This window comes from Homo sapiens, chromosome 12 (assembly GCF_000001405.40).
Source record: "Homo sapiens chromosome 12, GRCh38.p14 Primary Assembly".
NCBI lineage: Eukaryota > Metazoa > Chordata > Mammalia > Primates > Hominidae > Homo > Homo sapiens.
In genome coordinates, this window is record NC_000012.12 from 55,041,748 (window position 1) to 55,185,926 (window position 144,179).

At 37.3% G+C, this 144,179-nt stretch overlaps 1 protein-coding gene and 3 pseudogenes across 1 annotated transcript, besides 9 other annotated features; 3 read left to right on the top strand and 1 right to left on the bottom strand.

The window, feature by feature from the left end:
* Positions 26,572-27,122: an enhancer, noted in NCBI's record as "OCT4-NANOG hESC enhancer chr12:55462103-55462653 (GRCh37/hg19 assembly coordinates)". NCBI's record gives its function as "activates a minimal SCP1, AML or CMV promoter by ChIP-STARR-seq in naive H9 embryonic stem cells {active_cell/tissue: H9 hESC(naive)}" and the evidence as "EXISTENCE:reporter gene assay evidence [ECO:0000049][PMID:30033119]".
* Positions 26,698-26,992: a silencer, noted in NCBI's record as "tiled region #1601; HepG2 Repressive non-DNase unmatched - State 12:CtcfO". NCBI's record gives its function as "represses a minimal TATA promoter and a strong SV40 promoter by Sharpr-MPRA in HepG2 cells {active_cell/tissue: HepG2}" and the evidence as "EXISTENCE:reporter gene assay evidence [ECO:0000049][PMID:27701403]".
* Positions 44,797-45,356: an enhancer, noted in NCBI's record as "H3K27ac-H3K4me1 hESC enhancer chr12:55480328-55480887 (GRCh37/hg19 assembly coordinates)". NCBI's record gives its function as "activates a minimal SCP1, AML or CMV promoter by ChIP-STARR-seq in naive H9 embryonic stem cells {active_cell/tissue: H9 hESC(naive)}" and the evidence as "EXISTENCE:reporter gene assay evidence [ECO:0000049][PMID:30033119]".
* Positions 45,357-45,915: an enhancer, noted in NCBI's record as "H3K27ac-H3K4me1 hESC enhancer chr12:55480888-55481446 (GRCh37/hg19 assembly coordinates)". NCBI's record gives its function as "activates a minimal SCP1, AML or CMV promoter by ChIP-STARR-seq in naive H9 embryonic stem cells {active_cell/tissue: H9 hESC(naive)}" and the evidence as "EXISTENCE:reporter gene assay evidence [ECO:0000049][PMID:30033119]".
* Positions 59,429-60,165: an enhancer, noted in NCBI's record as "H3K27ac-H3K4me1 hESC enhancer chr12:55494960-55495696 (GRCh37/hg19 assembly coordinates)". NCBI's record gives its function as "activates a minimal SCP1, AML or CMV promoter by ChIP-STARR-seq in naive and primed H9 embryonic stem cells {active_cell/tissue: H9 hESC(naive and primed)}" and the evidence as "EXISTENCE:reporter gene assay evidence [ECO:0000049][PMID:30033119]".
* Positions 60,166-60,902: an enhancer, noted in NCBI's record as "H3K27ac-H3K4me1 hESC enhancer chr12:55495697-55496433 (GRCh37/hg19 assembly coordinates)". NCBI's record gives its function as "activates a minimal SCP1, AML or CMV promoter by ChIP-STARR-seq in primed H9 embryonic stem cells {active_cell/tissue: H9 hESC(primed)}" and the evidence as "EXISTENCE:reporter gene assay evidence [ECO:0000049][PMID:30033119]".
* OR9K1P (olfactory receptor family 9 subfamily K member 1 pseudogene) lies at positions 73,787-74,725 on the top strand (annotated as a pseudogene).
* LOC644383 (heat shock transcription factor 2 pseudogene) lies at positions 81,693-82,438 on the bottom strand (annotated as a pseudogene).
* OR9K2 (olfactory receptor family 9 subfamily K member 2) lies at positions 84,659-91,003 on the top strand. Its single transcript, NM_001005243.2, has 3 exons — positions 84,659-84,769; positions 85,081-85,164; positions 88,079-91,003. Exon 3 carries the CDS (start codon positions 88,088-88,090, stop codon positions 89,027-89,029), a length of 942 nt encoding a protein of 313 aa, NP_001005243.2. The 5' UTR covers positions 84,659-84,769; positions 85,081-85,164; positions 88,079-88,087; the 3' UTR covers positions 89,030-91,003.
* On the top strand, positions 117,101-118,054 carry OR9R1P (olfactory receptor family 9 subfamily R member 1 pseudogene; annotated as a pseudogene).
* Positions 125,035-125,613: an enhancer, noted in NCBI's record as "NANOG-H3K27ac-H3K4me1 hESC enhancer chr12:55560566-55561144 (GRCh37/hg19 assembly coordinates)". NCBI's record gives its function as "activates a minimal SCP1, AML or CMV promoter by ChIP-STARR-seq in primed H9 embryonic stem cells {active_cell/tissue: H9 hESC(primed)}" and the evidence as "EXISTENCE:reporter gene assay evidence [ECO:0000049][PMID:30033119]".
* Positions 130,414-131,613: an enhancer, noted in NCBI's record as "MED14-independent group 3 enhancer chr12:55565945-55567144 (GRCh37/hg19 assembly coordinates)". NCBI's record gives its function as "activates an origin of replication core promoter dependent on BRD2, BRD4, P300/CBP and CDK7 cofactors, and independent of MED14, by STARR-seq in HCT116 cells {active_cell/tissue: HCT116}" and the evidence as "EXISTENCE:reporter gene assay evidence [ECO:0000049][PMID:35650434]".
* Positions 130,732-131,493: an enhancer, noted in NCBI's record as "H3K27ac-H3K4me1 hESC enhancer chr12:55566263-55567024 (GRCh37/hg19 assembly coordinates)". NCBI's record gives its function as "activates a minimal SCP1, AML or CMV promoter by ChIP-STARR-seq in primed H9 embryonic stem cells {active_cell/tissue: H9 hESC(primed)}" and the evidence as "EXISTENCE:reporter gene assay evidence [ECO:0000049][PMID:30033119]".

The window sequence follows — 144,179 nt, forward strand, 5'->3', positions numbered from 1 at the left end:
AATAGCTGGAAACTCAAGGTTCTGGGCAGGAGGAAACATATTTCTATTCCCAGCTAAGGGCTGCTTCTGCTGCCTTTGCCTCATTGCTACCCTCAGACCCTCCTCCCAGATACTTCCCATTTCTACACCAGTGTAGCGCAGATAAATGTGGTTTTGTAAACCAAGTTATATCTTAATGAGTAACATTTGAATGACTTCTGTGTTGGAAAATTTTAACTGCCACCTTTCCAAAGCAAATTCTCCTTATTTTCTCTCTCTGTCTTTTAAAAGAATGATTATAATTTTCTTTTACAAAGAATGATTCTTTACTTTTAAAGAATTATCGAACCTTTCTTAAAATGGGTCAGACCCGTATATCTATGATTTCCCTGATATAGCTTTCCCGTTTTTTGATTCCATTAACAACAATTAATGACATTGGTTGTATACACATCATTTTCCCATGCCTCAATTAGCATATCTGGAAAAGAAGAGGGAAGAAATGAATCTCTGTTTTTCTATCCCTAAGAAAACCAATCCAATAATAATTGTGCATGTTTCTAGAGAAATGCAAGGTGGCATTAAAAGTAATTTGGAGCACAAGTCTGTAAGAGTCCATCAATGTGATATAGATTAAATTTTATCTTTTTAACCTCTTTTCCTGAAGCAAAAATCCCACTGGCATCCTCTTGCCATGAGGATTAGACTGCACACCACCAGGCTCCAGCTCTACTGCTTCAATAGCCTTAAGCAAGTCACCTTCTGCTCAGCTCTCCTCTAGAAAATCACTGCATTGACTTGAATGGCATCCACTGAGATAGAGTCTAATTAGTGATATTTAAACTTGTGCTATACAATTTTTTGTTAAAAGAAAGTTTAGGAGAAAGAAAAATGGATATATTCTTGACGAATAGCATAAACACAAGCAGATTTAGCTAGTTTGTCATCCCTTCCATCAGCCTGTACTTTCTCCCATTCATCTCCCCAACTTTTCCAGAGGCAGACCTGCAGAGCAGTTTGAAAATCACTGTTGTGGACTCTAAAGGACTCAGATCTGTGCTCCTCATCTTAAGAAAGCAGATAAAAATAGGGAATAGTGCATAGTGTAAAATAAAAATCTACAAGTCTGTACCGATGTAAATAAATAAATGAATAAATAAATAGACAGATGGGGGCAAATAGACCAATATATTGTGCAGAATAATTTTAAATAAGTTATGTAGATGCTCTGTCCTCAAGGAGGTAGAGCATAACTTTCTACTCTTCAATGTAAGCTGTGCATAGTGACTTCCTTTGAAAGAGTACATGATGAAAGGGGGTAAAGCATGACTTTACAGTAAGGAAATCTGACAAACACTACCTCAGCCAGGTGATCAAGGTTAATATTTGTAGTGATAGTCATGATAAGTCATCATGTCAACATTTCCTTGATGTAATGAAAATGACACTTTGCCTCTGCAATCTTCCTACAAAAAAATAAAACTCCAATCTAATAATGAGATAACTATCAGACAGATTGCTATTGAGGGATATCCTACAAAATACGTAACCATCACTCTGCAACACTGTCAAGGTCATCAAAAACAAGGAAAGTCTGAGAAGTCATTATAGCCAAGGAGCTTAAGGAGACATGATGACTAAACATAAAGTGGTATCCTTTTTTTATACTTAAAAAAAAGAACTGAAAACAGATATTCAAACAAAAACATATATGTTTATAGCAGCGCTATTCATAATAACAACAAAAAAAGGAAACAACCCAAATGTCCATCAAGAGATGAATCGACAAACAAAATATGGTATATCTATACAATGGAATAATATTCAGTCATAAAAGGGATTGAGGTGCGACACTTGCTACAACCTGGAAGAAGCTGAACACAAAGGGTCACATACTGTATGACTCTGCTCATATGAAATATCCAGAATAGGTAAATCCATAGAGAAAGCAGGTTAGTGGTTACCAGGGGTCAGAGGGAGGGCAGATGAGGTCACAGCTGCTTAATAGCTAGGGTACTTCCTTTTGGGATGATGAAAATGTTTTGAAACTAAGAGCTGATGGTTGCACAATATTGCGCGTGCACTAAATGTCACTGAATTGTACATATGAAAAGTTAATTTTTTTAAAAAAGTGGCTTCCTGGATAGGATCCTGAAATAGAAAAAGGAAAATAGGTTAAAAAGAAGGAAATCAGTGTAGACTTTAGCTAATAATAATGTATTAATATCGGTTCATTATTTATAACAAATAAACCATACTAATGTAAGATGTTAATAAAAGGGGAAACTTAGTGAAGGGGATACAGGAAATATCTATACCATTTTCACATATTTTTCTGCAGATCTAAAGCTGTTGTAAAATTCAAAGCACTTTAAAAAAATTTAAAAGCAGGGTGGGGAATTAAGTTTATACGAATACAGAGAATTGTCTGCTGAGGAGACAACTGGAGTGGGCATCACATTTCCGAGGTTATTGGAGGAGAGTGACCTGCTGTGCTGTATCTCCATGGGGGATGATGCAAGAAAAGATGACCTTCAATTATACGAGAAGGATTGAAGTCAGGGGCGAGAACTCACTTTCCCGCTTCAGATACCTTGACTTTAAGACCTCTCTCCAGGGGAGGGATTGCTATCTACATATGGATGGGATCAAGGGGAAGGATGTGCTCACAGCTGCTCAGGGCAGGCAAGGTTGATCCTTATTTTGGGGATGGACAGCTAGGTAGATCAGGAAAAATGTGTGAGGTTCAAAGAAAAAATTGCGGTACTGTTCCCAGCTGCCCCTCTGCTTCCATACAGCCTAGTGACTTATATCAATCATATTGACCTCTAGCAAGAGACAACATCTAACTATCCATGTTACTTAGTATGTAGTAACTAAAAGCATTCCCAGTCATCTTCATGGTGTCTGGCATCTACTAGGTGTTCAATTAATATCTGTTGAATGACTAAATCTATTATAAGGTTAATTTTTATTTCCACTTACTTAAATAAATTTCCCATTGATGCAATACTTTCTCTCTTTCTACTTATTTTAGCTTCATAACAACTCTGAAAGATAGGCTGTGGGTATAAACAGTGAGACCTCAAACCATCAGCCCTGAGCACTGCCTGGTGCACATCCAGCTCCTTTCTTCCTGAGGTGACAGAGTTTGGTGTGTGAACCGATCAAACCAATATGCATTGCACCACTAAAGTGTCCGCATATTTTTGACCCTTGCAAAGGCTTCCTTTTTCTAGGACATATGGGAAATGAGGGTAGAGGGGATTACCTCATAACCCTCTATAATCATCCTCCTGGCAATTTTTCCTCAGGATTATGTGCTCATCCAAGCTCACCCCAGTTTGCAGTCGAACATTGTCTTTAGTCCATTCAGGCTCCTGTGACAAGATGCCTTAGACTGCATAATTTCTAAAATGCAGAAACTTATTGATCACTGTTCTGGAGTCTGGGAAGTTTAAGATGAAGGTGCCAGTAGATTCAGTGTCTGGTGAGGATTCCCTCTCTGCTTCAAATTTGGGCCTTCTAGCTGTGTCCTCACATGTTGGGAAGAGCAAAAAGGCTTCCTCAAGTCTCTTTTATGAGGGCACTAATCCCATTCATGGGTGCAGAGCCCTCATGACCTAATTACCTCCTACAGGCCCTATGTCTTAATACTATTGCTCTGAGAATTAAGTTACAACATAAGAATTTTGGGGAGACACGAGCATTTAGGCCGTGGCAGGAACATCTCTCATTTCATAGCTCATTGCTTAGGTCTCATGGACACTACTAGATGCTGCTCCTGTGGGTCGACATTGGAGAGGCCACAAAGAGACGCAGAACACACCTTCCTCTACTCTTGCATACCTTCCTCCTAAGTTCTCCTCCTAAAGAATTAAGATACATTAAGATAAATATAACATTAAAGGAAGAAAGATTAAAATTGTCCCCTAAAAATGAGTGCTCTCATAGGCCACATGAAAAGTATTCCAAAGTACTTACTTCACCAAAGGCCCCCTTCTCAGTGTTCCTAGTTTCTAAACTTGTTTCCTGTTCTGCTTGTGTCTATGAGGTGAATTTTCTTTTTTCATAGTTTTAAAAATGTTTTTAAAATTTTTATTTCCATGGGTTTTGGGGAGAACAGGTGGTATTTGGTTACATGAGTAAGTTCTTTAGTGATGATTTGTGAGATTTTGGTGTACCCATCACCTGAGCAGTATACACTGAACCCAATTCATAGCCTTTTATCCCTTGCCCTCTTCGTATCCTTTCCCCTGGAGTCCCCAAAGTCCACTGTGTCATTCTTATTATGAGGTGAATTATTTTCTTACTGCAGCTTTATGCATGTGATCTTCCTACCAATATGGGCTGGTCTCAATCTAGGATCCATCTTCTTCCCTGAGAACGTACCTTTCCAGCTCTTATTTTATCAAATCTAGAATAATACCCTAAGGTCTCCAGTAAGTGAATTCCTGGAGGTTTTTTATAGTATTCAGGGTGGACACAAGCACTCCAAAGCAAGAATCCTTAAAAATCTTTCTAGGAGCCTGTGTTATGATACACATTTTAATTATTCCAATTGTCAGCAATTAACTGTTAGGTAAGTACTATACCAAATAAGTAACATATGTGTACTCACATATCACACTCACACGTAAAATTCATAAGACAAATGAGAATTCTCAAAAAGAATAGAGGCCAATATCATAAGAAGGATGATACATATATTTTCTGTTTCGAACTACACGTTCCTCTCTCTTCACACAGAAACAGGCCCAATTCTGTACCTTTTGCCTACTGATGGTTGCTACTTTAGCATCAGGAAAAATAATACAGCTTGTAATTGTTCCATTAAGTACTTAGACATGAGCCACCCTCCTTCCACTTGGAGAGCTAGGGGTTGGTGGAATGAGGAGTAGGGTCAGTGGTGTCATTCTTCCTCTTAGGCGTGATTGGTGAAAAGAATATTGCTGTGTGCCTTTGGATTTTCCTTCCTTTTGCTCTGTGTGATCTTGGGAAAATTCACTCAATATATCTAGGTTTTAGTTTCTTATTTGTAAAATAATGATAACAATAAACTTTCCTACAGATTACTTAAAAATCAGAATTAAAAGGGGTTACATGTAACAGGTAACATGGACACAGTGAGTGTTCCCCCTTCTCACCCTCTTGCTTCTCCCTCCTTTCTCTTCCACTGGTTAAGATCTTGTGAGAAAGAAGGATGAGTTAGATTAGGTAGAGCATTGTGGACAACTGGGACATGCATATCCTGCTAGAGTTTTTTAAATTCCCTGTTAGTTCTGAAGAATTTCAATAATCTTTCAGAATTAGGATTAGCTCAAGAACTCTCATTTTTTTTTATCCTGGTGTCACTGTATCACCTACTCTCTTCCTGAGCATAATCTTTAATTCAAATAATATTCTCTCTTCTATGCTTGGCCCATATTCCTGAGGCAGAAGAAACACCCAGGCTGGGCGTGGTGGCTCATGCCTGTAATCCCAGCACTTTGGGAGGCCGAGGCAGGTGGATCAAGAGGTCAGGAGACCTAGACCATCCTTGCCAACATGGTGAAACCCCATCTCTATAAAAAAAAAACACACAAAAATTAGCTGGACACGTTGTGCATGCCTGTAGTCCCAACTACTCGGGAGGCTGAGGCAGGAAAATCACTTGAACCTGGGAAGTGGAGGTTGCAGTGAGCTGAGATCGTGCCACTGCACTGCAGCCTGGCGACAGAGCGAGACTCAGTCTCAAAAAGAAAAAAAAGAAACACCTAGAAGCTATTCTGTTACCAGTTAACTGTATCATCTCATGATGGTTTTCAATCTTGATGAGCTACATTAAAAAAAACCCGGCTGGTCCTTTCAAAAAACCAGCTCCTGGATTCATTAATTTTTTGAAGGATTTTTTGTGCCTCTATTTCCTTCAGTTCTGCTCTGATTTTAGTTATTTCTTGCCTTCTGCTAGCTTTTGAATGTGTTTGCTCTTGCTTTTCTAGTTCTTTTAATTGTGATGTTAGGGTGTCAATTTTGGATCTTTCCTGCTTTCTCTTGTGGGCATTTAGTGCTATAAATTTCCCTCTACACACTGCTATAAAAAAAAAAAAAAAAACCCGGCTGGGCATGGTGGCTCACGCCTGTAATCCCAACACTTTGGGAGGCCAAGGAGGGCGGATCACGAGGTCAGGAGATCGAGACCATCCTGGCTAACACGGTGAAACCCCGTATCTACTAAAAATACAAAAAATTAGCTGAGTGTGGTGGCGGGCGCCTGTAGTCCCAGCTACTCTGGAGGCTGAGGCAGGAGAATGGCATGAACCCGGGAGGTGGAGCTTGCAATGAACCGAGATCAGGCCCCTGCACTTCAGCCTGGGCGACAGAGCGAGACTTAGTCTCAAAAAAAAAAAAAAACAAAAAAAAAAAAACCAGTAAATTTCATGAATTATACTCTAATATAAATGACTTCCAGATTTTACACTAATGAGTCTAGTCCTCAAAAGTTTATACATAATAAGTTGTGTTTAAATTCAGCCGATTGGTCTCTGACTCCTAGATCCTGAATTGAATCACTATAGGTGATTCTGGGATGGCACTGGGAGAGGAGAGAGGTGACTGCTTTCCCTGACCTGGGCAAATGGAGAGAGAATGGTAATCCTCACTTAATATCATGCCTTGATGCACTGCTCACTGGAAAATTTGCCACTGAGTCACTTTGAGGAACTTTCATAGAGTTTATTAGACACAACACAAATTACTCCTTATCCACGTTTGCCAGGGGGAAAAATACCCCAGAAACTTATGGGAATGAATTTTGCTAAGAAGGAGAAAAACAAGTTTCTTATGAAAGGCCTGCAGGATCCATTCCCCCCGTCAAAGCTGACATAAATCCTTTTCTCCCCCCTCACTGCTTTAACAAGAATGGACCTCGGCCTTCAGATAGATCCCAAAACTCTTGATTCAATAGGTGTGTGTGCATATGAGAATGGCTTTGTGTCTGCATGTATGTGTGTGTTTATTCTTTCAGCATATGCCAAAGCTTACTCTTTGTTTATATGTTTAGCCATGCCATTGACTGAATCTCATAGATTTTAGACACACAAAAATAATTACCAGTTTCCTGAAGCTAATGAACCATAATCCCCTCCCTGACCTAATTCTTTGTCTCTAATCCCCAATAATCAAAGTGCTTGATACATGCTAAGTCTTCATCAAATCTTTGTTGCTAGGATGATCAAAAAGATAGCTGACCTAGGTCTAAACACCATGTCCTCCACAATTCTACACAATATCAGGAAGGAAAGTGGGTGTAGGTGGTGAACCTGCTTTTCTTGGTGGTGTCATTCTTCCTCTTTATTTCTCTCTTTTAATTAGTTAAAAAAATCAGTGTGGGATTGACTGGAATTTGTGCATCCGCAGATGAAAGCAAGACTAGCAACATGAATACTTTGTATTTTTCACTCCGTATCACCTGAGGCAGCCTCCAGTGATTGAGAATAAGGGAAATGGGAATGACAACCGGGTAGGCAACCAATAATGCCTGCCAGAGTAACGTTTAATCAAAGCTTGCAATGACCTCAAAGTTTACAAGGTATTGTAAATTATTCATTTTTTTCTAGAGAATATTTTTTCTTACTTGGGAGTTGTCCTACACACAAATTTTAATGAACTGTGTTAATCTGATCCATCATTGTTTAAATTATTTAGACCTGTTATGAAAATAAAAAATCCTCAAACTTGTAGCTGTGTTTATTTTCTATGAAGTCTGGGCAAATAAAATAAAAAGTGGCTGTTGTGGACTTAAATCCCAATACATCTGAATTTGCAATAGCTGCACTGAGAAACACACTGAATAAGATAGAAAACAGGAACCGTTAGCTGCGTCATCCATTTTTCAACATTGTTACAGAATAAAGTCAAGCTCATTATGTACAGATTGCAGAATTTTTCTTCTACTGAAAAGCATGGTAACATTTTCTTATCTCAAAAGTTTCCTAAATATTATAAAGCAGCGATTCCCAACCTTTTTGGCACCAGGGACCAGTTTCGTGGAAGGTGAAAGACAATTTTTCCATGCGGGGTGGAGAGTGGGGGGTGAAGGTACTGGGGAAAGGCATTAGCTCCTCGTAGGGAGCGTGCAATCTGGATCCCTCGCATGCGCAGTTCACGATAGGGTTCGTGGTACTATGAGAAGCTAATGCGGCTGCTGATCTGACGGGTGGTGGAGCTGAGGCCATAAAGCTCAAGCGTCCACAGCTCACCTCCTGTTGCGCGGCCCAGTTCCTAACAGGCCAAGGATGGGGACTGGCCCACGGCCCAGGGGTTAGGGACCCATGTTATGAAGAGCAAGCACATCGCCAATCAGATTTTCATCTTTATTTGGCACTACTGTTTCGAGAGGCTTAAGTTTACTTAACCCAACTCAGTGCTCTCTGATAATCTTTTCTCCTTATGAGCTTCGAAGTTCACCTTCAAAATATTTATTTTCCTGTATTTTCCAGACTGCTTTCTGTACTGGGTCAGTCAGAAGTGGAATTCTGCCTTCTCTCTGCTACTTGTTAGAATAACTACATCTTCACCAAACAGCACCTAACTCTTCCTTTTTTATCTTCTTTCATAAACCTTGGCTTATAATCAGCCCCCTTTTTACTGGGCAATATTTATGGCCATAGTATTATTTTGTGTACAAGTTTGAATATAGGATCTTTATTCCGAACATCATATATGTCTTTTTAACTTGAGATTTTTTTAAAGGATCTTTATTGTCATATTGGTTCTTTGTAAACCTGGAGAAGTGGAATTGGATTTGTACCCTTATAGTGAAACCCTGGTTCTGATACACGATAGGTTTATAATCCTTATCGAATCATTAATCTTATTTGACTATCAGTCCAGGTTTATTATTTGCTTTTTCATTGGCACTATAATGATTTCAAGTTTTAAAGTTTTCTGTATAACTGTGTGGCCATCTGAGGACTAGAATATAATGTTATTTTAAATAATTCAAAAGAGAAATGTGTAATATAAAAAAGTTCTTTATAACCCATGCCCACTGCAGATAACTAGTATGTAGGGGTGTGTGTGTGTGTGTGTGTGTGTGTGTGTGCACGCTTAACTGAAAGGGAGGTAGACTATATATGATGGTCTGATATTTAATGGCACTTCGAATTTCTTCTCTGTTTGTAGTGATGGTTTCAATGTTCCTTTTTTTGAGGGAGGATGGATCATTTTGTCCTATGTGTACAAGTAGCCAATTTCTTCTCTTCCTCACTGTCAGAAATTATTTTTCCTTAACGTTTACTAGTTTACCTAGTTTAGGATTGCTGACTCAATCCTGGTTAGAGTATCTGGGCACTCTGACTCCATGGTCAGCTTGACTTGGTCTCTAGCATCCTTGGCCATGCCTACGGTTTCCATTCTGCATTTCTGTCCTTCTGTGGACAAGCCACTGCCTCATAGTTTTGGTATGATGATATCCTTAAAGAAATCATACTCTATTTCCCAACCCTAACTGGAATTTTCCCATGAGGGAACATACGTAATATCTTCTTAAGTTGTTTAGGATCAGGGAACACTTTAGGGGTGAAGAAACAGCAAGTTTAGGTAATCCATTAAAGGTCATAGATCCTGTGAGCAGGAGAGCTGGGTCTACACTGAATGTTCTAGGACTCTTCTGTGGATGGCGCTGCTGAGCTTGCATACTTGTGGGCAGCAGGGTGAAAAGGCAGAGGTAGCAGGGGATGCACCACAGTTACTGATGGGAGCCTATACGCCAGACATCCTCTCCCACATTTGCCTTTGTCTCTTTTGTTCTTATACTTTGACCAGGATATTTAACTCAGTAATCTCAATATGGGCTTGGGTAAAGAAAACAAAAAAAAAAAACAAAAAAACAAAAGTGGGTAAGCTAAGTCCTCTGACAAGTAGCAAGTACTACATAAAATAGAAAAGTGACTGGACATAAGAGGAGGTGTCAGGTGTGACTGCTGTTGTTGTGAAGCCGTGACTCACTCTGTGCTGCATATGTCAAAGTAGGCAGTCCCAGACTCGTTTGTGTGAATGTTTTCTGCTAATTAACTGCATTCAGGCAGACGACCTAGTAACATCAGCAAACTGGGGCGGGGAGGTGGTGCACAGAGGGTGGTCATTTCTATGAGATCAACTTTGGAGCAGTGCCATGGGATCTCAGGCCTGAGAACTCCTGGGTTTGAATCCCAACCCTTTACTGGTTGTATGACCTTCAGCAACATATTTAACATTTCGGGCACTCATTTTCTCATTTATAAAAATGGCATAATAATAGTACCTTCCTCAAAAGCTGCTATGATGATTGAGTAAACTAATGTGTAACAGATAGTTGGCTACATCATTCCTGTGACTTACAGTGATGGTGAGCAAGTTAAAGGAGAACTTCTCCTGATTCTGTGGGAGTGTTAGAAACGAATTATAATCACCTTTATTTTACATGTGGTGGAGCTAAGGCCCAGAAAGAGAATGTAATTATTCCAAGTTTATTCTGATAATTAATAATGACATTAGCTCAAAGCATTTTTGTTTCTTAGCTCCTTCTTTTATGTAAATTACAATCAGTCTACTCTGATTCTCTGGGGAGTATCTTCATTACTTTCCAAAGAAGGCCGGTCAATCCTTTGAAGTGGGACCTATAAAATCGGGGACTTCTGTTCTAGCCACAGCAGCCATCTCTGACTGAGTTCTACTGGCTAGTAAAATTTTCCCACCATGTCCCTGAGTGTCTCATCTTTTTTCTTTTTCTTTCTTTCTTTCTTTCTTTCTTTCTTTCTTTCTTTCTTTCTTTCTTTCTTTCTTTCTTTCTTTCTTTCTTTCTCTTTCTTTCTTTCTTTCTCCTTCCTTCCTTCCTTCCTTCTCTCTCTCTTTTTTTTTTTCTCAGAGTCTCGCTCTGTCTCCCAGGCTGGAGTGCAGTGGCATGATCTCGGTTCACTGCAAGCTCCGCCTCCCAGGTTCACACCATTCTCCTGCCTCAGCCTGCCGAGTAGCTGGGATTACAGGCGCCCGCCACCACGCCCGGCTAATTTTTTGTATTTTTTAGTAGAGACAGGGTTTCACCGTGTTCACCAGGATGGTCTCGATCTCCTGACCTCGTGATCCGCCCGCCTCGGCCTCCCAAAGTGTTGGGATTACAGGCATGAGCCACCGCACCCGGCCTCATCTTTTCTTGAGTTTAGAAAAAATATTACTTATTTTTTCATAAAGCTGTTTGTTCAAGGATAAGAGAGATTTGAACAAGACCAGGAGAATCATCTCAGTCCTAGGCCATTTGTTGATAACAGCCCTACAAACTTTTGATGCAATCCTATATCAGAGCTGGAAGGGGACTTATCCAGCTTAGAGACACAATGAAAGGGGTAACCATCACACAGTCAGAGTCAGGGCTGAGTTTAGAACCAAATTACCTGACTTCTAATTCCTGTGAAGGTCTCTGAGACTCTGTACCTCTCTACCCTGAGCATCTTTGCCTATGTAATGCCCAGGTACAGGCTCACCACTCCTTAGTCTCTGGGATCAGGTTTGGTACATAGACTCCACATGTGTTTTCCATAGAGACCATCTAGTTGCTCAACTTTTTTTTCTTTGTGTAGTCTGATTTAATACTTATAACTGAATTATCTCTTGTCTTCAGTTTTCAAATACCTCTGCTTTTCACCTACTTTCCTGGTAATATAGATTTTCTGCTCTGTTCCTCAATAATTAAGTCCTTATCTGGGACTTCATTTATTGGATATTTTCTGTTATTATTGCCAGATTCTTCCTAGGATGTTCATCAGTACTGTGGAGCCACTTGGATACCAGTTAATTGTGTATCCGTTGATTATCTGCCTACTCCTCCTGTCCCCTGTGCATACTCTGCTTGGACTCAGTTGTGTGTGCATATGTATACATTTTGTTTCTTCCCTCTATTGTAAAATGAATGATCATTTGAAGTGTACCCTATGTTTGTATTCATCTTCCTATTTACATGTCACTAAATTATCAGTCTTATATGCCTTTCATGCTCTCTTTACCCTTCACCTGACCCTACAGTTCCTTCTAGATTCTTAGTCATTTTTCCACTAGTCTGATATTTCTGGGTTTTTGATGTCATGTTCTAAAATCTCATGTTGTTCTATCCCTTAAATGTAGGAGGCAGAAACCGAGGATATCCATGTAAATTTTGGAGATAATTTGGGGGAACTTTGTGGTCTAGATTTTCTTTTTTTCACTGTAGATTATACAGTGGTACTTCTTTCAGACTCTCCTGATCCCAGGTTTATTTCTGTGTTTTATTTCATTTTGTTTTCTTTTTCTATTCTTATAATATTTAGTAATCCAAAACATTTGTATTTATAAATATTTGTTCTCCTTTTCTGTTCACTTGAAGTAAGTTTAATAGATGCACAGAATTTTTGCACACACAGAAATCAAATGAAGCTTTAAAGTACTCCTCCCACAGTCTCCTAAAATTAAATTCCTATTAGTCACCTGGAAACCTAATAGGGGAGGGAAGTTGCATCTTCCAAAGAAACTGGATTAGGGAAATGAGAACAGAAGAATGCAGGCCAGGCGCAGTGGCTCACGCCTGTAATCCCAGCACTTTGGGAGGCTGAGGCAGGCAGATCACGAGGTCAGGAGATCCAGACCATCCTGGCTAACACGGTGAAACCTCGTCTCTACTAAAAAATACAAAAACTTAGCCGGGCGTGGTGGCAGGTGCCTATAGTCCCAGCTACTCAGGAGGCTGAGGCAGGAGAGTGGCGTGAACCTGGGAGGCAGAGCTTGCAGTGAGCCGAGATAGGAGGACTGCACTCCAGCCTGGGCAACAGAGCTAGACTCCGTCTCAAAAAAAAAAAAAAAAAAGGGAGAGAACAGAAGAATTCATCCTTATAATGCTCTCAGGCTCTGCAACTCAAACATCATGACTACAGCCTCAACTAGCAGGTAGCAGAGTAGATGTCAGCATTGTGCTTCCTAGGGACTCCAGCTTCCACAGGTTCTGTAGAAGAGTCATATTTACAAACTCATTCATAAAGGTGGGCAACCTCCCCCTACCCCGCCAAATCCTTGCCTATTTTCTACACAGGACTCTTTCAGCTCATCTTCAGATTTTAGTCTGGTCCCCGAATTCTCTGTGAAGCAAACAACTCGATGTCTCTCTATCCAAGACTGAGTTCAGTGTTTTTATTTTCTTGTGTATACACTCTTTACTCACCTACTCGTTAGTGAGCAGCTCAGAGTTTGGAACAGTTCTTTGTGTACACAGAACCCTCTACACTTTGAGTGACGTTAATTTTGCCAGATATCAATGAAGAGGTTGTCGTAACCCATTTAGCATTTAATGTCCCTCTTTGAGTTAAAGTGATCTGTGCCTATATTTGTTTCCTCTCCTGCATTGTGAGTACTTGGAAGGCAGGGATATGCTTTACTTATCATTATTTTTTCATATCTCTGCATCCCTCTGCATCTAACACAGAGGCTGGTGCAAAGAAGTAATTTATAATTTCTAAATTCAGTAGATGGTTGGTTAGGTGGGCTTTTAGGCATTGCCCATGTAGACTATGGGGAGAAAATTTTGGCTTAACTTTTGAAGAATCTGTCATAAATGATACCCACTATAACTTTAAGCATACTATATTTTAATGAAAAATAACCAAGCCAGGACTTAGCTCAATATCTAATGTATAGTAGTTGCTTAATAAATATTTGTCAAATAAATGAAAAGCTTCTGTCATAAATTGATTTGCATGACAAATTATAAACTCAAAGTAAGAGAAATGAAGTGAGCTGTAGCAAATGTACTGAGGAAGTTGTCAAGCAGTAATTGCACTGGATAAACCTTAAGCAGGCAAGGGAGACATTATTCAAGGCTATTGCAATAGGGTAGAGAGTCCACACTCAGTCTAATCTCGAGTCCTCTGAAAAAAAGAGGGGGAGGGTTTTTAAGCTCTTGGGTGAGCTAGTGGAAAAATACCAAAAGACATTAGGAGGACCATATATCTTCTATGCTTGTTAATTGGCTTCATCCAAAGGAAAATATAAACTTCTCATATCTTTAAGAAAGTAGGCAGTTTTGCAACTTGGAACAAGCAAGGCATCTGCTGAAGTAAGGCTCCTACCTTCCCACAGAGACTAGGAAATAGCAACACTATCCCCCTTGATGGCTACATTTCAAAGGGATGGCTCCCAGGCCCCTGAGCAAGACATTCCTAGGTTGTAGAACTGGCAAGAGGATTTTATTTTATTTTTATTTTTATTTTTTTAACTCTTATTTTAAATTCAGAGGTACAAGTGCAGGCTTGTTACATAGGTAAACTTGTGTCTTGGGGGTTTGTTATACAGATTATTTCCTCACCCAAGTATTAAGCCTACTACCCATTAGTTATTTTTCCTGATCTTCTCCCTCCTCCACCCTCTGATAGGCCCCAGAGTGTGTCATTCCTCTCTACATGTCCATGTGTTCTCATCATTTAGCTCCCACTTATAGGTGGGAATGTGGTATTTGGTATTCTGTTCCTGTGTTACTTTGCTAAATTTAATGGCCTTCAGCTCCATCCATGTCCCTGCAAAGGACATAATCTCATTCTTTTTTATGACTGCATAGTATTCCATGGTGTATATGTATCACATTTTCGTTATCCAGTCTGTCATTGATGGGCATTTAGACTGAATCCATGTCTTTGCTGTTGTGAATGATGGTGCAATGAACATATGTGTGCATGTGTCTTTATAATAGAATGATTTAGAGGATTTTAAAAATATTTATATCTCAAAGGAGCAGAGACAAAATTTGCAGTGATAAGTTTTTTAAAGAAAATAGTCTAAGAGAAAAGGGGCCATGGATGTAGAGCTAAGAAGAAGCCTATTTAAGGCTTAGTCTGGCTGAGGACAACATTAAGGCCTTCTTGGTCAAGGTCTCAGATGATCCATGACTCAGTGGAAGCAGCTCTGTTTTGAATGTTGGGCTTTCTGACTTCTAGACACAGCTCCTTTTTCAGTTACTTTATAGCCTGGCCCTGTTACTTAATCTTTCTTAGCATATTTTAGGACAGATGAGAGTAACAGTAATGGTCTAGCTCCTTCATAGGTCGAATGGATCTAATCTCATCAGATCAGATTGCGTTGTAAATTAAAGGTGTTATGCTGTTGTCCTGCAGGGAGGGGCTGAAATTATTCTATTTTCTTAAGATGTGGGAACTCTTGGGCTCTGTCTCAGACCCTTCAAGTGTATTTTCTTCATTCTGAGAGATTCTACTTGAGCATTTGTCTGCCATTCATGAGTGAGGGAAGACTCCTTCAGATCTTATCCAACCTTGCAATTTCATATAAGGGAAGACTGAGTTCTTGAACAGGGAAGGAACTTGCCTTCGGACATACCTGAGTAATAGCAGCAGAACCTAGGACTCCTGCTTCTTTTCACTACACAATAATGCATAAAACATTCACTGATAAGCCAAGCCTTTTCACTCAGGAGCAGCTCTAAGTGCACTCCCTAGGAAGCCACCTTTACTCTGGGACTACTGTTTCTATTACACTCCACGCACTGGTTGTTGCCTTGACAGCGCTAAATTATTGCTGATGTCAGTTATCCAAGGTTGCCTTTCCCATGTCTCTGTGCTCCTCTGGGGCCTTGGACATCCAGAGACAGGGCAGACTGGCCACCCAGAAACAGGATTGCTTTTCTGAGTTGTTGTATACTGATCTCTGCTTATCTGCTGTGGTTTGTTTCTTCATCTCACAGATGAGAGTGAAGATTTGATAATTCTGGGGCCCTGATAAAAGAACTGCAGCAGTCTGGGCAGGGTGACCCAGAACTTGATCCCAATAGTCCCCATGGGCTAATCCCAACCTCTCTTCCCCCGCCACCATCTCAGGAGGTCAGGCAGTGAGGTTGCTGACGTTGGTGTGGGGGTGGGAGTGGGATTTTGAGCTTCCCTCCCTGTCAGCTGGTGTCTGTTTTCATGGCAGATGGTGGGTGGTGACGTGGCCCTATTGTCCTTCCCTGCCTGCCCTGGAGGGAGATTTCCTTTGCCAACAAATGTGCTATACTTCCAGAGGAAATGGCATCTGCCTCTGAGGGCACGTCCAGAAGGCATCTCTAGCATCTCCATTGCCTCCCTTGGCCTGAAGGCAACTCTAGGCTCCTTTAAGTCACAACGAGTAACCTGTTGTTCTTAGTTGGCTGGAAGTGTTATAGCAAATGAGTGAATTTAACCTTCCTCAGGAGGCACTAAAGTTAGACATCAGCATGGACTTTTTAAATATAAGGATGATTAGATATGACTTAACAAGGTAAAACATTTGAAATAAATTGATAATCATGGCCGCTTTCCCACTCCATGCTCTTCGTCTCGGGTACCTGTCCCTGTCCCAATACTGTGATATTTCCCTCTAAGATTGCACAGTAGCAATCCTACCTTTAGATAGTGGAAAATGGAGAAATAGAAAAATGGATGCCTTTCTGAATCTTCAGTAGTGCTTAAATTTTAACATGCATCAGAATTGCTTATGTGCTTATATTTGTGTGGGAAGGGTATAGGAGAGCTTGCAAAGAAGCATGTTTTGGGCTATGTCAGCAGATTCATAGTAGGCATGGCTACCTTAGGGTATGCATTTTGTGTGTGTGTGTGTGTGTGTGTGTGTGTGTGTTTGTGTGAGAACCTCCATGATAGTAAATTTAAATAATATTTTCTATAGTTTTAGACGGAGGTTTTTCATTTAACAGACAAGAAATGTTTTGGAGGAGGAAGAAATAGAGAAAAGGTAGGAAGACTCATTGCTGTTGGAGGGCAGATGAAGGAGGCAAGAGACATACAGTTAGATAAGAAAAGAAAAGGGTCGGGGGACTCTGGAAATTACAGAGTGCAACTACTTGTGCAGAAGGATGTTCTGGAGACTAAATGATAAAAGGTGAAGTGAAGGGATTTGGCAGTCTCATCTAATGTGGGAAGTAATCGGGATGTCGAGCCCCTTCAAAATAATGCTATGACATTGTTCTTTGGATTAAGCTAAACTAAAATGAAAACAGTGCTCTGCTGAATGGAAGCTGTTTAATGTAGAAGCTAAAACTTGGAGGTTTTCTTCAGGACCACACAGGTTATAGGGCCTTGAGATATCCCTGCTCCTAGGCAGCTACTAGAATAATATTAATAATGACAATAATAATAATTTATATTTATAGAATGGTGGAACGGTTAGGATATTAGGATATCCATTTGGTTACTGAATCAAAGAAATTCAAAATAGTCATTGCGTAACACAGCAGGTTATTTTTCCCTTATACGATGTCTAGAAAGTATGATCAGGAATGATGGGGTAACTACACGGTTATCAGAGACTCAGGATCCTTCTGTCTATTTTTTTGCCATCTTAACATGAGGTTTTTATTTATCTTTCAGATGGCTTTCCTAGATGCTTCTCTCATAGTCACATTCCAGGTGGTATGCAGGATAGAGACTGGGAGTAGGGGTGGAGAGAGGAGAGGCACAAGCTTGCTGTATAAGAGCATAAGCTGTAATTTACTGTATACCAGTGGCCTGAACTTAGGCATACATAGCTGCGAGGGGGCTGAGTGGCCCTACGTCTAGCTTCACCTTATATTCTACATAAGAAACAAAAAAATAGATATTGAAGACTGTCAGTGATCTTTCCCACAAGCAGGTTATAGTTATCTAAGATCTAACACATGAATCATATCTCCTTAGAGTGAGACAAGTAAGATGGTTACTAGTATTTCCATTTTCAGCTGAGAAAACTAGGAATATAAGTGGTAAGTGGCTGAGTTTGGCTTGGAATTCACATCTTTGGATCAGGTATGTCCTGTTCTTTCCACTATGTTGGGATGTTTTCCACTAAAGTAATGTGAAGGTAGAACTCTCCTGACCTTCCTGATTGTTCTCAGTAACCAAGAACAACTCACATTGCTCTGGCACCTTCAAATTTAGTCAACCCCCGCTCTACTCTCCTCCCTACCCTAGTTCATTCTCCCATCCCTCTATGCTTGATTAAAGAGAAGTTTCTAGGTCCCTTGCTTTGAGCTCAACAGCTGCCAGGAATAAGAGGGCTATACTTTGTGGCTATTTTAATACATGTTTTGGGAGCAGTCTCTCAGTTTAATCCTTGACAGATAAACTAACAGTAGAGAGATTGGGAGTTATTTGCGAAGACTTGCTGGCTGTAGGAGATTGGGCCGTTGTTAATCTTTTCAGCTGAGGTTGAGGGAGCCCATTTTAATCAGAATTTGTGCAGGAATAATCCTTTCTTTAAATTCTGACCCAATCCTTCCAATAATTACAATGAGGGCAGTGCTCTTTGGAAGCCAATGTGTTAATATGGCATTTAAAGGGATAAAACAGGCGACTGAAATACTACCATAAGAGTACCTGACAAGGGCAGTACCCTTGATTACTTAAGGTTTCCATGACTGAAGGAGTCTAGAAGTTACCATCCTTCCAGTTGTGTCTGGGGACTTATCTGAAGTTATCTCACATGTGATTTTGGAAAAGGAGAACCAAAATAAAAATAATCATGACTTTCTAGAAAATTTTACTCAAAGAAAACATAAAAAAGAAGCAAAGATAATTTGTATACAGATCTATAGAGAGGACTTCTTATGATAGAACCACTGAGTAAATGCATAATTGTGTTTGGGTGGGGAGAGAAGAGATCCCTCAGATATAAGGGAAGAGACCAAGTAGATTAATTCAAGATGTTTGAGAAACAGATACCAAGATATAAATTAGACAACCAAGAGAAGTTTGTGGGAAGAAATGCCTATGACAGACAAAGGAAAGAGAGTATGAGTAGCCAGGGACAGCCTTCAGATCATCATGCCGGTCTGATACCTATAAAAGCAGAGGAGAAGGAAGAAGTATTGTGCAGAAAAGGACCTGAAACTGCAGCATGGTTCTAAGACAGTTTCAGGCATGCCAGTGGGGAGGCTCTGAGTCAAAATTGTCTGTTGGAGGAGTCCCGCATGCTATAGGACCTGTGCTGTGCTGAGTCATTGGCTGGGAGCAGCACAGGGGTAATGTGGCCTCCCTGCATATACAGTGGCACATCCAAGAGGGGCCAAACTGGACTTGTCAGTCAGTTATGCTCTCTGCAGTAAGTTTTCTTGCAGAAGATCTATGTAGTGTAGTTCCATGGCCATCACACGAGGTTTCTCTGCTGTTTGTCTTTGGGGAATTTCCTTCCTTACCTGGGCTTTAGTTTCCTTATTTATAAATCAAATTGGTTAAGGCTAGATGATCTTTAGGGCTTATGCATCTCTTTCATTTTCTAATTTTGCAAAGAGTCCCAGCCTTTGATCCCCAAACGGTGGATGTGTGTGTGTTGGGCAGGGAATGCAGGCAGTGGGGGAGGTTGTCATGGAGAGAAATGGATTAATGGCTAGGAGGAAAGACAGATCACTGTCAGGTGCCTTCTTTCTGTCTGAGCCTGCCCCCTTTTTCTGTGCTCCAACTTGGGCTGAGGGCTGGGCTGGCCACAGCTTCAGCCTAATCTAATCTAGTCTATCAGAGAGGTAATGAACTATAAAAGTGTGGATTCAATTACAATTAGAGGGGAGTTTTGTGTTGGCTGGAGTCTGGTGCTAGCCAGAGAATAGAAACTCAGGCAGCGCTGAAAGGCCCATCTGTGCTAGCAAGGTCTGCCGTTAGGGGCTGGGCAAAACCTTACCAAACACAATGAGGAAAGAATGGTACCCCTATCAATAATTTTCTTTTAAGGAGAAAAAGTATTCACTCTTTAGATTTTGCCTTTTTTTCATGACAAGGTAAGAGGAAATGATTTCTTTCTTAGGTTGTCTTACCCTCATTCTCTGGGTAGATCCCAAATATACCCAGAGCCTCCATGAATCTGACTTTTCCTTCTCTATCAAAGTCTCCTGGATCCTCCACTTCAGCCCTCCTCCCTTCTCTTCCTAAACGGTAAAGATTGAGGCAATGGGTAGCCTGTCCTTTGGATTTTGAGAAAAGTCTCATTCTGTCGGAACCCCTACAAAGTCTGCCACAGAGCTTCCTGAGCACTCATTTGCCCTTTATATCTGTCAGAGTGTAGTCTACGTTTTTACTAATTTTTCAAGGTTCAGGGAAAGGATATTTGCTCAGAATGCACCCTCAGAAGGCTCTTAAAGAATCGTGATTTTTTTTTTTCCTGAGCATCCATGGCATTTTGTAACTCTCAATGAGATCTATCATATTCTGCCTTCCTTTAGAGATATTTACATACTTATTTTACTCATTTTTAGTCTTTTTTACTCAATTATAAGCTGATTTCAATGATTTTTTTTTTTACTACTCTCTGCATCCTCTGTACTGAGCCCATCTTTGACCTGCATTTAATTGTCATTAAATACAGGTTTACTGAGGACGATAAATACATATTTGAGAGGGGTTGTTTTCTCTGTTCTCTTTTGCTTCATTGTTACCCTTCTTTCTTGTTTCTTTGGCTAATTTTCCTTTCCAAAGAGCACATTGAGCAAGACAATTAAAAACAGTAAATTTTTAAAAATGAAGTTTTTTTCTTCTTCTTTTGCCATGCTATTTGCTCTTCTGCTGTTCCTTGACCCAGCTATAATTGTTCTTACCTGAGCTACTTTAATTTAAAGTATCAGTGTGGGGAGCCCCACAGCAATATGTGGCTTTCCTGAAATTCTGTATAAATTTAGACAAAACTTTCTCAGTATTCATCCACCCATATGCCAATGTGTTAACGTTATTTGTATATACTTTTTTTTAATTTTTAACTTTTGTTAAACGAGTGGTATGAGGTATCCTTCATCCCAGCTGTTCCCCTTACTAACAATATAATCTCGGGCATACAAGAGTTCTCTGTGTCTCAGTTTCCTTATCTGTAAAATGGGTAAAATAATTTTATCTTTGTTATAGATCTGTTGTGAATATATTGTGCATAGCAAACGATATGTATTTGCCTTTTTATTGCTATTATAAAAATTATTAAAAGCAAAATATTTTTTAAAAACTATAATAGTCATTCATAGCCCATTACCATGTGCCCAGGTTTCTTTGGAGAAATTTTTAAAAAATGGCTAAAATCGAGATTGCACCACTGCACTCCAGCCTGGGCAACAGAGTGAGACTCCGTCTCAAAAAAAAAAAAATGGCTAAAAATTTTTTTTCTTCTTTCAAAGGATACATTTATGTCAGGGACTGAACCAATATTTTGAGGATTTATAAAATGTCAAAAAAGAGAGGTTTGTGCCTTCATACAGCCCTGATTTAACTTGAATTGAAGAGCAATTCCAAGATTAGATCCTGGTGACAGCTTAAAAAATGCCTATGGTAAGGAATTTTTTGATTCTGGCAATTTCTTGAGATGATAGATGTCTTTGGACCCATCCAACTGTAACTGAAGAACACCTGGATCACGTAGGGAGTGAGGATTGATGCACTCTGTTATGGAGTGGGAACCAGAGAGGAGGGCTCCTGCTTATTTTAAAATCAAGTAAATAACATGAAAATCAGATGCAAAATAAAACCCAGATTAGCATATAATCACATTAGCAGACTAATTGAGTCAGGAGCTCAACACTTTGTGTAATAAGGTTGCACCCTTCAAAGGGGGAATAAGAGAAAGTCCAAATTGTTTATCCATCCTTCTATTTCAATGCAGAGCAGAGGGTCCTGAGACCAGATGTGGCCAGAGTCCCATCCGGGCAGTTAGCACAGTATCACTTACTCTAGGGGACCTATAAGAGGGGATTAGGGGTCATCGACTGAGTGTGGCAGCCCCCTAAGGCCTGAGGGATTAGCATCTAATGCATCCAGCTTTGCAGAAAATAAGGCTCAGATGAGGATCTAACCTCCTTTATTCTTCTTTGTTTTTCAAAAGCTCTAAGAGTAAGAGGATTTCTTTTTCTTTTCATACAGTGAAGTCCTTCCATCCTGAGAAGCAGGGGTGGGGATGGGGATGCTGGATCTACAGGTGATCCAGCAGCTCTGAAACAGAACTTATTTTCCTTCTATCCATACTTCTCTTCCTTCTGGGCTTTTGTTCTCCCAGCCAAATTTCCCTTTATCCTCCTCTCCTCTTAGATGCCTGATACCAAATATTTATTTTTTAATTGAAACCAGTTTCTTTGCTCTTCCTAAGTTCTCAGAGGAAACATCGAAACATCTCTTACCTTCTAGCACCCTCAACTTACTTGAATCAGTCATTAATGTTGTAACCTTTGCTTTCAGTCCTTCAAAAGATATTTATTTAATGCTTACTCCTAATTTCTGCTACCAAAATCATTAAAATATATTGAAGGTGATGAGAATATAATAGACTAGAATTTAATGCAATGATATATCTAGGCTGACTATAAATTCATCCAGTCCAACGAAAGGAACTGTAAGCAAAATGTGTAAGATGAAGTTATAAGATATTTAACAAGGTGTTTATGAACCTGGATCTAGTATAAGATGAAAAAGCTATAATCCACGGCTATTCACCTTTATAACAGTGTTCTTTTCACTGTACCTCTCTGTGTACAATTGTTTTCTAATTTAATTTCCCTCTGATTATTTTTTAAAATAACTCATAAAGTTGCAATGCTTACAACTTATCTACCTCTTCTGTAGAGAAAGAGTTCAGGATGACAGTGGAACATTTTGTCCTCATTTTTTTTTCTCCCTCAAATTTGCATTACATGTTATTCAAGGGAATCAGAAATTTCTGTGAAAGACTCATATCTCCTGCCCTTTTCTCTGAGACATAGGAAAAGCACAATAGCAGAAACTGAAGAATAGATTTCTTAATAATTCTATGACCTTAATGAGAACACAAGGGACTGTGGAAAAAGCATCAGAGTTGAGCCGGGGTTCCAGTAACACTTCTAATACTCACGACTGTGTGGCAGTTAGCAAGCTCCACAACCGAGCTTCAGATTTCATTATCTGTAACTGTGAGAAGGCTTGACCCTCCCAGGGTGGTTTTGAGAATGAAGGTTTTATACTGTCTATGTCAAATGGCTGGCATGCAGAAGTCACCAACAAAGTGGTAATCTGTAGGCAAATACGTTTATTAACCACCCACTGTATAAGCTGCCTTATACTTTGTGGACCTGGCATGACAGCAGGGGAATTTAAAGGAAGAACACAGCACAGCATAACCTATGCTCCAAAGACATCTATAAGCTTGAGAAATGGCCAGAATAAAACAATTCAATTCCATAGGCATTTTTAAAAACTGTCACCAGGATCTAGTCTTAGAATAAAAACATAAGGCCTTGCTGAATCCTTCAAGGGAGTTTATGTCCCTTACAAAGACAGAGTATTACATAGGTACAGAAAATGTGATATTTGCTAATGTGTAAGTATTGACTCAGTACCACATGACACAGAGAAAGGAGGTTTGTACAGAGAGAAGTCAGAGTTATAAAGACGTTTAAGCTGTACCTAAAATAGTGAAAACAGAGAGAAGTAATCCAAGCAGTGGGAATGGCAGGGAAAACACAAACTTGAAAGTAATTGGGGTATCTTGGGAAGAGGGAATATTCTAAGGGACATAGATTGGTGGTCACTGTGTGTGTGTGTGTGTGTGTGTGTGTGTAGAAGTCTGGTTAAGGATGAGATTGGGTAAACTATGACAGACTAGAATCAACCTCAGGTGTATAGATTTGGCCCTGCTGACCATGGGGAGACATTGTGGCATTTCTACACAGAGAAGTGACAAGATTCAATGTCAGTGGCTGTATACTGGCTCTGGGAATGGTATATTTTGGTGAAGTTGCCCTCAACAAACGATTGTTTCCCGGAGGAAAGTTTGTTGTCTTCTTAGGATGGCATATTTTCACCAAAACTTGTCTAGGGAGCTGTAGATTGCTCATTGCCTCTTTGATAAGTGGAGGGTGGGTCAGAAGCAGGGATGGCCCCAGATCTGGTCTCCGCTCCTATCCCTCTGCAGGCCCATGAGAAACTTTTTCAAGATGCCGGTCTGGTATTCATACCCCATCTGTCATGATCCCAGTCTCAGTCCTGACTCTCATTAGAGCCGTGGGCAGAGCTGCCCTTCTCAGGGCTACCTCCACCTCCCTCTCATCCAGCCTCTACACCCGAACAATCAGACCAGAGTCAAGTTGATTGTTTCCTATGGAAATCAGCCATGTGGAGCCCTGGGGGAATAGCTCTGCTCTCTTGTGTTCATTTTCTTCCAGTGTGGACAGGGATTGGGGAGGGCAGTTTCTAGCCCTTCACATATGCCAGAGAGAGACTGAGACAGAAAAATAGAAGAGAGACCTGGAGGTATAGGCAGGGGTTTAGGGTGGAAAAGGGTAAGAAAGTAACAATAGAATTGCTTGCCTATGCCACAGACCATTTTGTTTGGGAAGAATCTCATATTTCTGGGGCTATGGGAACTGAGAGAGGGCAGCCTCATAGCTAGCTATCCTAAATATTAGCATGTTAGGACATCAGCATAAAGGTGGCATGAGTAGACACCTCATTCGTTTTACTATTACCCCCCAAATGCCAAAAGTGAACAGAGCATCATGCAAATTTGTAGGTCATGTGTTTATCTTTGTTCTGCTGGATGTAACTGAATGGATTTTTGAAAAAACTGATTAGTTACTCAGTGATGTTCAAAGAGGCAGAATATTTGGCATGCAGATAAAATATCTGCAGGTTTGACAATTGGTTTTATACTTCATCTGATTACTTACTTTGAATCTCCCACATTACTTTCAAACTTCACTAGAATTGCTTTGCAATTTGATATATACATAATTTATTTTGTTTTTGTTTTTCACTTTGTTTCCTTGACATCTTGTTGCATTTTTAAAATTTTGCTAGATATACCTTGTCCATAGCCCTTACTACTCACCTCTCTATCCTGTCTTTTGTCAATGAAAGCAAACATGATTTACTGTATAAACGTATTCTTTTAAAAATCCAAAGTTGATGTATTTATGAGGAAAAATTTTTATAATATAAAATTAGGAATATTCCTGCTAATCAGAGACATTGGTGCAAATTCAAGGCTGAGATCAGCTCAGGGACTAGGTGTTCTCCCCAAGGGGCGATATGGGTGGATGGTGGGGTTGGCAGTTGGATCAGAGGATGACCGAATGGACAGATCTAGGCAGCTGAGATTTTGATTCTTTGATTGGAGTTGAGAAACTTAGACACAGAATAACCATGTCCCTTTCTTTGGCTTTCCTGGTGCTTAATCTTTGACGGTATCTTTTGGAACACTTTTTAAAAGAAATTACAAGACCTTCCTAATTTCTTATTGAAGTAAGTAGTAATATTGAGAATAGTCTGGCATTCAAAGCCTCCACACAACAGTCTTAATCTACCACTCTGATCACTTATTCAAATACTTCCTAATAATGTACTTTATACACTTGCCAAACCAGACCATATTTTTTCCCCATTTAATGCAGACTTGGCTTTTGGATTTTCTTAGTTACAGTGCTTTTGCTCTTACGTATCCCTTTGATTGAGATTCTTATTTTTTTCAAGCCCCCTTTTCTCCCCTCCATGAACTATTTCAATCTTGCCTGACTTATTGAAATCAGCTAAATGGGTTCTGGCTCCTTCCTTTAAGTCTTCATGATAGTTTGTTACTTCATCTGTTATTTATCACTTTTTAATCTTAAATTTCTTTTTTTTTTACTGAATTCCCAGCTGCAGTTCAGACCCTCATTTAGAGAAGTGGGTAGCCTCCTTTTATTCCCATCCCCATTCTCATCCCATCAGACCCTCATGCCTGAAAAATATATGATCTCTCATGTATATATATATATATATATGTATATCTATATATATACACACACACACATATGTATATCTATAACTGTATATATAATGAATTTAAGTACCTTTTCATCTTCAAAATTTACAATTTTAACAGGTATTGATTGATTGGCAAAGTGTTACAGATTATACAGTGCTTTCTTGCTCCATCAGTAAGGGCATACTTTATGATTGTTGGGGTCAGGAGCTAGCCTTTAAAAATAACGTCTTACTCATGGAATCTGTCCCACACATATTTATTGGAATTATAAACAAATATCTAGAGTGTTCTTTACTTCTGTAAAGTTTAAAATGAGTCTGTTTTTTCCTCCGTGCCGTCGCCATTTAGCAGTGATCCTCTGTGACTGTGGCATCCGTCCCTGAACCTGGGCCTCAGCTTGCTGGGAGCTGAGCTTTCCAGAGAGGGCTGCAGACGCTGGGAGGGTGACAGATGGCTCCGCAGCAGCAACAGTTTGAGGAAGGAGTCATTGAGGGGCATCCAGGAGGGGCGTGTGTCAGACCTTCCTACTGGGTAGAAGAAAAGACCCAACGGGGGTATACATACCAGGGGTTATTTTATAGACTGGCTTTTGCAATTTGGATTAGGGAAACAAGTGCAAAATAAAAAGCTTCTTCCTTGCCAAAGACTTATTTTTCACTCTCTTCACCATCCTCAGAAGCCTCTGCACAGGTTACTTGTCCCTGCTGTCTCTTCCTGGTCAGCCTCCGTTTGTAACTTCAGACAGAGTTCTTTTCTGATTTAACAGGTTCTGAGAGGGGTCAACACCTCTCACACCCAGGGCTAGGCCCTAACCTGACACTTGAGCTCTGGGTCATGATTTCTAGAATGCTGGTGTTCCAGGGCTGGAAGGATGCTAAGGGGGACTGAGATTTGAACCCTGAAAGTCCAAAGAAGGATCCTGCAGTGGCAGGAATGACCAGGGTGTGGACAGGATTGGGGGACTGCTATGATTTTGTTTTCATGTCTACTTCTGAGCAAATGATTAAATCTCAGGGCTTAATCGTGCTGTTGAGAGTCTGTTCACTCGCCTGCAGCCCTGGCCTAGTCCCTCCCCATGGGGCCATTAACTCTGGAAATCCTAAACCCTCTAAGCCATTTCCATTAGCTCCTCAGGATTACACTGGGTATCCACCTAGTGGCTGACAAGGAAAACTGCAGCTTGGAAAGGCTGTTCCTCAATCACCTTCTGCACAGGCTACTGGGAGAGAGAACAGGGAGGAGCAGCACCAAGGCCCAGCCATCCAGCCCACACTCCCCAGACCTGTCCCCAGTCAGCTGATTCCAGCGTCTTGTAACACTTTTCATTCAAGCAAGTTCTTCTGAAGCGCCAATCATACCGCTTTCACCAGAGGCTAAACCTACCAATTATTTTATTTTATTTTAATTTTTTAGACTGAGTCTCTCTTTGTCGTCCAGGCTGGAGTGCAGTGGTGCGATCTCAGCTCACTGCAACCTCCACCTCCTGGGTTCAAGTGATTCTCTTGCCTCAGCCTCCTGAGTAGCTGAGATTACAGGCGTGTACCACCATGCCTGGCTAAGTTTTGTATTTTTAGTAGAGATGGGATTTCATTATGTTGTCCAGGGTGGTCTTGAACTCCTGACTTCAAGTGATCCTCCTGCCTTGGCCTCCCAAAGTGCTGGGATTACAGGTGTGAGCCACTGGGCCCAGCCTATGAATTTCTTTAAATACACCATGGATCAAGTTTTAGCCTCTTTCTCTGCAAGAGTGTGATCAAGTTAGTGGTTGTGTGGTCTAGGATATTGGACTTGAGTATGGCTTGGACAAATCAATTTGTTGAAAATCCATTTCCAAATTATTAAAATGAGGATGACATTTTTTCTGTTTTACGTAATGATTAATGCTTTACAGTTCATAAAAGTGTTTTTAAAATATTATTTATATAATTCATAGTGGTATGGTAGATGGTCAAGAGATACTGTTAACATGAAAATGTAGTTTATACTACTGAGAAGTTTCATATTATTCAGGATCTTCATCCTAACAGAATTCTGAGGGAGATCTGAGGTGATTCTACCCACTTCCTAGCTGGGAAATCTGAGGTACTGAATGAGAAAGCGACTTGTCACAGAACTGGTCAGCATTGAAATAAAACTAGAGCCTGGCTTCTTCTCATGACCCTCCTGGCACCGTCCATTAGATTACACTGTCTTCAACCATCGTAATATAGACTCACCCATGAAATGATGGTATAGTGCCTGTTTCTTGCACATGCCTGAGCCAAAAGTGAGAATTCAGTTATCCTTTGACGTCGAAGAAGTAGCGGTAAGTTCCCCCTGACCACTGCATCCAGGATGTTTGTGGATTTTTTTTCAAAAACAAATTTTTCTGAGTCCTAGCTGAAGGACTGGAGAGGAAAAATACTTACTGAGCTTAATTACGTGCTGGTGACTGAGATAACTGTGGGCTATTTTACGTTTATCATTCTGACTTTAATCCCAACAACAATTCTAGAGAGAAAATATAATGAAAGAAACCAACTTATATCAAAATGAGAGAGATACAGAAGAATTTTCTGACTTAGATTGTCAAATATTTGAAGAAATATTAGACAAATAAAGCTCATGCAATTTCCTTCTCAACCATTTAAATCTTTAAGGGGCAAATGAAACATGTTTATTGATTATTAGTGCCAAATACTGTATATATCTCTTTAAAACTTACAGCAACTATCTAGTAGTATTATAATTATTCTCATTTTATAGATGAGGCAACTGAGTCTCAGAGAGATTTAAAGAAAAAAATGTTACTCTAATTCACACGGTGGTTGAGTGGTGTGGGCACGAATAGCAGGCTGAACAGTCTGATTCTAATGTCCACTCTTTTTACGTTACACTACATTGATCTACTCTGTTACATTCACATGACATAATACAAACCCAGGCCTGTGCTGTCCAATACAGTAGCCATTAGTCCTATGTGACTATTTAAATTAATTAAAATGAAATAAAGTTAAAAATTCAGTCCCTCAGTCACATAAGTCAATATTTCATATGTTCAATGGTCATGTGTGGCTAGGGGCTACTCTATACTGGAAAGAGCAGATATAAGACATTTTCATTAATGCAGAAAGTTTTTGACAGAACAAGATCCCCTCTAGATGAGAAGTGGTACAGTGGAGTGGGTGAGGGCATAGGCTTTAGAGTCAACAGATTTGGGCTTGAAACCTACTTTTCCCACTGTTATTTGTATGATGTTGTCCTTGATTAATTGTACTTTTCTTATTTAGTCCTCAATTTACTGGTTTGAAGCCTGAGGACAATAACAGATTTTCCCTCAAAGAGTTATTAGAGTCAGACAGAGAGCAGAATTCCAGAAAATTGGTAAGGAGTTGGCAGAAGTTAGCTATTATCACAAGCTATCTACAGTTTTGAAAAAAATGACTATGTTTTGTTAGAAATAGGCACAAAAGGGTATATACATATTTGATTTACTGTATTTGTAAAATAAGCCAGGTTGATATGAGAATTTTCCTAAAGCAGATTTAGTAAAAATTTTGTCCAGGAATCATATTTGTGCAAAAATTTGCTACCCTACTCAGAGTAGGGATACTATATTTCATCCTTGAATTCCTGTGGCCTAGCACAGTGTGTGTCTTGATTAGTTTTTTGTTGCTGTAACAGAATACATTATAGTGTATTCTGGGGAAACTTATTAAGAAGAGAAATTTATTTCTTACAGTTCTGGAGACTGGGATGTCCAAGGTCAAGACACTGGCAGGCTTGGTGTCTGCTTCCAAGATGGTGCCTTGAATGCTGCATCCTCCAGAGGGGAGGAACACTGTTCCTCACATGGCAGAAGAGCAGAAGGGGAACCCACTTCCAAAAGCTCCTTTATTGCAACATTAATTCATTCATTAGGACTGAGCCCTCATGACCTAAACACCTCCCATTTGGTGCCACCTCCCAACACTGTTACATTGATGATTAAGTTTCCAACACATGAGTTTGGAGTAGACAAAAACATTCAAACCATAGCAGAGCCTTACATTTAGTAGTCCTATATATGTTGGCTGAAGTGAAGTGAGAGATGGCAAGAGGTACAAAAAGGGATGGTCAGATGCATTTTGTTTTGTCTGGTCCATCATGTTGTACATCACACCACAAACCCCAGTTTCACATAAATGAGCTAGGGTGACCAACCATCCTGGTTGCCCACCTCAGAACTTTCCCTGTTTTAGAACTGAGAAACCTCTCAGGCCCAGGAAAACCAGAATATTTAGTTACCTGACTGGGTTCAGCTTTAATGAGAATCTGACTTTAAGGTCAAGTAAAAGGTTTATCTACTTCTATAGCCCAATATTACTTAAACGTGAGAGATATCCATTCCTTTTATCATCAAAATAAACAAATGAAGTTCAGCCAAAATACGAATAAGGCTCTTGATATCAGAATATCTCCTATTTTGTTGTGGGAAAGGGGGTAGGAAATGGGAAGATACTGAAAGGAGAGTGTTAGGTCAGGGAGAGCTGGAACTAGAAAAAGGTCTGGAGTGATGCAGGATTTTTCTCAGCCCCTTTGTCAGACTAATGACAGGGGTGCCCTGTTTACTTGGCCCACCACACTCAACCCTTTGTGAGAGAGAGCATGTGAGTAAGTGAGTGGGATCCAGCCAGCTGCTTTGGGCACCAGCAGGAGCAAGCTCAGTGTGGAGCCTGCAGTGGTGCCCAGGTGGGGGTGCCTGCCACCCCAAAACCCCAGAGGGCATGTTTGCAGTGCTCTCATAGCTCTGCCATCTGCAGACAGCAGTGTCTTAGCAGCTCGGTTGGCCCGTTGCCTCATTGTGTGGGGTGGCTGCCCTCTGCTGGCAAGGGCAAAGAGCCAATGTGGCAGCCTTTTTTGGGTACCTGCACTCAGTGGGTTCTGAGCTCTTGGATGCTGGACAAGAAGAATGAGGTTAGCCTTGAAGGATGGTGAAGGCGGAGAATTTTATTAAGTGATGGAAATTGTTCTCAGTGGACAGGGGAGCTGGACAGGGGATGGGACAAGCAGGTAGTCTTTCCCCCAAAGTCCGGCTGGCTCTTTCACGAAGTCCAGCCAGCTATTCCCTGAAGTCAAGCCACCTCAGTGAAGTCAAGCTGCCTCTCTTCTCTACTGACTGAGTCTGGGGTCTTTATAAGCACAGGATGGGAGTGGGGGCAGGCCATAGGTAGTTTTGGAAAAGGCCATGTTTGACTGGTAAAAAGACATTACTCAGAAAGAGCCAATTGGGAGAGAGTGGGCAAAGAGGAATGGAAGTTCTCACTTTGGGCTGCAGGTCTCAGGCCACTTTGGCATGAAGGTGGGTTTTCACCGGGGACCCGCCCCGTCTGCCTAGAATTTCTCTGCCTCCTGCCTCTATCAGGAGGACCTAAGCAAAAATTTTGCTCACTACTTAGTTTACATATTTTGTTATTCCACCGTATCATTTCTCTTAGAAATAACAGTCCCTAGAGGATCTGGGATAGAGAAAGGCCACAGTGAATGTTTATAATACTGTGAAGGAGCTGCCCTGGAAACTAAAAGATCAGGTTCTAATCCTGGTTCTGTCATGAACTATTTTTGACCTTTGATAAGTCGCCTACATTTTCAGAAATTCAGTTTCCTCTTTGGACTCTGAAGGAAAATGTGGGCTCAATTGATCAAAAGATCCTAGTTCTTTGTAGATCGAATACTTAGGATTTAATAGGAACATCCTCTCAGAAGCCCATCATGACTTTTCACCACTGACTAGGCCAAGTATTGATGGTGCTATCATGGGGATGTGCTGCCACCTTGCGGTAGTTTGAGTTGTCCGCATGCACTAGTTTACTAGGAAAATCTCTGATTTATTTTCCTACAATATGTTGTTATTTTCACCCAAAGGAACACATTCTTTTAAAATTTGGAATCCTTAGGATATCTTCATTTACTTAGATTTTTTTGTAGCAATATTTTGTAGTTTTAAATGTAGAAATATTAAACATCCTTGATAAAATTTATACCTTTATTTTGATATTATAAATGGTACTTTTAATATTAAAATAAATTTAATTTTACAATTTCTGTTGTTAGTATATAGTAATAAATTGATTTTTATATATTAATTTTGTATCCCAAGATTTTTTTAGATTTATCTTTCGGTTTTAGCAGTTTTTTGAGGGTGGTAAGGGGGCTAGATCCTTAGGATTTTCTATATGCAAAATTATGTAATTTTGAATAAGGAAATTTAAACTTCTTCTTGACCAATCTGTATGCCTTTATCTTCTTTTCACCATTGAATATGATGTCAAAAGGTTTTAGTAGACAACACTAATAGAATGCTTACTGTTGTTTCTGTAGTCTTATAAAAGTATGAAATACATTAATCTTATTTATTTATTTATTTATTTATTTATTTATTTATTTTTGAGATGGAGTCTTGCTCTGTCGCCCAGACTGGACTGCAGTGGCGTGATCTCAGTTCACTGCAACCTCCACCTCCTGGGTTCAAAAAATTCTCCTGTCTCAGCCTCCCAAGTAGCTGGGACTACAGGAGCATGCCACCACGCCTGGCTAATTTTGGTATTTTTAGTAGAGTCGGGGTTTCGCCGTATTGGGCAGGCTGGTCTCGAACTTCTGACCTCAGGTGATCCACCCACCCTGGCCTCCCAAAGTGCTGGTATTACAGGCATGAGCCACTGCGCCTGGCCACATTAATCTATTTAATCATCATAGTCCTCTGGGATATGTACTATCATTGTTCCTGCTTTAAAGATGACGAAATTAAAGTTTAAGGAGGTTAAATGTCTTACCTGAGGTCATCAATGACAGAGCTATCAAATGGAGGAGCTGGATTTTAAACTTATTCATTATGTTATTCTACTGCTTTATGCTTCTTCCAAGAATTCTTAAAAGTTACATTTATTGTGGTACAGTTTCTTAGGCTTTGTTTATCTGAGAATATTTTTATGATATCCTTACACTTACGTTATAAAATTTTAGATTCTAACTTCTTGACTCAATTCTTTCAGTGCAACCTTTAAGAAATCAAATGGCAACATCATTCTTCTTTTAAGATCATCTGCTGTTTATTTCTGAAGGGTTTTCCAGATCTCTCTGTATTGTAGATATTTCTAATTTTTTCTATAACATGTCACTGTATTTTCTCCTTAAGTGTCATGTTTAGTCTTCTGTGTTCCCTTTTTGTTTGAAATTGTTCACATATGTATGTTTTATGTATAATTCTTACAAATTTTCAATCAGCGTGGCTGTTCTTAAGCATGTTTCCATTCATGTTTGAGCTAGGGATAAAAATAATGAGATGGTGAGGGACTTCCTAAATTTAAAATAAACATCTATTCATCTAAAGATCATGGAATTCTATTTTTTTTCCCAATTGCTTTGATAAAAAGCAAACAACATGAAAAAGTTATTGGCAGGTTGAAAAGTCTAACAGAAAACATTTGCTTAAAGCTGGTCTTCGGCTCTTTGTTTCCACTTTTATGACGATTAGGAAGCACCTGGACTAAGCCGGCAAGGCACCATGCCAAATGGAGCAGAAACAAGTTGCTCAGAAATTCATTAAATTTACATCTTAATGAAAACTATTTTCTGCCTAGAAACAGTATGAATATAATAAATCCCAGTGGGGAGATTCTGGGTTTGTTGGATAGGACTGAAAATGAAGAAAGTTTTTGTGTTGTAGTTGCAATTGTTAAATGATGAAAGAGAAGTTCTAAGAGCACTAGTGATTGGGAGACTAGGAGACATGTTTTTTCTATATGTAGAGTTCCAATTCAAACCCCCTAAATGATTCATAGACTACTTGACATTGTCTATAAATCACTAACCAGTGACTTTTATTGGGTTTAACTCATCTTCTCCAACTTCTAAAACTGAAGAAGCTTCTGGGCAATCTCAATTGACAAAATTATTTAGCCACCTCTTCTAATATTACTTCTAAAGGATATATTTAACATGAATAACAGACCTTGGATTCAATTAATAAAATGATTTATTCTTCATAATTAAAAAAGAATAATCAATTTCTTTTTTTAATTTTAATTTTTATTTTAAGTTTCAGGGTACATGTACAGGCTATGCAGGTTAGTTACATAGGTAAACATGTGCTATGGCGGTTTGCTGCACCTATCAACCCATCACCTAGATATTAAGGCCTGCATGCATTAGCTATTTCTCCTAATGCTCTCCCTCCCCCTACCCCATACCCTGACAGGCCGCAGTATGCATTGTTCCCCTCCCTGTGTCCATATGTTTTCATTGTTCAGCTCCCGCTTATGAGAACCTGCGGTATTTGGTTTTCTGTTCCTGTATTAGTTTGCTAAGGATAAAAGCTTCCAGCTCCATCCATGTCCCTGCAAAGGACATGATCTTGTTTTTTTATGGCTGCATAATATTCCATGGTGAATATGTACCACATTTTCTTTATCCAGTCTATCCATGATGGGCATTTGGGTTGATTCCATGTCTTTGCTATTGTGAGTAGTGCTGCAATGAACATATGCATGCATTTATCTTTGTAGTAGGATGATTTATATTACTTTTGAGTATGTACTCAGTAATGGGATTGCTAGTTCAAATGGCATTTCGGGTTCTAGATCTTTGAGGAATCACCACGCCATCTTCTCCAACGGTTGAACTAATTTACATTCCCACCAACAGTGTAAAAGCATTCTATTTCTCTGCATCCTTGCCAGCATCTGTTGTTTCTTGACATTTTATAATTGCCATTCTGACTGGAGTGAGATGGTGGCATCTCATTGTGGTTTTGATTTGCATTTCTCTAATGATCAGTGATGTTGAGTTTTTTTTTTCGTGTTTACTGACCACATGAAAGTCTTCTTTTGAGAAGTGTCTGTTCATGTCATTTGCCCACATTTAATGGTTTTTTTTAATGTAAATTTGTTTAAATTCCTTGTAGATTCTGGATATTGGACTTTTGTCAGATAGATAGATTACAAAAATTTTTTCCCACTCTATGGGTTGCCTCTTTTCTCTGATGATAGTTTCTTTTGCTGTGCAGAAGCTCCTTAGTTTAATTAGATCCCATCTGTCAATTTTTACTTTTGTTGCAATTGCTTTTGGCAATTTTGTCATGAAGTCTTTGCCCATGCCTATGCCCTAAATGGTATTGCTTAGATTTTCTTCTAGGGTTTTTATAGTTTTGGGTTTTACATTTAAGTCTTTAATCCATCTTGAGTTAATTTTTGTATAAGGTGTAAGGAAGGGATCCAGTTTCAATTTTCTGCATATGGTTAGCCAGTTTTCCCAGCACCATTTATTAAATAAGGAATCCTTTCCCCATTGTTTGTTTTTGTCAGGTTTGTTGAAGATCAGATGGTTGTGGATCTGTGTGCTCTTGTTTCTCTAGTTCTTTTAGTTGTGATGTTAGGTGTCAATTTGAGATCTTTCTAGCTTTCTGATGTGGGCATTTACTGCTATAAATTTCTCTCTTAACACTGCTTTAGTTGCATCCCAGAGATTCTGGTACGTTATTTCTTTGTTCTCATTGGTTTCAAAGAACTTCTTAATTTATTCCTCAATTTCATTATTTATGCAAGAATCATCAATTTCTAAGATAGTTTCTGAAATTTGCTATCATTCTTATTTTAAAAATGCAGATTAAATTGAGTTGAGACTCTTGATTTCATGTGTTACACACAGAGCATATAAATATTAGATGAAGCTAGTGTTTCAGGATGTGGAAATGGATTTTTATTGTAATATTCTATTCCAAAGGCAGTCCTAGCACATGCTAGATATCAGTGGAGAGAAATTGGTGATACTGTGGGGTTTCTAAGTGCTGAGGCAAAACTAAATAACGAATAGAAATTCTGAGTAGTTATTCTCACCAAGGGAACCATTGGGGAGAGAGACTCAGGAATTGGGGAGAATTTTTGAAGAACCTGCAAAAACTCATTAGTAAAATAGTCAATTTTCAAGCTTTTCCTAGCAAGAGAGCTATGACGGTATATCATAATAACAGTATCTTCAAATCTGAATTTCCCTATCCTCTTTCTTCATTTCTCCACTTCAATTATGAAAGGTTAGAGAGATGGGAGAGAAGAATTCCTATGCAAAGGAAGACTAAACTAAATCTTGCACCCACTCTTCTATTGCAGAGCTTGCTGCATGTGATGTGTTATAAACTTTAAAATAGGTGTTTACCCATCATCTCTGTGGATTTTACATTATGATATAACATCCACCTTGGTATCTGGTCTGTATTATCTCTATACTTGCAGCTTAAATATTTATTAAACTAGCTACATATACGAGTCCTATCTTTTAATCTACAGATCTATATTTATGTATAGAATATCATGGGTGAATCTGCCTCAGAGGGATCAAGTCTATAACTTTCATCAGCTCTTTAAATAACTCATACTTTTAATTGCTATACTATCAAATAAGTAGTTTCTTGCATAGTAAAAACTGCTTCTATTCAAAATCTAAAATCTGAATTATATGTGTAAGCTTATTTTCCAGAGATATTTGCTGTTAACATTAAATATATCTGCATATATCTTATAGTTATTTTTCTTAAAGCAAATGATACAGCATATTTAGATTTTAAATTTAATAGACACCTATTAATTAGTTGATACATTAGTTACATTATTTTATATTATTACTTTTCTATGTCTTTCAATTGGCTTTTTACTCCAGGCATGGTACAAATTACCTAATTTAAAGATAATTTTTAAAGCGCAATCAGAAACAACAAAGTTGACATTACAACCGATGCCCCAGAAATGCAAAAGATCCTCAAACACTATTAAGAACACCTCTATGCACACAAACTAGAAAATATAGAGGAAATAGATAAATTCCTGAAACACAATCTTTCAAGATTGAATCAGGAAGAAACTGAAACACTGAACACACAAATATTGAGTTCCAAAATCGAATCAGTAATGAAAAACCTAGTAACCAAAAAAAGCCCCAGACCAGATACAGTCATAGTCAAATTCTACCAGATGTACAAAGAAGAGCTGGTACCAATTCTACCAAAACTATTCCAAAAAATCAAGGAGGAGGAACTCCTCTCTGACTCATTCTATGAAGCCAGCATCATCCTGATACCAAAATCTGGCAAAAACACAGTGAAAAACAGAAACTAACAGGCCAATATCACTGATGAATATAGATGCAAAATTCCTCAACAGATTACTGGAAAACTGAATTTAACAGCATGTTAAAAAGCTAATTCACCATGAACGAGTGGGCTTCGTTGTCGGAATGCAAGTTTGGTTCAACATGTGCAAATCAATAAGTGTGATTCACCACATAAACAGAATTAAAACTGAAAACCGTATGATCATCACAGCTTTTGATAAAATCCAACATCCCTTCATGATAAGAACCCTCAAGATAGGAACTCTCAAGAAACTAGTCATTAAAGGAACATACCTCAAAATAATAAGAGTCATCTATGACAAACCCACAGCCATCATCCTACTGAATGGGCAAAAACTGGAAGGATTCTCCTTGAGAACTGGAACAAGACAAGGATGTCCACTCTCATCACTCCTATTCATCATGGTACTGGAAGTGCTACCCAAAGCAGTCAGGTGAAAAAAGAAATGCAAGGCATCCGAAAAGAAATAGAAGTCAAACTATATCTCTTCATAGATGATATGATCCTATATCTAGAAAAGCCCAGAGAATCTGCCAAAAGCCTCCTAGAACTGATAAACAACTTCAGTAAAGTTTCAGAATATAGAATCAGTGTACAAAAATCAGTAGCTTTTCTATACACCAATAATATTCAAGCTGAGAGCCAAATCCAGAATGCAATCTCATTTTTAGTAGCCACACACAAAACTAAAATACCTAGGAATACATCTAACCAAGGAAGTGAAAGATCTCTGCAAAGAGAACTAAAAAATACTGCTTAAAGAAATCATAGATGACACACACAAATAGAAAAATATTTCATGCTTATGAACAGAAAGAATCAATATTGGTAAAATAGCCATACTGCCCAAAGAAATCTACAGATTCAACACTATTCCTATCAGACTACTCATCTCATTTTTCACAGAACTAGAAAAAACCATTCTAAAATTTATATGGAACAAGAAAACAGCCTGGATAGCCAAAGCAATCCTGAATAAAAAGAACAAAGCTGGAGGCATCACATTACCTGACTTCAAACTATACTATAAGGCTACAGTAACCAAAACAGCATGGTATTAGTACAAAAACAGACATGTAAACCAATGGAACAGAATACAGAACACAGAAAAAAAGCTGCACACCTACAGACATCTGATCTTTGACAAAGTCAACAAAAACAAGCAATGGGGAAAAGACTCCTTATTCAATAAATGGTGCTAAGATAGCTGGCTAGCTGTATGTTGAGGAATGAAATTTTGCCCCTACCTTTCACCATATACAAAAATTAACTCAAGATGGATTGAAGTTTTAAATGTAAGATCTCAAACTATAAGAATCCTAGAAGAAAGCCTAGAAAACATCATTCTGGATGTCAGCATTGGGAAAGCATTTATGACTAAGTACTCAAAAGCGATTGCAACAAAATAAAACATGGACATGTGGGATATAATTAAACTAAAGACCTTCTGCACAACAAAAATATCTATCAACGGAGTAAACAGACCACCTACAGAATGGGAGAAAATATTCACTAACTATGCATCAGACCAATATCTAATATCCAGAATCTATAAAGAACTTGAACAAATCAACAAGCAAAAAACAAATAACCCTATTAGAAAATGGGTAAAGGGAATGAACAAACATTTCTCAAAAGAAGAGATACATGAGGTCAACAAACATATGAAAAACTACTCCACATCATCAGAGAAATAGAAATCACAACCACAATGAGATACCATCTCACGCCAGTCAGAATGGCAATTATTAAAAAGTCAGGAAACAATAGATACTGGTGAGGCTGTGGACAAATAGGAACGCTTTTACACTGTTGGTGGGAGTGTAAATTAGTTCAACCATTGTGGAAGTCAGTGTGGCGATTCCTCAGGGATCTGGAACTGGAAATACCATTTGACCCAGCCATCCCATTACTGGGTATATACCCAAAGGATTACAAATCATTCTACTATAAAGACACATGCACGCATATGTTTATTGCAGCACTATTTACAATAGCAAAGACTTGGAACCAACCCAAATGTCCATCAATGATAGACTGGATAAAGAAAATGTGGCACATATACACCATGGAATACTATGCAGCTGTAAAATAGTGTTTTAAAAAGACAAGTCTAGAAACTAAAAATAACAAAGGTTGAGAAGAACAAGAAAATCGGGGTATGATTTAAAAAAAACACACATTAAGTGAAGTCAAGGTGATGCTAAGTCTGGATTATTCCTGTAGCAGTGAAAATAAACAAAAATGGATGAATCTGAGGGTTATTTTGAGGTACTAGTTAGTTATGTTGAGGTACTAGGCTAAAAATATTATCCTAGAAAATAGAAAATATCGTATTATCACTTAAAGAAGTGTGATAACTAGTATAGAAACCTATTAAAAGTCATCACATTAGCTATTGCTGTGTGTGTGTGTGTGTGTGTGTGTGTGTGTGTGTGTGTGTGTTGGATGAGATGGAGAAAACAGAGAGCTACATCATGTGTTTGATGGTTGGAGGAGTAAGCATGTAAGAGTAACACACTTCCACTTTTTGTACTGGTTTATTTGTCTTACTTCTGATATTTCCTGTTTCAAAAAAGTAGTGTTTAATCTGTCTTTTAATATGTATGTTATACAATGTGATATTCTGTTGTATTGAAAACAAAGATACAAAACAAAAGAAACATTAGGATCCTAATTCAATCTGAAGGGATAAAAAAGTCCAGCTGACTTTCTTAATAACATAACACTAAAATGACCATACATTTCCTGGTTGGGAAATCATTTTCTTTTTTTTTTATTATTATACTTTAAGTTTTAGGGTACATGTGCAGATTGTGCAGGTTAGTTACATATGTATACATGTGCCATGCTGGTGCGCTGCACCCACTAACTTGTCATCTAGCATTAGGAATATCTCCCAATGCTATCCCTCCCCCCTCCCCCCACCCCACAACAGTCCCCAGAGCGTGATATTCCCCTTTCTGTGTCCATGTGATCTCATTGTCCAATTCCCACCTATGAGTGAGAATATGCGGCATTTGGTTTTTTGTTCTTGCGATAGTTTACTGAGAATGATGATTTCCAATTTCATCCATGTCCCTACAAAGGACATGAACTCATCATTTTTTATGGCTGCATAGTATTCCATGGTGTATATGTGCCACATTTTCTTAATCCAGTCTATCATTGTTGGACATTTGGGTTGGTTCCAAGTCTTTGCTATTGTGAATAATGCCGCAATAAACATACGTGTGCATGTGTCTTTATAGCAGCATGATTTATAGTCCTTTGGGTATATACCCAGTAATGGGATGGCTGGGTCAAATGGTATTTCCAGTTCTAGATCCCTGAGGAATCGCCACACTGACTTCCACAATGGTTGAACTAGTTTACAGTCCCACCAACAGTGTAAAAGTGTTCCTATTTCCCCACATCCTCTCCAGCATCTGTTGTTTCCTGACTTTTTAATGATTGCCATTCTAACTGGTGTGAGATGGTATCTCATTGTGGTTTTGATTTGCATTTCTCTGATGGCCAGTGATGGTGAGCATTTTTTCATGTGTTTTTTGGCTGCATAAATGTCTTCTTTTGAGAAGTGTCTGTTCATGTCCTTCGCCCACTTTTTGATGGGGTTGTTTTTTTCTTGTAAATTTGTTTGAGTTCATTGTAGATTCTGGATATTAGCCCCTTGTCAGATGAGTAGGTTGTGAAAATTTTCTCCCATTTTGTAGGTTGCCTGTTCACTATGATGATAGTTTCTTTTGCTGTGCAGAAGCTCTTTAGTTTAATTAGATCCCATTTGTCAATTTTGGCTTTTGTTACCATTGCTTTTGGTGTTTTAGACATGAAGTCCTTGCCCATGCCTATGTCCTGAATGGTAATGCCTAGGTTTTCTTCTAGGGTTTTTATGGTTTTAGGTCTAACGTTTAAGTCTATAATCCATCTTGAATTGATTTTTGTATAAGGTGTAAGGAAGGGATCCAGTTTCAGCTTTCTACATATGGCTAGCCAGTTTTCCCAGCACCATTTATTAAATAGGGAATCCTTTCCCCATTGCTTGTTTTTCTCAGGTTTGTCAAAGATCAGATAGTTGTAGATGTGTGGCATTATTTCTGAGGGCTCTGTTCTGTTCCATTGATCTAGATCTCTGTTTTGGTACCAGTACCATGCTGTTTTGGTTACTGTAGCCTTGTAGTATAGTTTGAAGTCAGGTAGTGTGATGCCTCCATCTTTGTTCTTTTGGCTTAGGATTGACTTGGTGATGCGGGCTCTTTTTTGGTTCCATATGAACTTTAAAGCAGTTTTTTCCAATTCTGTGAAGAAAGTCATTGGTAGCTTGATGGGGATGGCATTGAATCTATAAATTACCTTGGGCAGTATGGCCATTTTCACGATATTGATTCTTCCTACCCATGAGCATGGAATGTTCTTCCATTTGTTTGTGTCCTCTTTTATTTCCTTGAGCAGTGGTTTGTAGTTCTCCTTGAAGAGGTCCTTCACATCCCTTGTAAGTTGGATTCCTAGGTATTTTATTCTCTTTGAAGCAATTGTGAATGGGATTTCACTCATGATTTGGCTCTCTGTTTGTCTGTTATTGGTGTATAAGAATGCTTGTGATTTTTGTACATTGATTTTGTATCCTGAGACTTTGCTGAAGTTGCTTATCAGCTTAAGGAGATTTTGGGCTGAGACAGTGGGGTTTTCTAGATATACAATCATGTCATCTGCAAACAGGGACAATTTGACTTCCTCTTTTACTAATTGAATACCCTTTATTTCCTTCTCCTGCCTAATTGCCCTGGCCAGAACTTCCAACACTAAGTTGAATAGGAGTGGTGAGAGAGGGCATCCCTGTCTTGTGCCAGTTTTCAAAGGGAATGCTTCTAGTTTTTGCCCATTCAGTATGATATTGGCTGTGGGTTTGTCATAGATAGCTCTTATTATTTTGAAATACATCCCATCAATACCTAATTTATTGAGAGTTTTTAGCATGAAGGGTTGTTGAATTTTGTCAAAGGCTTTTTCTGCATCTATTGAGATAATCATGTGGTTTTTGTCTTCGGCTCTGTTTATATGCTGGATTACATTTATTGATTTGCATATGTTGAACCAGCCTTGCATCCCAGGGATGAAGCCCACTTGATCATGGTGGATAAGCTTTTTGATGTGCTGCTGGATTCGGTTTGCCAGTATTTTATTGAGGATTTTTTGCATCAATGTTCATCAAGGATATTGGTCTAAAATTCTCTTTTTTGGTTGTCTCTCTGCCCGGCTTTGGTATCAGAATGATGCTGGCCTCATAAAATGAGTTAGGAAGGCTTCACTCTTTTTCTATTGATTGGAATAGTTTCAGAAGGAATGGTACCAGCTCCTCCTTATACCTCTGGTAGAATTCGGCTGTGAATCCATCTGGTCCTGGACTCTTTTTGGTTGGTAAGCTATTGATTATTGCCACAATTTCAGATCCTGTTATTGGTCTATTCAGAGATTCAACTTCTTCCTGGTTTAGTCTTGGGAGAGTGTATGTGTCGAGGAATTTATCCATTTCTTCTAGATTTTCTAGTTTATTTGCGTAGAGGTGTTTGTAGTATTCTCTGATGGTAGTTTGTATTTCTGTGGGATCGGTGGTGATATCCCCTTTATCATTTTTTATTGCGTCTATTTGATTCTTCTCTCTTTTTTTCTTTATTAGTCTTGCTAGCGGTCTATCAATTTTGTTGATCCTTTCAAAAAACCAGCTCCTGGATTCATTAATTTTTTGAAGGGTTTTTTGTGTCTCTATTTCCTTCAGTTCTGCTCTGATTTTAGTTATTTCTTGCCTTCTGCTAGCTTTTGAATGTGTTTGCTCTTGCTTTTCTAGTTCATTTAATTGTGATGTTAGGGTGCCAATTTTGGATCTTTCCTGCTTTCTCTTGTGGGCATTTAGTGCTATAAATTTCCCTCTACACACTGCTTTGAATGCGTCCCAGAGATTCTGGTATGTTGTGTCTTTGTTCTCGTTGGTTTCAAAGAACATCTTTATTTCTGCCTTCATTTCATTATGTACCCAGTAGTCATTCAGGAGCAGGTTGTTCAGTTTCCATGTAGTTGAGCGGTTTTGAGTGAGATTCTTAATCCTGAGTTCTAGTTTGATTGCACTGTGGTCTGAGAGATAGTTTGTTATAATCTCTGTTCTTTTACATTTTCTGAGGAGAGCTTTACTTCCAAGTATGTGGTCAATTTTGGAATAGGTGTGGTGCGGTGCTGAAAAAAATGTATATTCTGTTGATTTGGGGTGGAGAGTTCTGTAGATGTCTATTAGGTCCGCTTGGTGCAAAACTGAGTTCAATTCCTGGGTATCCTTGTTGACTTTCTGTCTCGTTGATCTGTCTAATGTTGACAGTGGGGTGTTAAAGTCTCCCATTATTAATGTGTGGGAGTCTAAGTCTCTTTGTAGGTCACTAAGGACTTGCTTTATGAATCTGGGTGCTCCTGTATTGGGTGCATATATATTTAGGATAGTTAGCTCTTCTTGTTGAATTGATCCCTTTACCATTATGTATGGCCTTCTTTGTGTCTTTTGATCTTTGTTGGTTGAAAGTCTGTTTTATCAGAGACTTGGATTGCAACCCCTGCCTTTTTTTGTTTTCCATTTGCTTGGTAGATCTTCCTCCATCCCTTTATTTTGAGCCTATGTGTGTCTCTGCATGTGAGATGGGTTTCCTGAATACAGCACACTGATGGGTCTTGACTCTTTATCCAATTTGTCAGTCTGTGTCTTTTAATTGGAGCATTTAGTCCATTTACATTTAAAGTTAATATTGTTATGTGTGAATTTGATCCTGTCATTATGATGTTAGCTGGTTCTTTTGCTGATTAGTTGATGCAGTTTCTTCCTAGCCTCAATGGTCTTTACATTTTGGCATGATTTTGCAGCGGCTGGTACCAGTTGTTCCTTTCCATGTTTAGTGCTTCCTTCAGGAGCTCTTTTAGGGCAGGCCTGGTGGTGACAAAATCTCTCAGCATTTGCTTGTCTGTAAAGTATTTTATTTCTCCTTCACTTATGAAGCTTAGTTTGGCTGGATATGAAATTCTGGGTTGAAAATTCTTTTCTTTAAGAATGTTGAATATTGGCCCCCACTCTCTTCTGGCTTGTAGAGTTTCTGCCGAGAGATCCGCTGTTAGTCTGTTGGGCTTCCCTTTGAGGGTAACCCGACCTTTCTCTCTGGCTGCCCTTAACATTTTTTCCTTCATTTCAACTTTGGTGAATCTGACAATTATGTGTCTTGGAGTTGCTCTTCTCGAGGAGTATCTTTGTGGCGTTCTCTGTATTTCCTGAATCTGAACGTTGGCCTGCCTTGCTAGATTGGGGAAGTTCTCCTGGATAATCTCCTGCAGAGTGTTTTCCAACTTGTTTCCATTCTCCCCATCACTTTCAGGTACACCAATCAGACATAGATTTGGTCTTTTCACATAGTCCCATATTTCTTGGAGGCTTTGCTCATTTCTTTTTATTCTTTTTTCTCTAAACTTCCCTTCTCGCTTCATTTCATTCATTTCATCTTCCATTGCTGATACCCTTTCTTCCAGTTGATCGCATCGGCTCCTGAGGCTTCTGCATTCTTCATGTAGTTCTTGAGCCTTGGTTTTCAGCTCCATCAGCTCCTTTAAGAATTTCTCTGTATTGGTTATTCTAGTTATACATTCTTCTAAAGTTTTTTCAAAGTTTTCAACTTCTTTGCCTTTGGTTTGAATGTCCTCCCATAGCTCAGAGTAATTTGATCGTCTGAAGCCTTCTTCTCTCAGCTCGTCAAAGTCATTCTCCATCCAGCTTTGTTCCATTGCTGGTGAGGAACTGTGTTCCTTTGGAGGAGGAGAGGTGCTCTGCTTTTTAGAGTTTCCAGTTTTTCTGTTCTGTTTTTTTCCCCATCTTTGTGGTTTTATCTACTTTTGGTCTTTGATGATGGTGATGTACAGATGGGTTTTTGGTGTGGATGTCCTTTCTGTTTGTTAGTTTTCCTTCTAACAGACAGGACCCTGAGCTGCAGGTCTGTTGGAGTACCCTGCTGTGTGAGGTGTCAGTGTGCCCCTGCTGGGGTGTGCCTCCCAGTTAGGCTGCTCGGGGGTCAGGGACCCACTTGAGGAGGCAGTCTTCCCGTTCTCAGATCTCCGTCTTCCCGTTCTCAGATCTCCAGCTGCGTGCTGGGAGAACCACTACTCTCTTCAAAGCTGTCAGACAGGGACATTTAAGTCTGCAGAGGTTACTGCTGTCTTTGTTTGTCTGTGCCCTGCCCCCAGAGGTGGAGCCTACAGAGGCAGGCAGGCCTCCTTGAGCTGTGGTGGGCTCCACCCAGTTGGAGCTTCAGGGCTGCTTTGTTTACCTAAGCAAGCCTGGGCAATGGCGGGCACCCCTCCCCCAGCCTCACTGCCCTCTTGCAGTTTGATCTCAGACTGCTGTACTAGCAATCAGCGAGACTCCGTGGGCGTAGGACCCTCTGAGCCAGGTGTGGGATATAATCTCGTGGTGCGCCGTTTTTTAAGCCGGTTGGAAAAGCGCAGTATTCGGGTGGGAGTGACCCGATTTTCCAGGTGGGTTCGTCACCCCTTTCTTTGACTCGGAAAGGGAACTTCCTGACCCCTTGCGCTTCCCAAATGAGGCAATGCCTCGCCCTGCTTCGGCTTGCCCACGGTGGGCGCACCCACTGACCTGCGCCCACTGTCTGCCACTCCCAAGTGAGATGAACCCGGTACCTCAGATGGAAATGCAGAAATCACCCGTCTTCTGCGTCACTCACGCTGGGAGCTGTAGACAGGATCTGTTCCTATTCGGCCATCTTGGCTCCTCCCCCCAGGGAAATCATTTTCTTTTTCTTATACTACCTTTTTTTTTCATAGTTGCAGTTTGCTTTCTTTTCTTTTTCTTCTGTTTGTAGTGTGTGTGTGTGTGTGTGTGTGTGTGTGTTAAGAACACTTAATATGAGATGTCATTTCAATCAAGTACTGAACAGATACTTTCTTGGTTTTACACTACACCACCTAAAGTTTTAAAAATGATTTTCTCAACAGCCATCATGTAAATAAGATGTCATAAGCTGATGAAAATCTATTACTTTTGAGGAAGCAATGTTCTTTGTGTTCCCTCCTGTCTTTCCTATTTGTAGCTATGCCACCAAGCCAGGATTGAGAGAAGGGTTGGTTGGCCTAAGTTGTTTGATATGCTGATAGGACTTCCAAATAGGCACCTGGTTTTAAACTATACATGCCAAATTCATATTAAAGGCAATATTTTAAGTTGTGATGGCAAATGAATACACCAAGTGTTTAGAGGTTGTGTTGATGCTATCAATAAGTTATTTTAGTATAGAAGTGAAAATAAAAGGGCGGGAAAGAAATTCAGGTTGATAAGTGAATGAATGAGTAACAACAGGGAGCCAGGAAACCCCCATCTATTCTGGAAATGGGAGTAGTAAACTTAGGGTGATTATAAGCTGGAGAAGAAGGAGGATGGGACTTAAAGCTGGAGATACATGTTGTGAAGTCAGATTGTAAAGAGCTCGCATTGGAAGCGAGTTTCTGGATCCTCAGCTTTGTGAATTAGAAGCATCATAGCTCACACATTTGAACAGTTTCTGAGATGACAATTCAGTATATCCATAGACAAAATGATGAAAGTTTATTTTATGTATTAAATTTGTAGTTATGTATACATATCACAATGCTTGGAATATATCTGATAATTTGATACAATATCTTAGGTTTTACAGAATCATTAGGTTCCTGAAGAATCAGGAAAAGTGAATTGAAACCCTTTTCTGATTAAAGAAATTGTCATTCAGAAGATTATCATATAATGTATCTTTATCTGATAAAATATTTTATAGTCTTTGTAAATAAAAGGCTAGATTTATAGTGGTCGAAAAAGTGTACACTTCTCAAGCTGATTAATTGATCTTCATTAACCTGGAAGCAGGCTTTATCAAACAACCTTGAATTATTTCTGTTTAAAAGTGATATCAAGGCCGGGCGCAGTGGCTCACGCCTGTAATCCCAGCACTTTGGGAGGCCGAGGCGGGTGGATCACGAGGTCAGGAGTTTGAGACCAGCCTGGCCAACATGGTGAAACCCCACCTCTACTAAAAATTACAAAAATTAGCCGGGTGTGGTGGCGCACGCCTGTAATCCCAGCTACTAAGGAAGCTGAGGCAGGAGAATTGCTTGAATCCCAGAGGTGGAGGTTGCAGTGAGCCGAGATTATGCCATGGCACCCCAGCCTGGGCAACAGAGCAAGACAGTCTCAAAAAAAAAAAAAAAGGTTATATCAATAAAAACTTAAAAGCAATAAAATGAAACTTCCTTATGTCCAAAAACATGCAGCACTCACCAATAAGACGTGAAGGACACACAAATATATGACATTGGTTTTTATAACATGGAAATATAGTATGAAAGCAGCAATCTAAAAGGTAAAAAATGGTTAGACATAAAATATTGCAAAAGTGTAGTTAAAGAAAAGACAATATGAGAGAAGTCACAGAACAAGAATATGGAACACCAAACTCAGTAGCAATTTACATAAGACCAAAATAAAACAAAAACAAGAATAAAACTAAAGTTTCTTTTGGCTGAAAGATCAGTATGAAGCAATATTAAAAAAAAATACTTTCTGTCTCATATGCCTTAAAAGAGTATACATTGCAAATAATTAGGCAGTCATATTTCAACTTGATAGACTATATACAGCCTGATGTCAAATTGTGGCAATAGACTTTTTGAAAAGGAAACTTAGAAATTATTCAATCGCTACTAAAAGATCCTAACAAATTAAGGATGCTGAATCCAGAAATGTAGACTATGGGGCATTAATGTATTTGTCTTTTAAAATTTAGAAAGCATGTCAGAAGATAGAAGTATTCAGTGGACCTTCGGAAAGCAGAGTAATGGGTAGAGACTCTGACATTCAGGTGGTTGGAATTTATAGAGAAGCAAACTTTCTCTTAATATAAAGAAAAAACTTTATAATAAGGAGTCTTGTCCAAAATAACTTGGTGATTACCCCAAGAGTATTCAACAAGTAAAGAAATCACACTTAGTGTTTGCTCCTCATATGTCCTCATGGGATGGCTCTAGAGTTTAAGCTTGTTATGAAATTATAATTGACTTATTTTTCAGCCTTCTCTCAGAGGAACTTCTTCCTCCAAAATTCTGAAAAATGTTATGCTGCAATTCTCTGAAATAGTTTCATGAGATTGGAAAAACCTAAGACAACTATGGATGCTAGCTGCTGCTATCTTTGTAGGTCATCAGGGACCAGGGAGTTTTGTTCACCTTAAATTTCCATTTTGCTCCCATGTTCATGCTAAGGCCTGTGAAATGTGACAGCAGGGAGGCAAGAGATTTTCATGTAGTTTGATTTCATAGATTCAATGAGCATTTATTCAATTTTGGTAGGGAAATACCCATTATTCTCTGAGAAAACTACAGAGATTCCTAGTCCATCATCTTCATACTGTGTGCAGAAAGACAACTATAACAGGTTTTCAAACAAAATTAAAACTTTATACAAAAATCCACATCGAAAAAGCTTTTAATATAATGATATGATCTTGAGAGGCTGAAGATTATATTAGGCTTCTTAAATGCTCAACGTACTTGTATTGCATTGTTTTATTTTCCCTCGTTATAACTTTTCATGCATACACATATACTGATTGATCCGTAGCATCATGTACTTCACTTTGTCTTTAAATTTGATGTGATGTTAGTGTTTACCTAACATTTAGTTCTATTAACATTTGGCGTACTGATATGGAATTTCGGTGAGGGTACTTAGAATACTATTTTCTATTACCAGGGTGCTAAGATTCTCTGATTCAAATAGTTGCAAATGATAAGTATTGATTTAAACTTCACAAATTACGTTAAAATCACTAAATTAAACATTGTTTACTAGCACCTGGAGCTTGCTCCATTTGCTTTCAAATAGTTTCAACTCCTTATTATGGGATTTAAATTATGTTGATTGAAGTAGCTGAACTAATAAAGTATTATAAAAGTGTTTCAGTGGTGGATTGATACTGAACTATGTTATTCTTACCCTTGTGAGTTGAGAATGATACCACTTTGCCCAATTTCATGATACCAGAATAGGTGATAAAATCAATAAAAATTCTGAATGTAAACTATTATCCTAGTGATCTCAGTGAGGACAAAACTACTAGTTGAGGTGGGGAGAGGAAGAGGAAGAAAAGGGAAGAGGTGGGTTAAGAAAAAAAGCAGGATATGTCAGAACTGAAAATAACATGAATGACTGAGCAAACTATTGCAAGGACAGAAAACCAGACACCGCATGTTCTCACTCATAGGTCGGAATTGAACAATGAGAACACTTGGACACAGGGTGGGGAACACCATACACCGGGGCCTGTCGTGGGGTGGGAGGGAGGGGGAGGGATAGCATTAGGAGATATACCTAATGTAAATGTAACAAACTTGCACGTTGTGCACATGTACCCTAGAACTTAAGTATAATTAAAAAAAAAAAAGAAAAAAGAAATAAACACCAAAACACCAAGACCAAAAAATAAATAAATAAATAAAAAGAAAATAACATGAATGAAAAAAAGAATTCATTTCAAAGTCGTTTCCTAATTATCCTAATTTTGCATAAAAAGACAAAACAACAAAACCCAAAACCTTTACAAATACTAATTTCCATATTTCTTAGGTTTATAAAATATGGCTTGTAGATTTTTGAAATAGCTCCTTCTTTCTCTTTTTTGTTCTGTTTTGTTTTTTGAGACGGAGTCTCACTCTTGTCGCCCAGGCTGGAGTGCAGTGGCGCGCTCTCGGCTCACTGCAACCTCTGTCTCCCGGGTTCAAGCGATTCTCCTGCCTTAGCCTCCCGAGCAGCTGGGACTACAGGTGTGTGCCACCACGCCTGGCTAATTTTTTTTTGTATTTTTAGTAGAGACGGGGTTTCACCGTGTTAGCCAGGATGGTCTCGATTGCCTGACCTCGTGATCCCCCGACCTCGGCCTCCCAAAGTTCTGGGATTACAGAATGGAGCCACGGCGCCCAGCCCCTTCTTTCTTTATCAACACTTTTAAAGCACCCACTTGTTCAAATTTTTTGACACTCTGATGATTGGCCAGCTTCCTCAGTTGAATGTCTTTTAGTTAGATTTCTGTTGTGACAACCTACACAAACTAGCTTTGGGTTTAAGCAAAAGATAAACATTTAGTCATATAAATTTCATTTCGCTCTGTCTGCACATACACGATGGTAAGGCTGGAGAAGATGAGTTTCTCCTGAACATTCTAGGGAACTAGAAAACAGAAAACAGACAAAACTTCACATGCAAGCCAAACTTGTCAAATGCTACTCTTGGAAATGTTTACTTCAATAAATTTAAGGCTCTTTTTCCTTCTACTGGAAAATTAAATTCCAGTGAATAAGACCCTTATGTTCCAGCTTTGAGTATGTGTCCACTCATTATTCTAACAATCCATCTCATCTATTTCACTGTCCAAATTCTTTTCTTTCAGTTAATACAGTTATGAAACTTCCAACACGTAACATAATGCAAGAAGTTCATGTCTTTATAAAATTATTGTCATTCTATCCCTTAAGAGACATGATTCAAAATATTATGTGTTGCTATATTTAACTCCTAGTCTAACATTCCTGGTCGATTTCCATTCTTATATTAATTAATTGAGTATCCTGTTTTAATAGTTTATAATCTATACACTGATGGTAAGCTATCATCATCTCTACTATAATTAATAATAAATAAAATATGTAAACAAATATACATTTCAATATGAATGAGAAAACATAAACAATTTAATTAAATGTTAAAGTTGTCTTAAAACATTCATCAAGGAAGTAAATTTGAACCAAACTATAGTCCTTATTTTTGAAACAGGTCATGAGGTTATATTTCTTACTATACATTTCTTACTTCTCTTTGTATTTGGTGTTTTCTTGCCTTTGATCTCAGCTTTTCAGAATCTAATGTCTAGTGAGTTTGTTCTAATCTGCATCCTGGATGGTTTTAGTTTTGTGGGGTACACGTACTGTAGTAGATACTCTCAGTTGCCTACATAGGGAGGCACTGTCTTCTTTCTTCTTGACAAACCTCGCGTCAGAAAAGTTTCTATCACCAGTGGTAGATCTCTAGTTTATTCTTATTATAGGGTTTTTATTCCTTTTTAGTGGTAACTAGTTCAGGAATGGAAACATATTCTATTAAAACATACTTAAATAAGTTGAAGTAAATAGTCTGCTGGAGAGTTTGGGAACTACATGCATTTATTTTTCCTTATTTTAAAAAAGAAGCAGAATTAATGAAAGAGTACAGCTCCTCAATTTCTTTTTGGACCATGTGAGAATAGAGAATTTACAGGATGGCAAATATTTATTTTTTTGTTATCAGGTAAAAACAAAGTGATTTTGTTCCATCTTCAGCAGAAAGGAGAAACATTTTCAAATAAATATATGCATAATATATTCTCATGCGCTGAATGTTTTTGTTCTAGTAAGAATCATATCTGTTTTAATAACTACCACTACACTCATCATTTGATAAAATTATGATAAGCTAAACTGGCTCTCAAGCGCCCTAACCTTTCACTGGCTAAACTATAAGATAAATGCAAAAAAAGCATCACATTTCTTTGTCATCTTTGCTGGTGGCACTAATTCTCTGCTATTCCTCTTGTGATCTGTATACATTTTAATATGATATTTTAGCAAGAAGTGCCATGAAATTCCATTTATCCCTTACTACTTTATTAGTCCTTACTCTATGTCATGGATCAACCGTGCATGTTTACCAACTTCTTCAGCCTTATACCACAATTACATATACACTTAGGAAGTGGGAAATATACTACTGATTTTTAGGTTCCATGGTACCTATTAGGAGATGAAGACAAATCAAAACCCATTCCCTGTCTTACCCTCTAGAGTCCTTCATTCTGATGAGCAGCCTGGGTAACATTCTGGGTTCTTAAGATTTGGTGATAGTTCTAAAACGGGATCCAAATATCTCTAAAGGTCCACAAAATGTTTGGGTGTACACTTTTCTTTAGTGTTTGTTAGCCATAAATCAGCCACCAAAATACTCAGAGAAGGATTGTTGGAAGGATTTCAGTTCATATCTTTGGTATTAGAATGAGAACCTTACTTAGAGCTACCTAGACTTCTTCATGTTGGTGACTCTGTCAGAATTGGAAGTGAACAGGTTGTGAATTATAGTGGCTTAAGTTAGGTCTCTGTTGAGTGGATTGGTTCTCTCTCTCTGTCTGGGTCGCTGGAGTGCCCACTTATTTCATTCCCCATGATTAACTAACTATAGGTGGAGATCACTGTGCCACATCCATCTTTTTGACTAATAAGCCAAAAGCTTCTACTATCGTCTAAATGAAATTTTCCTTGGCTCTCTCAGTCAAATGCCACAATTTGAAGTCTGTAACTACACAATTACTACTAATATCAGGGAGATCGTTTTAACTTTTATCATTGCCCCATGAACATTCTTAGGGAGAAACATCACAGCTGATTTGAAAGTCGCTGGTTGTTTCCTTGGTCACTGGTAAATGAAAAATTTTATAGCACCTCAGGGTGCACCTATCCAGGATATATTAAATAATTATGAAAGTAGGTCTTCTTAATTGATTAAAAGTTTAATAGAAACACCTTTAGGAGTTTATTAATATGATGTTGGAGATAATTTTGGAGATATGTTTAAAAATATTTAAAATAAAATAATTTACTTAATATTTTAAAATATTATAAAAAACGAATTCTGTATTATTGAGTTAACTCTGAGGAGGGTGGGGATATACAGCATTTTCATAATACTTCTCTATTAGGCTGGTCCAGGGCAGAGAGCCATCTGTAGGAATCTGATTTAGACAATGTTAAAAAAATGAGAAGGTTGGATTTATCATGAGATTTGCATGACTGAGGGCAGAAATTCTAAGTCAACAGCACTTATGTTTAACAGAACCTTAATTAAATTTGAGACTTAAAATAGATGGCTCAAAGTCTACTTTAAAATAGACCATTGAAAGAAAAGTAAGTTAGGCATAATTTTAAAGGTGTTTTGGCAATGTGAGCTAGCAATTGCAGAGAGATTATAAGGGGAGATAAAGAGGGCACAAAACCATAGCAGATATGAGAGCCGCTGGCAAAAATATAGCAGTGACAAGCTCCATGGTGAGGTTATTGAGAGACATTTAAAAGTGTGAGGTCTAGCATCCAGTTTAAGTAAATTTCTATACCCCTTTTCTGTTACCCTTAAGCTCTTAAGAGAAGTCTGCTTTGCAAAATAGGTGTGTGCTAGTGTTGCTGTGGGAGGCTAACAGATTGTAAAGGTCATGGAATCTTTAGGAAATCATCTCGACTTTTGAGTTCAGGGTGGTAACTTCACAAACTGGGTGGACAGTATTTTTAGTAGTTTCAGTTGTAGCAGCAAAATGAGCACAGGACCAGAGTCTGCCTGAGAGTCACAGGCAGGAGCCAGCTGACAAATGAGAATAAGCAGCAATGTGGATGGGCTTGAGAATAGCATTAGAGAAGCTTAGGGACATGGATGAAGCTGGAAACCATCATTCTCAGCAAACTATCGCAAGGACAAAAAACCAAACACCGCATGTTCTCACTCAGAGGTGGGAATTCAACAATGGGAACACATGGACACAGGAAGGGGAACATCACACACCAGGGCCTGTTGTGGGGTGGGGGGGTGGGGGAGGGATAGCATTAGGAGATATACCTAATGCTAAGTGACGAGTTAATGGGTGCAGCACACCAGCATGGCACGTGTATACATACGTAACAAACCTGCACATTGTGCACATGTACCCTAAAACTTAAAGTATAAAACAAAACAAACAAAAAAAAATGACTTTAAAGTACAGAGTTTGCCTTATACACTATTAGAAAACTATGTGTCTCTAACAGAGAATGTTATGTATCCCTTGCTGTATATTTTGCTATTATTTAACTTAAAATTTCATCAAATTCATCTATTTGTCTATCAGTAGGAAATATTTTATTTTTCCTGAGCTCCCTTTGCAGCTCTATGTTACCTTGTAATAAATTTGTCCAGGTCGTGAGTGAAGTGTAAGGACAATACACAGCCAGCTTTTTGGAGGGAGACTGGGCATTTTCCTACCAACAAAGACGTTCTCCTGCATGATCATATTTCAGTACTCAGAATCAGGATTGCTTTACCATCGTCTAAACCTCCGAACTGACCAGTTGTTCCAAAGGCGTCATTGATAGTAAAAGGAATGGTAATGTGTAAAGTTTAGAGTCACATTTTGCATCCAGTTGTATATGTAAGTCTCCTTAAATATAGAACAGTTTGAAACTTGATTTTGAAACCTGGGCAAGGAAGGGGCTCTAAAAAATATAGAGTAAACTCAGACAATATTCTCCTTCTCATAGTTGGAGCAGAGTGTCTCTTCCATTCACATGAAAGATATTTTTAACCTATTTCCAAATACACTCGACTGGCCACTAAATATGTACTATAGTGCTATAGGGTAGTGCTATATAAGTGGATCATCAGATAAATATGATGTTTTGAGAGTTAACACACAGAAACATTACATTTAGAAATAATCTCAAACTTATAGAGAATTTCTGGTACAAAAGAAAAAACTTTTTTTTATTTTTTTTTAAATTTTTTTTTTTTATTATACTCTAAGTTTTAGGGTACATGTGCACATTGTGCAGGTTAGTTACATATGTATACATGTGCCATGCTGCTGCGCTGCACCCACTAATGTGTCATCTAGCATTAGGTATATCTCCCAATGCTATCCCTCCCCCCTCCCCCGACCCCACCACTGTCCCCAGAGTGTGATATTCCCCTTCCTGTGTCCATGTGATCTCATTGTTCAATTCCCACCTATGAGTGAGAATATGCGGTGTTTGGTTTTTTGTTCTTGCGATAATTTACTGAGAATGATGGTTTCCAATTTCATCCATGTCCCTACAAAGGACATGAACTCATCATTTTTTATGGCTGCATAGTATTCCATGGTGTATATGTGCCACATTTTCTTAATCCAGTCTATCATTGTTGGACATTTGGGTTGGTTCCAAGTCTTTGCTATTGTGAATAGTGCCGCAATAAACATACGTGTGCATGTGTCTTTATAGCAGCATGATTTATAGTCCTTTGGGTATATACCCAGTAATGGGATGGCTGGGTCAAATGGTATTTCTAGTTCTAGATCCCTGAGGAATCGCCACACTGACTTCCACAATGGTTGAACTAGTTTACAGTCCCACCAACAGTGTAAAAGTGTTCCTATTTCTCCACATCCTCTCCAGCACCTGTTGTTTCCTGACTTTTTAATGATTGCCATTCTAACTGGTGTGAGATGATATCTCATAGTGGTTTTGATTTGCATTTCTCTGATGGCCAGTGATGATGAGCATTTTTTCATGTGTTTTTTGGCTGCATAAATGTCTTCTTTTGAGAAGTGTCTGTTCATGTCCTTTGCCCACTTTTTGATGGGGTTGTTTGTTTTTTTCTTGTAAATTTGTTTGAGTTCATTGTAGATTCTGGATATTAGCCCTTTGTCAGATGAGTAGGTTGCGAAAATTTTCTCCCATGTTGTAGGTTGCCTGTTCACTCTGATGGTAGTTTCTTTTGCTGTGCAGAAGCTCTTTAGTTTAATTAGATCCCATTTGTCAATTTTGGCTTTTGTTGCCATTGCTTTTGGTGTTTTGGACATGAAGTCCTTGCCCACGCCTATGTCCTGAATGGTAATGCCTAGGTTTTCTTCTAGGGTTTTTATGGTTTTAGGTCTAACGTTTAAATCTTTAATCCATCTTGAATTGATTTTTGTATAAGGTGTAAGGAAGGGATCCAGTCTCAGCTTTCTACATATGGCTAGCCAGTTTGCCCAGCACCATTTATTAAATAGGGAGTCCTTTCCCCATTGCTTGTTTTTCTCAGGTTTGTCAAAGATCAGATAGTTGTAGATATGTGGCATTATTTCTGAGGGCTCTGTTCTGTTCCATTGATCTATATCTCTGTTTTGGTACCAGTACCATGCTGTTTTGGTTACTGTAGCCTTGTAGTATAGTTTGAAGTCAGGTAGTGTGATGCCTCCAGCTTTGTTCTTTTGGCTTAGGATTGACTTGGCGATGCGGGCTCTTTTTTGGTTCCATATGAACTTTAAAGTAGTTTTTTCCAATTCTGTGAAGAAAGTCATTGGTAGCTTGATGGGGATGGCATTGAATCTGTAAATTACCTTGGGCAGTATGGCCATTTTCACGATATTGATTCTTCCTACCCATGAGCATGGAATGTTCTTCCATTTGTTTGTGTCCTCTTTTATTTCCTTGAGCAGTGGTTTGTAGTTCTCCTTGAAGAGGTCCTTCACATCCCTTGTAAGTTGGATTCCTAGGTATTTTATTCTCTTTGAAGCAATTGTGAATGGGATTTCACTCATGATTTGGCTCTCTGTTTGTCTGTTGTTGGTGTATAAGAATGCTTGTGATTTTTGTACATTGATTTTGTATCCTGAGACTTTGCTGAAGTTGCTTATCAGCTTAAGGAGATTTTGGGCTGAGACGATGGAGTTTTCTAGATAAACAATCATGTCGTCTGCAAACAGGGACAATTTGACTTCCTCTTTTCCTAATTGAATACCCTTTATTTCCTTCTCCTGCCTGATTGCCCTGGCCAGAACTTCCAACACTATGTTGAATAGGAGCGGTGAGAGAGGGCATCCCTGTCTTGTGCCAGTTTTCAAAGGGAATGCTTCCAGTTTTTGCCCATTCAGTATGATATTGGCTGTGGGTTTGTCATAGATAGCTCTTATGATTTTGAAATACGTCCCATCAATACCTAATTTATTGAGAGTTTTTAGCATGAAGGGTTGTTGAATTTTGTCAAAGGCTTTTTCTGCATCTATTGAGATAATCATGTGGTTTTTGTCTTTGGCTCTGTTTATATGCTGGATTACATTTATTGATTTGCGTATATTGAACCAGCCTTGCATCCCAGGGATGAAGCCCACTTGATCATGGTGGATAAGCTTTTTGATGTTCTGCTGGATTCGGTTTGCCAGTATTTTATTGAGGATTTTTGCATCAATGTTCATCAAGGATATTGGTCTAAAATTCTCTTTTTTGGTTGTGTCTCTGCCCGGCTTTGGTATCAGAATGATGCTGGCCTCATAAAATGAGTTAGGGAGGATTCCCTCTTTTTCTATTGATTGGAATAGTTTCAGAAGGAATGGTACCAGTTCCTCCTTGTACCTCTGGTAGAATTCGGCTGTGAATCCATCTGGTCCTGGACTCTTTTTGGTTGGTAAACTATTGATTATTGCCACAATTTCAGAGCCTGTTATTGGTCTATTCAGAGATTCAACTTCTTTCTGGTTTAGTCTTGGGAGAGTGTATGTGTCGAGGAATGTATCCATTTCTTCTAGATTTTCTAGTTTATTTGCTTAGAGGTGTTTGTAGTATTCTCTGATGGTAGTTTGTATTTCTGTGGGATCGGTGGTGATATCCCCTTTATCATTTTTTATTGTGTCTATTTGATTCTTCTCTCTTTTTTTCTTTATTAGTCTTGCTAGCGGTCTATCAATTTTGTTGATCCTTTCAAAAAACCAGCTCCTGGATTCATTGATTTTTTGAAGGGTTTTTTGTGTCTCTATTTCCTTCAGTTCTGCTCTGATTTTAGTTATTTCTTGCCTTCTGCTAGCTTTTGAATGTGTTTGCTCTGCTTTTGTACTTCTTTTAATTGTGATGTTAGGGTGTCAATTTTGGATCTTTCCTGCTTTCTCTTGTAGGCATTTAGTGCTATAAATTTCCCTCTACACACTGCTTTGAATGCGTCCCAGAGATTCTGGTATGTGGTGTCTTTGTTCTCGTTGGTTTCAAAGAACATCTTTATTTCTGCCTTCATTTCGTTATGTACCCAGTAGTCATTCAGGAGCAGGTTGTTCAGTTTCCATGTAGTTGAGCGGCTTTGAGTGAGATTCTTAATCCTGAGTTCTAGTTTGATTGCACTGTGGTCTGAGAGATAGTTTGTTATAATTTCTATTCTTTTACATTTGCTGAGGAGAGCTTTACTTCCAAGTATGTGGTCAATTTTGGAATAGGTGTGGTGTGGTGCTGAAAAAAATGTATATTCTGTTGATTTGGGGTGGAGAGTTCTGTAGATGTCTATTAGGTCTGCTTGGTGCAGAGCTGAGTTCAATTCCTGGGTATCCTTGTTGACTTTCTGTCTCGTTGATCTGTCTAATGTTGACAGTGGGGTGTTAAAGTCTCCCATTATTATTGTGTGGGAGTCTAAGTCTCTTTGTAGGTCACTCAGGACTTGCTTTATGAATCTGGGTGCTCCTGTATTGGGTGCATATATATTTAGGATAGTTAGCTCCTCTTGTTGAATTGATCCCTTTACCATTATGTAATGGCCTTCTTTGTCTCTTTTGATCTTTGTTGGTTTAAAGTCTGTTTTATCAGAGACTAGGATTGCAAACCCTGCCTTTTTTTGTTTTCCATTGGCTTGGTAGATCTTCCTCCATCCTTTTATTTTGAGCCTATGTGTGTCTCTGCACGTGCGATGGGTTTCCTGAATACAGCACACTGATGGGTCTTGACTCTTTATCCAACTTGCCAGTCTGCGTCTTTTAATTGCAGAATTTAGTCCATTTATATTTAAAGTTAATATTGTTATGTGTGAATTTGATCCTGTCATTATGATGTTAGCTGGTGATTTTGCTCATTAGTTGATGCAGTTTCTTCCTAGTCTCGATGGTCTTTACATTTTGGCATGATTTTGCAGCGGCTGGTACCGGTTGTTCCTTTCCATGTTTAGTGCTTCCTTCAGGAGCTCTTTTAGGGCAGGCCTGGTGGTGACAAAATCTCTCAGTATTTGCTTGTCTATAAAGTATTTTATTTCTCCTTCACTTATGAAGCTTAGTTTGGCTGGATATGAAATTCTGGGTTGAAAATTCTTTTCTTTAAGAATGTTGAATATTGGCCCCCACTCTCTTCTGGCTTGTAGGGTTTCTGCCGAGAGATCCGCTGTTAGTCTGATGGGCTTTCCTTTGAGGGTAACGCAACCTTTCTCTCTGGCTGCCCTTAACATTTTTTCCTTCATTTCAACTTTGGTGAATCTGACGATTATGTGTCTTGGAGTTGCTCTTCTCGAGGAGTATCTTTGTGGCATTCTCTGTATTTCCTGAATCTGAACGTTGGCCTGCCTTGCTAGATTGGGGAAGTTCTGGATAATATCCTGCAGAGTGTTTTCCAACTTGGTTCCATTCTCCACATCACTTTCAGGTACACCAATCAGATGTAGATTTGGTCTTTTCACATAGTCCCATATTTCTTGGAGGCTTTGCTCATTTCTTTTTATTCTTTTTTCTCTAAACTTCCCTTCTCGCTTCATTTCATTCATTTCATCTTCCATTGCTGATACCCTTTCTTCCAGTTGATCGCATCGGCTCCTGAGGCTTCTGCATTCTTCACGTAGTTCTCGAGCCTTGGTTTTCAGCTCCATCAGCTCCTTTAAGCACTTCTCTGTACTGGTTATTCTAGTTATACATTCTTCTAAATTTTTTTCAAAGTTTTCAACTTCTTTGCCTTTGGTTTGAATGTCCTCCCGTAGCTCAGAGTAATTTGATCGTCTGAAGCCTTCTTCTCTCAGCTCGTCAAAATCATTCTCCATCCAGCTTTGTTCTGTTGCTGGTGAGGAACTGCGTTCCTTTGGAGGAGGAGAGGTGCTCTGCGTTTTAGAGTTTCCAGTTTTTCTGTTCTGTTTTTTCCCCATCTTTGTGGTTTTATCTACTTTTGGTCTTTGATGATGGTGATGTACAGATGGGTTTTTGGTGTGGATGTCCTTTCTGTTTGTTAGTTTTCCTTGTAACAGACAGGACCCTCAGCTGCAGGTCTGTTGGATTACCCTGCCGTGTGAGGTGTCAGTGTGCCCCTGCTGGGGGGTGCCTCCCAGTTAGGCTGCTCAGGGGTCAGGGGTCAGGGACCCACTTGAGGAGGCAGTCTGCCCGTTCTCAGATCTCCAGCTGCGTGCTGGGAGAACCACTGCTCTCTTCAAAGCTGTCAGACAGGGACACTTAAGTCTGCAGAGGTTACTGCTGTCTTTTTGTTTGTCTGTGCCCTGCCTCCAGAGGTGGAGCCTACAGAGGCAGGCAGGCCTCCTTGAGCTGTGGTGGGCTCCACCCAGTTCGAGTTTCCTGGCTGCTTTGTTTACCTAAGCAAGCCTGGGCAATGGCGGGCGCCCCTCCCCCAGCCTCGTTGCTGCCTTGCAGTTTGATCTCAGACTGCTGTGCTAGCAATCAGCGAGATTCCGTGGGCGTAGGACCCTCTGAGCCAGGTGTGGGATATAGTCTCGTGGTGCGCCGTTTCTTAAGCCGGTCTGAAAAGCGCAATATTCAGGTGGGAGTGACCCGATTTTCCAGGTGCGTCCGTCACCCCTTTCTTTGACTCGGAAAGGGAACTCCCTGACCTCTTGCGCTTCCCAGGTGAGGCAATGCCTCGCCCTGCTTTGGCTCGCGCACGGTGTGCACACACACTGGCCTGCGCCCACTGTCTGGCACTCCCTAGTGAGATGAACCCGGTACCTCAGATGGAAATGCAGAAATCACCCGTCTTCTGCGTCGCTCACGCTGGGAGCTGTAGACCGGAGCTGTTCCTATTCGGCCATCTTGGCTCCTCCTCCAAGAAAAAACTTTTAAAATAAACCATTTGAGAGTAAGTTGCCAACATAATGATCCATCTTTCCCAGATACTTTGATGTGTAATTCCTACCACCAAAGACATTCTCCTCATAATCATATTTCAATACTCAGAATCAGGATTGCTTTACCATCGTTTAAGCCTCCGAATTGACCAGTTGTTCCAAAGGCCTCATTGATAGTAAAAGGAATGGTAATATGGAAAGTTTAGAGTCACATTTTGCATCCAGTTGTGTATGTAAGTCTCCTTAAATATAGAACAGTTCATCAGTCTTTCTTTGATACTCCTTGATTTTTTTCTCTTTATATTCTTGATGATTTCAGGCCAGTTATTGGGTAGAACGCCCCTCAAATTGTGTTTTTCTGATTTTCTTAATGATTAAATTCAGGTACGTATCCTTGTCAGGATTATCAAACAAGTGTAGTGAACCATGCTTACAATATGTTATCTCAGTGGCACACAATGCCAATCTGTCCCAAACCCATTTGATTAAAATAGTATCTGCTCTCTTTCTCCTCTGTAAATTTACTTTCTCTTTTTGTAATTAGTAAGTATTTTTATTAAACATTGTGAGACCATGTAGGTATTCTAGTTTTCTAAGTTTTGAAAAATTTATTTATTTATATAAGCGTGAACTCATGGTTTTCTACTTTATTTAATGTGTTATAATACATTATTGACATTGTTTATTTTGATGCTCAGATTATCCCCAGTTTAGCCAGTGGGAGTTTCTTTGAGCTAGCTTCTGTGTTTTTTTGACTTATCTCCAACATTCTTTTAACACTTTATACTTTTTGACACAAAACAACAGAACAGATTTTTGTGTTCTTTGCCTATCTGATATGAAATTACGCATTTCTCCAAGGATCCCTGGTTCCTTTTAGTGGAGAAGTGTATTTAGAAATCAAGACATGGGTGATGTGTGTTCAATGTTACTGCTATTTAGGTGCTGGTAGGTCTCTTAGTTGGCAGACATACATATGTATATATGTATATGTACACATCCACATACATTCATATGTGCACTCATTCATGTATGCATACATACCATCATTTGCACCTACATTTCTATATCTATTACATATTGAAAATGATGAGTGATATGGTTTGGATTTCTGTCCCCACCCAAAGCTCATGTTGACTTGTAATCCCCCATGGTGGAGGCGGTACCTGATGGAAGGTGATTGTACCATGGGGGCAAACTTACTCCTTGCTGTTCTAGTGATAGTGAGTGAGTTCTCATAAGATCTGGTTGTTTAAAAATGTGTAGCACCTCCCGCCTTCTCTCTCTCTCTCCTGCTCCACCATGTGAAGATGTGCCTGCTTCCCCTTTACCTTCTGCCATGATTGAAAGTTTCCTGAAGCTTCCCCAGCCATGCTACCAGTACAGCCAGCAGAACCATGAGCCAATTAAACCTCTTTTATAAGTTACCCAGTCTCAGGTAGTTCTTTATAGCAGCATGAGAATGGACTATTACAGTGAATCTATTCTGACACTATAAATTCCAATCCAACAGTACAGAGTTTATTCTGGTTTCTCAATTTGCATATTGCAAACTCCCTCTCCAATACTCATTATGTTTAATATATTTACTTTTTGACTAATTCCGCTTTATATTTTCTCTATACTCTCATTACTGCTGTCTCTCTTTCCCCTACATGATTGTTCTTTTTATCCTAATCTGGCTTCTGCACCTGTTGCTGGGCTGCTGCTAGTATAAACCTGTGTAAATACCCTTTGCATCCTGACCACTATCCAACACTCTGCCTTGGGCCTTTCTGCTATATGGAAACCATCTACAACTCAACCATGCTCTGATATCCTATGCCAGGTCCCACCAATTGACTACTATGAATGCTTTCCTGATCCCACATTTACTCTGATACCATTATAAATATGGAGAATCTCATGGATTTCTTCTGTTATAATGTTACGGCAAAGATCTTTGTAAATGCTCTCTGGGAAAGTTTTTGTGGATGCTGTTTGGGAAAGAGACACCAAAAGAGTTTCATTATTCTGAATTTGTGGCTTGAATTTGGGAAGAGTTGATAGAAGAGACAAGATATGAACACTAACCATTAAAAATGGTTATAGTTTCAGGCTAGAGTGAAAATAAACAGAGAAGCAAAAACTGATAATTAGAAATTCTAGCTTATTCAGAATAGACAAAATTAAAAACTGTTTTCAATACATAGAAAAGTACACAATGTTAATAGTTCTCGAGTGAGATTATTTTGACACTATAAAGAGCGTCTGCACTCTGTGAACCAATTAACTTGTTTTAGGGTAGACTATGTACTCAAAAATCAGTTTGTCATGTTACCATCTGTGTAACATGTTGCATGAGAGGATTCAAAAGATTTTCCCCGGTATATAAATAAAACATGAGGCACCCAACAATGGCCAAAATTGTAAACATTTTATTGTTTTTTCTCATACTCATTTTTTGAAAGTCTACCTCCAAACCTTCTACAACATACTATAACAAAAAAGTTGTCTTTTATATTTTATAATGTGTTGACACAACCAGACAATTTTAAATTGGTGTTATTCCCTTTATTTTCTTCCATACACATGCTCCCATAGTCAGGCATGACTTTTCAGATATGCCGTAAAGTGTTAAATATGAAAATGATACTAATGCATCCCAAATCCTACATATTCTTTTCCACATATTAAATGATGGCCAGTTTATATTCTATGTAATAAAAGAAGTCCATGTATATATTAAACCTATATTTGAAGACTGAGCATTTTGTCATGCATGGATATGGTATTTAAATGTTTTTCCAAGTAGTGTAAGTAGAATTATTAAATTTTCATCATAATCAGCATTATAAGAAGTAAATATGTTTATAAGAGGAAATACTTGTTAAAAGTAACCAGATATTATACTTTGCTTCAGTTGAGCTTTTAATTGATTTAATTATAAATTCCCGCTTATTATATCATTTATGTGAAAGTGAGAACTTACTTATTATAAAATCTAGTAAAGGTAATTAAAGAAATTTAAGTTGATTAGGCTTTGTGTGAGAAAATGAACCTAAATCTTGTATAAATGAAATTATTATTTTCACATTATTTTTAAAACTGATAAGAGCAGGCAGAAGAAATAACATTGTTTCTAAGCCAAAATTGTCAGCTTACACAAGGTTTTTTTTTTACCACATTAATATATCAAATATAAATCCCATTTTTTTGAGAATACTGAAGTTTACTTCGTACTCTTCTCTAACAACTTGCACTACATTGCCACCTGTCGTGAAGCCTAATAACCAAAACCATTACAAATTTAGCTAAATTATTTTTCTCCTTAAGTAAGTTTTATCAAGTGTCGGAAGCTTATTTTAAGCAAGCCAACAAATGTAGAACATTTTGCATGAAGTATTTCTAGAAAATTTTACAGTTCTCTCATATTAAAAATGCTTTTCTAGTCTTTATAAGCTAATGAAGAACAGCTTCATTTGATAAACAGACTACTGTGTAGTTCTATAAGTGAAGATATATCAATATGTTTGCTGAGAAAGTATTTCTGACTCAAAACACACTTTATTCTTATCAAACTCTTAGGTAGATTAGCACATTCAGGAACAGTTTTTAGCTGACTAACTCTCAACATATTGTGTGTTGCTTTTTCTGTAGCACCTGTTGAGTGAGATTGAGGGTTCAGCTAGGGTCATAACTTTAAGCACCATTAAGTTCGTGTTGTCAGTACGTGAAGCACAGTTTTACATCTGAATTTTCCATCATTTGTATATTTCTATGGGCCTTTCTTATAGTATGAAAGAGGAGAAAGAGAAATCATGTACTCAGAAGCATCAGATTTTTCATAGTCATGAAACTCTTCTTCTCAAAAGTAATTTTCCCCATTCTTCATTCCATTCTTTCATTCATTTGTTCTATTTTGTACAGTTTGTTCAAATTATGAACACTTTTCTTAAAAGCCAGAGGCTTTGCCATACAAAACCAGTTTCAGAAGTTTTTGGGAAACATTTACACATTTTCTCCCCATAGATGGGAATGTGCCTGTTTGAAATAGATGTTATTACAGTGTGTGAAAATGGCTTTACAACCAATTAATTTCCAAATATTTCCTGACATAAGAGAGAATTTGCCACAGATACAGAAAAAGTACAAAAGATCTTTGTAAGAAATGAATTACTTCAGGATAGAAAAGGCATTTTTAAAATTTACATGCTCATTATGAGAACTAGAAGTCTCATTTTCCAGTGGCAGCTGTAAGTCAGAGTAAACTTAGCACAAAAGCTCCATAATAGTCACGGTTATTCCAGATCTCTAAGATCTTCCCTTTATTCCAGAGAGAAATGTATTGTTTTCTTTCTGATGATTTAGGCTCACAATGGCATACAAATAAAATGCATAGCTTAAAGGATGTTAAAAGAAAGTGAAGACTCCAGATGAAAAATAAAAAAGGTCAACTCTATAGAACATCTGTCTTGTTGACTGTCATCTAATAGATACTGTCCCACAATATCAGATTTCCATGGGGAAACATGAGGCTGGGGACAAATCAGGATCAGAGTTAGATTTGCTGAAAAACCAGAATTAGGAAAGAAATACAAAATTAGAGCAAGAGTTCTCTAGCTACATGACATTCACCCTGGGAACTGAGAAAAGAGAGATCTTGGTGAAAACACTTCAGAAGGCTCAAATCTCAGTACATGAGGTTGAGTTAGGTTTGGCTCTCAGTTTACCCAGCAAAACCTTCAAAAGAAGTTTCAAAGGAAAAAGGAAAAAAAGGTAGTTTTGTTCCTACCTTGAAAAAAAAAGGTAGTTTACTTGCAATGAAAGTTTGCAATAGAGTCCAGGCTTTAGGACTAGCTCACCAGATTGAAGAAAAAAGAAAAGCAACAGCCATTTAAAGGAAAAACAAAATCCCCCAAACTCTCACGAGATTATCAAGGTTACAGGTATTACAGTTAATTTGATCTTGGTGATAAAAAAGCCAGTTATGTCACACCCATAAAGGCCATAGCATATCTTCAGATATAAGCATTGTGAAATTCAGAAAAGAGTTGTTTTTAATTAGGAAGTCAGCAATTTATGGGGAATATCAAGGTTTATCTTAGGGAGGGGTCAAAATTAGACAGAAAGACTCTGTTTTTATTTTTTTGTTGTTTTATTTGATGTAAAGAAGCAAAACTCATGTGACATGATAATTAGTTACCACAAGGGCAGCCAAGCAAGCTGACATGTTTACATCAGGTAATTAACCACAGTAACATAGTGTGATGGTTAATATTAAGTGTCAACTTGATTGGATTGAAGGATGCAAAGTATTGTTTCTGGGTGTATCTGGGTGTTTCTGGGTGTTGCCAGAAGAGATTAACATTTGAGTCAGTGGACTGGGAGAGGAAGACCCACCCTCAGGAAGACCCACCCACAATGTGAATAGGCACCATCCAATCGGCTGCCAGTGTGGCTAGAGAAAGAAGGCAGAAGAAGGCAGAAGGACTAGACTGGCTGAGTCTTCTGACCTACATCTTTCTCCCATGCTGGATGCTTCCTGCCCTGGAACATCAGACTCCAAGTTCTTAGCTTTTGGACTCTTGGACTTACACCAGTGGTTTGCCAGGGGTTCTTGGGCTTTCAGACACAAACTGAAGGCTGCACTGTTGGCCTCCCTACTATAGAGGTTTTGGGACTTGGACTGGCTTCCTTGCTCCTCAGCTTGCAGATGGCCTATTATGGTATTTCACTTTGTGATCATGTGCGTCAATTCTTGTTAATGAACTCCCCTTCATATACACATTTATCCTATTAGTTCTGTCCCTCTAGAGAACACTGACTATTACACATAGTGAAGTCAGTAAGGATCCTGCAGCATTTTAACTCACATTGTCTGTCTAAACTGTAAAACACGCTAGAAAGAAGTCAGAGACATCTTTAAACAAGAATGAGAGGCAAGAATAATACTGGTAGAATATAAAAGAAAGATTTCTTTTGCACAATGAGTTTAGAACTTGAGTGTTTTTCATAAGATCATGTATCAATTCTACAACAAAACAAAACTACAAGAAATCTCAAGTGAATCAATATATGTAAATAAGAAGTATAAATTAGTTTGACTTTGTAACCTCAAATATATTCTAAGCTGCATAAGTTTTATTACCTATAATTATATTTCCTTGTTAGTGAGTTCAATGGCATGGTTATGCAATGAATAATATTTATATAATATTCTCTTAAATGTTTGTTGAAATGTTTTTGAATAAACTTAGAGCTAAAGCAAGAACACATTATTTTGTCTCAGTTTGACAGTAATTACATTATGTAACTTTCCTTTTGTACTTTTGTTTGTAGGGCATTTTTTAAACTACAAAATGACATTTTGTTACTTTTTGCTTTATCTATGGATTTTATAAACAGCAGATAAAATTATGTTTACCTTTATAGACTACAGATAAGTTATTTTAATTATGTGAGTTTAGCAAGGTATATTTAACCAATTTTCCAACTATTTTTATTTAGCAATGTTATAGAATGTAATATACTAAAACTAACATGCAAAAAAGAGAAAATATTATCCTTAATTTATCACACAGAGAGTTGCTTTTAGTTTGTTATCTATATACATTATAATGTATTTTTGAATTGCATGCTATGATTCTTCAATATTAAGAATATTTGACACTTAATAAACATTCTATTAACAGTTCAAATTACTGTTTTATTATAAAAGAAAATCTTTTATAGAAACTATAGAAAAATGATAAAGAGAAGTAAATACACGTGACTTTATCTTATGTCTTTCAAGTTTATTTGCTAGCAAGAATAAAATATTAATAAGTAGTACCAGAGAGTGCACTAATTTCACCAAACTTTAAAAGGTACTGATATGGTTTGGCTGTGTCCCTACCCAAATCTCATCTTAAATTGTAGCTCCCACAATTCCCACGTGAATCATGGGGTGGGTCTTTCTGGTGCTGTTCTCGTGGTAGTGAATAAGTCTCATGAGATCTCATGGTTTTATACAGGGGAATTTCCCTGCACAAGCTCTCTGTTTGCCTGCTGCCAACCATGTAACATGTAACTTGCTCCTCCTTGCCTTCCTCCGTGATTGTGAGGCCTCCCCAGCCATGTGGACTGTTAGTCCATTAAACCTCTTTTCTGCATAAATTACCGAGTCTTGGGTATGTCTTTGTTAGCAGCATGCAAATGGACTAATACAGGTACTATTCTACCTGAACATTCTAACATAATTAAGCAATTTATGTTTTTTGTTTCTGACTAGAATTATATTTTATGTAACACTTAATTTTTAGCACAATTTTTTAACCTTTCTTTGTCATTCAGGAATATCTTATTATTTTCCTTTATTCCAATGTTACAATCTCCAAAATTATCAGAAGCATGTATTTGAGAGCACCTGTCAAAATTCCACAGCTGACTATAAACCATCTTTTGAAAAGGAGGATTAAAACAAGACAACAATTGTCTGTGAATAGCAAAATGTCCAGGGTAGTTACAGTTATAAATATAATTGACAAAGAAATTTGGTTATCTCCATCCTTTACAATAACTTAACATAACAACCTTAATTATGATTGATAGCATATACTCACACCTTATAATTTTAGAAATCCCATGCAATTTTGGAACATATATTAACATTATTCACAAAAATATAACCTAAAGAAGATTGAACATCATTTTGGCAATCCCATATACCTGAATATGTCAAATAATTCTGTTTACCTCTTTTCTGGATGTTTCAGGGGCCCTCTGATCCATCCAAAAAGCCAGGCATCAGGAAAGACAATTTTGAAATTGAAGTTTGATTTTGGAAAGCCTGTTAAATATGTTCAAAGTTTAAAACACTTGATATTATGAAATAGAATTTCAGATTACTGTAAGTTACTTATTTTGCCAAAATGATAACTCAGAAATTTAAAAATTTTATAACCCCTTACAAATTTTGCTAAAGAGCAGAGTAGTGCCTTAAGAATACCTTGTTGTGCTTTTATTTTAATGCTCAATTTACAGAATAACCATATAATACCCCTTTTGAATGTAGTCAATATGTTCACACAGAGAATTTCTATTTCAAGATTAATTTTTAGAAACCTTCCACCACTTGTTTGAATTTAAACAATTTTTTAACCCTAGGCAAAAAACAACTAGAGAGAGCAAAACCAAATTTCATGGACAGACAAATTTATATAACAAAGTGTGACTATGAATCTCCAAATATTAGCAGGTGGGAACAAAGCATCAACCTCAAAATCTGAGCATTATTGGCGCTGTGTTGGAGAAAGCAAATGGAAGAAATCAGATTTCTTTTTATTTTATTTTATTTTATTATTATTATACTTTAAGTTTTAGGGTACATGTGCACAATGTGCAGGTTAGTTACATATGTATACATGTGCCATGCTGGTGTGCTGCACCCATTAACTCGTCATTTAGCATTAGGTATATCTCCTAATGCTATCCCTCCCCCCTCCCCCCACCCCACAACAGTCCCCAGAGTGTGATGTTCCCCTTCCTGTGTCCATGTGTTCTCATTGTTCAATTCCCACCTATGAGTGAGAACATGTGGTGTTTGGTTTTTTGTCCTTGCGATAGTTTACTGAGAATGATGATTTCCAATTTCATCCATGTCCCTGCAAAGGACATGAACTCATCATTTTTTATGGCTGCATAGTGTTCCATGGTGTATATGTGCCACATTTTCATAATCCAGTCTATCATTGTTGGACATTTGGGTTGGTTCCAAGTCTTTGCTATTGTGAATAGTGCCGCAATAAACATACGTGTGCATGTGTCTTTATAGCAGCATGATTTATAATCCTTTGGGTATATACCCAGTAATGGGATGGCTGGGACAAATGGTATGAGAACAAACAAATTCAAAGTAGCCAACAGGTATTCCCTAGAAAGTGTGGCAGACCAAAATGAGAATAGCAGCTGATATAGGAGAGCTTTTACCCACTCTAACAGTGAGTCTGTGTAAGGAACACATGGTAAGGCCTAAAAAGGTTATGAAAGCCTAACCCATGTAAACTTTCAAAACACACCAGCTTCATATCTGGACATAGCCTCACGTTGAAAAGAAGTGGTCATAATTATTCACCCCCTCCCTTTGACCATCCTTTTTGCTATGTCATTTTTCAGTGCTCTCCAACTCAGGGAAGGGATGTTCTGCCCATTCCTTGATTCATCCACATCACTTGCTTTGGCCAGTGAGATGTTTGCTTGAAAAGTTGCTTGTGGTATATTTCTGCTTTTATTTGTCTTTCTCAACCATAGCTATAAGAAGATGCCCAGGGTTGCCTGATGGAAGACAAGACACATGCAGAGAATATACAAGTTGCTTCAGTCATCCCAGCTAAGGTCATCCTCAACCAGCCAACAATAGAGACTGCATAGCTAATATCATCAGAGATTCCTAGTTGATGACCCCAGTAACATGAGTTTAACGACACTTAGGCTTTGTGGTTGTTCTGTACACGTTATTTTTGTAATAGCTGGTAAGTATGCTAAATAAAATTTAATTTAGATATTTAATCTTGTACATTATATTCTAAGTCTTTGGTAACTGAATTTCAGTATATGGTATACCGAATGGCTACATGTTCATTTCTTTCAAGCTCATTAGTTTTTTTCATTACTTCTTGTATTTCAGTGAGATAGGCACATTCTAATGTTTGGACTCTCAATCTTGTGGTCCAGCTAGAACCACAGTACTTAGTACTTCAGAGGTGACTTAGTACATCAGAGGCGACAAGGCCTTGAGATAATAATTGTCACTTATATTCAAATAGGCTTGCTTGTTAATTGAATCTTGCTCATTAATTTTAATTATAAATACATTGGTAACCTGGTATGTAATATATTGTATGATACAATAGGCAAAATAGAAATCACCTATGATCCCACAAGAAAATGGCAATAAAAAAACCTATAGAACATAAGACTATGAGCTATCATGTAAAAGAAGCAATACAAAAATTAATTGTGAATGTGGAAGGTATAAATTAAACTGAGAAATGGAAATTATGTGAAATACATTACCTCAACCTAAAGCAAGTTTTTCTAACAAGAAATTGTTTCCACAAAGACTCCGAGATGGTTCAAGGTAAGTAATAAGGATAGATAGTATCCTTTTCTTGTTGTCTCTTCCTTCCTATGTGGCCCTGGTGGAATGAACCTGGAACTTTTCATTGTTATCACCCATAATTGACTTATTCTTAGCTTCCCCCAGAGGGATCCCCTTCCACCCAGTCTATACCGTAATTACCTGAAATAGTTGCAATAGTGCTAACTAAGGGCACCACCAGTCCCTCCTGCCATATTCCATAGATCTTCAGGGATTACCACAGTTCACTGGTGATTTAATCTTTGCCTTATTTAAATTTCCCTTTTGCTTTCATTGTTCTCATTCCAATGCCTGTAATATACACTACAACGCAGGGGAGGCGTGTTCATGCAGTGCAATCCTTTAGGTTCAGTTGCATTTCCTTTTCAGTTTCAATAAAGAAATATTCATAGGCCTGGAAGAGGCTTTGATAGATTCTCTTCCATCCTCTTTTCTCATGAGAGGGGTATATAATTACAGGGGATTTTCAGGCAAAAACACTATTAAGGAAATGAAAAAAGACATTCTTAATTCAAGAATGAGCTATTATTAATCTATAAGGGCCTAAAACAGAACAAAATTACATATTTCAAAACAAGATTTTTATATCTTATGCTAAACTTTTATTTTTATCATGCTTAATTTTGACATTGTCTTTAATTTCCATCATATAGTTTTACAACCTTTTTGCCTTTCTAGAATTAAATACAATAACTTTTTTATCCTCACATCTACCAGTAGAAAATTGCTTTAAAAAAGTCAAGAAAGAAGACATATTCAGGTAAGAGATGAGTTTTTTTTTTTTTATTTTAGTCAAATAATTAATCATCCTTAAGTATTTCTGCATGCTTTATCAAATAAAAATTATTTTATGATTGGCAATGTTTGCTTGTTACCAATTATAAAATAAAGCCAGTATGCACCTTAAAAAATCACAATCTTTTTCTTGAAGGGCAGATCACAACATGCTGATTATTTCATAATAAATTGAAGGTGAACAAAGGAGAAAATGCAGGTGCACTTGTAGTTTGAGAAGAAACTAATTTCTAATACTCATGGGTCACCTTATTCTGGCTGGCATACAGTAGATGGCCCACAAGTGTTCAGCGATTGAACGAATGATTGTATGAGTAAATATTATTCTTGAAAAAAATTAATCTCAATAATTACTTCCTGATCATAGTGGATACTGTCAGGTATAGTTTCAGAAAATATTCTGTAATTTAATTAATAAAACTGGGAATTAGAAGAAAGAACATTTGCTGCTAAAATACTGCTGAATATCCAGTTGTGTGGTGTGAATTTGGTGGCTTCAATAAGGCCTTCTTATTTACTCTAAAAATTTCTAATATTTTACTTGTTCTATGAGCCACCTATTATCTGATGATGAGTGGTTGGAATTTCTCTGTTAAATCTTCATTCCCTTAGCCCTAGTTTTACCATGATATTTAAGTGCAATCATTCTTGCAGACATTAACAGGAACACCTAGTGCTTTTCTTAACAACAAATTCAATTAGGATTATTTAAGTGGGTTTCAAGATGGAGCAGTGGGGGAGAGAAGAAATCTAGGAATCATATTGAGTTGTTAACCAGTTATTTTTCTTGTGAACTAAGTTGCTAACTTTTAAAAAATATATAGTATTGGGAGGAGAGGAGAAAGATCGGGTGATGAGAAGATGATAACAACGGGAGCTGAGTGATTTGGGGAGAAGATAAAGCAGACAGAAAGGTCACATGTGTGAGGGAAGATGAGAGCCAAGGCCAAAATATGGTGACTCTGTCATTCATGCCAAACCAAGATAGTACTTTTTAGATTGTTTTCTGCGTTTGAAAACCAGAAAGCCTGCAAATTTATAAGACAGAGAAATCTGACTACTTAAGATTTGTGTGATAGATTCAAAGTAACCATCATGACTATTTTAATACATTCAGAAACGGGCTGGGCACAGTGGCTCACGCCTGTAATCCCAGCATTTTGGGAGGCCGAGGCGGGCAGATTGCCTGAGGTCGGGAGTTTGAGACCAGCCTGGCCAACATGGCAAAACCCTGTCTCTATTAAAAATTACATAAATTAGCTGGGCGTGGTGGCGTGTGCCTATAGTCCCAGTTACTCTGGAGGTTGAGGCAGGAGAATCGCTTAAACCCAGGAGGCAGAGGTTTCAGTGAGCCACAATCGCACCACTGCACTCCAGCCTAGGCAACAGAGTGAGACACCCATCTCAAAAAAAAAAAAAAAAAAAAAGCTCTCAAAATTAATACACTTTTTTCCTAGCCAAAAATTTTATTCAGTTTATTGTGTTGAAGCTTCCTTTTTTTTTTTTTTTTTAATTCCACATGTGTTTAAGATTAACTTGGCTTCTTGATAGACCTGTGCAGGATTTGTAAGGTTCATGGATTTCTTTTCCTGGTAATGTGTCTGCACTTTGTCCACTTCACGAAGGTGATGATGCATTCTATTTTTAAGGGTTTTTTTTTTTTTTTAAGTTTAGGAGACTCAGTTAAATCCCTTGGTAACCTATTTCAAACTATCACAAACAGTTAATACTCTATTAATGTCTAATGTCTATTCATGGAGTCTTAAATCATTTTTAAATTTGATTCTTCTATTGTAAAATAGAAGCATTATTAAGAATAAAATAAATTTGAAATTACTAGCTAAAGATGACAACAAATATTTATACATCTCTCAAAACTTTCAGTTACTGTATATTAAACTTACCATGAATATCAAGTGAGGATCTAAACAGGTATAAAGAAAAGAGTGAAAGGCACATTGTCGTAATGGGAAGAGCACTGGGTTTGGAGAAACACATTAGAAATCAATGAGTTTGGTAACTTATATTTTTGTGAAGATGGGCAATTAAAATATACCTCATGTTGAGTTCCTATAAAAGGGTGCAGCAGTTCATGCCTAACAGAATTGGGTGGCCAAAAGGACATGACAACACAAATTTCAATATCCTCCACAACTAAAAAAACGGATATTTTATCATCCCGAGAAATAGGCAGAAAGTTCAATTTTTAACCTTGTCTTTTACCTTTTAATAGGTTCTTGCCATGGGTGAAAAGGGAACAGGCAGAAAGTTCAATTTTTAACCTTGTCTCATACCTTTTAACAGGTTCTTGCCATGGGTGACAAGGGAACAGGCAACCATTCAGATGTAACTGATTTCATTCTTGAAGGCTTCAGGGTCCGCCCAGAGTTCTACATTCTCCTCTTCTTCCTGTTCCTGCTGATCTATAGCATGGTTCTTTTGGGGAACATTAGTGTGATGACAATCATTGTAACTGATTCCCAGCTGAACACACCAATGTATTTTTTTCTAGGCAACCTCTCCTTCATTGACGTCTCCTACTCCACTGTTATTGCTCCTAAAGCCATGGCCCACTTCCTGTCTGAAAAAAAGACAGTCTCTTTTGCAGGTTGTGTTGCCCAGTTATTCCTTTTTGCCCTGTTCATTGTAACAGAGGGGTTTGTCCTGGCAGCCATGGCCTATGACCGCTTCAGTGCCATCTGCAATCCTCTTCTTCATAGTGTTCACATGTCAAGACGCCTCTGCACTCAGTTGGTTGCTGGTTCTTATTTCTGTGGCTGGGCCAGTTCCATCCTCCAAGTCAGTGTAACATTCTCAGTGTCCTTCTGTGCTTCCAGAGTCATTGCTCACTTCTACTGTGATTCTTATCAAATTGAAAAGATTTCCTGTTCTAATCTCTTTGTCAATAAGATGGTATCTCTGAGTTTGAGTGTCATCATTATTTTGCCTACAATTGTTGTTATTATAGTATCTTACCTGTATATTGTATCCTCAGTCTTGAAGATCCCCTCCAGTGAAGGGAGAAAGAAAGACTTTTCCACTTGCAGCTCCCATCTGGGTGTTGTAAGTTTGCTCTAAGGGACTGTTTCCTTTGTGTACCTCACACCTCCAAGCAATCCTGAACTTCGCAAAGTGGCTTCAGTATTTTACATATTGGTTACACCCATGTTAAACCCTCTGATCTACTCTCTAAGAAACAAAGATGTCAAAGAAGCTTTGAGAAAAATCCTGTGTAACAAAAAAGCTTTATCCTAATTCTACTTCCTTATGATTTCCTCATTAATGGGTCCATTGATTCTTTCATTTTGATTTGCTTTTAATATGGGGTCAAGCTTGAGTCACTTAAGATCCTTTAACATTGAACAAATAAAAGAGATTTAATAGGAGCAAACCTTGATATTTTCTTCGGCAATCCTTTCTATCGATTTTATCATATTTGGAAATCTGAAGTACTTACAATTTACATTTAAAAGCATATGCTTGAATCAGGAAAATCATAGCAATGTGGAAACAAAATACTACTTGAAAAATATAAATATCCTCATTCATTAAAATACAACATCGATACAAGAGTTAATGGATGCTGGGCTTCATACCTTGGTGATGGGATCATCTGAGCAGTAAACCACCATGGCACACATAACAAACCCGTACATCTGGCACATGTACCACTGAACTTAAAATAAAAGTTGAAGAAAAATTAAATGTGATCATTTTGTCTACCAAACATTTGTTGTATTGATGCTGTTTTTTGTTTTTCGTTTTTTGTTTTTTTTTTGAGACGTAGTCTCCCTCTGTCGCCCAGGCTGGAGTGCAGTGGCGCGATCTCGGTTCACTGTAAGCTTCACCTCCCGGGTTCACGCCATTCTCCTGCCTCAGCCTCCTGAGTAGCTGGGACCACAGGCGCCCACCACCATGCCCTGGCTAATTGTTTGTATTTTTAGTAGAAAGGGGGTTTCACCGTGTTAGCCAGGATGGTCTCGATCTCCTGACCTCGTGATCCGCCTGCCTCGGCCTCCCAAAGTGCTGGGATTACAAGCGTGAGCCACCGCGCCCGGCCTCCATATGAATGCTGTATTTTAATGAATGAGGGTATTTATATTATATGTGAAAGTATCAAGGTTTGCTGCTATTATATCTCTTTTATTTGTTCAATGGGATAAAATTGTAATGCTGATGTAAAGATGTAGAAGTAAGGGGATGTTGTAAAATATGTCATACTATTTCATGAATGTTTGCTTACTTCCATAATATCAGAATATATCAATTTAGCGAATCAATTTTTTGAAAGATCCCAGTGATCATAGGGAGTATGATCCAAATTCCTTTCAAAGTTTAAAAAAGGAAAGGTAGAATAGGGAGAGATGGGGAATAGCAGAGCAGAAGTACCCTGGCATGTAACATAATCTTAATAAAAAAAAAAGGCTTCTCAATTTTTATGCATTCCAATTAGAAAGTTAGAAAAATTTCTTAACCAAAGACCACAATATCTTTTATCACAGTAAAGATCATTTTTATACTATTCCAAATGTGGTTCTCTATTTAAAAAATAAATTTTATTCATTTCTTACCATTATTTCCAATAAGTCAATTTATATTATATCATCACCTTCTGTGTTTCAACTACAAACATCTCTTTTTCATTGGCTTTATTGAGTGTATTACAGGTAGGTTTACATGTATGTAAAACATTGAAAATCACTTTGGCTAAAGTAAACAAGAGGGATATATTGGGTATGTATGTGGAGCACACTAAATAAAGAGAAAAATGAGGGAAAAAGTCTTGCAATTTGTTAGGAATTAAGGCACCTCAACGAATCAAGGACAACTGCTAAAGAGTCTGCTAGTAGAATCCAGTCTCACTGAGTGTTACATGTGAACTCCATGCATTTTCAAACTTTTTTTTTCATTTGATGTAAATTTGAGTTCTGATAGAGAGTATCATGTAGACCAAGTTTTGGGTAGTAGCCTGCCCTTATACTAGAGGATGGCTAGACCCTTGATTATGACTTTATCTAATTGGAAGTTATGAAATCCTCAAAGCATAATGGCACACCTAGTAAGTGGCTAAAATTTAAAAAACGGACAATATTAAATACTGGTGAGGATGCAGAGTAATAGGAATGCTCATTCATTGCTGTTGGGGATGGAAAATAGTACAGCAGACAGTGTGGCAGCTATGCAGCCAATTAACTGTACAAGCCAGCATTTGTGCTTCTGTGTATTTATCTCACTGATTTGAAAACTTATGTTCACATAAAAACTGCACATGAAATATCTGTCTTTCTGTGTCCAGCTTGTTTCACTTAAGGTAATAACCTCCAGTTATTAATTGTTGCAAAAGACATGATTTCATCCTTTTATGGCTGCATAGTATTCCATTGTATATGTATACCACATTTTCTTTACCCAGTCATCCATTGATGGACTCTTAGGTTGATTCCAAATCTTTGCTATTGTGAATAGTGCTGCAATAAACATTCAAGTTCAATTATCTTTTTGATGTATTGATTTCTTTTCCTTTGGGTAGATACCCAGTAGTGGTATTCCTGGATCAAACTGTAGTTCTATTTTTAGTTCTTTGAGAAACCTCTATACTGTTTTTCATAGAGGTTGTACTGATTTATACTCTCGCCAACAGCATATAAGTGTATGCTGTATTTTTCAACTCCATCAGCTCATTTATGTTTTTCTCTAACCTGGTTATTCTAGTTAGCAATTCCTCTAACCTTTTTTCAAGGTTCTTAGCTTCCTTGCATTGGGTTAGAACATGCTCCTTTAGCTTGGAGGAGTTTTTTATTACCCAGCTTCTGAAGCCTACTTTTGTCAATTTGTCAAACTCATTCTTCATCCACTTTTTTTCCCTTCATGGTGAGGAGTTGTAATCCTTTGGATAAGAAGAGGCATTCTGGTTTTGGGGATTTTCAGCCTTTGTGCACTTTGGGCACTTTTTTCCAGCTTCATCCATGTCCCTAAGCTTCTCTAATGCTATTCCACATTTGGAATAGTATAAAAATGATCTTTACTGTGATAAAAGATATTGTGGTCTTTGGTTAAGAAACTTTTCTAACTTTCTAATTGGAATGCATAAAAATTGAGAAGGCTTTTTTTTTATTAAGATTATGTTACATGCCAGGGTACTTCTGCTCTGCTATTCCCCATCTCTCCCTATTTTACCTTTCCTTTTTTAAACTTTGAAAGGAATTTGGATCATACTCCCTATGATCACTGGGATCTTTCAAAAAATTGATTCGCTAAATTGATATATTCTGATATTATGGAAGTAAGCAAACATTCATGAAATAGTATGATATATTTGACAACATCCCCTTACTTCTACAGCTTTTTTAAGTTTTAACAAACGGCTAATATCCAGAATCTACACATAACTTAAACAAATGTACAAGAAAAAAACGAACAACACCATTAAAAAGTGGGTGAAGGATATGAACAGACACTTCTCAAAAGAAGACTTTTATGTGGCCAACAAACATACGAAAAAAAGCTCATCGTCGCTGGTCATTGGAGAAATGCAAATCAAAACCACAATGAAATACCATCTCATGCCAGTTAGAATGGCGATCATTAAAAAGTCAGAAAACAACAGATGCTGAAGAGGATGTGGTGAAATAGGAATGCTTTTACACTGTTGGTGGAAGTGTAAATTAATTCAACCATTGTGGAAGACAGTGTGGCGATTCCTCAAGGATCTAGAACCAGAAATACCATTTGACCCAGCAATCCCATTACTGGGTATATACTCAAAAGATTATAAATCATTCGACTATAAGAACTCATGCACTTGTATGTTTATTGCCACACTATTCACAATAGCAAAGACTTGGAACAACCAAAATTCCCATTAATGATAGACTGGATAAAGAAAATACGGCACATATACACCATGGAATACTATGCAGCCATAAAAAAGGATGAGTTCATGTCCTTTGCAGGGACATGGATGAAGCTGGAAACCATCATTGTCAGCAAACACACACAGGAACAGAAAACCAAACACAGCATGTTCTCACTCATAAGTGTGAGTTGAAAAATGAGAACACATGGACACAGGGAGGGGAACATCACACAACAGGGCCTGTTGGGGGGTGAAGGGCTACGGGAGGGATAGCATTAGGAGAAATACCTAATGTAGATGAGGGGTTGATGGTTGCAGCAAACCATCATGGCATGTGTATACCTACGTAACAAACCTGCACGTTCTGACATGTATCCCAAAACTTAAAGAATAATAAAAAAAGGTTATTGGTATTCATATACTTACAAAAGGTTTCATTAGTATATGAATTTGTTTTAATGATTAAATTATGAAATTCCTGTAAAAGTGCTTAAAAAAATGCTTGGCTCAAATTAAATTTTGAATACATTTAATAAATTATTTTGTTACTGCAGTTGTCGCAAGTTACTTCAAAATTTTTTTTTTAAATAAGATGTATTAGTCATGGTTCTCTAGACGGACAGGTCTAATAGGATAGATGCATACATGAAAGGAAGTTTATTAAGAAGTATTTACTCATATGATCACAAGGTGAAGTCCCACAATAGGCTGTTTGTAAACTGAGGAGCAAGGAAACCAGTCCGAGTCCTAAAATCTCAAAAGTAGGGAAGCTGACAGTGCAGCCTTCAGTTCTGTGGCCAAAGGCCTGAGAGCGCTTGGCAAACCACTGGTGTAGGTTCAGGAGTCAAAAAGCTGAAGAACTTGGAATCCAATATTCGAGGGCAGGAAGCATCCAGCACAGGAGAAAGATGGGGGCCAGAAGACTTAGCCGGTCTAGTCCTTCCATGTTCCTCTGCCTGCTTTTATCCTAGCTTCACTTCGCTGGCAGCTGAATAGATGGTGCCCACCAGATTGAGGATGGGTCTGCCTCTCCCAGTCCACTGACTCAACTGTTAATCTCCTTTGGCAACACCCTCACAGACACACCCAGGAACAATACTTTGCATCCTTCAATCCGATCATGTTGACACTCAATATTAACCATCACAAATGAACTATAAATGAATTCAATAAATTAAAAATGAATGAGCACTTATGCTGCACTCGAAATTATGATAAGTGTTACTGAATCTTGCAAGTAATGCATTGCATTGTAAGGAGCTGAAAATTCAATTGTAAATGTAAAATGACATTCATTAAATAATCAAATCATAAATAGATACTATCATATATAGGGATAACTATAATAATATTTAAAAAGAGTATGGAGAAGTGATGCCAAGTTTGGCTACTGTAGCAAGACAGTGGTAATTCTGGGGAGATACGAATGGAATCTTAAATATTGGTAGGATTTAGAACTAGATTCAAAGAGAATGTATCAGGTATAATTAAAATCAACGTGTTAAGCCTATACTGTGCAAGATGAATGGATGCAGTGAGACATCTCATCTGGTTTCACAGAGATTACAATTTGGAGAGTAATAGAAATCCCAATTTGCTAAATAGGAAATTGGGAAGTAACAAAATCTCTTAAGAAAGAAGTGACATGATTAAAATAGTGTTTGAGAAAGATAAATCTGGAAGCTTAAAAAGTAAATGCTGAGGAGAAAAAGTAAATCAGATAGGATTTTTAAAAAATAACGTTCAAGTTGAGTTGAGTAGGTACCGAATCTGGATTATCAGTGTAGTAGTGAAAATATAGAAAAAAGGGGAAACCCGGGGTTAATTATGAAGCACTATATTAAAAATATTATATGAGAAAGTAGAAAACATAGTGTTACCACTTACAGAAGTTTGATAACTAGCCTATTAATAAAAAAGCCTATTAATAAATGTCACCAGTAGGCAATTGTATTAGTCTATCCTCACACTGCTATAAAGATATACCTGAGATTGGGTAATTTATAAAGAAAGAGGTTTAATTTACTCACAGTTCTGTATGGTTGGAGAGGCATAAGGAAACTTACAATCATGGCAGAAGGTGAAGGGGAAGCAAGTACCTTCTTCACACCGCGGCATGAGAGAGAGATAGTGAGGGGGAAACTGCCACAGACTTTTAAACCATCAGATCTTGTGAGAAGTCACTCACTATCACAAGAACAGCATGGGGGAAACCACCCCATGATCCAATCACTCCCACCACTTCCCTCCCTCAACACACAAGGATTACAATTTGAGATGAGATTTGAGTGGGGACACAGAGCCAAACCATATCAGCAATGCAGATGTGTGTGTGTGTGTGTGTGTGTGTGTGTGCATGTAAGCTTATCATGTATGGCCTTTATTGTGTTGAGGTATAGGTATATTTCTTCTCCACATGTTTTTTTGAGAGTTTTTATTATATTATTAAAAGATGTTTGATTTTGTCGAATTTTTTTTTCTGCATCTATTGAGATGATCATATGGTTTATGTTCTTCATTATGTTAATATAGTATACCATATTTATAGATTTGTGTTTGTGTGTTTGCACTCTGGGATAAATTTCACTTGATCAACTTCTATGGATTTATCTACAGAGGACATAACTTCTGATGATGCTGTTGTACTCACCTGTTCAACCGAAGAAACAGGGTTCCCATCGAGGAATGCAAGAAGTGGAAAGGCATGTACTGGATAAGCTGCTAATGTGGCCTGGATTTAGATTTTCTTCCCTCTTCCCAAACTGACTGAACTACATTGTTCTTGGTAGTTTCTAATCCTTTTTTCTCAGAGTCAACCAGGAGACCTGGGTCTATGCTAAATTGTCTTCCTGACAGCATGGCTTGGAAGTCGTCTAAACTGCAATCAGTACTGTCAAGATAATCCAACAACTCAACCTTTCCCAAAAGATTGATGTTATCATTCAAAATGGAATCCATCATGGTCACTGGATCTTCTGAGGTCAGACTGGATGAGCCATTTAGCTGGACAGCACTAGACATGAGAGGGTTGCTGCCATCACTGCCTGAACTTAGGGATTCTCTGGCTGGTTCACTCTGCTCTCCACTCTGAATGGCAGGTGCATACTCATCTTCATTGTCATCTTCAAAGACGACAATATCAGGGTACTGGCTACAATTGGAGGGATCAGACATAACATCCTGGAGAGATATATATACACATATACATATATGATATATGGATATGATATAATATCCCAGTTTCCCAGTTTCTGGAATAACTGGGATATTTTCTTCATTTGCATTATCATCAGTAACATTGTAAATAATGATGTCATCTGAAATCATCTCCCTTGGCTTTAAACCTTCAGTCCTACTGTGTGGAACTTTATGATGGTGATTATCAGTAGGTTCTCTGACTATGTGCTGAAACAGATTCTTTTGGGCTCCATTGGTGTTTAAAGTAGAGGACTTTTACATTTTAAACTCACAAGTTGGTTATTTTGAACCAATGCAACAGTAAACTGGACAATCTTTTGAATAACTTGTTCCTGTTGTGCATGCTTTGCTCATAATTCTGACATCTCCTTCCAAAGGGACTCATTCTCACTTTTTAATTCAGAAATCCTGTACTCAATAGTTTCCTGTTTTATTGAAACCTTCTGAGCACTACTTATAATTTTTTTTAAATTCTTCCTGAAGAATTTTTTTTTATTCTGGTTTTGAAGATGAAACCTTCCTTTTAATGTTCTCCAACAAGTCATCCTGTCCTTGTTTGAAGTAAGGATGCTGAAATTCTACAGGACCATCTCTTTCCTGCTTTACAATTTCAGAGTCGATATGTACTGCTTTACGGAAATCATACATATTCAGTTGCCTCACAAAGCTTGCCATGTTATTGTGCTTGAAATATTTGGGAAGAATTTCTTTTGCAAATCGTTGCTCATCCAAGACCAGAAAACTTTGGCCATTCTGGTTCCAGGTGATGAATTCCTTAGTGTGGGTTTCCTCCACAAGAGTCCACAGCTTGCTGAGGAAAGTTGGCAGTTCAAACTCTGCTTCCTTGTTAACAGGTGCACAGGGATTCCAAATTCTACATCCAAATGCGGTGGTAGCATCGGCGGCAGCGACCGGAATAATTTATTAAAGATTCAGTTGTTGGACCAACTGGATGTCATTACTTTAGAAAGGTGAGTAACTGTCATCCAGGATATAATCTGTGCTCTTCATTAGCGACAAATATATGAAACAATTACAGGTCCAAGTACAAGGAGTCAAAATGGGATTGTCAGCCACCACTGTAAAACCTATCAACTCACTCTCAATTTTTTTTTGCTGGATGCTTGCATGACATTTGTCCCTGCTGAATGAATATTCTTACTGCTTAACGGAGAGATAATTTTACTAGGGGAACACAACAATTGATAAAATGAGCTCTAAATTCAGTCTCCTTACTGAATTTACATTCATTTTGCTGAACCAACTGAGAGGTGAAGCTGGCTGGGCTTCTGGGTGGGGTGGGGACTTGGAGAGCTTTTCTGTTTAGCTAAAGGATTGTAAACACACCAATCAGCACTCTGTGTCTAGGTAAAGGTTTGTAAATGCACCAATCAGCACTCTGTAAAAACGGACCAATCAGCACTCTGAAAAATGGACCAATCGGTGCTCTGTAAAATGGACCAATCAGCAGGACGTGGGTGAGGACAAATAAGGGGATAAAAGCAACCCACTAGATTCCCCTTCCACCCTGTGGAAGCTTTGTTTTTCAGCTTAGCAACAAATCTTGCTGCTGCTCACTCTTTGGGGCCCTGCTGCCCTTATGAGCTGTAAAATTCACCACCAAGGTCTGCAGCTTCACTCCTGAAGCAAGCCAGACTACAAACCCACCCGAAGAAAGAACAGCTCTGGAGGTGCCACCTTTATGAGCTGTAACACTCATTGCAAAGGTCTGAAGCTTCACTCCTTTTTGTTTTTTTTCTTTTCTTTTTTTGTTTTTGTTTTTTAATTATTATTAGACTTTAAGTTCTAGGGTACATGTGCGCAACGTGCAGGTGTGTTACATATGTATACATGTGCCATGTTGGTGTGCTACACCCATTAACTCATCATTTACATTAGGTATATCTCCTAATGCTATCTGTCCCCCCCCGCCACCTCAGGACAGGCCCCGGTGTCTGATGTTCCCCACCCTGTGTCCAAGTGTTGTAGTTGTTCAATTCCCACCTATGAGTGAGAACGTGCGGTGTTTGGTTTTCTGTCCTTGCCATAGTTTGCTGAGACTGATGGTTTCCAGCTTCATCCGTGTCCCAACAAAGGACATGAACTCATCCTTTTTTATGACTGCATAGTATCCCATGGTGTATATGTGCCACATTTTCTTAATCCAGTCTATCATTGTTGGACATTTGGGTTGGTTCCAAGTCAGCGAGACCACAAACCCACCGGGAGGAACGAACAACTCCAGACATGCCACCTTTAAGAGATTTTAAGAGCTGTAACTCACTTTTGAAGTCAGTGAGACCACAAACCCACCAGAAGGAAGAAACTCTGGACACATCTAAATATCTGAAGGAACAAACTCCGGACACACCACCTTTAAGAACTTTAACACTCACCGGAAGGAACCAACAGTTCTTTAAATTATTTTGAACTATATACAGGGACTGATGAGAAGTTACTAACTTAATACATGACACCTGAATAAACAACTTTAAAGCAATTAAAATTACAATATAAACCCAACTTTAGATCCAGTTAATCATGTGGCCTTTACTTGATGGATTAGAGGGCGTTTGTTGGATTTTTGCCCATATCATGGTCGTGCTGTTCTATCTTTCTTCTCAATTACTATTGAGAAAATATAGTTTAAAAAGTCATCAAGGAGAGATTTGGGTGAATAGAATTCTGAAAGTAAATATGAAATTAACTTTATGATTAGGACTCAAAATTTTCCTACAAATGGCATTATGAACCACAACATTTCCTTTCGTATCTATTTCTACTTGCTTATCAAAAACTGTGCTATAATGATAAATTGAAAATGCTGCTTTTTCAGTGAAGAAATTAAAATTAAAAGATCCTTGTGATTTTTCCTAAAGAATGTCTCATATGTACTTTAAGTACTCTTAGGCTTTTTAAAAAAATATAGAATCTCTGAGGTCTTCATGGATCTTGCTTTTAGATCCTAGAAGTCTTACTAATTAATTGACTTGTGTTCTTCTCTCCCAGAGGTACTGTCTCCCAGAACATAGAGGAAATCTCAATACTGTAATTATATGAAAAAGCTGTAGCAAAACCGAAGCCCTCGTGGATAACTGCTGTTGATATTTTGGCAGTATTCAGAGATGCCAAAGAGCTCAGGACCTCTACTTGCATATCCATGGCAATCTATCCTCTTGCCTTGAAAGCATACAAGTTTCTGAGAATTCAGGATAGATAATATCTTGTGGATTGATTCCTCAGGTTCACTTTGCTTATCTATAGATTTTTGTTCCTGGAATCACTTCAGTTTTGGCAGAACATGATTTGAAAAATTCACCTTGACTCTCTTCTAAAAAGGACTATAAAACTTTTCAGGAAATCAACTACTGAAAAAAAGACTTTTTAAAATAGAGCAATGAGGCACATAAGCCACATTTATCTATGGGAAGAATCTAAAACTGTAATAATAAATGTGGATTTGTGGGGAATGATTCATTTTATTTCAAAGTAATTATTTTTCAGTATTTATAATTATGACAGTCATTAATTAACTTTATGTTTATCCTTTCTAGAATTAAAACAATAAACAGAGGAAAACATTGGAACTCTGCTGATTGATTTTTACCAGAATCTGACCAGTTACTAAACAATACAAGGTAAAAGTAACTTAAAACCTGTAAGTTTTTGAAAAATAAGTCACAAACTGACTACTTGTTGTTGGCTTCTGCGGGAATAACTCCCTTTTCCAGGTAAAAAATGTCATCAGCAATGCATTTATTAACATTTATAATGTTACAATGTTTATAACATTTATGATATAAATTTATTTTAATAAGTTTGTTTTTTTATATTCTCTGATTCCACATACTCATTATCATTCAGCTTTTTTCTACGTAATAATATGTATTGAATTATTGTCATTCACTAGATTCAGAACATTATGTTGACAATACGCAGCAAACAAGCTGAGTTTGATGTTAAGGATATTATTGTCAAGTGAGGAATAATTACTATTAATAATAATATTAAATTCTAATGTTGAAATGAGTTTGATAGAAATAAATCTTAGAAATTAAAATAATCTGTTTTGCTTCTAGATGAGAATAAAATGAAGATAAATTATATATATTATTTTTCAAAAAATGATTTTTCATGCTGACTTCAGTCAGCTTTCTTTCACTTCTTAAATGTCTCACATCTTTCCAGACCCTAAGTGCAATCTAATGTAAGCTCTTACTACTTCTTAATTACTTACATATTTAATTTTTGATAAAATGGGTGAATATTTTATTTTCAACATTTAATACAGTCTTAAATAATGATAACATCTTATTCAGCTTTTCTCTTAATAATCTTTTTTCTCAGGCAAAATATTCCATTTCTCCAAGAGTTCTTCATCTCTCTAAACTTTTAACAGATTGATTCTTCCCCTCAACTGAGAATGTTTTGTCCAAAAACGACCATATATATTATTGGTTTTCAACCTAATAAGCACTATTTGGTATGAATAGTGGGACTGAGCACTGAAACGTATAATAAAAATAATGGCTAACATTTACTGAATACTTAGTTTACCATAAATGGTGCTAAGTGATTTACATACGTATGTCATTTTCTATTCCCAAGAAAACTTTGAGGACTCTTATTTCCACTTTATATATGAGAATACAGTAGCATAGAGAGAGAGCATAAGTAACTTGTCCAAGATCCCATTTAGAAAGTGAGAGAAGCAGAACTGGAGCCTAGATTTATTTAAACCTAAAACCCATACTAACCACTGCAGTATTGGATGGATAGTTTTTATATTTTTCTCTGTTTCTGCATGATCATTATCATTCAACTTTTATCTATAGTAAATATGTATTAACTGCCATTTACCAGACACATAACGTTATGCTGACAATATATGGAGAACAAATTGAATTTTGTCTTAAGTTATTGTCAAGTGAAGAATAATTAATATGTAACCTCAATATTAAAATATGGTGGCAGTTGGTCTCTTCAAATTATCTTTGGATGAGATGTTTTGACCCAGGTTGAAGAATTAGAGATTTTATTTGGAAATATGAAATTTTAACTACACTCTAAAGTACAAGCAGAAGTAAGGTAGGGGAACAGGAAGGGTCCTTTATTTAAAGTTGATATAGTACAGTGATTAATCATTAATGATGATTAAAAGCATGGATTCTGGAGCCAGTTTTCCTGGCTTCAAATCTTGATTCTGACTCAAGTAAGTGAATTTCAGCAGACTTCATTTCTCTGTACCTCAATTTACTCATCTGTAAACTTGGGAATATAATAATAACCACCTAATGTTATTATTGAATGGATTAAATGAGCTACTATGAAAGCATTTAGAAAAGTGTCTGGCACATAAAAAGTGCCATATACATATTTGTTATTATTGTTGCCTAGACAGAATCATGCACATAAAGCCCTTAGGACAGAGAAAGAGTGGCTTGTATTGTTAACATACGAAGTTAAAAAATCTATTTGAGCAGTAATGAGTTAATAATGGCTACAAAAGTTGTATTCAGGGCAAATAAAAGTGTAATCAGCAATGCCCCCATATGTATCCTTTGCAGTATTAATTCCTAAAGTAACTCTTTTATCTGTGGAAGAGTTCTACTGTAGATCTCTTTTTAAAGAACTGCAAGTCACATGGACACATAGAGGGGAAAAACACACACTGGAGCCTTTTGCAGGGTGGAAGGTGGGAGGAGGGAGAGGATCAGGAAAAATAACTAATGGGTACTAGGCTTAATACCCTGGTGATTAAATGATCTGTACAGCAAAACCCCATGACACAAGTTTACCTATGTGACAAACGTGCACTTGCACCCCTGAACTTAGAAGTTAAAGATCTCCAAGTCTTGGGATCAAGAAATGAAGGGAAGTTTTCTTTATGAAAGTGCTTTGATGGCCCATCTGGGACAGAAATTCTTGAATATGAGTAGTAATAATTTTGTGCTTGGTTGCACACACCTTTTATCTTAGTGGGTACATAACTTCCATCAGAATCCAGTTTCCATGACTTGTGAAAGGTAATTGCACTTCTCAAGTAGGTTTTTTTTTTTAACTCAGTCACTTCCTTTATATTTGTTGGTACTCCAAATTAAGTCTCTGTTTTCCTAAACTTGGCTACTAAAACCCCAAATATCTCCCAACCCAAACTAACTAATGTGCTTCCCAAAGTCGTTTTTAAAATTAATTGTGCTCTCTTCCAGTCACTGCTTCATGATGTTGAAGTTATTGTGTGAATCATGAGTGGGAAATGTATAAAGAAGTGATACTTGGAAATGTGAAAGGCATTTGGGTAGAAAGGCATTGTATTAGATGCAGAGGCAAAAAACCTAACTCTAACACTTAAAGAAATAAGAAATGCAACTAATCTTTGGTTTCAACAGCAATTGATTGGCTTTAAGTCACAGTATACTTATGAGGCAAAAATTAATAATAACATTAATTTAAAAATAGCTTTGTAAATCCTAATACCATAAGAGATTATTTGTAATGCTAGGATCCAAACCAAGAGTTCATTTGTATATTTTGCCCTGTGCCTCTCAACAGGTTTCTACCATGGGTGACAGGGGAACAAGCAATCACTCAGAAATGACTGACTTCATTCTTGCAGGCTTCAGGGTACGCCCAGAGCTCCACATTCTCCTCTTCCTGCTATTTTTGTTTGTTTATGCCATGATCCTTCTAGGGAATGTTGGGATGATGACCATTATTATGACTGATCCTCGGCTGAACACACCAATGTATTTTTTCCTAGGCAATCTCTCCTTCATTGATCTTTTCTATTCATCTGTTATTGAACCCAAGGCTATGATCAACTTCTGGTCTGAAAACAAGTCTATCTCCTTTGCAGGCTGTGTGGCCCAGCTCTTTCTCTTTGCCCTCCTCATTGTGACTGAGGGATTTCTCCTGGCGGCCATGGCTTATGACCGCTTTATTGCCATCTGCAACCCTCTGCTCTACTCTGTTCAAATGTCCACACGTCTGTGTACTCAGTTGGTGGCTGGTTCCTATTTTTGTGGCTGCATTAGCTCAGTTATTCAGACTAGCATGACATTTACTTTATCTTTTTGCGCTTCTCGGGCTGTTGACCACTTTTACTGTGATTCTCGCCCACTTCAGAGACTGTCTTGTTCTGATCTCTTTATCCATAGAATGATATCTTTTTCCTTATCATGTATTATTATCTTGCCTACTATCATAGTCATTATAGTATCTTACATGTATATTGTGTCCACAGTTCTAAAGATACATTCTACTGAGGGACATAAGAAGGCCTTCTCCACCTGCAGCTCTCACCTGGGAGTTGTGAGTGTGCTGTATGGTGCTGTCTTTTTTATGTATCTCACTCCTGACAGATTTCCTGAGCTGAGTAAAGTGGCATCCTTATGTTACTCCCTAGTCACTCCCATGTTGAATCCTTTGATTTACTCTCTGAGGAACAAAGATGTCCAAGAGGCTCTAAAAAAATTTCTAGAGAAGAAAAATATTATTCTTTGATTATTATTTCTCTTTCACCAATTTTATTGTGGCTATTTATTTAATACACCTGTGTTCATTAATAAAAGTTACTCTCCCGAATGTCATAAAAATACTCTTAGATGTTTTCATGTGATGTGCTCTTTCCATATTTTACTTTTTTACCTCCCAAGACATCATTAATTCTGAAAATCTTGGATATTGGAGATATCCTGGACATTAGAGAAGTATTTTCATGATAAACCCTCTCACTGGTCTTCAACATTTTATTTCACAGAATTTATATCTATTGATTCTTGTGGCATAATGTAGAACAATATTTTGTATTTTGTTATAGTGCTTCAGCAAGATTTTATCTGGTGTTTGTCTTTGGGATTGCCCATCCCTCCTACACACAATCATGGGTAGTTGACAAAGATGCCCAGATTATTTTTAAATAAAATATGTCTTTAATTTTATAGCTAGTTTCATTAGCATGCTAAATGAGTATTCAGTTTTCACCTTATGTGTGCTAGATAGGAAGTACTAATAATAAGAAACAAACTATAAGTAATCTTTATACATTAATTTGGAAAATGTTGTACTTCATTATTGTGGAGTGCTCTAAGGTACTGCTAGTTGCTGAATCCCAGTGCAAAGAACTAAAATAGGAAATAGAGATCTTCAAACATTTTGATCAATCATGCCCTCAATTTTGATCTTCATGATTTTGTCTTGTGTTAATAATTGATAAGGAATAGTTAATAAAGGTATAGAATCAGGGAAGTCATCAAAACGGATTATGATCCAAAATTTACTTATCTATGCCTCTTAATATAGGTATATATTTGATTAATCTTATTGAATATCTGTATAATATGTTCTGGCCTTACAGTGGGCTCAGGGATAAATAACCTCATTCTTTTGAAAGTTTAAAAGTTAGTGAGATACTGAAATCCTTGGGCATAAAACCAAAATCCAGACATTTTGCCAAAGGTACTCATAGAGATCACAAAGTGGGGTGCCTGAAAGAAGGTGGTTGGTAATCAGAGAAACCCTTCTTGGGCTGCATGGAACATTGCGCAAAGGGGGATTAGATTGAAGTCAGGAAACCTGCTGCAGTGGTTTATAATATTGATGTGGGCTCAATGGTATGTCGATATTAATGAACAAAGGCAGATTTTTTAAACTGCAGGTAAAAGACCCAAAATATATTAACTGACTAGTATGAAGAGAATGTACAAAAGATGGTATGTTAGCCCATTTTTGAAATTGAGTGTGTGCATGGTCATGGTCTGAATAGATAAAAAGTATAGGAGCTCTCAGAAAACCTGAAATAAAGGGGGAACTTTCTTGCCTTGATGAACATGTATGAAAAACCTACAGTGAACATTTTAAATGACAAGAAACTAGAAGCTTTCCTACTATTATCAGGAAAAATGCAAGGATGCCTTCTCTCACCACACCTTTTCAATATTTTAATGGAAGTGCTAGCCAATGCAACAAAATGAGAAAAGGAAATAAAAGTGTTATGGGTTGAATGGTATTCCCTCAAAATTCATGTGTTGAAGCCCTAAACCCTAGTACTTCAGAATGTGACTTTAATTAGTGATAGGGTCTTCAAAGATGTAATTGAGTTAAAATAAGGCTGTAAGATAAATCCTAATTCAGTATCATTTGTGTCCCTATAGAAAGAGGAGATTAGGGCACACAGAGGGACACCAGGGGTGCATGTGCACAGAACATCAGTCATGTGAAGAATCAACAAGAGGGCAGCCATCTGCAAGCTAAGGAAAGAGGGCTCAGAGAAAACCAACTCTGCTGACACCTTGATCTTGGGCTTCCAGCCTCTATCACTAAGAAAATTAATTTCTGTTGTTTAAGAACCCAGTGTGTGGTGTTTTGTTATGGGATCTCCAGCAAATTCATACAAATAGGTCTATAAATTGGAAAAGAAGAGAAAACGTTCCTTGTTTGCAGATAACATATCTATGTAGAAAATTAAAAATAATAAACCCTTCTGAAACTAATAAGTGGTTACAGCAGAGTTGCTGTATATAAGGTTAATATACAAATGCCAATTTCTTTTTTACATACCAGCAATGAATATTTGGATTTTAAAATTAAGAAAATGACTGTGTAGGTGATATCAGCAAGATGGCAGTATAGGAATTTCTAGCCCTGATTCCCTCACAGAAACATTAATTTGACAATGAACCAAAATACTTTTATGAGAATTCTAGAATGCACTTAAGAAGTTGCAGTACCCCCAGGCAACCACAAAGCCAAGGAAAGCGACAATGAAATGGGTAAGAAGAGAAATTTCATTTTGCCCACATCACCTACTCTACCAAGCTGGCACAGCTCTGCACTAGGACAGCACCCTGCCTCATGACTTCTCCCTTGGGAACAAAGATAACAGTGCAGAATCCAATATTGTAGCTTTTCAGAGGGCTGCAGGAGGGACTAATTTCTATCATTCTCCACTAAGAGCACTGATGGAACTAGTATAGTTTTAGTGCCTGGAGGCTTCTGAGAACAAGGAGAGTGTGTATATGGGGTGGGAGTGGAGGTGGTTTGCTGTAGCTGGCATGGCTAGGCAGAATCAGAAAAAACCACATAACTTGAGCCTTCTACTTCAGAGGCAAGGAGAGTGGCAGAGTCTACATCTGGTTATAGGCTTTTGGGAAGGCTACTTGAAGGAATGGAATCAGTTTTGCCTGACTCAGGATGCTGATAAGGAGCAGCATACTTTGGATACCTGGTGACCACTGAAACCAAGGAAAGACAGTACTAGAGAACTAGCAGTACTGTGCAATGACACCAAAGAGGCAAGATATGAACTCCTGAAAAAGAAACGAGTAATCAGCTCTGAGAAATTGCATGAATGGACTCAGAGAAGTCACATCTTCCCCCAAACGGTTTCACATATCCCTGGAATTTCTAGAAGGGCTGATTGGGGAGGGTCTCTTATACAAAGCCAGTCTGTAAAGACTGGTAGAGGTGGCTGTTTTTTCAAATGGGTGGGTTCCAATGTAAAGTTATGAGACACATGACACATATGAGACATATGAGACACATGAAGAAAAAAACAGAAAAACAAGGCTCAAAATAGGAACAAAATAAATCTTCAGTGACAGTTCTAAAAATTTGGAGATATATAATCTAAAGAATTGGAGATATATAAATTATCTGAAAAAGAATTCAAAATAGCTATCATAAAGATGCTCCATGACTAAAGAAAACTATGCATGAACAAAATGAGAATATCAACAAAAAGATATAAAATATAAAAAGAAGCAAACAAAAATTTTAGAGCTGAAGAATACAATACTTGAACTAAAATTTACTAGAGTTTTACAGCAGACTTCACAGAGCAGAAGAAAATCAGCAACTCAAAGAAAGGCCATGTGAAATTATTCAGTAAGAGTAACAGCAACAAACAATAATGAACAGTAAAGAAAACCTAAAACACATCATCAAGTGAAATAATATATAAATTATTAAGGTTCTAGAAGGAAAAAAGAGAAGAGGCAAAAAACTTATTTAAAGAAATAGTGGTGGAATACTGCCCAATTCTGGGGAGGGAAATGAACATCTATATACAAGAATCCCAGTGGATTCCAAATAGGATGATCCTAAAGAAATCCACACAGATAAACATTATAATTAAATTTTCAAAAGTTGAAGACAAAGAGAATCTTGAGAACAGCAAAAGAAAAGCAACTAACCACTTACCAGGAAATCTTCATAAAACTGTCAGTATATTTCTCAGCAAAAACCTTGCAGACTAGAAGAAAATAAAATGATACAATTCAAAGTACAGGAAGAAAAAAATGCCATTAAGAATACCATATCTGGCAAAATATCTTCCAAAAATGAAGAATTAAAAACTTTCTCAGACTAACAAAAGTGACAGAGTTCATCACCACCACATCTGCCTTTAAAAAATACTGAAGTCCTTCAAATTGAAATGAAAGTACATTAAACAGCAGCATGAAAGCATATGAAAGTATAAAGCTTGCTGGTAAAGGTAAATAGGTAGAAAACACATAACACTTTGATACTGTAATGGCAATGCACAAATAACTTTTATTCTGGTATAAAAGTTAAAAGACAAAAGTATAAAAATATGTTAACGGACAGGCAATATTAAAAAAATGTAAGTCATGACATCCATAGCATAAAGTGTGTGTGTGGGAGGGAAGAATTAAAAGTGTAGAGTATTTGTATATGATTGAAATTAAGTGGTTATCAGTTAAAAATAGATTGTTATAATTGCAAGATACCTTATGTAAACCCATTGCCCCCACCCCTGCCACTGGTAGCTATGCCTGCAGGCAATGCCTTCTAGAGCTTCAAGCCTAGCAATCCCACTTCTGTGTGAACACAGCTGGTGGGTACAGCTTCCTGCTGTCCTGGGAACCACCTGGATGGCATCGTGGGTGACCCAACTCACTTCTGCCACTGGTAGCCAGGTGGGCAACACTTGCTAGAGTTTCCAGCCCAATGATCCCTCTTCTACCTGAACTCAGCCAGCAAGTTCAGCCTCCCACTGTCCTGGGAAACACCAAGACAGCCGGACACGTGACCCCCCCACCCCTTCTGCTGGTAGCCAGACAGGCAATACAAGCTAAATCTTCCAGCCCACCAGTCCTGCTTCTGTGTAAACTCAGCTAGAGGGTGCAGCCCCCTGTTGTCTTGGGAAGCACCCAGATGGTAGGGTGGGTGACACCTGCTGCTGGCAATGCCTGCTAGACTCCACACACACCTGCCAGGCAAGACATGTCTGCTACAGCTTCTAGCCCAGCAGTTACACTTCTGCTTGAATTTGCCAAGGGGTGCAGCCTCCTGTTGCCTTGGAAACACCCAGATGGCAGGGCAGGCAACTCCATCCACTCCTGTTTCTCATAGCCAGATGGGCTATGCTTGCTAGAGCTTCCAGCCCAGTGGTCTTGCTTCTGCCTAAACTATGTGGGCAGGCACAACCCTGTGTTCCCCTGGGAAGCACTTGGACAGTGGATTAGGGCTGACCTGTCAAAGATGTGGCCTGTCTGTTAACTGAAGCCTCAGCATGAAGAAGCCCCATGTACTAGATCACCCAACAGAAAAAAAAAACATGGACATGGAGACAGTAACTGGAGGGGGCTCTTTCAAGACCCAGGAGCAGATTAGAATCAAAGCCAGTCAACTGAACCCAGCTCATACTACAGTCAAACTCCCAAGGGCATCAAATAAGATAAAAGGAAAACAGAAGCCCAAACACATCCTAAGGAAAGCAGCTTCAAATATTGAAGGAATATCCACCCACACAGATGAGGGAAAAAAAAACAGCACAGGAACTCTGGAAGCTCAAAATGCCAGAGTAGAGTTCTTACCTCCAAATGACTGCATTAATTCCCCAGAAATGGCTCTTAACCAGTCTGAAATGACTGAAATGGCAGAAATAGAATTCAGAATATAGATAGGAATGAAGACCATCAACATTCAGAAGAAAGCCAAAACCCAATCCAAGGAAGCTAAGGAATACAATAAAAAGATACGGGACATAATAGATGAAATGGCCATTTTAAGAAAGAACCAAACTGATCTAATAGAGCTCAAAAACCCACTTCAGGAATTTCATAATACAATCACAAGCGTTAGCAGCAGAATAGACCAAACTGAGGAAAGAATCTCTGAGCTTGAAGACTGGTTCTCCAAAGTAACTCAGTCAGGCAAGAATAAAGAAAAAACAATAAAGAAGAATGAACAAAATCTTGGAGAAATATGGGATTATGTAAAGGGACCAACTCTATGACTCATTGGCATCCTTGAAAAAGAGAAAGGGAAATCAAGCAACTTGGAAAACGTATTGAAGACATCAGCCATAAACATTTTTTCAATCTAACCAAAGAGGTGAACATTCAAATCCAGGAAATGCAGAGAACCCTTGTGAGATACTATACAAGAAGATCATTCCCACAATACATAGTCATCAGATTATTTAAGGTAGAAATGACAGAAAAATGTTAAAGACAGATAGGGAAAAGATGCAGGTCACCTACAAAGGGAATATCATCAGGCTAACAGCAGACACTTCATCAGAAACCCTACAAACAAGAAAAAATTGAGGGCATATATTAAACTTTTTGAAATTATTATTTAACTTTTATTTTAAGTTCAGGGGTACATGTACAAGTTGTGTAGGTAAACTTGTATCATGGAGGTTTGTTGTACAGATTATTTCATCACCCGGGTATTAAGCCTAGTACCTATAAATTATTTTTCCTAATCCTCTCTCTCCTCCCACCCTTCACCCTACAATAAGCCCCAGTGTGTGTTGTTCACCTCTATGTGTCCATGTGTTCTCATCATTTAGTTCTCACTTATAAGTGAGAACATGCAGTATTTGGTTTTGTGTACCTGCGTTAGTTTGTTAAGAATAATGGCCTCCAGCTCCATCCATGTTCCTGAAAAAGATATTATTTTATTTTTTTTTATGGCTGCATAGTATTCCATGGTGTGTATGTACCACATTTTCTTTATCCAGTCTACCACTGATGGGCATTTAGGTTGATTCCTGTCTTTGCTGTTGCAAATAGTGTGGCAATGAACATACATGTGCATGTGTCTTTATAATAGAATGATTTATATTCCTTTGGGTATATACCCAGTAATGGGATTGTTGGGTCAAATTACATTTCTGCCTCTAGGACTTCGAGGAATAACCACACTGTCTTTCACACTGGTTGAACTAACTTATGCTCCCACCAGCAGTGTATAAGTGTTCTTTTTCTCCACACCCTCATCAGCATCTGTTATTTTTTCACTTTTTAAAAGTAGCCATTCTGACTGGTGTGAGATGATATCTTATTGTGGTTTTGATTTGCATTTCTCTAATGATTAGTGATGTTGAGTTTTTTTTTAAAATATTATTATTGGCAGTATGTATGTCTTCTTTTGAAAAGTGTCTGTTCATGTCCTTTGTCCACTTTTTAATGAGGTTGTCTTTTTCTTGTAAATTTGTTTAAGTTCCTATAGATGCCGCTTATTAGGCCTTTGTCAGATGCATATTTTGCAAAAATTTTCTCCCATTTTGTATGTTGTCTTTTCACTCTGTTGACAGTTTCTTTTTCTGTTTCTTTTTCTGTGCAGAAGCTTTTTAGTTTAATTAGATTCTATTTGTCAATTTTTGTTTTTATTGTAATTGCTTTTGGTGTCTTTGCCATAAAATCTTTGCCTATTCCTACGTCCAGAATAATATTGCCTAGGTTGTCTTCCATGGTTTTTATAGTTTTGGGCTTTACATTTAAGTCTTTAATCCATCTTGAGTTAATATTTTTATTAAAGAAAGAAATTACAACTAAGAATTTCATATCCAGCCAAACTAAGCTTCCTAAGTGAAGGAGAAATAAGATCCTTTTCAGACAAACAAATCCTAAGGGAATTTGTTACCACCAGACCTGCCTTACAAGAGATTTAAGAGAATGCTAAATATTTAAATGAATTACAATTACTGGCCACCATAAAACACACTTATGTACGTAGACCACTGACACTACAAAGTAACTACACAATCAAGTCTGCATAATAACCACCTAAAATCATGATGACAGAATGAAACCATGCAATCAGTCTTAACCTTGAATGTAAATGGGCTAAATGCCGCAATTAAAAGGCACAGAGTGGCATGTTGGATGAAGAAGCAAGGCCCAACTATATACTGTCTTCAGGAGACCCATCTCACATGCAATGACACCTATACGCCCAAAGTAAAGGGATGGAGAAAAATCTACCAAGCAAGTGGAAAACAGAAACAACAACAACAACAACAGCAACAAAACAGAAAACAGGGGTTGCTATTCTATTCTAATTTCAGACAAAACAGATTGTAAACCAACAACAATCAAAAAAGGAAAAAGAAGGGCCTTACATAATAGTAAAGGATTCAAGTCAGCAAGAAGACCTAAATATCCTAAATATATATATACAAAATACAAGAGCACCCAGATTTATAAAGCTAAGTTCTTAGAGACCAATGAAGAGACTTAGGTAACAACATAATAAAAGTGGGAGACTTCAAAACCCCACTGACAATGTTACACAGATCATTGAGGCAGAAAAATAACAAAGATATTCAGGACCTAAAATCAACATTTGACCAAATGGGCCTAAGAGACATCTACAGAACTCTCCACCCCAAAATAACAGAATATACATTCTTCTCATCTGCACAGGGCACATACTTTAAAATAGACCAGTCAGCCACAAAACAATCCTCAGAAAATCCAAAAAAATTGAAATCATACCAACCACTTTCAGACCGCAGCATAATAAAAATAGAAATCAGTACTTAAAAAATTGCTCAAAACCATACAATTACATGGAAATTAACCTGCTCCTGAATGACTTTTGAGTAAACAATGAAATTAAGGCAGAAATCAAGAAATTCTTTGAAACTAATGAAAACAAAGATACAACATACCAGAATCTCTGGAATACAGGTAAAGCACTATTAAGGGAAATTTATAGTGCTAAATACTTACATTAAAAATTAGAAAGTTCTCAATTAACAACCTAACATCACACATGGAGAAATTAGAAAAAACAGGAGCAAACCAATCCCAAAGCTAACAGGAAGCAATAGATAACCAAAACCAGAGCTGAACTGAAGGAAATTGAGATGTGAAAACTCTACAAAAGTTCAACAAATCCAATAATTTGTTTCTTGAAAGGATAAGTAAGATTGATAGACCACTAGCTAGACTAACAAAGAAAAAAAGAGATGATCCAAATAAACACAATTAGAAATGAAAAAGGGGACATTCCCACCACCCCCTCAAAAATTTAAAAAACCCTCAGAGACTACTGTGAACACTTCTATGCATACAAACTAGAAAACCTAGAAGAAATGGATAAATTTTTGGAAACATACAACCTCTGAAGATTGAACCAGAAAGAAATTGTATCACTGACAGACCAATAATGACTCCCAAAATTAAACCAGTAATAAAAAAGCCTACCAACCAGAAAAGCCCAGGACCAGACAGATTCACAGCTGAATTCTATGAGGTATATAAAGAATTGCTGATATCATTTCTCCTGAAACTATTACAAAAATGGAGGAAGAAGGACTCCTCCCTAACTCATTCTGTGAGGACAGCATCATCCTGATACCCAGACCTGCAGAGGAACAACAACAACAACAAACAGGCTAATATCCCTGATGAATATACATGCAAAAATCCTTAATTAAATACTAGCAAACTGAATCCAGCAGCACATCAAAAAGTTAATTCCTGCAATCTTGTAGGCTTTATCCCTGGGATGCAAGGTTGGTTCAACATATGAAAATCAATAAATGTGATTCACCACATAAACAGAACTTAAAACAAAAACCACATGAACATCTAAGTAGATGCAGAAAGGACTTTCAATAAAATTCAACTTCTTTCGTGTTAAAAACCCTCAACAAACTAGGTAGTGAAGGAACATATCTCAAAACAATAAGAGCCATCTATGGCAAACCTATAGCTAACATCATACTGAATGAGCAAAAGCTGGAAGCCTTCCCCTTGAGAACCAAAACAAGACAAGGATGCCCATGCTCACCATTCCTATTCAACATAGCACTGGAAGAAATAATAGGCATCCAAATAGGAAGAGAGAAAGTGAAAGAATAGGCATCCAGATAGGAAGAGAGAAAGTGTTTGTGTTGGCAGACAACATGATTCTAAACCTGGAAAATCTCAGTTTGCCCAAAAGCTTCTTAAGCTGATAAACAGCTTCAGCAAAGTTTCAGAATGAAAAAAATCACTGTACAAAAATAGGTATCATTTTAATACACTAACAATATTCAAGTTGAGAGCCAAACCAAGAATGCAATCCCATTCACAATAGCCACAAAAGGAATAAAATACCTAGGAATACAGCTAACCAGGGAGGTGAATAATCTCTATCACAAGGATTACAAAACACTGCTGAAAGAAATCAGAGATGACACAAACAAATGGAAAAAATTCCATGTGCATGGATAGGAAGAATCAATATTGTTAAAATGCCCATACTTCCCAAAGCAATTTACAGATTCAATGCTATCCATATCAAACTACCAATGATATTCTTCTCAGAATCAGAAAAAACTATTTTAAAATTCATATGGAACCAAAAAAGAGCTCAAATAGCAAGGCAATATTAAGCAAAAGTAACAAAGTTGGAGACATCAGGTTATTCAATTTCAAACTATGTTACAAGGCTACAGTAATCAAAACAGCATGGTTCCAGTACAAAAACAGACACATAGACCAATGGAACAGAATAGAGAGCCCAGAAATAAAGTCATATGCCCACAACCATCTGATCTTTGGCAAAATAAACAAAATCAAGCAATGGGAAAAGGGGTCCCTATTCAGTAAATGATGCTGGGATAACTGGCTAGCCATATGCAGAAGATTGAAACTGGACCCCTTTCTTATACCATCTACAAAAATAAATTCAAGATGGATTAAAGACTTAAATGTAAAACCTAAAATTATAAAAATCCTGGAAAATGAAAATAACCTAGAAAATACCAATCTGGACATAGGCCCTGGCAATGATTTCATTACAAAATGCCAAAAGCAATTGCAACAAAATAAAAAATTGACAAATGGGACCTAATCAAAGTAGAGAGCTTCTCCACAGCAAAAGAAACTGTCAACAGAGTACACATACAGCCTACAGAATAGGAGAAACTATGCATCTGACAAAGTTCTAATATCCAGCATCTATAAGGAACTTAAACAAATTAACAAGCAAAAACCAAATAACCCCATTAAAAAGTGGGCAAAAGACATGAAGAACACTTTTTGAAAGAAGACATACACATAGCCAATAAGCATATGAAAAAATGCTCAACACTACTATTAGAGAAATAGTAGAGAAATGCAAATGAAAACCACAATGAGATACCATCTTATACTAGTCCAAATGTCTATCACTAAAAAGTCAAAAAATAGATGCCAGAGAGGTTGTGGGGAAAAGGGAAGGCTTATTCACTGCTGATGAGAATGTGAATTAGTTCAGCTATCATGGAAAACAGTGTGGCAATTTCCCAAAGACCTTAGAAGTATCATTTGACCAAATAAATAAATAGAAATATATAAAAAAACATGAAAAATTTCCTTTCCTTTAAACACGTTAGCATTGGTAAGAAAAAGAAACTAAAATATATGACCAGATTAAAAAATAAGTACAACTTCTAGAAACAAAAAAAAGTAAAATTAAAAGCTTAATAGTAAAACAAAGTTTACCTTAAAATTGAAAATGTAAATACAGATGAAGGATAACTGAAGAAAGAATTAGGATACTTGAAAAAAAAAAACAGCAAAAAGAGACAGAGATAGATGATACCAATAGTGTTAGAGAGTCTGCAATATGTCCAGTGGAAATGATGGAATTAAAGAAAGAGAATATGGGTTGGTAAAATGATGCCAAACAGAAGGTACACTACAAAAAATGTACCATAGTGAAAACGCACAATACCAAAGACAAAGAGAAGAAGCCAGAAGGAAAGACAAAATAAAGATAAGTTTAGTAAAGGAAAACTTAGACTGATGGCTGAATTCCCAAAAGAGATGAAACTGATTGTATTATCTCAATAGATGCCGAAAAGGCACTTGATATAATCAGAAAAATGCAAAAATAAGTCCACAATGAGATGATGCAATATCATGACCATAATTGTATAAAAACATTTTAAAATATGATTGCTACCAGCTACTGGCAAGGATATCAATCAATGTGGCATGTAATATGATGATGATAGGAACTAAATGATTTGTTATTATCTTCTAAAATTAAGAAATGCCCTATGGTTCTGCATAGTTTATGCATATATATGTGTGTATACATATGTATGAAATATATTACATATTCATCAAATGCTTAACATTTTAACAGAATATTTATTCTTGAGCTCACATATTCTTTTTAGGGTAATCATCCCTTCTGATACACGTATGTTTAAAGCTGCATTGGTAAATGATACTTGCTCATAAGTTTTCCTTATTTATTTATTTGAAATCCTTTTTTTTACCAATTTGAAATGCTTTCCCCCACAACAGATATACAACATTAGGTGTAAAGCTATTTGTCTCAGGGCATTGATGTTATCATACCACTGTTTTCTGACTCATATGTATACACACATATATATGCATAAACTATGCAGAACCATAGGGCATTTCTTAATTTTAGAAGATAATAACAAATCATTTAGTTCCTATCATCATCATATTACATGCCACATTGATTGATATCCTTGCCAATAGCTGGTAGCAATCATATTTTAAAATGTTTTTATACAATTATGGTCATGATATTGCATCATCTCATTGTGGACTTATTTTTGCATCTTTCTGATTATATCAAGTGCCTTTTTGGCATCTATTGAGATAATACAATCAGTTTTATCTCTTTTTCTATTAATGTGGTGAATTATATTAATTGGTTTTCTAATATTAAACCAACTTTACATTTCTGAGATATAATCAACTTTTTCATAATGCACTACACTTTTTTACATTTTAAATCCTATTTTAACATAACAAAAAAGTTTCAAAATGTATTTTTTTCCCCTTAAGAGTAAGGATCTTGTTGTGAAGTAAATGGTGTGATCCAGGATGTGCGGAACTGCTCAGGATTTCTGGGTAGTTGTGGCTCCAGAAGGAAATCCTGTACTCAATTGTAGTTTGCTGCCATCTGGTGGCTGTTGTCTACTGCCATGAAATCTAAAGATTCTGGGTACTGTAAAGAATGGAACTTCGAGCACAATGGTAAGAAATCTAACTATTTCCAAGAAACCTGGTTTTCATCCCCACCATATTACCCTGAGCAAGGAAGATTGGTTGAAAATAAATGGAATTGTGCGAGCCACCCTCTAACTCCTTGTTTCCCAAGATAAAGTTGTCTGACACTGTCTGCCTTGTTTTCCCTCCCCTCCTTTTGTTTTTTTCCCTCACTGAAAATAATTCCTGTAAGATTTCATCCCTGTTCCAGAAAAGGGATGAAGAGAAAATGGAAAATATTTGCCAGTAACATTATATCTGAACTTGTCTTATTCTGAGGTGCATTTTCATGGAGTTTCACTGAACTTCATTTATAATTGTGTATATGTTCATCATCAAGACAGAACATTATTTATTTTCCTCATAATAACCATGGCACCTTTTGGACTCAAGCTTGTATTACATCATTAAAAGGTGAAGTTTTTCTTCTTTTTATTCTAAAGAGGTGGTTGAAATTTTCTGCTCCTTGAAGGTTTGCAAAAACTGACAAGATGCCATCTGGACAAGTGTTTTTTATGGGAAGAGTTTTGAGGAATGATTTTAGTGGTTAACAGAAGGGGTTATAATCAAAATATTTAACAGCTGTTCAGTAATTGATATATACAAATGCTTATATATCAATACGTAAATCAATAAAAAGTCCCTTTTATGATCTTAGTAAACTGCTTAATGAATGATAAAATTTTTAGCAAATCTATTGATTTTTACAAATTATTGGGGGAATCTTTGGATTTACATCTTACCACTAAATACTGTCTGAGCCACAGTTTGATGTGAAACAACTAGACTAGACCAAACCATTACAAAAGTTGTCCCATTAAATGAAAAGTTATCACATGATGTGGTGTTCAAAAGAATTTTTTTCAGCAAAATTTCTATAGTGCTGAATTCTCTTCAAATTTCTGATAACTATTATCAACATTTGAAGTTTTCTGGCTCCTTTAATGCTCTCTGATATTTTTTATATTCAATAACTCCATTATTCAAGAAGACAAAATCATTTTTCCACTGACATATTTAATTAGATGATTTAAATTTATTAATGTTTTTTATTTTCTTTCTTTCTTTTCTTTTTCTTTTTCTTTTCTTTTCTTTTTCTTTTTCTTTTTTTTTTTTTTTTTTGAGACAGCATCTGGCTCTGTCGCCCAGCAGAGGTGCGATCTTGGCCCACTTCAAACTCCACCTCCTGGGTTCCAGCAATTCTCATGCCTTAGCCTCCCAAGTAGCTGGGATTGCAGGCAGGTACCACCTCGCCTGGCTAAATTTTGTATTTTAAGTAGAGACTAGGTTTTGCTATGTTGGCCAAGCTGGTATGAAACTCATGGCCTCAAGCCATCTGCCTGCCTTGGCCTCCCAAAGTGTTGGGATTACAGGTGTGAGCCACCACGCCCAGCCTGTTTGTTTACTTTTTATTCAAAAAAGTATGCAAATGTTCAATAGAGTTTCTTATGCAATAGTTTGAAAGAACTTAAAAGTTCACTACATGTTTTTTACTGTTGTCTAAATCAATTTTTTTGCTTTTCTTTACATTTTAATTTTTAATTATTTTATCATCAAATTATTGATCATAGTTTTTATTTATTTTATGTTGGTAATTTTTATTTATTGTATATAAAAATAATGAAATAAAGTTCCTTGTTTTGCAATGAAAGTGTATTAGTCAAACTTCTCCAGAAAAGCAGAGAAACAGCAGGATGTATATAAATGAAGAGATTTATCATGAACAAATTGGCTTATTCAAATCCCTATAAGGTTGTCCTGAAAATATTTATTATTAAAACCAGTTTTTTAACATCAAATATAAATTTTGATACGGTATTTTAGGTATTGTGCTTTCCAAATTAGTGAAATTCACAAAAACTAATAAATGATCTTCTAAATCCCAAATTTTACATTTTAGATAAGTTATTTAAATTTTTAAGGTTAAAAAATAAAGATTTTTTGATAATAAGTAATGTGTCCATGATTTATATATTTTTCTAAATTAGATGCCTTTTTTAGTAGATGCACATTTTAACCAATTTGGAACATAGCTAGATTACAAAAATATTTCTCAGTACCATTATTTTTATCATAGACCCCACTGAAATTTTACCAATTGACCTGACAATTCTCTTGTTAGGAAAAAAAAAAATGCTTTCTTCTCTTATACCCTTTTCTCTCTTGTTCAGCATCTGACCCAGTATTACATGTTGCATTTGTCATACCTCTCTAATCTCTTTCAATATGAAAGTGTTTCTCAGTCTTTCCTTTTTTTTCACATCTTTGACCTTTTGAAATGTCTGTTCATTTTAGTTTAATATTTCCTGTTGAACTAGGTTCAGGATCTGTGTTTGGGGCAGGAATACCACGGAAGTGTTGCTTCTTTTATTAGTCCATAATATCAGGAGGCTCGCCATGGTGATGATTTGTCTCCTTACTGACAATGTTAACTTTTATTATTTTGTTAAGATGATGTCTTCCAGGTTTCTCCACTGGATAGATAATTAATAAGTGTATTTAGTGTTTAATAAGAGTAATTAATAAGTATTTTGTTGAGAGATATTTTAAACTATGTAATAGTCTCTTTCTTATCACACTTTCGTCCATTATCTTTAGCCCGTGCATGACTCAAATGAATCAGTTATGACTTTGAGGGTTGCCAAGGGCTAATTTTCTTATTCCATCATTTCTTCTATATCAGTTACTTTACATTTTATGGTAAGGTTGCATTCCATTCATTCATTCACAAATAGATAAAACACGGAGTATAGAATAGTAATTGTTGAAAATAAGTGGCAGGACAGACCTATTGTCTTGTTCCTGACCTTAGGGAAAATGATTCAGTCTTTCACCATTAAGGATCATACACCTATAGGTTTTTCATAGATGGCCCTTATCACGCTGAGGAAAATTCCTGAGAGCTATTATCAGGAATGAATAATTGGTTTTGTGAAATGCTTTTTTGTGCATCTAGTGGGATGATTATAGTTGTTTTTTTCTTTCTTCTTCTTTTTTTTTTTTTTTTGAGATGGAGTTTCCCTCTTGTTGCCCAGGCTGCAGTGCAATGGTGCGATCTCGGCTCACCTCAACCTCCGCCTCCCAGGTTCAAGTGATTCTCCTGCCTCAGCCACTTCAGAGTAGCTGGGATTACAGGCATGTGTCACCACACCCGGCTAATTTTTTGTATTTTTAGTAGAGACAGAGTTTCACCGTGTTAGCCAGGATGGTCTCCATCTCCTGACCTCAGGTGATCCGCCCGCCTCAGCCTCCCAAAGTGCTGGGATTACAGGCGTGAGCCACCACGCCCGTTTTTTGTTTTTTGTTTTTTTTACTTTTTTTTAGATTGTTAATATAGTAAATTAAATTGATTTATTTTTGAATGTTAATCTAGCTTTGCATTCCTAGGATTAAACCTTATGTGGTCATAGTGTATTATCCTTTCAATGTTTTGTTGGATTGAAATTACTAAAATTTTGTTTAGGAATTATGTTCACAGAAGATACTGGCCTGTAGTTTTCTTTTTCTGTTCTGTCTCCACTTGGTTTAATATCAACATTACATTGGCTACATAGAATAAGTTGAGAATATCCCCTCATTTAAAATGTTCTGGGAAAGTTTTCGTAGAATAGAATGTTTTTGCTTAAATGTTCAGTAACATTCACCAGTGATTAAAGTGGGCCAGGTGGTTTCTTTGTGGGAAAGTTTTAAACTATAATTTCAATCTTTAAAAATGCTATCAATGAAATAAACTAAGGCAATCATTGGACTTACCATATTTATTTCTTACCTTTGTGGAGCCACTGTTCTTTATTGTATGCTGTCTAGTGTCTTGTGGAATATATATACACATATGTGTGTGTTTCTGTGTTATATATTATATATATACATTTATATACATATCCTATATGCATCTATCGATCTATCACACAAAAAGGAGCAGGGAGAGAAAGAGGGAAAAGGAGGAGGGGTGAGAGAGCAAGAGTAAGAGAAAGGCAGAGAGAGAGACAGACAGAGATTGAAATTCTCTTTTGTTGTTGTTTACTCAGGAAAGTAAATCTGTTTTCTATTACTTCATCTTGGCCAGAATCAGAAGTCTAGTCACAGCTGTTTTATTTTCCCATTAATTAAACTTCTTTTCTAATCATCCTGAAGAGCAGAAAAGCAGGTATTTTCCGTTGGGACCTCCAAGTTTATTATTATTATGATGATGATGATGATTATTATTATTATTATTAATTTAACCAGAGACTCTCACAGGTATGATCAATATCATAAACCCATTGTTTCTCAGCCTGGTGTGGTGTCTCTTGCCTGTAATCCCAGAACTCTGGAAGACCAAGGCTGGTGGATCACTTGAGGCCAGGAGTTCCAGACCAGCCTGGCCAAAATGGTGAAACCCTGTCTCTACTAAAAATACAAAAATCAGCCTGGGGTGGTGGCGCATGCCTGTAGTCCCAAGCTACTTGGGAGATGAGGAGGGCTAATCACCTGAGGTCAAGAGCTCAAGAGCAGCCTGGCCTACATGGCAAAACCCTGTCTCTACTAAAGATAGAAAAATTAGCCAGACATGGCGGCACGCACCCGTACTCCCAGCTACTCGAGAGGCTGAGGCAGGAGAATCTCTTGAACCCAGGAGGCAGAGGTTGCAGTGAGCTGAGATCACGCCACTGCACTCCAGCCTGGGTGACAAAGCGAGACTCCATCTCAAAACACACACACACACACTCACACACACACACACACACACACACACACAAAATAAACCCACTGTTTCTCATTGAACATTCAAGAGTTACTGATGGAAGTTAAATTTCCCATGGATAAAACTGGCCTAGTGTTGATGAAGTTGCCTGAAAAGTCTAGAAGATGATCAAGGAAGAAATAATATATTTCTGTTGATTTTTTTGCAGAATAGTCTTGTATTCGGAAAGTCAGATTCTGTCAGGATGGTAACTTTCTTAGGATCACATCTCTTAGTTCTCAGCATTTTTTGTTCTATCCTCAAGAATCTCTTTGATTCCATATTATAAATAATACAGATATCTGTCATTCATGTACTAGGAACTCCAATTCCTTATTTCCTTAATAGGAATTATCACACAAGAAGTCAGTCATGTATTTTTCCTTAATTTTAAAAATGTAAAGTCACTATGTTTTATGAGTTCGGGAGTCTCTATCTTTTTACCTAATAAGCATCGTCGGTCAGCTTTTCTGGACCGTAGAGCTCACTGATTATCTCCAGGAGACTTTACACTGTCACTCTCACAAATTTGGGAAAAGAGCTACCTTCATGTCTCATTAATGATTTACTCTCTTCAAATCATCTGAAGCAAATTTTGAACACCTCTATAACAAATTAGGGAAGAAATGGAATATAAAACTTACATCTTCCATAACATATTGTTTTATAGGACCCTAATTTTATAGATGATTGGTCTCTGTTTCAATTCTTTCAAAATTGTTTTGCTCTAAAGGATTACAACTTTCCTCTTTCAGGTGAAGCCTCATTTATCTTTTTTTCCCCTCACTATTCTGAACATTCCTAGTGCTAATATCGTTGTTACTGTTGCTCTTTGAACTGTAGCTTATTTTTTCGTAGTATATTTGAGATATAATAATGTTAACTTACACATACAGTGCTGTGTTTTACATACATTAATGTATTTAGTCAACACAGCAACTTCAAGAGAAAGTTACCATTGTCATCTCCAGTTTACTGATGAGGTATGTATGTGATTGGAAAGTGAAAAAAATAATACAGATTATGAAAAGTATGTGTGAAAATAAAAAATTTAAATGTATTTGATATCTTGCTTTGGGGGAGATTATAAATGCTGGTAGAGTTGACTATATAAATATTCAAAAATTAATACGTGTACATAAGAAGTTAAAATAACAATGTGAGAAAATGCAGCAATTTTGAAAAATTGAGAAAACGGAGGAACTGTAAATCAGCATACTTTTAGTGTTACAGAATTTTAAAGTACTTGGTAACTATTATATTTTATAAAATATATTTTTAAATATACTCATAATTTTAAAAATAATCTATAATACCAAATGTATACCATGTATTATGATGACTGAATGGTGCATATTAAAGACACTTCGGCAGTTTGAATGTGAAAAAGGTTACATATACTCTTTGTTTTCCTTGTCCAATTATTTTTGACCAATACGTATATCACTTGTCATTTTATTCCTACTCATTTTAAGTCACATTGTATTTAGAATTTAACATGAATCATGAAAGCTATTATACACACAAAATTTTGTTTACAATTATAGGAGTTTTATAACATCTTAGAAATTCCTTCAGATGTTCCAGATCAAGACCCCACACTCTATGTAAAATATACTTTCTATTTTTATGATATTTCTCAGTAGCTCTTTCAGAAACCAAGATAAAACTAGGTGTATAAAGTGGAAATGTTAACAAAAACAAAAACCAAAAAACCTAAAGAAATGCCTGGGAATGTGTGTGTGAGGGGGTGCGGGGGGAGATGGTGGTGAGCCCAATTTACGTAAGCGGCATTTAGTGATCACCATTAAATAAGTGTCATCAACTTAACCTAGTATCCATTGGCATCAGAAAGCATGAAATGAGCTCAGTTTATTGCATATTTGTGTATAATAAAGACAGAAATCCCTGGAAGTCATATTTGTGAAACAATGCAGGAAATATGAGAAATACCCTTTCAGAATAATCTTTACAATTATTAGTGACTTTGAGTAACTTTGAATGAGAAAATTGTTGTTCTGCTTGGAAGCAATGAACTGGTTCTCAAACTTCTAGAAACTTCTACGTCTACAGGGAGTGACTTTATGATTTAGTTGGGACTCTTGAAAATAAATGAGTACCTCCCCACACTCATCTCACTAATAGACTCTTTTCAATATTCAGATTAAAGTGTGACCGAGGAATTAGTATTAAAAGAAAAGCAAAACAAAACCTCCAGGTGATTCTGAGGTATGGGAAAGTTTGTCAAATAGTGACCTAATTCACCTCCAGGGTCCTTTATATTTTTCAAAAAGACGACACATTTATATATATATATATATATATATATATATATATATATATATATATATATATATATATATTTTCTAATTTACTTTCTTGTTTTTAAGAATACCTGTATTGCTGGATCAAAGGACTTAGAACTTACGGCAGGTAGCATGTAGGAAGATTTCTCAGTCCTGACTTTGTATAATATTAATAGCAAGATTTTCTTGAGGTTCAAGCTGAAGATTCAGTCTAAGATTCTCTTTTGATTCTAATAAGGAAGAGACATAAGAAACTTAGAAATAGATATACTTGTCTAGTGTACTCAGATACTTGAATAAATCTACATATACTGTGAAGCATTTTTTGTAATTAATTATGCTTTCTTCAAAGCTTCCTTTAAAAGAACAAAGAACTTTCTTTTTTCTTTTGAAAAGAACTTTCAAAATACTTCAATGAGGCTTTTTTGGGAAAAAGCTGGATATCAAGAGAGGTACTTGTTTTTTTGAAAATCATAAATTTTTCATAATACAGGTTTTAAAATTTAGCAAAAGTTTTTCATTTTTTCTTGCTCATTTTCTTATATATCAATTATTTATTGAGCCCTTTCTCTTTCCCATGTGTTACATATTTCATTTAATTTATATATATCATTTAATTTATTCCTTACAACAGAAATCCTGTGAAGCAGATGATCCAAACCATATTTTGTTGATGGGCAATCAGAGGCTCATGGAATTTAAATAATTTGCCCAAGATTACTCAGCCAGTGAGTGGCAGAGCATGAATTAAAAACTAGATTTATGTAAATGAAAACACCATCCTTTTAACTAATAAAACGTTGACTTCATAAAAAATTCATAACAGAAGCCAAATCAGCTTCATTTTTCTGACTATAATGTACATTTAATTTTATGAAAAATTTTTTTTAATTTTATTATTATACTTTAAGTTTTAGGGTACATGTGCACAACGTGCAGGTTTGTTACATATGTATACATGTGCCATGTTGGTGTGCTGCACCCATTAACTCGTCATTTAGCATTAGGTATGTCTCCTAATGCTATCCCTCCCCCCTCCCCCCACCCCACAACAGTCCCCGGTGTATGATGTTCCCCTTCCTGTGTCCATGTGTTCTCACTGTTCAATTCCCAACTACGAGTGAGAACATGCAGTGTTTGGTTTATTGTCCTTGCAATAGTTTGCTGAGAATGATGGTTTCCAGTTTCATCCATGTCCCTACAAAGGACATGAACTCATCATTTTTTATGGATGCATAGTATTCCATGGTGTATATGTGCCACATTTTCTTAATCCAGTCTATCATTGTTGGACATTTAGGTTGGTTCCAAGTCTTTACTGTTGTGAATAGTGCTGCTATAAACATACGTGTGCATGTGTCTTTATAGCAGCATGATTTATAATCCTTTGGGTATATACCCAGTAATGGGATGGCTGGGTCAAATGGTATTTCTAGTTCTAGATCCCTGAGGAATCGCCACACTGACTTCCACAATAGTTGAACTAGTTTACAGTCCCACCAACAGTGTAAAAGTGTTCCTATTTCTCCACATCCTCTTCAGCACCTGTTGTTTCCTGACTTTTTTAATGATCGCCATTCTAACTGTTGTGAGACAGTACCTCATTGTGGTTTTGATTTGCATTTCTCTGATGGCCAGTGATGATGAGCATTTTTTCATGTGTTTTTTGGCTGCATAAATGTCTTCTTTTGGGAAGTGTCTGTTCATATCCTTTGCCCACTTTTCGTTGGGGTTGTTTGTTTTTTTCTTGTAAATTTGTTTGAGTTCAATATTAGCCCTTTGTCAGATGAGTAGGTTGCAAAAATTTTCTCCCATTCTGTAGGTTGCCTGTTCACTCTGATGGTAGTTTCTTTTGCTGTGCAGAAGCTCTTTAGTTTAATTAGATCCCATTTGTCAATTTTGGCTTTTGTTGCCATTGCTTTAAGTGTTTTAGACATGAAGTCCTTGCCCATGCCTATGTCCTGAATGGTATTGCCTAGGTTTTCTTCTAGGGTTTTTATGGCTTTAGATCTAACATTTAAGTCTTTAATCCATCTTGAATTGATTTTTGTATAAGGTATAAGGAAGGGATCCAATTTCAGCTTTCTCCATATGGCTAGCCAGTTTTGCCAGCACCATTTATTAAATAGGGAATCCTTTCCCCATTGCTTGTTTTTGTCAGGTTTGTCAAAGATCAGTTAGTTGTAGATATGTGGCATTATTTCTGAGGGCTCTGTTCTGTTCCAGTTGTCTATATCTCTGTTTTGGTACCAGTACCATGCTGTTTTGGTTACTGTAGCCTTGTATAGTTTGAAGTCAGGTAGCGTGATGCCTCCAGCTTTTTTCTCTTGGCTTAGGATTGACTTGGCGATGCAGGCTTTTTGTTTCCATATGAACTTTAAAGTAGTTTTTTCCAATTCTGTGAAGAAAGTCATTGGTAGCTTGATGGGGATGGCATTGAATCTATAAATTACCTTGGGCAGTATGGCCATTTTCACGATATTGATTCTTCCTACCCATGAGCATGGAATGTTCTTCCATTTGTTTGTATCCTCTTTTATTTCCTTGAGCAGTGGTTTCTAGTTCTCCTTGAAGAGGTCCTTCACATCCCTTGTAAGTTGGATTCCTAGGTATTTTATTCTCTTTGAAGCAATTGTGAATGGGAGTTCACTCATGATTTGGCTCTCTGTTTGTCTGTTATTGGTGTATAAGAATGCTTGTGATTTTTGCACATTGATTTTGTATCCCGAGACTTTGCTGAAGTTGCTTATCAGCTTAAGGAGATTTTGGGCTGAGACCATGGGGTTTTCTAGATATACAATCATGTCATCTGCAAATAGGGACAATTTGACTTCCTCTTTTCCTAATTGAATACCCTTTATTTCCTTCTCCTGCCTGATTGCCCTGGCCAGAACTTCCAACAATATGTTGAATAGGAGTGGTGAGAGAGGGCATCCCTGTCTTGTGCCCGTTTTCAAAGGGAATGCTTCCAGTTTCTGTGCATTCAGTATGATATTGGCTGTGGGTTTGTCAATAGATAGCTCTTATTATTTTGAGATACGTCCCATCAATACCTAGTTTATTGAGAGTTTTTAGCATGAATGGTTGTTGAATTTTGTCAAAGGCCTTTTCTGCATCTATTGAGATAATCATGTGGTTTTTGTCTTTGGCTCTGTTTATACGCTGGATTACATTTATTGATTTGCATATGTTGAACCAGCCTTGCATCCCAGGGATGAAGCCCACTTGATCATGGTGGATAAGCTTTTTGATGTGCTGCTGGATTCGGTTTGCCAGTATTTTATTGAGGATTTTTGCATCGATGTTCATCAAGGATATTGGTCTAAAATTCTCTTTTTTGGTTGTGTCTCTGCCAGGCTTTGGTATCAGGATGATGCTGGCCTCTTAAAATGAGTTAGGGAGGATTCCCTCTTTTTCTATTGATTGGAATAGTTTCAGAAGGAATGGTACCAGTTCCTCTTTGAACCTCTGGTAGAATTTGGCTGTGAATTCATCTAGTCCTGGACTTGTTTTGGTTGGTAAGCTATTGATTATTGCCTCAATTTCAGAGCCTGTTACTGGTCTATTCAGAGATTCAACTTCTTCCTGGTTTAGTCTTGGGAGAGTGTATGTGTCGAGGAATTTATCCATTTCTTCTAGATTTTCTAGTTTATTTGCGTAGAGGTGTTTGTAGTATTCTCTGATGGTAGTTTGTATTTCTGTGGGATCGGTGGTGATATCCCCCTTATCATTTTTTATTGCATCTATTTGATTCTTCTCTCTTTTCTTCTTTATTAGTCTTGCTAGCGGTCTATCAATTTTGTTTATCTTTTCAAAAAACCAGCTCCTGGATTCATTAATTTTTTGAAGGGATTTTTGTGTCTCTATTTCCTTCAGTTCTGCTCTGATCTTAGTTATTTCCTGCCTTCTGCTAGCTTTTGAATGTGTTTGCTCTTGCTTTTCTAGTTCTTTTAATTGTGATGTTAGGGTGTCAATTTTAGATCTTTCTTGCTTTGTCTTGTGGGCATTTAGTGCTATAAATTTCCCTCTACACACTGCTTTGAATGTGTCCCAGAGATTCTGGTATGTTGTGTCTTTGTTCTCATTGGTTTCAAAGAACATCTTTATTTCTGCCTTCATTTCATTATGTACCCAGTAGTCATTCAGGAGCAGGTTGTTCAGTTTCCATGTAGTTGAGCAGTTTTGAGTGAGTTTCTTAATCCTGAGTTCTAGTTTGATTGCACTGTGGTCTGAGAGACAGTTTGTTATAATTTCTATTCTTTTACATTTGCTGAGGAGTGCTTTACTTCCAACTATGTGGTCAATTTTGGAGTAGGTGTGGTGTTGTGCTGAAAAGAATGTATATTCTGTTGATTTGGGGTGGAGAGTTCTGTAGATGTCTATTAGGTCCACTTGGTGCAGAGCTGAGTTCAATTCCTGGGTATCCTTGTTAACTTTCTGTCTCATTGATCTGTCTAATGTTGACAGTGGGGTGTTAAAGTCTCCCATTATTATTGTGTGGGAGTCTAAGTCTCTTTGTAGGTCACTCAGGACTTGCTTTATGAATCTGGGTGCTCCTGTATTGGGTGCATATATATTTAGGATAGTTAGCTCTTCTTGTTGAATTGATCCCTTTACCATTATGTAATGGCCTTCTTTGTCTCTTTTGATCTTTGTTGGTTTAAAGTCTGTTTTATCAGAGACTAGGATTGCAACCCCTGCCTTTTTTAGTTTTCCATTTGCTGGGTAGATCTTCCTCCATCCCTTTATTTTGAGCGTATGTGTGTCTCTGCACGTGAGATGGGTTTCCTGAATACAGCACACTGATGGGTTTTGACTCTTTATCCAATTTGCCAGTCTGTGTCTTTTAATTGGAGCATTTAGTCGATTTACATTTAAGGTTAATATTGTTATGTGTGAATATGATCCTGTCATTATGATGTTAGCTGGTGATTTTGCTCGTTAGTTGATGCAGTTTCTTCCTAGGCTTGATGGTCTTTACAATTCAGCATGTTTTTGCAGTGGCTGGTACCAGTTGTTCCTTTCCATGTTTAGTGCTTCCTTCAGGAGCTCTTGTAGGGCAGGCCTGGTGGTGACAAAATCTCTCTGCGTTTGCTTGTCTTAAAGTATTTTATTTCTCCTTCACTTATGAAGCTTAGTTTGGCTAGATATGAAATTCTGGGTTGAAAATTCTTTTCTTTAAGAATGTTGAATATTGGCCCCCACTCTCTTCTGGCTTGTAAAGTTTCTGCCGGGAGATCCGCTGTTAGTCTGATGGGCTTCCCTTTGTGGGTAACCCAACCTTTCTCTCTGGCTGCCCTTAACATTTTTTCCTTCATTTCAACTTTGGTGAATCTGACAACTATGTGTCTTGGAGTTGCTCTTCTCGAGGAATATCTTTGTGGCATTCTCTGTATTTCCTGAATTTGAATGTTGGCCTGCCTTGCTAGATTGGGGAAGTTCTCCTGGATAATATTCTGCAGAGTGTTTTCCAACTTGGTTCCATTCTCCCCATCACTTTCAATTACACCAATCAGACATAGATTTGGTCTTTTCACACAGTCCCATATTTCTTGGAGGCTTTGTTCATTTCTTTTTATTCTTTTTTCTCTAAACTTCTCTTCTCGCTTCATTTCATTCATTTCATCTTCCATCACTGATACCCTTTCTTCCAGTTGTTCTCATCGGCTACTGAGGCTTCTGCATTCATCACGTAGCTCTCGAGCCTTGGTTTTCAGCTCCATCAGGTCCTTTAAGGACTTCTCTGCATTGGTTATTCTAGTTATCCATTCATCTAATTTTTTTTCAAGGCTTTTAATTTCTTTGCCATTGGTTTGAATTTCCTCCTGTAGCTCGGAGTAGTTTGATCATCTGAAGCCTTCTTCTCTCAACTCGTCAAAGTCATTCTCCGTCCAGCTTTGTTCTGTTGCTGGTGAGGAGCTGCGTTCCTTTGGAGGAGGAGAGGTGCTCTGATTTTTAGAGTTTCCAGTTTTTCTGCTCTGTGTTTTTCCCATCTTTGTGGTTTTATCTACCTTTGGTCTTTGATGATGGTGACGTACACATGGGTTTTTGGTGTGGATGTCCTTTCTGTTTGTTAGTTTTCCTTCTAACAGACAGGACCCTCAGCTGCAGGTCTGTTGGAGTTTGCTAGAGGTCCACTCCAGACCCTGTTTGCCTGGGTATCAGCAGCGGTGGCTGTAGAACAGCATATATTGGTGAACTGCAAATGCTGCTGTCTCATCATTCCTCTGGAAGTTTTGTCTCAGAGGAGTACCTGGCTGTGTGAGGTGTCAGTCCGCCCCTACTGGGGGGTGCCTCCCAGTTAGGCTACTCGGGGTTCAGGGACCCACTTGAGGAGGCAGTCTGCCTGTTCTCAGATCTCAAGCTGCATGCTGGGAGAACCACTACTCTCTTCAAAGCTGTCAGAGAGGTACATTTAAGTCTGCAGAGGTTACTGCTGTCTTTTTGTTTGTCTGCGCCCTGCCCTGAGAGGTGGAGCCTACAGAAGCAGGCAGGCCTCCTTGAGCTGTGGTGGGCTCCACCCAGTTCGAGCTTCCAGGCTGCTTTGTTTACCTAATCAAACAACTAACTTGGCAATGGTGGGCGCCCCTCCCACAGCCTGGCTGCCACCTTGCAGTTTGATCTGGGACTGCTGTGCTAGCAATGAGTGAGACTCTGTGGGCGTAGGACCCTCCAAGCCATGTGCGGGATATAATCTCCTGGTGTGCCATTTTTTAAGCCTGTTGGAAAAGCACAGTATTAGGGTGGGAGTGACCCAATTCTCCAGGTGCCATCTGTCACCCCTTTCTTTGACTAGGAAAGGGAATTCCCTGACCCCTTTCGCTTCCCAGGTGAGGCGATACATCGCCCTGCTTCGGCTCACGCATGGTGCGCTGCACCCACTGTCCTGCACCTACTGTCTGGCACTCCCCTGTGAGATGAACCCAGTACCTCAGTTGGAAATGCAGAAATCACCCCTCTTCTGCGTTGCTCACGCTGGGAGCTGTAGACCGGAGCTGTTCCTATTCCGCCATCTTGGCTCCTCAATTTTATGAAAATTTCTAAATAAAACTATGTAACTTCAAATATATTAAGTTTCTAGACAGAAAAAGCTTCTCTTTTGCTAATTCAGAAATTAAATGTAGTAATAAAACCATTGATTTATAATATAAAATTTATTTTTTCCACTTTAATTTAATGTTTTAGATATCTTAAAAATTATTAATGTTTTATCTCTGTGCCTCTTTAGTATTTACTATTAAGCATTAATAGTTAGAAAAATACAAAAAACAGAACCCATGCAATACAGAATTTCCACCCCCTCCCCCCACACTTATTTGCATTATTGTCTTGTGCTTTGTTAACAATATATAGAGGGGAAAACATTTCTTGTTGGGGAAGTTAATCTTATACCTAACCATAGTGTTCCTATATAAACAAAATAATTCATATGTCTATGGCAGTAAAAAGAAAAGGCATGCTGCAGTTTGGGTGCCAGAAAAGGGAGCCACCAGCATTCAGACACTAATAGTAAATGAAGGACCTGGAAGCTGAACAATATGTGGTTAATGTAGGGGATAAGAGTCTGATTTATTATTTTGAATGACATTCTCAAGACTAGTGGTTCATTCTACCTCATTAAACTATAACCCCATGTTTCCTAATGTCTTCTATGTAGCAGAATGTTTTAAGAACCAAATTAACTGCATTAATTATCTTGTAGTGGGGAAAGGAATTGACCTATGTTTTCACTCAGTTTTCCATTCTTAGAGCACAAGAAACTTTGTGTTTGTTTTTTTATTTATTTCACTGACGTGTATGTTTTTAAGATGTTTGTGTCATTATAAATATTGCTTTTCACACTCAATTTTGTGTAATCTTCACAGGTGCCTCCCATTTGGCAGAGGAGGACTTCTGAGGTATCAAAAGTGTAGATGGTTATCTTAGATTCTTTCATACTGAAAGATGTAAAATTTGGATGCAGCCCATATGACTCCAAAGCTCTTCACAAACAGCATAAAATGACTGATAATTTACTGCTGGAAATATCCCGTGCCCATTCAAATTTCTCACATAATACTAAAACTAAATAGACGGGAAAAACCTAAATAACCTTATTTTGATTTTACTGTGGTTGCTTCTAAATGTAAAACTATTCTATCAGATGCACTGCCAAGAAAACTCCAATTTGTATCAGCGTTTTTTTGTCTGTTTTTTCCCGTTGGCAACTTCAGGGACCAAAAGTTGACCAGGCTTCATTATAATCCACTCATTTTTCTCAGATAGGTCTTGGCTATGAAGAGCGAACTGAACAGGAATTACTCAGAGGTGACAGAGTTTATTCTGCTGGGATTCAGAACATCGCCAGAAGCACAGATTCTCTTATTCTTCCTGTTCTTGCTTATCTACATGGTCATTGTGTTGAGAAATCTCAGCATGTTAGTTGTCATTGAAATAGACTCCAGACTTCACACACCTGTGTATTTCTTTCTCAGAAATTTGTCCTATTTGGATCTCCGCTACTCCACAGTTATTGCTTCCAAAACTGACTACTTTATTTTCCAAGGAAAAGAAAATTTCTTACAATGGTTGAGCAACACAGTTGTTTTTCTTTGCTCTCTTTGTTGGGACTGAAGGTTTTTTTCTGGATATGATGGCATATGATCGCTTCTCAGCTATTTGTTCACCTTTCTTCTATACTGTATGTATGTCTCAGCAAGCTTGTGTTTGTTTGGTGGTTGGCTCCTCTATCTGTGGATGCATCAACTCCATGATACAAACAGGTTTTACCTTCAGTTTGCATTTCTGTGGAGAAAACAGATTAGAGCACTTTTTCTGTGATGTCTCAGTCATGATCAAGATCTCATGTATTGACATCCTTGTGAATGAGGTAGTACTGTTTATTCTCTCTGCTCTCATCACCACCACCACAACTGTCATTCTGGCTTCCTATGTGCATATCCTCTCCACTGTCCTGAAGATTCTCTCAACCCACGGCAGAAGGAAGACTTTCTCCACTTGCAGCTCTCACATCACTGTGGTGAGTTTATTCTATGGAACTGTATTCTTCATGTATGCCCAACCTGGGGCCATCTCCAAAGAGCAAGGTTATAGTTGTATTCTAAACTCTTGTCATCCCTATGTTAAATATCTGATTTATAGTCTAAGAAATAGGTGCAAAATGCTTTGAAAAGGACATTGATAAGAAAAATATCTTTTCATTGGCCTCTAGCCATCTATAAAACTATAGAAGCAACTAAGAGCAATACTATCAGTAATTTATTATAGAATAATTTCAAAGAAAAACATCTGAAAGTATGGAGATGAAAGTTTATTTTCGTGTTTTGACCATCAACAGATCCTTTTAAAAATGAATTAAAGGCCAGGCGTGGTGGCTCAAACCTGTAATCCCAGCACTTAGGGAGACCGAGGGGGGTGGATCATGAGGTCAGGAGATCGAGACCATCCTGGCCAACATGGTGAAACCGCGTCTCTACTAAAAATACAAAAAATTAGCTGGGCGTGGTGGCACGCACCTGCAGTCCCAGCTACTCGGGAGGCTGAGGCAGGAGAATCACTTGAACCCAGGAGGCGGAGGTTGCAGTGAGCCGAGATCGTGGCACTGCACTCCACCCTGGCAACAGAGCGAGACTCCATCTCAAAAAAAAAAAACAAAACAAAAGGAACTAAAAATCAATATAGATTTTTCATATTTCAACATAATTATTTTATGGTGTGCTGTCTAGGTATTCCATAGTTTGTTATTCTTGCTTCATTGTCTTAGTTGTACTCAAAACTGCAACTGAAATACAGTATTCACAAATTAATACATAAATACACGTTAAGTTTATTAATATATCTATATATGTATGAATATCTATATACTAATCTATTGGAGAGGGAAAAAGAGAGACACTACTTAACGTTCTTCAATATTTGTTTAATCTAGATCATAATCAAGTTGGCTATTGTACAACTTTTGCAAATGAGAATTAGAAATGCTATGGTAATCTAAATTATATAATGTAAATTATTGGCTTTGCCAAACCATTATGCAAAGGAGCAAGGCTAAATATTATACCAGTAATATTGCTAAAGCATCCACCTATATTAATGATTTCATCCAGAAGAAAAATAAGTAAATAAATAAATAAATGTGATATAGTTGCGGTAAAACTATCTTGTCATGGGGTTCAATAATAAATGTTTGATAAATAATCAGTATAATTTATGCTTATTGATCTATTAACTTTTATGTATGTTCTTGCATCACTTTTATAATTTATATATTGATTTGAAAATTTTTATTTTATTCTAGATTTGAACAATTATTACCATGTGTAAAATATTTTCTCAGATTAATAATAAAAATATTAACATAGTAAAGCCAAATAACCAAATCATAAATTTTAATTGACATAATAAAAGAAAATATTAATATCCTAAATTTTATTTTCTAATAATTTAATCCTTTCTATGTCTTTGGTTATATATACTTTTTATTTTTAATCCTGAGAATTTTATTTTTGTCCCTTAATTAAATTTGCCAGTGGTTTGACTTTATACCATTAGAATTTTGAGTTCTATATCATTATTTTCAAAGTAGTTGATGGTGTAATATCTAGTTATTGCATAAGTTTTTGTTTTTGTTTTGTTTTGCTTAAATACATTCAAAATTGCAACATATAACATCATAATTATATTAATACAAACATTAAAGTTATTATATCTGCATATGTATCTGTACATTCATGTAATTATTTTATGTTTCTAAGAGTTTTTGTTTTATTAGCCATCTTTTTTCTGCATTTAAACGTTAAATGCTTAGTATCTTATTTACAGTTTTTAATTTAATGAATTATGTTTAAAAGTTTTGAATAGTTTTCAGTGTAATTTATTTTAATTTTTATTATTGTATATATAACATTTTGTTAATTTTAATGTTCATTTTCACCTATGGATTATTTAGTTAAGGTTTCTTATTTCAATATAGTTGTTTTATTTAGACAATAACTTTTTATTGTTGATTTTTCTTTTATTTATTTATTTATTTATTTTTTATTAATATACTTTAAGTTTTAGGGTACATGTGCACAATGTGCAGGTTACATATGTATACATGTGCCATGCTGGTGCACTGCACCCACTAACTCGTCATCTAGCATTAGGTATGTCTCCCAATGCTATCCCTCCCGCCTCCCCCCACGCCACAACAGTCCCCAGGGTGTGATGTTCCCCTTCCTGTGTCCATGTGTTCTCATTGTTCAGTTGCCACCTATCAGTGAGAATATGCGGTGTTTGGTTTTTTGTTCTTGCGATAGTTTACTGAGAATGATGATTTCCAATTTCATCCATGTCCCTACAAAGGACATGAACTCATCATTTTTTATGGCTGCATAGTATTCCATGGTGTATATGTGCCACATTTTCTTAATCCAGTCTATCATTGTTGGACATTTGGGTTGGTTCCAAGTCTTTGCTATTGTGAATAATGCCGCAATAAACATACGTGTGCATGTGTCTTTATAGCAGCATGATTTATAGTCCTTTGGGTATATACCCAGTAATGGGATGGCTGGCTCAAATGGTATTTCCAGTTCTAGATCCCTGAGGAATCGCCACACTGACTTCCACAATGGTTGAACTAGTTTACAGTCCCACCAACAGTGTAAAAGTGTTCCTATTTCTCCACATCCTCTCCAGCACCTGTTGTTTCCTGACTTTTTAATGATTGCCATTCTAACTGGTGTGAGATGGTATCTTATTGTGGTTTTGATTTGCATTTCTCTGATGGCCAGTGATGATGTGCATTTTTTCATGTGTTTTTTGGCTGCATAAATATCTTCTTTTGAGAAGTGTCTGTTCATGTCCTTTGCCCACTTTTTGATGGGGTTGTTTGTTTTTTTCTTGTAAATTTGTTTGAGTTCATTGTAGATTCTGGATATTAGCCCTTTGTCAGATGAGTAGGTTGTGAAAATTTTCTCTCATTTTATAGGTTGCCTATTCACTCTGATGGTAGTTTCTTTTGCTGTGCAGAAGCTCTTTAGTTTAATTAGATCCCATATGTCAATTTTGTCTTTTGTTGCCATTGCTTTTGGTGTTTTAGACATGAAGTCCGTGCCCATGCCTATGTCCTGAATGGTAATGCCTAGGTTTTCTTCTAGGGTTTTTATGGTTTTAGGTCTAATGTTTAAGTCTTTAATCCATCTTGAATTGATTTTTGTATAAGGTGTAAGGAAGGGATCCAGTTTCAACTTTCTACATATGGCTAGCCAGTTTTCCCAGCACCATTTATTAAATAGGGAATCCTTCCCCATTTCTTGTTTTTCTCAGGTTTGTCAAAGATCAGATAGTTGTAGATATGCGGTGTTATTTCTGAGAGCTCTGTTCTGTTCCATTGATCTATATCTCTGTTTTGGTACCAGTACCATGCTCTTTTGGTTACTGTAGCCTTTTAGTATAGTTTGAAGTCAGGTAGTGTGATGCCTCCAGCTTTGTTCTTTTGGCTTAGGATTGACTTGGCAATGCGGGCTCTTTTTTGGTTCCATATGAACTTTAAAGTAGTTTTTTCCAATTCTGTGAAGAAAGGCATTGGTAGCTTGATGGGGATGGCATTGAATCTGTAAATTACCTTGGGCAGTATGGCCATTTTCACAATATTGATTCTTCCTACCCATGAGCATGGAATGTTCTTCCATTTGTTTGCATCCTCTTTTATTTCCTTGAGTAGTGGTTTGCAGTTCTCCTTGAAGAGGTCCTTCACATCCCTTGTAAGTTGGATTCCTAGGTATTTTATTCTCTTTGAAGCAATTGTGAATGGGATTTCACTCATGATTTGGCTCTCTGTTTGTCTGTTGTTGGTGTATAAGAATGCTTGTGATTTTTGCACATTGATTTTGTATCCTGAGACTTTGCTGAAGTTGGTTATCAGCTTAAGGACATTTTGGGCTGAGACAATGGGGTTTTCTAGATATACAATCATGTCATCTGCAAACAGGGACAATTTGACTTCCTCTTTTCCTAATTGAATACCCTTTATTTCCTTCTCCTGCCTGATTGCCCTGGCCAGAACTTCCAACACTATGTTGAATAGGAGTGGTGAGAGAGGGCATCCCTGTCTTGTGCTAGTTTTCAAAGGGAATGCTTCCAGTTTTTGCCCATTCAGTATGATATTGGCTGTGGGTTTGTCATAGATAGCTCTTATTATTTTGAAATACATCCCATCAATACCTAATTTATTGAGAGTTTTTAGCATGAAGGGTTGTTGAATTTTGTCAAAGGCTTTTTCTGCATCTATTGAGATAATCATGTGGTTTTTGTCTTTGGTTCTGTTTATATGCTGGATTACATTTATTGATTTGTGTATATTGAACCAGCCTTGCATCCCAGGGATGAAGCCCACTTGATCATGGTGGATAAGCTTTTTGATGTGCTGCTGGATTCGTTTTGCCAGTATTTTATTGAGGATTTTTGCATCAATGTTCATCAAGAATATTGGTCTAAAATTCTCTTTTTTTGTTGTGTCTCTGCCTGGCTTTGGTAACAGAATGATGCTGGACCCATAAAATGAGTTAGGGAGGATTCCCTCTTTTTCTATTGATTGGAATAGTTTCAGAAGGAATGGTACCAGTTCCTCCTTGTACCTTTGGTAGAATTCGGCTGTGAATCCATCTGGTCCTGGCCCCTTTTTGGTTGGTAAGCTATTGATTATTGCCACAATTTCAGATCCTGCTATTGGTCTATTCAGAGATTCAATTTCTTCCTGGTTTAGTCTTGGGAGAGTGTATGTGTCGAGGAATTTATCCATTTCTTCTAGATTTTCTAGTTTATTTGCATAGAGGTGTTTGTAGTATTCTCTGATGGTAGTTTGTATTTCTGTGGGATCAGTGGTGATATCCCCCTTATCATTTTTTATTGTGTCTATTTGATTCTTCTCTCTTTTTCCCTTTATTAGTCTTGCTAGTGGTCTATCAATTTTGTTGATCCTTTCAAAAAACCAGCTCCTGGATTCATTAATTTTTTGAAGGGTTTTTTGTGTCTCTGTTTCCTTCAGTTCTGCTCTGATTTTAGTTATTTCTTGCCTTCTGCTAGCTTTTGAATGTGTTTGCTCTTGCTTCTCTAGTTCTTTTAATTGTGATGTTAGGGTGTCAATTTTGGATCTTTCCTGCTTTGTCTTGTGGGCATTTAGTGCTATAAATTTCCCTCTACACACTGCTTTGAATGTGTCCCAGAGATTCTGGTATGTTGTGTCTTTGTTCTCATTGGTTTCAAAGAACATCTTTATTTCTGCCTTCATTTCGTTATGTACCCAGTAGTCATTCAGGAGCAGGTTGTTCAGTTTCCATGTAGTTGAGCAGTTTTGAGTGAGATTCTTAATCCTGAGTTCTAGTTTGATTGCACTGTGGTCTGAGAGACAGTTTGTTATAATTTCTATTCTTTTACATTTGCTGAGGAGTGCTTTACTTCCAACTATGTGGTCAATTTTGGAATAGGTATGATGTGGTGCTGAAAAAAATGTATATTCTGTTGATTTGGGGTGGAGAGTTCTGTAGATGTCTATTAGGTCCACTTGGTGCAGAGCTGAGTTCAATTCCTGGGTATCCTTGTTGACTTTCTGTCTCGTTGATCTGTCTAATGTTGACAGTGGGGTGTTAAAGTCTCCCATTATTAATGTGTGGGAGTCTAAGTCTATTTGTAGATCACTCAGGACTTGCTTTTTGAATCTTGGTGCTCCTGTATTGGGTGCATGTATATTTAGGATAGTTAGCTCTTCTTGTTGAATTGATCCCTTTACCATTATGTAATGGCCTTCTTTGTGTCTTTTGATCTTTGTTGGTTTAAAGTCTGTTTTATCAGAGACTAGGATTGCAACCCCTGCCATTTTTTGTTTTCCATTGGCTTGGTAGATCTTCCTCCATCCTTTTATTTTGAGCGTATGTGTGTCTCTGCACGTGAGATGGGTTTCCTGAATACAGCACACTGATGGGTCTTGACTCTTTATCCAATTTGTCAGTCTGTGTCTTTTAATTGGAGCATTTAGTCCATTTACATTTAAAGTTAATATTGTTATGTGTGAATTTGATCCTGTCATTATGATGTTAGCTGGTGATTTTGCTCGTTAGTTGATGCAGTTTCTTCCTAGTCTCAATATTCTTTACATTTTGGCATGATTTTGCAGTGGCTGGTACCGGTTGTTCCTTTCCATGTTTAGCGCTTCCTTCAGGAGCTCTTTTAGGGCAGGCCTGGTGGTGACAAAATCTCTCAGCATTTGCTTGTCTGTAAAGTATTTTATTTTTCCTTCACTTATGAAGCTTAGTTTGGCTGGATATGAAATTCTGGGTTGAAAATTCTTTTCTTTAAGAATGTTGAATATTGGCCCCCACTCTCTTCTGGCTTGTAGGGTTTCTGCCGAGAGATCCGCTGTTAGTCTGATGGGCTTCCCTTTGAGGGTAACCCAACCTTTCTCTCTGGCTGCCCTTAACATTTTTTCCTTCATTTCAACTTTGGTGAATCTGACGATTATGTGTCTTGGAGTTGCTCTTCTCGAGGAGTATCTTTGTGGTGTTCTCTGTATTTCCTGAATCTGAACGTTGGCCTGCCTTGCTAGATTGGGGAAGTTCTCCTGGATAATATCCTGCAGAGTGTTTTCCACCTTGGTTCCATTCTCCCCATCACTTTCAGGTACACCAATCAGACGTAGATTTGGTCTTTTCACATAGTCCCATATTTCTTGGAGGCTTTGCTCATTTCTTTTTATTCTTTTTTCTCTAAACTTCCCTTCTCGCTTCATTTATTTCATCTTCCATTGCTGATACCCTTTCTTCCAGTTGATCGCATCGGCTCCTGAGGCTTCTGCATTCTTCACATAGTTCTCGAGCCTTGGTTTTCAGCTCCATCAGCTCCTTTAAGCACTTCTCTGTATTGGTTATTCTAGTTATACATTCTTCTAAATTTTTTTCAAAGTTTTCAACTTCTTTGCCTTTGGTTTGAATGTCCTCCCATAGCTCAGAGTAATTTGATCGTCTGAAGCCTTCTTCTCTCAGCTCGTCAAAGTCATTCTCCATCCAGCTTTGTTCCGTTGCTGGTGAGGAACTGCGTTTCCTTGGAGGAGGAGAGGCGCTCTGCTTTTTAGAGTTTCCAGTTTTTCTGTTCTGTTTTTTCCCCATCTTGGTGGTTTTATCTACTTTTGGTCTTTGATGATGGTGATGTACAGATGGGTTTTTGGTGTGGATGTCCTTTCTGTTTGTTAGTTTTCCTTGTAACAGACAGGACCCTCAGCTGCAGGTCTGTTGGAATACCCTGCCGTGTGAGGTGTCAGTGTGCTCCTGCTGGGGGTGCCTCCCAGTTAGGCTGCTCGGGGTTCAGGGACTCACTTGAGGAGGCAGTCTGCCCGTTCTCAGATCTCCAGCTGCGTGCTGGGAGAACCACTGCTCTCTTCAAAGCTGTCAGACAGGGACATTTATGTCTACAGAGGTTACTGCTGTCTTTTTGTTTGTCTGCACCCTGCCCCCAGAGGTGGAGCCTACAGAGGCAGGCAGGCCTCCTTGAGCTGTGGTGGGCTCCACCCAGTTCGAGCTTCCAGGCTGCTTTGTTTACCTAATCAAGCCTGGGCAATGGCAGGCACCCCTCCCCCAGCCTCGCTGAGGCCTTGCAGTTTGATCTCAGACTGCTGTGCTAGCAATCAGCGAGACTCCATGGGCGCAGGACCCTCCGAGCCAGGTGCCGGATATACTCTCGTGGTGCGCCATTTTTTAAGCCCGTCAGAAAAGCGCAGTATTCAGGTGGGAGTGACCGAATTTTCCAGGTGCCCTCCGTCACCCCTTTCTTTGACTCAGAAAGGGAACTCCCTGACCCCTTGTGCTTCCCGAGTGAGGCAATGCCTCGCCCTGCTTCGGCTCGCCCACGGTGTGCGAACCCACTGACCTGCGCCCACTGTCTGGCACTCCCTAGTGAGATGAACGCTGTACCTCAGTTGGAAGTGCAGAAATCACCCGTCTTCTGCGTCGCTCATGCTGGGAGCTGTAGACCGGAGCTGTTCCTATTTGGCCATCTTGGCTCCTCCCCCCAATTCCATTTTATTATCTTAAGTTTAGAGAATTTAAACTCAAAAAATCTATTTGGTGAAATTTACAGTTATAATGCTTGCTTGACAAGATATTATGGTTTGTAAATATTCCATGAATTTAAGCAAAGGATGCTTATCGCTTACATATTATCAAATTGAAACTTACAATGTATTAGATATAATAAAAGTTGATCACTGTGGGTAAGTTGGTGTACCAGATAGACATTAATGGTTGAATATTAAAAATGCAGTCACATTCCCTTTATTAACTAAAAGATTTTTTAAAATTATTGTCTGAGAAGCTGTAGAAAGAGCATTTGACAAATTTTAACATTACCAAAAAACTTAGTAACCTTAGAAAATAACTAAGCTTCATTAACCTAATAAAGTAGGTGTATACAAACAGAATAAACACATATTTAAAATGGGAAAATAATAGAAGCATTTTCTTTAAAATTAGGAAAAAGACAGCCGGGCGCCGTGGCTCACGCCTGTAATCCCAGCACTTTGGGAGGCCGAGACAGGTGGATCACGAGGTCAGGAGATCGAGACCATCCTGGCTAACACAGTGAAACCCCGTCTGTACTAAAAATATAAAAAAATTAGCAGGGCGTGGTGGCGGGCGCCTGTAGTCCCAGCTACTCAGGAGGCTGAGGCAGGAGAATGGCGTGAACCTAGGAGGTGGAGCTTGCAGTGAGCTGAGGTCACGCCACTGCACTCCAGCCTGGGTGACTGAGCTAGACTCTGTCTCAAAAAAAAAAAAAAGGAAAAAGACAAGATGTCTATTATTTTTGTTGCAGTTCAACATTCTATCGGAAATCTAGCCAGTGCAATATGATAATAATAAAATTAAAAGTATAAAGGATCAAATGTGAGATTAAACTGTCATTTATATGATAATTTAAAGAAGAGTTCATACATTGAGTACACGTGGACACAAAGAAGGAACAATAGACAACGGCGCTACTTGAGGGTGAAGCGGGGAGGAGGGTTAGGATTGCAAAACTACCTATTGGATACCATGCTTATTACCTGGGCGACTAAATAACCTGTACACCAAACCCCCATAATGTGTAATTTACCTATATAACAAACCTGCACATATACCCCTGAAAGTAAAATAAAAACTAGTAAAAAAGATAAAGAAGAGTTTATAAAGATGTTTTGGTTAATGTACAAAAATCAATTGCACGTTTACACAACAGCAGTAAACAAATATGACGTTTAATTTAAAAGATTATACCCTTTACATGTGTATCAGAGATTATCAACTTTTTAGGGATAATTTAGTAAAAGATGTATAAGACTCTACGTGGAAAAGTATAAAATTCTTTATATCATGCAATAATTTTTTTTTTTTTTTTGGAGATGGAGTTTTGCTCTGTTCCCCAGGCTGGAGTACAATGGCATGATCTTGGCTCACTGCAACCTCCGTCTCCCGTGTTCAAGCAATTGTCCTGCCTCAGCCTCTTGAGTAGCTGGAATCAGAGGCACGTGCCACCACGCCCGGCTATTTTTCTATTTTTAGTAGAGGTGGTGTTTCACTATGTGGGCCAGGCTTGTCTTGAACTCCTGACCTCAAGTGACCCACTGGCCTAGGCCTCTCAAAGTGTTAAGATTACAGGTATGAGCCACCACACCCGGCCTATATCATGCAACACTTTTATTGCTGAAAAATTACAAAGTGCATCAACCATGCAAGAAAAGATAGGTACATGTAAATACAATAGAATTAAGTATTGTTTCCTCCAGAAGGATGTTTTGTAAAAAGTAAAAGTACAAAATATAAGCCAAAAGAATTGAACAAGATTATATACTAAGTGCCTACAGATCTATAATAATGTCTAATCAATTACATGAAATGGGTAAAATTGATTAACACATTTTATAGAAGAGCAACCAATAAAATGTATTGGGTTTTTAATAAAAGAAATGGAAATTAAGATTATAACAAAATTCCATTTTACACCCATTCAATTTGAAATAAATAAAAAAGTCTGATGATGCCAATGTTGGAGAGTATATGGTCTACAGCACGCATTCTTAACAGGGGCACTGTTGCCTCTAAGGGTGAAAAATTGCTTCTTGTATGTGGTAGAAAAATCTTACTCCCTATAATTTCTTAGAAATCATATCTTTTAAAAATTTATACATACAAATAAATATAAAAATTCTACATACAATAGATGAACAGTTATACAGTGGTCTATGGTATTAACATTATATAATGATGACTAAAAATGTACAAAGAAGGCATTTTTTTCATAATTTCTCATTGTCGTTGGGGTGATAATGAAAAAATAAGATTGTATCTACAGGTAGTCTACAGACTCTGGTTCACATTGCATTTGTAAATAAATGAAAATAATTAGAGAACACATTTGTCATTATCTCCTGTAGTGGGACATATATATCTTATGACCCAGAAATTCCTCTCCTGAGCAGATATCCAAGAGACTATCTTACACATATATTGGAGAAGATATATATATAAGAATGTCTATAAAAGCATAGTGAACAAAATAAAAATTCCGGAAATAAATCAGATGCTTATCAATGGGATTGTTCATTGATTAAAAAATGGTGTATTTACACAATAGAATATTCTGAGACAAGTAAATTACAGATACACCCCAAGCAATTGAATCTAAGCAATAATATATTAACAAGAAAAAGTAAGTCCCAAAAGATCACTTACAGAATGCTTCTTTTAAAAACACTGAAGTCTATACTTTATTCGAATTTTATTAGTTTTTTCCTTAAAAGTTCTTTTTCTGTCCCAGGAACTCTTCCAGGATATCACGTTGCATTTCATTGCCATGTGTCTTAGCCTCCACTGGACTGTGACAGTTTCTCAGACGTCTTTGTTTTTAATGACCTTGACTGTTTTGAGGAGTAAGGGTCAGGTATTACAGAATGCTGCTCTGTTGGGGTTTATCTGATGGTTTCTCATGGTTAGACTGTGGTTATGACTTTTTGGATGACTACTGAGGTGAAATGTCATTATCAACACATCATATCAAGGATACACACTATCAAATATAACTTATCCCTAATGACGTTAACCTTGATTACCGACTGAGGTAGTGTTTATCAGGTTTCTCTTCTATAGAATTGCATTCTTTCCATTTCTATACCATCCTCTTTACAAGCAAACTACTAAGTGTAGCTCACACTTAGAGGGTGGGTAATTAAGCTCTCCGTATTGAGGAGGAAATACATAAATGTATGAAATTCTGTATGTGATACAAATAAGATAAACATATCTAAAATAAAAACAATTAGCAATGTATACATATGCAAACTATATTAAATTATAACAACTGAATGATTCACATGGGAATCAGAATGTTATCTTGGTTGGGAGGATATAGGTGTATGGAAAGAGAGGGAACCACAGGGTTAGATATCTGTTATGGTTAATGTTCATATGTGGTCCAAAGATGATAGTGTAACATGAAACAAGAATTATTATTATTTTTTCTGCACATTAGAAAGCCAAATATATTAAAACTGTAATGTAGTATCCTTCTGTGTATGCTTTATGATTTTCCCAGAATCTTACCTAATATATTATTAATATTTTTGCTTCTACTTTTTTGTTTGAATTTGGTTTTCCTTTTAGCTCTTGTAACCATTTTTACTTTTGATATTTGTTTAGTTATTTTTCTTCCTACTTGGCTCATTTTTGCTAATATTAGTTTCTTCCAGAGGTTTGTTTTTTTTTTCTTTTGGTTTGTGGATTTTTTTATAGATGTTTCTTCAGTTAGTACTTCATTAACATTTGAGAATAAAGCAATGCAATTCTAATTAATTTGCATTTCCTTAACTTTGATATTGAATATATGTGTATATTGAAAATTATATATTCACTTTGATGACATGTATGTTCATATTGTTTATGTCAAATTTCATTGTCTTGTTCATTTTCTATTTGTTGAGATTTAAAAATTCTAAATGATGTTTTTAATAAGGTATGTGATTTGCAAGTATTTTATCTGAATATGTTGTTTTTTGCTTATCATAGCAAATATTTCAAAGATAAGTTCTTAATTTTAATGAAGTTCAATTTATCATGTTTTTATTTATTGATTGTTCTATGGTGAGTTATCAAAGAAATCCTTGTCTAACTCAAGGTCGTAAACATTTTCTTTTGTTTCTGATATGGTGCGGGTGTGTCCCCACCCAAATCTCATCTTGAATTGTAGCTCTCACAATTTCCACATGTCATGGTAGGGACCCAGTGGAAGGTAATTGAATCATGGGGGCGGGTCTTTCCTGTGCTGTTCTCCTCATAGTGAATAAGTCTCATGAGATCTGATGGTTTTACAAAGAAGAGTTCCCCTGTACAAGCTCTGTCTCTATGCCTGCCACCATCCATGTAAGACGTGACTTGCTCCTCTTTGCCTTCCACCATGATTGTGAGGCCTCCCCAGCCATGTGGAACTGTGAGTCCATTAAGCCTCTATCCTTTATAAATTACCCAGCCTCAGGTATGTCTTTATTAACAGTGTGAGCACAGACTAATACTGTAAGTTGGTACCAGGAGTAGGGCACTGCTGTAAAGACATCCAAAAATGTGAAAGTGACTTTGGAACTGTGTAACAGGCAGAGTTTGGAACAATTTGGAGGGCTCAGAAGAAGACAGGAAAATGTGGAAAAGTTGGAACTTCCTAGAGACTTGTTGAATGGCTTTTACCAAAATGCTGATAATGATATGGATGATGAAATCTAGGCTGAGGTGGTCTCAGATGGAGAGGAGGAACTTGTTGGGAACTGGAGTAAAGGCCACTCTTGCTACTCTTGCTATGTTTTATGTAGTGAAAGTATGAATACATTTCTGTTTTTTTGCAAATGGATATTCAATTGGTTCAGCACTATTGGTTGAAAGGTTATCTTTTTTTTTTTTTTTTTACTAAATTGCTTTTTTAGTGGACTGTCTTTTCCTTTGGTCTATTTGTGTTTCTTGATGTAAATTTCACACTATCTTAATTATTGTAGCTTTTTAAGTTCTCGTAAAATCAAGAGGTTTGATGCCTTCAGTTTTGTTCTTTTTGAAATCATTTTGGCTATCTTGGTTGTTTGCATATGTATGTAATATTTTGGATAAATTTTTAAATTTCTACCAAAAAGATCTACCAAAAAGAGGGTCCCCTTATCTTCCTTGAATCTCTGACACACCCCATAAGTGTTTATATCAGATACTTTTGTGAAGATGAGGGAACCTGCCCAGGGTCTTGTCTGGGCATGCCTGCCATAAACTGAGGGCCTGCCTGGGCACTGGGAGAATGAGTGGAGCCACTGGGAATTGGTGCCTTATGTAGTTAGGAGAAGGCTGGCCTCTTCAGCTTGAGTGTGGTGGCCTGGTATTCAATGAGGTGTGAGCCTGTTGGCAGGACCCCGTTTTTCTTGGCTGAGAGTTTTCTTTTTGCCTAATAAATCTGTCCTTCTCACCCTTCAAAGTGTCCATGTGCCTAATTTTTCCTGGTTGTGAGGCAAGAACGTGGATTTTAGCTAAACTAAGGAGCAAAATATCCCACATCATTTTGGTGGCCTGTATGGGGACATGAGGAAGGGTGAATCAAATGCAGAATCCCCCACAAAACCTCTTTCCCTTTTGTTTCTCAGCTTTTTCTTGCCCTCAGACATCTTCTGAAGGTAGAGAAAACTGTGACCCTCCACTTCCGTTGCCTTGGGGATTGCGAATGTCAACCTCAGTCCAACCCAGTCTTTTCTATGGCATTTTCCTTCTTTTGGGGGGGATTGTAATGGCACCTATCTTTTCTTTTACAATATTGGGGGTGTTCCACCACCACCCCAATGGTCACAGGCATGCATGCAAGACAGATAGGTGAGTGGTGACTCCCTGCCCACCTCCACCCAGCTGGGGCTGGGGCACCTGGCCCAAGGGCTCCACACAGCACGCTGGCCAGCATTCCCAGCAGCATCGAAAAGTTTCTCTCCAGTCCAACAGCAAGTAAAATTTCTCTCCCTGTTGGAGGAACACATTTGCATAAGAATAGGAGATTCTTCCCCCAGGCATCTTTCCAACTCTGTACTTAAGATGTTTTATTTTCTTTTCTTCACCCCATCAGCACTTAACACATCCCTGCACTTTAAGCTGTATTTTTTCTTTTCTCCACCAGGTCAGGAGTTGGTGGGTTGGTGCAAAAGTAGTTGTGTTATTTGACATTACTTAGCATGATGGGGACCATGAATGCTTTTGCACCAACCTAATAACACGCTCCTGCAAGTAGAAGGGACTTCTCTATGCCAGAGGCCTTTTTTCCTTTGAGAAGACATTATACTAGGCCAGGACTCAGTACACAAGACACCCTTTTCTCTCTCTTGTTGGAGGAGGACTCAGTTCCACAGCTTCACCTTAGCATTTGGCTTGTAAAGTGTCCACACAACCCGCCGAAGCAGTTCTTTTGTCCCAAACTCAATTCCAAGCTTTGAGTCGAAGCCCTAGGAAAGAAAACTCAATCTGGGGTATAGTGTTGAATAATATTCTATTGTCTAAATGTGCTACACTTTCTTTATCCATTCACCTACTGAAGAGCATCTTGATTGCTTCTGTTTTGGTAATTATGAAAAAGGTGTTACAGATATCAGGGCATAGGTTTTTTCGTGGATATAAGTTTTCAACTCTTTTGGGTGAATACTACACAGTGTGATGGCTGGGTCATATTGTAATAGTGAATTTAGTTTTGTAAGACAAGGCTAACCTGTCTTTCAAAGTGGCCGTGCCATTTTGCATTTCCATAAAAATTAAATGAACATGCTTGTTGCCCTATATCCTCACCAGTATTTTGCATTGCCAGTGCTCTGGATTTTGGCCATTCTAATAGATGTGTGGTAGTATCGTGTTATTTTAGTTTGCATTGCCCTGATGACATTTGATGCAGAACATCTTTTCATATGCTTATTTGACATTTGGCTATTTTTTGTGTGTCTGTTAAGCTATGTGGCCTATTTTTAATATTAAGTTATTTGCTTTCATATTGTTGAGTTTTAAGAGTTGTTTGTATATTTTGGTAACAGTCCTTTATCAGATATGACTTTGCAGAAATTTCCTTTCAGCCTGTGGCTTGTCTTTTTATTTTGCTGACTTTTTTTTTAACTGTACAAAGCTTACACATTAGTCAGATTTATTACTAAATATTTAATGTTTTGAATCTATTCAGTGGTGTATTTTTAGAAGAATCCAGTTATACTCTAACTCTCCCAGAGTTATATTAGAAATACCATATAACACTCCCAGAGATATGTTAGAAATAACATATCTAAACTCATCATGAGGCCAACATTACTTTGAAAACATATCCATCTCTCATGAATATAGCTACAACAATTCTTAATAAAATTTCAGAAAATCAAATCTGCAAATATAAAAAGAGGAAACATTAATGTTACCACATTATAAGAAATCAATGTAATTCTCAAGGCTACACTAGATTCAAAATATGGAGAAGTATATGTAAATTCTATCTCTTTGTAAGGATGAGCTGGCAAATATCAGAGTGATATTTGCAATTAATCACAAGATAGTATCCCCCTGTTGAAGGGTGTGAAGTAACACACTAGAAGGGGCAGGTTGATGAATATAGAGCCATTGTATAATCTCCACCCTTTTTCCTTAATACTCCAATTTTTTGAAAGAGAAATAAACTTATAGCTTATTCAGGTTGCATTGATTTTGTGATTTATGATCCTCATAATTTTCAAGAACAATCCTTGTAAATATGCTATTTCTGTGTGGATCCTTCCTCCACTCCTTGATGCTGGATGCTTCTCCCATACCGCAGATTTGAGGTTTACTTCCCAGAAAGTGTAAAGCGGAGGGTTTCTAGACTTGGAGACATAATGTACAGAAGATGAGTGGTTTTATACCAAAACTATGCGACTAAATTCCATATTCTGAACATATGTGAGATGTCCCAGGACTCCTCCCTCATTTGACAATTTTTGCTTCACATATTTTAATGGTCTGTGATTAAGTGTGTGAATGTTTATAATTGTTTTATCTTCTTGTGGTATTAAAACTTTTATTGATATGTCCTCCTTTTTTCTTGTTATTTTTAAAAATTTAAAGTCTATTTTTCTGATGTTAGTGGAGCCACTCCTGCCTTCTTTTAATTACTTTTCTATCATTTCACTTTTAATCTATTTCTCTCTTTAGATCTAAAGTGAGTTCCTTGTAGGAAAGTATATAGTTGTGAACCATGCTTCAAGGGGTTAAAAAAATTAATAAATTCTTGGGCTTACTGCATGGCAGATAAGAAGAGAAACAACTTACTAAAACTGTGCCCCGAAAGTAAGAAACTAGTAATTAATAGAAATTATTGAGTTTTCAGGATAGCAGACAAGAAAATAAACAACTTGATGAAATGCTGAAACTCTCTCCGCTGTAAGATAAAGAAAAAATTTGCTGAAGTCAGTTGGAACCAAGACGGCTGTATTAGTCCATTTTCATGCTGCTCATAAAAACGTACTTGAGATGGGGTAATTTATAAAGAAAAAGAGGTTTGATGGACTCACATTCTCAGTCTCACAGTTCCACATGGCTGGGGCGGCATCACAGTCACGGTGGAAGGTGAAAGGCACAAGCAAGCAAAAGTGGTTTCTCCATTATAAAACCATCAGATCTCATGAGACTTATTCACTACCACAAGAACAGTATGGGAGAACCACCCCCACAATTCAATTATCTCCCACCGGGTCCCTCCCGCAACATATGGGAATTATGGGAGCTACAATTCGAGATGAGATTTGGGTAGGGACACAGCAAAACCATATCAGTGGCCAACTAGAGTTTGCACATAATGAGCTTGCTGATGTCACCACAGCCTTAATTTCCGCTGCATGTTTTATACTAACTCCCCCTGAATTTGCATATGCAATGCATGAGGTAGTATGAAGAGATAACTGCACATACCAAAGGACTTTCCAGACCTCCTCTTTCCTTTCATCAATCACCTGCTAATTTCAGAATTAACACCCTAAACCTTTTCTAATGAGATTACTGCCTTAAAGCCAGCACAGGGAGGAAGACTTGAGCTCAACTCCTGTCTCCTTATGAGTCAACTTGGCAATAAAAAGCTTTTCTTTTCTCAAAAACCTGGTGTCATAGTATTGGCTTTTAGTGCATCAAGCAGCAAACCACTTTTGTTTCAGAAAAATTGAATCTTTTTTTGTTTTTTTCTTCCATTCCGTCAGTATCTATTTTTTTGATTGGAGAGTTTAATCATGTACATTTAAAGTAAGAATGGGCTTATTTCTGTTACTTTATTATTTCTATATGCCTTATAGTTTTTAAAAATCCTATTTTTCCTGCAGTACTTTTTTTTGGTGTTTAGCCTTTTTTTTTTTTCTACTGAAACATTTACATCCCTTTCCCATTTAACTTTTTCATGTATATTCTTTAGTTATATTTTTGTGGTTACCATGGGAATTACCTCTAATATTCTAAACTTTTAATATTTATACCAGCTGATTTAAATTTATACCAGCTTCAATAACACACAAATTCAATAACATACAAAAGCTCAGCTTCTTTAACAGATCCATCTCCACACCTTTCAGTTGCTGACATAAAATTACATTTTTATACATCGTGTTTCCAAAAAATAAACTAATGATTTTCTAATGCATCGACCTCTTAAACATTTTTCTAATATATTATTCTCTTGAATCATGTAGAAAACAAAAAGTGGAGTTACACATCATTGTTACAATAATACTAGCTTTTATAATTTCCTATGTATTTACTTTTACTGAGATTTTTACCTTTTTATATGGCTCTGAATTACTCTCAAGTGTCTTTTATTTCAGCACTTTAGCATTTCTTGCAGGGGCAGGTCTAGCGGTTACAAACTTCGTTGATTTTTATTGTCTGGAAATATATTTATTTTGCTCTCATTTTTGAAAGATAATTTTACCAGATATATGATTCTTGATTGACAATAGTTTAAAAAAATCTTTTAGCACTTTTAATATATCAACCCACCATTTTCTGACTTCCAAAGATTCTGATAAAAAGTCTTATAATCTTATTAAGTATAACTTTTAAGTGACTAGCCCCTTTTCTCTTGTTGATTTCAAAATTCTTCTTTGGCTTTGTCTTTCAATGGTTTGATTATAACATTCCTCAGCTGAGTCTCTGAGTTCATTTTTCTCGGAGTTTGTTGAGCATCTTGCATGTTTATGTTCATGTTCTTCACCAAAGTTGGGGTTTTTGGCCATTATTTGTTTGTGTATTCTCTCTGCCTCTTTCTGTCTTCTCCTCCTGGAACTCCCATAGTGCATATGTTTGTCTGCTTACTAGTGTCCCACAAACTGTTTAGGATTTTTTCACTTTCCTTCAGTCTATTTTCCTCTTTCTCAGATTGAATAATTTTTATGGCTCTATCTTTAAATTTGTTGATTCTTTCTTCTGCCTGCTCAAATATACCTTTGAATCCCTCTAGTGAATTTTTCATTTTAATTTTACTTTTTAGCCCCAGAATTTCTTTTTGATCTCTTTTTGTTTTCCATTCCTCTATTGACATTTTAATTTTGTTCATCTATTATTTTCTTGACTTTCTCCATTTCTTCTTTAGCTTGATGAATATCTTTAAGACGTTGTTTTACAGTCTTTGTCTATTAGATCTGCTATCATGCTGTTTTCAAGAAGGTTTCTGTCGCTTTATTTTTTTCCCCTTTGAATACACCATACTTTCCTGTCTCTTTTATGCCTTGTAATTTTTTTAGTGTTGAAAACTAAACATTTGAATCTAATGTTCTAAGTCTAGAAATGAGATTCTCCCCTTTACCCAGATTTTGTTGTTGTTGTATATGTTTTATTTTGTTTTTGCTTTTTTGATTGTTTTATGTTGTCTTGGTGCCAAGGATTAGCCTGAGGTGTAAAATTAAGGTTTTCTCAGATTTTTATTGAGCCTGCACCTCACCCTGAACATCTGTGGTGACTTTTTAATTTCCCTCATGTATGCTGTTGCTTTGGAATGTTATAGTTATCCTGATCTGGCCCCCAAAAGAGAAAAAAACAGAAAATCGACTACAGAATGAAAAGAGAAAGGATGCTGGTTCTTCCACTCTTCCGGAAGTCACTTTATGCAGAAAGGAGGAGCTTGCCACAAGTAAGGGAAGTGCAACAACAGTGGCCATGTTTCTTTGTCTGTGCCTGTGATCAGAAGCTGCTTTTAGTAATTAGAGCACAGATCTTGGCTATTTGGAGCAGAGTTCTTTTTGCCTACTTTGGCTCCTGCAAACTGTGTGTATGTTGCTCCAGGAACACATGCATAGCTGCCTGCCATGGGACTGAGGGAATAGGAGATAGGTAGCTAGCTACTACTGTGCTAAGAGGTGAAGGTGACCAGAAATAACCGTAATTCACCATCCAAGTCTTCTCCCTGGAAGTTGCAAGGCTTTAATAGACTCCAGTGTTTCAAAATGCTTAAAATCAGATAGAGTGTGACAATGCAATGATTGTCTAGGTAGGAAGACAGATCGATTTTGGATGCTTCCTGATCCACTATCTTCCTAGAATGTTAAGTATTTATTCCTTTTTGAGTAAATTGGGAGGATTTTATCTTCTAAGGGATTATTTTATTTTACTTCATTTATGTCACTGAACTTTTTTGGCACTGTTTTTAGTAGTCCCTAATAACCTTTTAATATCTGTGGATCTGTAGTGATGCCATCTTATTCTTGATACTGGTTAATTTGTGGTCTCTTTATTTCATCTTCGATTAGTTTAGATTTTTGTCAATTTTTACTGATGTTTTCATATAGCTTTTTGTATGTAATAATTTTCTCTACTTTTTAAAAATTTTGGTGATGTCCACTCTTATCTTTCATCTACTCTTATCTTGTTGCCTTCCTTCTGCTTATTTTGTGTTTTCTTTCTTCTTATTTTTTCTAGTTTCTTAATATAGAAGCTCAATTATATTCAATTTATCTTTTTATTTTATTTATTCAGTAATTGCTATACATTTCTCTTTAAGCCCTGCTTTAGCTTCATCTAAATAATTTTGATGTAATTTTTTCAATATTATTTAATTTATTTTAATTACTTTTTAAAGTTCTTGTTTTGACCTATCCTTTTAAAAAAGTTTCTAATTAAATGTTGTGTGATAGAAAAACATACCCTGAAAGATTTAATTATTTTAAAATGTATTAAAATTTGTATATGGCTTAGGATATGTTTTATTCAGCATTCTATGTGTAATTTAAAATAGTGTTGCTGTTGAAAGAATTCAGTTGTTGAATGCAGTATTCTACAAATATCAGTTAGACTAAAGTAGTTGATACTATCATTTGGCTCTTCTATATTAGTAATGATTTTTTTTTCTATTTGTTTTATATTTTACTAAGAAAGGCATGTTATAGTCCCTATCTATGACTGTGATTTTAATTATTTTCCTCTTTTCACCTGTCAGGTTTTGCTTCACACATTTTATGTTCAGTTACTAGAGACATTTATATTTACAGTTGTTGAATTTTACTGCACTATTGATCCAATGCTAGGTGGGGTAGATGCCCCTAAATTCTTGAGTCTGGACACCAGCTTGAGTCATTTGGGTATAACGTTCTACTTCTAATGCCCAGGCAGCAACCTTTACTGTGTTGTTCCAATTACAGGCAGATATCTGGATTAATCACACTGAGGAATTGGGAGGAGCTGTAGAACTGGATACAGTGGCAAGGGTGGCTGAGCTCTGCTTCTGGTATAAAAGTTAAACTTATATTCAAAATGGATGCTGAGGCAAAATAAAATTATAATAATTCACTGCATCACCATCCCCCAAAATTTCAATGATTATTTTTTAGCAGAATATATTCTCTTACATAATCCTTAATACAACCGTGAAAATCAGGAGACCAATGTTATTACATTATCATCTAAACCTTGGACTCTATTCAAGTTGCCTCAAATTTCCCAGTAATACATTTTTATATCAAAAGGATCTGTATTAGAAGCAGATACTGCATCCACTTGTCATTTTTCTTTATTCTCTTTCAGTATGAAACACTCTGTTTGTCTTTCTAACTTTTATGACATTGAAAATTTTTAAGATCATTGACCAGGTACTTTATAAAATATTCATTAATTTGGATTTGTCTGCAGTGCCCTTATGATTAGATTCACTTTGCACATCTGTTGCAGGACTATCACAGAAGCGATACTGTCTTCTCATTGTAGGTGGCACATGAATTCATTTTGTCATGTCCTTGAAAATTCTCATTTAACCCCTTTATGCAGATGTTTCTGCTAGAATTGTCATATACAAAGTGAAACATTATTTATTTTGAAATTAAATAAACAAATACAGATGAAGTAATAAAGTAGATCAGTGTAAAATGACATCCTATATTATTCAAGTGGTTACACTATTTTACTGTCAATCTCGATGCTCAAATTTTCCTAAGTTTGGCCTGTGGGATCCCCTCCAGCTGGTTTCTATGTATAAGTGACAAGTGCATAATGAAATAAATAATTGAATAAAGAAATGCATTCATACATTTATAAATAAATAAATAGAAAATTTTTATGAGCAATTAGGTATTTTCAAGATGTAAAATACAATCCTTGTTAACTGTATGAAATTATTATTTAAAAACAACAATAAAAATATAAAAATCCTTGCTTTTGTTGCAATTACTGCTGGCGATTTTGTCATAAAATTTTTGTCTGTGCCTATGTCCTGAATGGTATTGCCTAGATTTTCTTCTAGGATTTGAATAGTTTTGGGATTTATATTTAAGTCTTTAATGTGTGCTGAGTTAAATTTTGCATGAGGTGTAAGGCAGGGGTCCACTTTCAATTTTCTGCATATGACTAGCCAGTACTCCCAGCAACATTTATTAAATAGGGGACCCTTTCCCTATTGCTTGTTTTTGTCAGGTTTCTCAAAGACCAGATGGTTGTAGACATGTGTTCTTATTTCTGAGTTGTCTGTTCTGTTCCATTGTTCTAGGTGTCTGTTTTCATACCAGTACCATGCTGTTTTGGTTACTGTAGGCTTGTAGTATAGTTTGAAATCTGGTAGCATGATGTCTCTAGCTTTGTTCTTTCTCTTTAGGATTGTCTTGGCTATACAAGCTCTTTTTTAGTTCCAAATGAATTTTAAAATAGCTTCTTCTAATTCTGTGAAGAATGTCAATGGTAGTTTAATGGGAAGAGCACTGAATGTGTAAATTGCTTTGGGCAGTATGGCCATATTCACGATATTGATTCTTCCTATCCATGAGCATGGAATGTTTTTCCATATGTTTGTGTCCTCTCTGATTTCCTTGAGCAGTGGTTTGTAGTTCTCCTTGAAGAGGTTCTTCACTTCCCTTGTTAGCTGTATTCCTAGGTATTTTATTCCCTTCGTAGCAATTGTGAATGGGAGTTCATTCATGATTTGACTACTAAGAGCTTCTGCACACCAAAAGAGACTATCATCAGAGCAAACGGGCAACCTACAGAGTGGGAGAAAATTTTTGCGATTTGTCCATCTGACAAAGGTCTCATATTCAGAATCTACAAGGAACTTAAACAAATTTATAAGAAAAATAAAAACAACCCAATTAAAAAATAGGCAAATGACATGAACAGACTCTTCTCAAAAGAAGACATTCATTCAGCCAACAAACATGAAATAAAGCTCAACATCACTGACCATTAGAGAAATGGAAATCAAAACCACAATGAGATACCATCTCACACCAGTCAGAATAGCAATTATTAAAAAATCAAGAAACAACAGATGCTGGTGAGGTTGCAGAGAAATAGGAACATTTTTACACTGTTGGTGGGAATGTAAATTAGTTCAAGTATTGTGGAAGATGGTGTGGTGATTCCTCAAAGATCTAGAAGCAGAAATGCCATTTGACCTAGCAATCCCATTACTGGGTTTATACCCAAAGGAATAAAAATCATTCTATTACAAAGATACATGCACATATATGTTCATTGCTGCGCTATTCACAATAGCAAAGACATGGAATCAACCCAAATGCCCATCAATGATAGACCAGATAAAGAAAATGTGGTCCATACATACCATGTAATACTATGCACCATAAAAAGGAATGAGATCATGTTCTTTGCAGGAATGTGGATGGAGCTGGAAGCTGTCATCCTCAGCAAACTAACGCAGAAACAGAAAACCAAACACCCCACGTTCTCACCTATAAGTGGGAGCTGAATAATGAGAACACATGGGCACAGGAAGGGGAACAACACATGCTAGGGCCTGCCAGTGTCCTGGGGCGGGGTCGGGGGAGGGAGAGTTTTAGGAAAAATAGCTAATGCATGCTGGGCTTAATACCTAGGTGATGGGTTGATAAGTGCAGCAAATCACTATGGCACACGTTTACCTATATAACAAACCTGCACATCCTGCACATATACCCCGGAACATAAAATAAAAATAAACATTAAAAAAGTATATATATAAATCTTATTTCAGCTTCTGCAATATTGTTGTTATACCGTACCACTAGGATGTATACTGTCTTCTTCACTATACCTTTCAACTTTGGTACTTTGCCTTCCATCTGCAGCATAAGATAATTGGATTCAGGACAATATGAGGATAAATATATAATTATGAGAAATAAGTGGTTCATTAATAGAGAAAGCAATGCTATTCCCTATTCTTGCTTTTATTATTTTTTTCCTGAATTCAATATTTAGCTTATTTTAATTTTGTAAAATAAAAGCATTTAAAATATATAATATTTTCAATGTTGGCATATCTTCTTTTCATAATTTTATATGTTACTATATAACATTATTTCATAATTATACAAAATTGCAGATTTTATTTGCTATTGGATTCAAGAGTTTTTTATAAGGTTTTGTTTGTTTTTGTTTTTAAATTTGTTAGTTCCCTTTTCCTTTTTTCTCCTTTTGTAATTATTTTTCTGTTTTATTATAATTTTTTCAGAAAATTCAATCTTTACCACATAGTTTTATCTCATAAGTGTTACTTTTTAATAATGTGTGACTAAATTAATAATTTTAATTGAGATTTTGGGGAAGTTTTTTTCGTTTGTATGGTAAATTTTTTAATATTCAAGTAACAAAAACTTTTTTGAATTTTCCTATTTTCTACATTTCCTTATTAATTTTTTCCACTTGTTCTGTTGCCAGTGAGAAGCATATATAGATATTTTCTAATACGATTTTTATTATAGTCAATTTCTCCTTTTATGTAATAAAGTTAACACATATTTTGCCATGCTGTTTATAATGATACATTTTTATTACTGTTTTTTTCTATTGTATATTGCACCAAGAAGAAGAAAAATACGGCTATTTTTGAAGACTTATTTAACAATGAAAATTTATTTTGACAGCCAGGATTGTGAGACTAGAATGAGAAATTTAAAGGAATTGACAAATCTTTTGTTTTGGATTTTTTTTCCCACTCTAAAATAAGATAGGATGTTCTCACTCATAAGTGGGTCTTAAGCTATGAGGATGCAAAGGCATAAGAATGATACAATGGACTTTGGGGACTTGGGGAAAAGGGTGGGAAGGGGGTGAGGGATAAAAGACTACAAATTGGGCTCAATGTATATTGCTTAGTAAATGGGTGCACCAAAATCTCACAAATCACCACTGAAGAACTTACTCATGTAACCAAATACTACCTGTTCCCCAAAAACATACGGAAATAAAAAATTAAAAAATTGATAAATAAAATTAAAAAGTACTTAGCAGGGACTACTCTTATCATCTAGGTGACAAAATAATCTGTATACCAAACTTCTCCGAAACAATTTACCTATATAACAAACCTGCACGTGTACCCCTCAATTTATAATAGTTTTTTGTTTGTTTGTTTGTTTGAGACGGAGTCTCGCTCAGCCGCCCAGGCTGGAGTGCAGTGGGGCGATTTCGGCTCACTGCAACCACTGTCTCCTGGGTTCAAGCGATTCTGCCGTCTCAGCCTCCTGAGTAGCTGGGATTACAGGCACTCGCAATCATGCCCGGAGACGGGGTTTCACTATATTGGCCAGGCTGGTCTTGCACTCCTGACCTCAGGTGATCAGCCGGCCTCGGCCTCCCAAAGTGCTGGGATTACAGGCTTGAGCCATTGCACCTGGCCAATAGTTTTATTTCTACTAAAATGTCTAGTTCTATCAAATTTTTATTACTGAACAATGTTATAGGCTAATAAAATGCGACTTGCTTGCTTCAAAAAATGAGTGAATAAATAAGATAGGTACATGGTCATTTGAGTTGATTGTGGTGCAACCTGGGGAATGGAATAGGAGATAGAGTTGCATTGGTTAGAATTCTTTAACTTAGTTTTTAAAAGATTCTGCAATATAAGGCTGGAATGTTTAAGACTTTTAAAACAGGATCTCCACAAAATGTAAAACGATTAGTCTATGTCCCTATTTCTTATTTGTATAAATTCGCCAGTATAATCCAACTCTCTGTATTCCAAATTCCATGCTTTTTTTTCAATAACACTTTGCCCATGTTTAGATTAGATAAGAGAAAAAAATATTTCTTAATAACTAGTTTTTTGCCCTCCAATCCTGAGAATTTATGAAATTGATGAGGAAACTTTCTGATTAACATTTTTTTAAAGTCTCATCTTAATTATGGAAGAGAAGAAAATCTTTCTAATATATATTTTTCATGTAAATTGTCTAGGGTGCCTTCTGGAATCTCCTGTTAACAGAAATTTACATCTTGATTGTAACAAACCCTGGAGACTAACCAGAAACTTACATAGAACTCCTTTATTGTTGTCATTAATCATCTTTGTCCTGGGAGAATATTTATACAAATATGTTAAATTAAAGATGAAGTCATTCTTAGAGTAGCATGTTTGGAACCAGCTCTATTTTGATGGTTTCCACATAGTGTGAGTCCCTCTGGGTGTGTAAACGGATACTTTATTTTCACAGTTTAGTGTGTCAGTTAGGGGGAGACCTAAGAGAGATTTGTGCCTTTGAGAAGGTTAATGTGAAGATGAGACCCGCTGGTCTCAAGTATAATTGGGTATAGGGAAGCTAATTTCTCAAGTATACAAATTAATCTGGCTTTGCCGTAATTAGCTATAGGTTGCTCCAGAGTAATCAGATGATTCCCACTGGTGGAATGAAACTTTTGTATCCTGCTGTGAATTACCTAAAATAAAGCCCGCATAAAATAACTCATAATTTTAATCAGTCTCATTGGGCCCTATTAAAAAGTGAATATAGTAAGGAACAAAATTAAAAATAACCTTAAGAAATTCCTTAGATAAATGATTACAGTGCAGCTCAAGCTTGAGACAGCTTTAAGTGATACATTAAA

Excerpts from the sequence above, each read along its gene's own strand:
- OR9K2 (NM_001005243.2), top strand. The coding sequence starts at position 88,088 with ATGGGTGACAGGGGAACAAGCAATCACTCAGAAATGACTGACTTCATT.